This window comes from Mytilus galloprovincialis, chromosome 3, assembly GCF_965363235.1.
Source record: "Mytilus galloprovincialis chromosome 3, xbMytGall1.hap1.1, whole genome shotgun sequence".
NCBI classification, from domain to species: Eukaryota; Metazoa; Mollusca; class Bivalvia; order Mytilida; family Mytilidae; genus Mytilus; species Mytilus galloprovincialis.
The window spans coordinates 83881879-84004499 of record NC_134840.1 but is presented as its reverse complement, the minus strand read 5'-3'; the positions used below and the strand labels follow the sequence as shown (position 1 = coordinate 84004499).

General features: G+C 31.5%; 2 protein-coding genes across 8 annotated transcripts; both read right to left on the bottom strand.

The window, feature by feature from the left end:
* Window positions 1-9892: 9892 nt before the first annotated feature.
* On the bottom strand, window positions 9893-15065 carry LOC143066608 (uncharacterized). Its single transcript, XM_076239475.1, has 6 exons — window positions 14962-15065; window positions 14048-14220; window positions 13163-13324; window positions 12512-12555; window positions 11053-11323; window positions 9893-10316 (listed from the first exon to the last, which is right to left on the bottom strand). Exons 2-6 carry the CDS (start codon window positions 14211-14213, stop codon window positions 9931-9933), a joined length of 1029 nt encoding a protein of 342 aa, XP_076095590.1. The 5' UTR covers window positions 14214-14220; window positions 14962-15065; the 3' UTR covers window positions 9893-9930.
* Window positions 15066-20995: 5930 nt separating this feature from the next.
* Window positions 20996-120283, bottom strand: LOC143069174 (uncharacterized). Of its 7 annotated transcripts, XM_076243670.1 has the most exons (16): window positions 120009-120283; window positions 109509-110018; window positions 90045-90238; window positions 82800-82878; window positions 73868-74574; window positions 54104-54269; window positions 47719-47916; window positions 47078-47171; window positions 41340-41537; window positions 39480-39635; window positions 38212-38301; window positions 32885-33029; window positions 27715-27877; window positions 24856-27241; window positions 23027-23208; window positions 20996-22491 (listed from the first exon to the last, which is right to left on the bottom strand). In XM_076243670.1, exons 1-16 carry the CDS (start codon window positions 120012-120014, stop codon window positions 22372-22374), a joined length of 5394 nt encoding a protein of 1797 aa, XP_076099785.1. In that variant the 5' UTR covers window positions 120015-120283; the 3' UTR covers window positions 20996-22371. The 7 variants fall into 7 exon arrangements, with proteins under 7 accessions (XP_076099785.1, XP_076099786.1, XP_076099788.1 ...); XM_076243671.1 differs by lacking the exons at window positions 109509-110018; window positions 120009-120283 and adding an exon at window positions 90590-90619; XM_076243673.1 differs by lacking the exons at window positions 90045-90238; window positions 109509-110018; window positions 120009-120283 and adding an exon at window positions 87550-87746.
* Between the last annotated feature and the right edge of the window lie 2338 nt (window positions 120284-122621).

The window sequence follows — 122621 nt, the reverse complement described above, 5'->3', positions numbered from 1 at the left end:
CAGTTTTAAAGACACATCCACCAGAAACCAAAACAAAAGCAACTCTAGAACGCTGAATGGCTTAAAACAATGAACAATACCCATACCGTATAGTAAGCTATAACCGGTTCCAACACAACAAAATGTTAAAACAATTAAAACTAGAAAAACGAATGGCCTGATTGAGAATACTAAAATAAATGAAAACAAAAATGACAGACAAGCAACAACAACCACTGAGTGACAAGTTTCTGTCAATTTAGGAGTTTGATATCTAAGTGTCACATCTTTGTCTGCTGCATATGTCAAATCTTTGGTTGTCTGTTGCATTTATTTGCAACTTAGCAAAACCGTCTGAGGGATTTCAAGAATATTCATCAGACGTTTCATAGACGAACGAATGCGTCCTCTTTGAAAATGAGAACATTCAAGTAAAAGTGGATAATTCTTACATTATTTTTTCAAGCTGCTTTCCCGAATTACGAATGAAGTTAGGTAAAAGATTGTACTAAGAGATACCACTGTAAATTATTCAGCTATACCCATAATTATATGTGGTCATGTTACTATGAGAATTTAGCAGGCAAAATTATTGTATTTAATTGCTCCTGAAATATTTTAGGAACTCTTCAATTCGCCAAAAAAAGGAAGAATTGAGGACATCTTTAAATCTGTTATATTAAGATTTTGTCTTTGGCAATTCATAATTTTTACAAAATTTTAATATAACAAATCGAATAATAGAGTTTCCGAAATATTTCATGAGCTTCTTTAAATTACAATGCCTATAATAATTTGGAACAAATCCGTGCCTCATGAGTATATTTGCATCTATTGCACTAGTATGAGTATTTTTTTATTCAGTAATATCAGTCAGGAGCCTATAATTAGGCGGTGGTCTTTTGTTGTTGTCTGCCATATTTGTATTGTGTCTGTCACTTTAGCATTGTTAGTCTACGGTTTTCGAGATTGAATATGTCACGTAGAAGCATCTAGAGCTTACTATATACGGTATCACAGTGTAGATACTATTCTGTACGCTATCCGGAAGTCGCGATTTTCGAAGCGAGAACTTTTTGGATCACATTTTAAATTTGATGGGTATACTGAATTAAACGGTAAGTTGATCATCTGTACATTGCTTAATGATTATTTCAGCCGACATCGATATTCTCAAATGGTTTAGAATTAAATTCCGCACATTCAATATTCGTGTCTTTGCCTTAATCAAGAGATTTTCAAGTGCATCACTAAGAAAAATCAGTCGGCGAACCTAAAAACAATCTTTTTACCCTCTTAGTGTACAAATTAACGTACAAACCAGACTTAATTAGCTCAATAAAGTATATTTCAAGTGGTGGTAAAAGTTTCAACCAGATCTTTGAAGCAAGAAATAAGAAAATTACACTTGTTTGAATTTCTCACTGTACGATCAGTCTCGCTTGTTTATTTTAAAACTGTATGATCAGTCTTTATGTCACTGTATTATAGTGGTGATTTCAAAATTATTTATACATTAGAAGGTGGCATTTTTCTAAATAACACAAATATATTTCAATACATTCACATCCTAAAAACTTATGAAACATGTTTTAGCTTGATAGGGTGTACTCGACTTACCGGTACTACATTAATTATAAGGATGTTTAAATGTTGCTAAAATAAGAGGAAGGTTTGATGTATACTAGTATATAAGTTTCAGAAATGTCCTCCGTTATACTTAAAATTGTACAAACACACAGATTTAGTTGTTATATAAAAATGCATGTATTTACACACATTCGAGGCCGTACTGTAGCCTATAATTGATCACAGTTCCTTCAATTTGTTTAAGATGTAGAGCTATATAAAAAAGAAGATGTGGTATGATTGCCATTGAGACAACTATCCACAAAAGACCAAAATGACACAGACATTAACAACTATAGGTCACCGTACGGCCTTCAACAATGAGCAAAGCCCATACCGCATAGTGAGCTATAAAAGGCCCCGATAAGACAATGTAAAACAATTCAAACTAGAAAACTGTCTCTTTGACACTCAACTGTACACCATGCACTTTGTCAAGCGGGGGTTATAGTGATAAAGAAGTCCGTCTTTCCGTTCGTCCGTTGGACCGGTACAATATGTTTCGCCGGTTTTGTAAGCGCATCTCCTCATAAACCGCTTAATATACATTGGGGGTTCCGGCCATTTTTAAATGGAGAGGGGTCCAATCCAGGAGAAAAGGGGATTCCAAATATATGTTCCCATACAAATGAATTGATAGTTAAAAAAGGGTTTCAAACTGCCGGATCCCCCTTTTTTGAATCCGTCACTGATATAACTATTAATTAATCTTATTCGGATTCCTTATCATAAATGATAATGACTGTATTGTGTACCGTCTATTTCGAATTTTACTAAAAATCTTTTATGGGGTTACTTTATATAAGATACGGACTTGAACATTACATTATATGGGGGCACCCATCAGGTATTTCCAACACCTTCTAAACCAATCATTAAAGTTTTCTGAAATTGCTCCATTTTTACTCGATTAATGTATTATTGACCTTCTATTTCTGTAAAGTTACCAAAATTGTATCACATGAATTATCCCCCTACACAAAGCTGTCTTTATCCATTTTTTGTTATTTCAAAAGACAAGCTTGATTTATGTTATCATCAATTGGTCAACGGCGGACGGTGTAAATAATCTTTAAAAGTGTAATAGCTAAACAGATAACTGTAACGATACACTATTACAAAGTCCACAAGCGAATCATGTACATGTATTGCTTTTTAGGCATTTGATTTTAAATAAGACTGATGGAACAAAAATACAATTATTTTGCCGTCTAAAAAATTCATCAGAAATATATTTGTATTGTCTGATGAAAGTAATCCCTGGATAGTTCATAATATCACATATACACGTGTATACCTTCAAATTGCTGTTGTTTTTTCTTCAAAATCACGACTGGTCATACAGTCAAAAAATCTGAAATCGCTTCTAGAATACAGTCAGTTCTAGACTGATCGTACAGTAATTTATTTTGGGATCCTCAAGGAAAACATATTTTTTTATGGGAACAAGTGTGGACACAGATGAGTGTGGATAGTATGTATGGATGTTTGACAGTGTCTTATGACAAAATGAGTTCTATGTTTTTTCTATATGGTGTTATTAACTATGTTGCATGATGACAACCAAATCTGAGCATTATGAGTGTTATTTATTAAATTTTTTATGCCCCCACCTACAATAGTAGATAGGCATTATGTTTTCTGGTCTGTGGGTCCGTTCGTTCGTTTGTCCCGCTTTAGGTTAAATTTTTTGGTCAAGGTAGTTTTTGATGAAGCTGAAGTCCAATCAACTCGAAACTTAGTACACATGTTCATTATGATATGATCTTTCTAATTTTAAAGCCAAATTAGACTTTTGACCCCAATTTCATGGTCCATTGAACATAGAAAATGGAAGTGGGAGTTTCAGGTTAAAGTTTTTGGTCAAAGTAGTTTTTGATGAAGCTGAATTCCAATCAACTTGAAACTTACTACACTTGTTGCATATGATATGATCTTTCTAATTTCAAAACTCATAACTGCTCCAAAAGTAATCTGATAGAATTTCAAGCATTTTAAGCCAATATTATCAACATCTACTAATGAGTCTTAATATGTCTACATATCTAAAAAGTCATAGTATTCAAAAGGTAATGCAAAATTATTCCTTTTCATTTTTTTTGTTATATGGATACACATTTGAGTGATACATGTACCAATACAATATTTGTTGTGGTATGAAAGTGCAGTAATTAGCATTTACTGTAACTATGTTAATTCACACAAATTGAAAAATAAACAAATGAATGGACCAGATGCTCCGCAGAGCCCAGCTTTATACGACTGCAGAGGTCGAAGCCTGAACAGTTGGGGCTAGTATTGACACAACATTCAAGCTGGAAACAGCTCTGAGTTTGAATTGTGATTAAATAGATGACACAGCTTAGGTTTCTGACACAGAATGAATGTGGTCTAATGAACTTAAATATTTGTTTTGCTTTTGTGTTAGGAGCAATTCACTATGCTGCTGAATATTAATCCTTTCAAACAAAAATATCTAAAGAAATTTTCTTTTTAATTTCTGAAATGAGAAACATTTAGAGGAGACAAACTTCAGTTAAGAGATCAGAAACTAAAAAAATGTATAATTTTTCCATTTGTAAAAGGGCATACCCTAGAAAGTGCTTGCAATCACTGAATGGTTATTAATGACTGCTTTAATTTATCAGTTGGTAATAAAAGTGAATATTGCATGGTATATTGTATAATTGATTTAAGTTGACTGAACAAAGAAAGATAACTCCAATTTTCAAAGAAGATTTCATAAAGCATTGGTATTAGGTAATTCAAGAACCATTCTGGACAAACTCCAATTAAGGGTCTTGAATTTACAAAAATGTTTGTTTTTGGTCCGTAATTATTAGACTGTTTGTCCCATAACCCACACAATATATCCGAACCTTCTACTTATGGTATTAAACATTGTGGTACAATTTCAGAACAATTGAAATACTTATACACAACTTTTTAAACCGACACTAGATTAAAGCTTGTTTTGGGCACCTTTGTACCCCTTATTCCTAAACCTTAGGGACCATAACCCCCAAAATCAATCCCAAGCTTCCTTTTGTGGTTATAATTTTGTTGTTTTCTGTTGACTTATAATAAAGTTATTATCCAGAAACCATCTTTCGGACAGGATACCAATTTACGACCCCAAATTTTTTGTGGTTGTATAAAAATGTTGAACATGTGCAATGAAGTATAGTTTTAGAAATCAATTAGGGAGCTACCATTTGATTTTTATGGGGGGGGGGGGGGCTAGGATGAAAAATTTTGTCCTGCCTTTTTTTTTTAGTTGTAATCTCTTTCTTGCCTTTTTATTTTTCAGTCTATTCGGTCCTGCCTCTTTTTTTCTTAGCTTATCCTGACTTTTTTACAACAATTGTCATCCTGCCTTTTTTTTTTTTGCCAAGTTACTCATCCTGCCTTTTTTTTTTAACTCAAAATCCTGTCCTGCCTTTTTTTTCAAATTTCATCCTAGCTCCCCCCATAAAAATCAAATGGTAGCTCCCTTAGACTGGATAGGCCTTATAATTTTTTTCCCTCCTAATTGAAGGACCGTTTACACTCAGGGCCGAGTCATCAGCAGGCAATACAGATGTATTAAAACAACCTAGCATCATATTGCTAGTAGTGGGAGTAGCATTGTCTGGTAAATTTGTTCCCACTTTTTTTTATAAAATGTATGGTTCAAATCAAAATAGAATGCTTTTATCTCCTGAATACTTACATTGTACATAGAGATGATACTACTTTGACAAATCCTTGTCCATTAGAGTTGTCTGTCAAATCTTAATTTCACAAAGAATGAATTGCATAACAATGAACTGAGCTCAAAGCAAAGTACTTTAATAATACACTTAGACAAAGAGCTAAATCCAGTGATATACTTTGTACTACAGGTCCTTCATGACCATCCATCCACCCAAACCATATCTCAATAACATTCCATACTACATGATTGGATTCAGAAGTCCTGAAAAAGACAAGTTTGTTTTAAGTATATATGCACAGGTTAAACCTTTATTGTGGATATAATCATTCAGTATCTAGCAACTATCAATTTGCTTCATGCACATATTGATATAGGTTGATTGCTCCTCTGTTGGAAATTAGAACACACCTCCATCTAATTTTAGTCAACTGACGAAGAAAAATTCAAAACTATATAAAATGTTATCTAAGACTTGTCAGTGTCTATTTCCTTTGCCACTGAATAAGATTCCATATTTACAACCAATGAAAATCAAATATCCCTCTAATAGACTTAGCATTGAAATCGTTTTCTAAAATGGTAGTTATGTGGAACCTAGAACTAAAAAAATTGAAACAATATATCTTAAATATTTCAAATGCATGTACATTTAATAATTCTCCAATATTCACTTTATTTTTCCTTTTTTGGTTTTCTGTTGGAGACTGTATATTGACCTCTATGTAGCCTTTTCAACTTATAAAAGGGGGGATACATTTCCATAGAAATAAACTTTTCTGAAAGAATTGATTCCATTTATTTTCAATAAACAATAAATATTGAAGTCTATAACAGGCATCTAGGAACAGGCTCAACATTATTTCTAAACATGTATTAATATATACCAAAATGTGGACAAACCTACATTAAATATTCTACTTCAACGACTTTAATTAGTGGAGTAGATCAAATTAAAAAGTCGCAATGGTTAAAAACTCCAATGGCAGTCTTTCCTGCTAAAATCTTGATGTGTAGAATGTGATATACCATTTTTGGGTCTATATACTGTCCTTTAAATTTAGGTCATTTTGACACGGCAAAATATGAAAAAAAATGTAAACTATGGTCTGGAAAGCACACAGTTTGTGATATTTTAAGGTATCTTTACTAAGAAAACCTGCAAATCTCAGTGGCAGATCCAGAACTTTTCAAAAAGGTGTGGGGGCTCTGATGGACCAGAGGGTTGCCCACTCCCATCAAGCTTCAATGATTTCTTACATATATGTCATAAGCTAAATTTCCCCCACCCCCTTGGTCTGTCTATGCATCTGTTTATCGTTCTGCGAAATAGTACTAATACTAATTTTTCCCCTCCCTTACCTGGCCCTAGACAGTTGCTTACCTTTGTAAACATTTTATAATTATAGTCAGGTATATATTGATTGAGAGTAACTTACATAGTAGTTAATGGGACTCTTTTTCACACGGTTCTGTGAAATATAATACGGCAAATATATACCAGTACATACTATCCGCATAACACAGAAATCTGATAGATTTTCACTCCTCTGGGAAAAATCAACCTGTGAAATGAAATACCATGCCTGGAAAAAAATTACCGGGACAAATTATCCTCAGGATAAAATATCACAGAGGACGAAATAAACCGTTACATTACATGAGAAGCCGGTTTGGTTACAAATAATTATGTCACGTGAAGGCGCACTGACGTCACAATTTGCATTAATTTTGCAATACACTACAGTTTACTCATACAGAACCCATTATCATGCAAACATGCAACGTGAATGTGATTGGTTATCAAATAATACAGAATTTATGCACGTATAGTTAATATAGAAGAAATTAGTTCATCAAATGTGAGTTCGTGATCTTGTGGTTAAGACCGATGGCTACAGTGCTGAAAGTCCTGAGTTAGATTCTCACTTGGGGTGCTAAAAATATCAGTACATCAGAAGGGTAATTTTCACCCTCTCACACACATCTTTGTTAATGTTCCGGGATTGTTGAAAACTTGCATATTCATCAATATTTGATTTTGTGGTTTTAACAATCCAGACAGACAAATAGCAATAAGGTGTTTAGGAAAACATGACCTAAAACCTCCTTCATATATGACAAAAATACATGGGAACTCATATTGAATGGTCAAATGTGTTAATTCAATATGAAAATTGAAATTAAGATGGTAAAATCAAATATTAGCCGTTACTGTAAATGGACTTAAAGTATGACTTTTCAGCAAATTTAAAGGGAAATGACACGGAAGGGGCCAAATAGTGTTCAAAAGGGAGCAAATGCTATTTAAATTAGTATGCAGGTTTTAAATATAGAGGGAAGTTGAGTCATCTTTTTGGGTGAAGTTAAATACTGACTAGTGTGTGGTTCTCATTGGGTCTAAGTGTGACCAATATTGACAATTTTTCGCAAGCGTGAAACGTGAAAGTCAAATTATTGTGTCATGAAAACGGGAAATGAGGTCTGTCGTGAAAACGGGAAATGGGGTTCTGCAGGACCCCGGAAATGACAAAAAAATGAAAATTGCTCATGTACATAGTGTAAGCGGGATATGGGAATCTGACAAAACAGTAAGTGGGATCTGGGATCAGAACACCCCCCCCCCCCCCCCCCCCCAATGAGACCCCCTTATGTAGATTTACCTTCTAATTCTATATAAAAAAAACACAACTAAGAACTACGTTTAATTCACTTTGACTACTGATATGCAAACCTAGAAATATTTCATAAAATAGTGATTGAAAGATTCATAACACTTTGAAAGGATAATTCAGACACGTGTTACGCGGGGAGCATGTTTTAAATTTGTTTACAAATAATAATGTCACGTGATCGCGCACTGGACCTCAAGTTGCATCGCCCTTACAATTCACTAATACATGACCATTTTCATGCAAACATGCAACGTGAATGTGATTGGTTATCATATAATACAGAAATAATGCATGCACAGTTTAAGAAGAAATTAGTTCAATAAATCGATGCGATTTTCACTTTTGACACGAATAGGTCGGGTTGACATTACTGTCATCGGAGATAATATTGAGATAAATGGGATAAAACGGACCGTCAAAAAGGTCTAGAGGAGCACATCAGTAGAACCTTAACATTAATAAGTAATACTTACCAAAATTTCTCTAATTAAAGAACTATATAACTGAAATTTCACAAAGATAACGGTAAACATTTTGTTGATGGTGATGATGCTATTATCGATCCGTTGAATTCAGGGTCAACGGAATTTTTTGCGTTGCGTTTAAATCATTGAGGCCATCTATTTTTATTGCGAGTTCCACATATATAAATCGGAATTAAAGAAAAAATGGAATGTTGTTAGCAGAATCAAAACAGAAATGATGAACATTGCAACATTTTCAGCAAAATATAAATAGGATGGAGGATCTGTGTATTCACATTATTTGTAAAACTCTCCTTATTCATGTGAAGCGTGTGCTTTACGAGGCTTGCTATGCTTATCATTGACGCCACAGTACTTCAACCAATCAGACAATGTTTATTTTGGGCATTTGACTTTTTTTAACTCAGATTTTGGAATATTTTAATCGAAATTATAGAAAAATGGAATGTTGTTAGTACATATAAAATAGAAAATGATGAATACTTTTAGCTAAAGATAATTTGGATGGGGGTTCTGTGTATTCACATTATTTGCACAACTCTCCTTACTGATGCCATATTTTGGAATTTCCGTGACCTAAATGGTTCGCGAAAATTAATATTTTTATATATAGTATAGTAAATACGAATATTCTACTTAAATACGAAAAGAATATTGAAACAGTATATATTTAACTGTAAACTGATGCAAATATTTGCAATAAAAGATTATTTGCTTTGTACTACGAGAGCAAAATTGTCCATCGATTTTCCTTTTTTTTCTACCAAGTTGATGTGATGCACACGTATATTTTATATTCTAATGCATGTTTTTGTTACAGTTACTCATATTTATGATGCTATATATACCTTGAAGATGTTCAAAGCACTTTGTAGATATAGGAGTAAACAAATGATGGGAAAAGTTACCGTAGGCAAAACCGTCCTGTTAGCCAGTTGGAAATCATCGCTTCGAAAATCGCGACTTCCGGGTAGCGTACAGAATAGTATCTACACTGTGGGTATGGGTTTTGATCATAGTTTAAGGCCGTACAGTAGTGCCCTATTATTACATACATTTACGTCTCTGTGGCCAGAGAAGTATTGTTAACAAGCATACCACATCTACTTATTTCTATGATTTTTTAGTATGAGTAAGATGGTGAGGTAAAAGTCGAGTTCGTGTTTTAGAAGAACTACCTTCACAAAATTACAGCTTTTGGATCAACGAAAATACTTTAAAATAGTACTTGTTTTATCCCTCTTTATGTTTAAATGTAGCTGATGACTATTCTAATTCGATTGTATTCAATAAAGCCTGACTAAGAGATCGAACTTTTATTTCCAGTTCCGGGCGAATTACATCTTACGAGGAAGGTCCGTGTCATTCCTTATATATATACACCTTATATAATTTTGACTTCTCATTTAGAAAATAGAATGTAAAAACAGTGAAAATATAGAAAATTTAATGTTATACAAAAAACGATTTATAAAACTAAAGCTTTGTCCTTTTCCTGTCGTTTGTGACAGGAAAAGATCCAGAAAAATGCACGAATGTTTGCTGAAAATGTGTTCTTCTTTCCATCAATGGTGTTATCTATTCTAACAATGTTTTTCTTCTTGATATTCATATTTTGAGAATCTTTGTCCTTTTCATCTATGATTTCCTCTTCCCCTTTCCCTACTTTTCTATTCTTTACAGCATTTTCTTCATCCACAGTGTATGACTCTTTCTTCTCAAAGTCCTTACTATTCCCTGCAACTTTCTTTGCTTTGCTTTTCTTTATATTGTTTTGTTTTTTCTTTGCATCTAAAGCTTGAACCGGTTTATTCTTTTCGTTCTTTACACATTCTTTCTCTCTTTTGTTTATTTCTGTAAATGCAAGTGAAACAATCAAATAAGTTCATGCAGTTTTGAAATTAGAATATGAAAATAGGGGAGAAGTGTTCTTATGTTCAACTAGACACACATTGATTAATTGATCAACCGACAAAAAAAGTTTCACATTTAACAGATATTTCAGTATTAACTTGATATCAACTATTTGATCCTGTTTTACTTTAAATGTTAAATCAACTGTTACAGTTATTTGAAGCATGTTTTAAACAAAGTTGTCTCATTGGCACTCACACCACATCTTCCTATATCTATCATGTCTATTTAGCACGAAAAGAGTCATCGTCAGAAGCAACTTAATAAGCCACTTGATATTCTCACTGAATCATTCATTTTTTACGAAAATTTGCTGCGCACACCTGACAATCTTAAATTCTTGATATTCATATAGTTTATTTTTATTGTACTATTACTAAACAGGTATGCCGATCATAATTTTGTTTTTCATTTTACTGGGCAATATTGTACTGCATGCATAACTCAACTATTATATTTGTATTTACATATGTTTCTCTATGAACTTGTATTTATAGGTTTTTTTTTATTTCTAATTTTTACATTTGAAAAATGTTAAATTAAAAATTTGTAAATTTCAAGTTTGTATGATGTTTCATTCATCATTGGCAAGTTAATTAGAAAAAAATGCCCAAATATATAAACGCGGATTGAGAAGAACCTCGAAAGTGTCTATTTCAATAAAATGAATATGTACCTTTCTCCAACATCTTTAAGGCTTTTTTCTCCGCCTTTTCAAGTTGCTTCCTTTTCTTTTCTTCCTTCTTATGTTGTGCTTGAACATCCTTGCTGTATCTTTTCATTATCCTGTCTACTGCTTTGAAATACAACTGTACAACTTTTTCCTCTTCTTTAGCGATTTTCATTTTTATTATCTCCTCTTTCTTTGTTGTGCTTTTTTCCCTTTTTTTGTCCTTTTTTGTTTGTTTGCTACTAGCTCCATTTAAATAAAAATTCTGGACTGTATCCTAATAAAAAAAAATACCCGTTGTTTATGTAGTCCTAGATGTAATGCTTTTCTATTATCGTTTTGGGCAAATATCAATAATATCATATCTCATAAAACATTAAAAAAAACCCAGGATTTTCCAAAATAGTATATAGAACCACAGACTTCAGCAACCAACATCGCCTTCCTTCTCCGAACCAATAAGCGCGAAAATGTAGACAAAGAAGAACGATCAAAACACATGGCAAATATAGTCAGACTGTGTAAAAGCACAGCAACATGTGGTAATAAGGTTATACCAATTTTACATGCTCATAAATCTTCTTATGATATATCGTGTATAAAGTACAACAAGACTCGGCTATACTGCCGATTGGAAAAATCATGTATAAGACACATGCAAAAGATAACAGGAATGACTTTTAAATATTGGACAGTACATTTGATGACACCCACCATGCACCAACACCCCACTCCGCAGAAGGAAAAGAAACATCATACTAGTATATATGCACAAAAACCTATGATGGAAATAGCCATGTTAAGTAAAGACACACAACATGTAGTGGGGTTACACAAGTTAAATTAGTGAACGTGCTCATAAGTTGTTTTTGAAGGTTAAACATAAAATTGAAAACCTTCGAAGTACAGCTACCAACAAGATGACCACTTATAAGGGCATAATTCGGAAAGCAGGATAAAAAATTGTTACCTCAGGACGCTTGCTACAACAGGTTCCATTAGTTATATTTGTTAGAGCATGTGTCACTATAGGACTTTTTATTAGAAGTCTGATGTTTAGGGTAAACAACTGCATACCATTTACCATAGCTTCAGATTTTTCCAGTAGTATGTTTGTTCTTTTTAATTTTTGTGACATCGCTGCTTTGTCCAATGGTTTTAAATCCAGCTATGCAATATTTATTGCTGAACATTATTAAATAAAAAAAAACTAGCATTCTATCAAACGTTGTTAAATCTTACATCAAATTGTAACACCGAATTGTGTGATCGCATGGTATTTTGATAATGTGCAATCAACGGACAACGAACATGTTGTTTTCCTAACGTTCAGTGGCAACTAGTTTGTGCATATTTAAGACAGAAAAATGCAAAAAGAGGCCACTAAATATTTCACAGTACTTATATCAAAAGACTACTGTTATTAAGATCTTTCCAATTCCAATTTACCCATCTTAAATTGTACCTTAAAAATATATCTGGCATCCTTCAGTGTTTTCTCTGTTGGTCCTAGAAAATGAACGAAATAAATAAACTTACAAACTAACTTGAATATGAAGACGAAATATCAAATAATTCTTAATATCTACCTATTTCACCTCAATCAGCTTTACAATTTGGTGTTATCATACAAACGATCAAACACTGTGCTGCTTTTCAGCTCAGAGTTAATAACATAAATTAATAAGGAATTAGGCCGTTAGTTTTCTCGTTTGAGTTGTTTTACATTGTCACTTCGGGGCCTTTTATAACTGACTATGCAGTATGGATTTTGGTCATTGTTGAAGGCCGTACGATGATCTAGAGTTGTTAATTTCTGTGTCATTTTGTCTCTTGTGGAAAGATGTCTCATTGGCAAACATACCATATCTTCTTTTTTTATATATTATAATATCTATAGGGATAACTGCTGGAACGTATCATTTTAAATATTAAGCAAGAACAAAGAAAACCAAGCAAGTATAACAACTCAATTATGGAGGAGATTTCATAAGTATGTCATAAGTATGTCTTACTGTGTTTCGTCCATTTTTCTAAGATTTAGCAAATACTATATATTTAAACTAAACTCACTAATAGAAACGAGGAGCAATGTAAATCAATGTAAAGTCATTACCTGCTGCTGTCATTGATGCCTTCTGCTGTTCTACTTCGTCTAGTGCTTCCCCTAAGTCTTTCAATATACCATCTACACTTTGAGTGTCGTCTGGAACTGTCAGTTCATTGTCTTCTGTTTCTACATTTTCTTCTGCAGTCGTGTTCTGATCTTTTAATTTATCTAAATCGAGAAATAGGCCTTTGTTAGTCTTGTGTGATTTTTAATTTTAAAAAAGTTTCAGAGTTTAGAATGACGCCCATTATCAACATAAAACATTTTTGTTTAAGGGCCAGCTGAAGCACACCTCCGGATGCGAGAGTTTCTCGCTGCATTAAAGGCCCATTGGTGGCTTTCGACTGTTGTCTGCTCTTTGGTTGGGTTGTTGTCTCTTTGACACATTTCCCATTCCCCATTTCCATTCTCAATTTTATATATCACAATGGTCTTGAACATTGGGGAGATAGCAGGTATATTGTACATGATGCGACAACAACCTAACAGCTCAAACTAACAAAACGGTGTCTGACAAATTTAAGTTACCACTTGTATAGACGCGAGGCGAAGTTGATATTGACATATTGTAAGGCTTAGAAACAGAAAACCAGAATTGCATTTTTTATCTGAGAAAAATCCATTATTATACATTGAACATTCACTTAGTTTTGACTAAATACAAAAATATCTACAATTTGTCACACAATTAAGTTATATACCCATTAGCATCTTTATAGATATATTTTACAAAACATAAGACACATAACGTAATCATTCATTCATAGGTTAAGGTAAATACTAGTAGTGGTCAATGAATTTACAAAAGAATCATAAGAGACAACCTTGATTTTGTTTTATATTCAGAAGTGTAAGCTAGGGCAGGGGATGGAGACTATTTGACGGACATACCTAATTCCTTTATCAATGCAGATTCCATGTCTTCAGCTGCTCTGATATCTACCTCGACTACAGTCCACTGTTCCAGTGTAAATTCAAACTGTGCAACACTTATAATGGCTTCACATAAGCCAGTCGCTGCCTGGTGTACCTTCTTTTCTTGGTATGTTAACTCCATACTTATCCTGTTGATTGTGATGTCAAATGATAAAATTAAAAATGCATTGTGAAATCCCTTGTAACCCCTCTCCTATATCCCACTTTTAAAAAAATAAATCTGCTTGATCAACTAAAGATAGTATGCTTGTGTCTTATAGGACTACTTAATGTATTGTATAAATGGACCCATAAATCTATGTTAATTCTTTTAACATTCATTCAAAGTAAAATCAAATGTATCCATCCAAAATGTAAGTTTGCTAATTTACATCTTTTCAAATGGCATACAAACCCCGAAACCACGGTAACTGTAGTCAGAATTCAAAATTGATACATATCTTATATTCGTTCGTTTTTTATTTTCGAAAATCTAGTAAAATCGAAGTTAAGATCTGCTTTGCTGATTATAATCAGATATATAAGGACCAGAACGACCAGACAAAGAGAAGCTTGAATTTGGTTTGCATGCCTTTTATCTGAAACTACTACTGCGGTATAGTTATCTCGGATTTTAAGGTCAAAAGTATATTCAACATATTTATATTAGCAATTTGACACATCAAATTAGCACAAAATATATGGAAGTCTAGAGGATTATCAGCAAATTAAAGATTTCTAATAAACACAACAATCTCAGTTCAAGACAACGAAACAGAAGACTAACATTAACTTACAGATGACGAAGTCCTGAAGGTTTTAGAATGGAAAACAGAACAAAAAATTAAATGCATAGTACATGGTTAAAAGGTACAATAAAAAAAACTCACCACACTTCTCTTTCGATTTCGACTATCTTCTTAAAAGCTTCACGGGATCAATCTTTATACCTCTAAAAAAAAATATCCTTTTGCTTCTATCGGCGATACTTCGACGATAGCGTTGGCAGCGGAGATGTTTATGGCGTCGAAAAGAATGGAATTAGCGCAAGCGCAACGTTTTCTAGGATAGAACGTTTTCTAGGATTCTTACATGTATTCTGTGGTAAATGTTATCATCAATTTCGTGCATGGTATTTTAATCATATCCCGCCTTACATAGCGATTGAGGAGTCCGTCCGTATGTATATTTGTTCGTTCGTAGTTTTGTTGCGTTTTTTTGTATCCGCCTCTGCGCTTTAAAACTGCTGAACGAAACTTTATGAGACTGACTAGATATTACTGAAATTATTTACTTCTGTGCCTATAATTTCATTTTTATCATTTGACTATACATTGATTTTGTGTTAACTTTTGGAAGACATTATATCTGCACACTATAGTAAACATTTGTATCCGCTTCTCTGCCTAAAGGATGTTCGCTACTCTGTTTCAAAATAACAAGCTTTTTAAAAGACGATTATAAATTGATAGTATAAAAATAAAGAAACTAGAAAAGCAGAAAAAAAATTAGGGGTCCGTGTGCTTGTTTTCGAGATATATGCCATTGAAAATTAGGCGGGGAAATTTTCTCTCTAGATTTTTCATACAATTAACATTGTCATCATTTATCTTTCAAAAACAATGAAAAAATAACAAGGGTTTTGTAAGATTTTCAAATATGACTTATAAAACTATATGTAATAAAATTTGAAAAGATAAATGGGGCTTAATGGGCAAAATTTTTAATGGGCACTAGATGGATAAAACCAGAGGATTTCGAATATCTGACATAAATTCAAAAATATGAGGAGCAAACATCCTTAATTACATGATTTTTTTTGCAGATTCTCAACCATATAAAGCTAGTGTACTCTTTCTCATTGCTTTATTTTGAGGTTACCTATATTTTTTTCCATAATTCGTCTTAAACCCCTTATAACAATTTCTTTAAATTTCTCACAATTTCAATCGTATCATTGTGACATGTCTTTTAATAATTTCATAAAAATCTTGTTTTTACTCTGTAGCCAATAATTGCTTTTGCTAGAGGTGGAATTTAATTTTGCTAGCTCTGCTCACAGTACTGCTAGTTTTTATCAAAATTGTCAGAGACCTATTGCTAGTTTCTTTATCTGAGTTCATCCCCGTTATTTTGTTTAGACTGATTTCATGGATTTGGTTCGCTCTTTCATATTATGTGTATAGTGTTGTTCCATATAATTATGTGAATAGTGTTGTTCGGACTGTTTTAATTGATATGTGTAGTGTTCTGTGGACTGTTATACGTTGGTATGTTTAGTGTTGTGTGAACTGTTGTAAGTTAATGTGTACATCAATAGTGTTGTGTGAACTGTTGTAAGTTAATATGTGTACATCAATAGTGTTGTGTGAACTGTTGTAAGTTAATATGTGTACATCAATAGTGTTGTGTGTGTAGACTTTTGTACGTTGGTCTGTTTAGTGTTGTGTGAACTGTTGTAAGTTAATATGTGTAAAATAAATAGTGTTGTGTCTGTGGACTGTTAAACGTTGGTCTGTTTAGTGTTGTGTGGACTGTTGTACATTGGTTTTCTTTTCGTCATTGTGTGTTGTCAGTTTTACGTTAACTCAAGTTTTTGTGTATTTTTGTTGCATTGCATAATTTTTAAAACATGTATCCAGAGAATCAAAATTATCAACTGTTCATCTGTAAAGCTGTATATAAACTGTACATCTGTAAAACTGTATATAAGCTGTGGATAGATATCGAATCACACAAGATGCAGTGGGAGAATGTATATGTTTAGCTTATACAGATTTAAAAATGTGCAGTTAATGTACATTTTTACAGAGTTGCAGTTTATATACAGCTTTGAAAATATACAGTTTATATACAGTTTCACATATGTACAGTTTATATACAGCTTAACAGATGTACAGTTTATATACGGCTTTACAGGTGTACAGTTTATAGACAGCTTTTACAGCTGTACATAGATATAGGAAGATGTGTTGTGAGTGCCAATGAGACAACTCTACCCAAATAACAATTTATAAAAGTAAACCATTATAGGTCAATGTACGGCCTTAGTTCATAAACAGCTAAATACACTACAGATCCAGAGTTTATATACAGCTTTGCAGCTGTACAGTTTATATACAGCTTTTACAGTTGTACAGTCTATACAGCTTTTACAGCTCTACAGTTTATATACAGTTTATACAGCTGTACAGTTTATATACAGATTTTACAGCTGTACAGTTTATATACAGCTTTTACAGCTGTACAGTTTATATACATCTTTTACAGCTGTACAGTTTATATACAGCTTTGCAGCTGTACAGTTTATATACAGCTTTTACAGTCTATACAGCTTTTACAGTCTATACAGCTTTTACAGCTGTACAGTTTATATACAGTTTATACAGCTGTACAGTTTATATACAGATTTTACAGCTGTACAGTTTATATACAGCTTTCACAGCTGTACAGTTTATATACAGCTTTACAGATTTAGTTTATGTATACAGCTTTTACAGCTGTACATTTGATATGCATCTTTATAACTGTACAGCAAAATTACTTGTTCTAATTAGAGAAAATAAAGTTACGATCTAGTTCAAACAGATTTTAAAAGTACTTTGACTTCACTCTAAGCTATTTCAGAATTTGCTGATACTATAACGTCTCGTATTATTTCACTTGTATCTATATGTTTTTGTTTGTGTGTGTGTTTGTTGTACCAATCATTGATTACCTTTTTATATATAGAACAGTTGAGAGGTTGGAAGACTTATTTATCTTGACACTTTACAAAATTTTGTTTTTGTTTTTGTTTCTTCAATTTCTATGAAGATAAGGAGATGTGGTATGATTGCTGTTAAGGCACATTCACTAGAAACCAAAACCAAAGCAACGCTAGGACACTGAATGGCTTAAAACAATGAACAATACCTCATACCGTATAGCAAACTTTAAAAGGTTCCAAGATGACAAAATGGCAAAACAATTCAAACCAGAAAAAAAAAACAAATGGCGCGATTAAGAATACAAAAATAAATGAAAACAAATATGACAGACAAGAAACAACAACAAGGCTGAGTGACAAGCTCCTGTCAATTTAGGAGTTTGGAATATAAGTGTCACATCTTTGGTTGTCTGCTGCATATATTACTTAGGAATACCGTCTGAGGGATTTCAAAAATATACGCAAGACGTTTCATAGACGAACGAACGCGTCCTTTTTGAAAATGAGAACATTCAAGCAAAAGTGGATAACTTTTATATAATTTTTTCAAGATGCTTTCCCGATTACGACTGAAGGTAGGTAAAAGTTTGTACTAAGACAAAACTGTTAATCACTTAGCCACACACAGTACTATATGTGGTCATGTAACTATGAGAATTGTATTTAATTGCTCCTGAAATCTTTCAGGAACTCCACAATTCGATTTAAGGATACACTGAAAACGATTTTAGGACATTCTTATTTTATAAAATGGAGGTACTGAATAAGTGAGGATATCTTTAAATCGAATGATAGAGGTTCTGAAATATTTCAGGAACTTATTTAAAATATAATGATTTTGAATAAATCCGTGCCTCATGAGTATATGCATCCATTGCACTAGTATGAGGTTTTTTAATCCAGTAATATCGTTTTTTATGTAACAATTTTTTAAACATGGGTAATTCAAGTAAACAGCTATCTCATTGGCAATCATATCGTATCTCATCTCCTTATTTTTATGTATAAAGTAAGGACATTTTCCAACGAAAAGGTGACAAATACCAGGAAATAATAAAAACACTCGCGGAAAGTCTATTAAATTTCTTTTTACTTTATAATAAATTTCATGTAAATTAACCACTTTAGAAGTAATAAACGGATACTTGTGATGCGGATAAAAGAATGATATTGTTATAGTGTATGAAGTGCATTGAGGATAATGTATATATGGACATGTCAAATAATTTGTAAACACAGACACTTTAAGAATTATGAATGTTTTTCGGTAGTCAGAGGAAGGTCGAAGTGTTGGTGTTCAGACAAGACTTCACCCCAATATTACCATAGAAGAGGCTTTGGATGGGGTTAAATGATTAAAGAATAATGCCCTTAAAAAATGAAGATTAGAGAATAACGGGCAAAAAAAATGAAGATTAGAGAAATGCGTAGTCTAACTTTTTGAAGATTAGAGAAAAAAGGGGTTATACTTTTTTGAAGATTAGAGAAACAAGGGGTGAAAATTAAATGTTTACAGAATAACAGACCCCCCCCCCCCCCCCCCACATCCAGACCCTCATAGAAAGTGGGAAAACAACCAAAACAAAGTGTATGTGTAATCCAAGAAAAACGTGCTCTTTCAATTTTCCTACCTGTTACCTGTTACCTAGTCTTTATCTTCCTCCTCTAGCAGGAGCTACCTTATCTATAGGTTTCTGTATTTCACTGTGAAACATACAATATAATGAATCTTTGTTTGTGTGTGTTAGACACATTACACAACATGCATATTTTCCTATTCAAGATAATTATTAATACCCTTCTCTTGACCTTTATTTTTTTTTTGCATACACATGTACCTTGATGTATTCTGTAGAATGACATATTGTTAAGCTTCAAGGTACAAAATGTATTGCCATCATTTATACAAACTTTGGATAACACATATCTTGACAAATTTTTTGGCAATAGATTTATATTATAACTTGCTTCATATCTGCCCTCTTTCATGTGTCTGAAGAGCAGACAAACAAAGTTGAAAATAAGCCATATATGAAAATTCATTTACCAAATTAGGTTTTCACAACTTTTTTGCTTGTCAGTTATTTTTGATTTAATAAGATTTAAATAAGTTTTTTGAGATCAATGGCCTTTTCTCTTTACACTTGAAAACCTGTCTTATTGGCCACAATTTTGTGCAGATGCCTTTAAAATTTGAAAAGTTAAGAGATTTTAAAGGACACATCTATTCTACATAATTTTTCATCTGATCCTTTGGTGACTTCTACTATAAGTTTGAAGGTATGCAATGTCATTTTTCCAGAATCTAAAGGAATGATATGATGATGCTGTTAGGAAGACATTTCTCATCTGTTAATCATGAGGTATTTACACTAAATCCATTAGATGGGTATTGACTTAGATGCAGGATTCTAATATTAGTTATTATTGGCTTTGAACTAGTTGTCAGTTTATGCAAGTACTGACAGATTTGTACTAGATAATCTATTTAAGTACCCTGTTGCACCTGGTATATATGTGTTTTTGTTTTATGTATTTCTGCTTTGTATCAATTTGACAAGTTTTCAACTGATTTTTATAGTTTGTTCTCAAGTTGTACTGTTACACCACTGTCCAAGGATAGTGAAGGGTTGGCACCTTCAAACTAGTTAAACTCTGCCACATTATATAGATCCCGAGTTAGGAGCCTGTAATTCACTTGTCATTTGATGCTATATATAATATTTGATTTCTTTTGTTCAATATTTTGTACCTAAAGCAGGCTGTTAGTTTTTCACATTCTAATTGTTTTAAATTTGTCATTTCAGGGCCTTTTATAGCTGGCTGTGCAATATTGGTTTTGCTCATTGTTGAAGACTGTTCAGTTACCTATAGTTGTTAATTTCTATGTCATTTGGTCTCTTGTGGAGAGTTTGCAGTTATACCACAGCTTATTTTATATGACACATTATTCTGAATAGGCAGACAAGTCTTTGATCTCAAATCCTTCATGACAGGTGCTTCCAGCAAATATAAATTTTTAAGTTTAATTTGACTCTGCCAAGGATCAAAATCCAGAGCATAATGGTTTATATTCAAAACTCTGTTGGCTGAATTTCAACTGTTCAGGACAGTTTTAACCAATCACTAAGTATTGATGTTTACTTTTGAAAATGCTATCTAGCACACTATAGCTTGGACATTGAAAATTCTTGAAATAACAATAAACAACAAAATCAGTTTACAAATATATTTTTTAAATTTGGCTTTCAATGCTAGTACCTCTAGTACACTGTACAAATAAATAATGAATACAAAAATGTACAGTCAAATCAAATATAACTATACAGTACAAACTCTCTGGTCAAAATGTACTACGATGGTTACAAGCTATTGCTACAGATTTAAGGTCTCTTATGTCAGGAAATTTCTTCATAGCACTGTGGTTGAACACATTGAAAGTTAAAGAAATAAATTAATTGGGATTATCTCCCTTTGACTAACATAAACATTTTCTGAAATTTCATGTTATAATTATTTCTAAAGTATTTTGATTTGCTATTTTCTGTAAAGTAAAATGCTGTAGTTTTCTATAACAAGCATTTTGATTTTTTTGGTTCAAATGTCTACACATATGAATTATACGAGGTAGCTAAATTTATACAAGAAAACTAAAGCCGATAACCATCTTATATAAAATAACCAGAAAAAAATTGTTTTAGCATATTATAAACATGTAACCAGATCTATAATACAGTTTTAGTAAAGCCTCTATTCCATAATACTGAATTCTAGTGGAAAGGCACATTTTAAAGGGTATTATTCATATATCTCTATGAGCTAAAAATAAGTTGGTGAACAAACAGGAAAGGGACATAATTTTAAGCATTTACTATGCTGGGGGATTGAAAACAGTTGGTATCATTAACAAATTTTCTACCAAATGAAAACATCATTTTAAAATTTTGTGCACAGCACATTTCAACATTTAAAAGTTATATTTAAGAACAAAATCAAAAACACATAAATAAATGTTTGACTATCCAAGTCGTTAATGTTAAAACCAAAATGTAAACATTTAAAATTTTTACATATTTCTTAAAAAATATGACAAAAATGTGTGAAAAACATATATCAATGTTTTTTTTGCAGTAAATGAAAAATGAAAATATTGCTAAAAAAAATTGTACTAAACACTAAAAATTACAATGATATTAAAATCTTGATGACAATCTTATCGTGAATCATTTTCAAATTCATGTTTGAAATTAATCATATAAAAAAGTTACAGGTAGAAAAGAAAATACCCTTTACAAAATATGAAATATATTGCAAAACAATCTTAAATATTATACAAACATATAATCACAATATTGATGAAACTTTCCGCCAAAAGAAAACATAATCGTGCAAATTGTACAGTCTTAACAAAAAAATATCACAAAAAGGCATGAACTTGTGAAAATAAAACCCAAGCAGTCATACTGCTTAGTTTTACCAATGGTAATAAAAAAACGTAGAAAAAATTGCATACAAAATTGTGTATTGCATACAAAGTAATGTTTTTAGCACTAAAGTTAAAAATAAGCACCAAGTTGAACTGAACACAATGTTACACCTCCGTTTGTTTGGGTTTGTTCCGACAAAAACACATCAGAAATTTACAATCAAAGTATGACTGGTTTCTATCTTCATGTTTACATATCAGATCTTTTGGTTTGACTTCAGAGTCCTACAAAATAAGACAAAAATGTTTAAATCTCACAGTGCATAACTTGATGCATTAGGAAGTGACTAAAATGGCCTATTTTATTGAAGCATTTTCTTGTGAGTCACTATTCCCATGTTACAATATAATGTCTTCCTATGATGATCTTTATCAAAAAATGAATAATACTTGTTTACCTTTTCTTTTAATTGATTGTAGGTAGCTTAACATCCAGTGGCAAATATTTCAATTTTACAGGTTTTTTTATGTCAACTTGAAGTGTTTTTATTGAATGAGTAATATGTGTTCCAATACCATGTTAACGTCTTTAAAATACTGTATTGTGTAATAGTGTAATTTAGTTTATATAAATGGAGAACTTTAAGAGTCAGATAGGCTAACACCTTTCATTGTTAGAAATTCCTAACAAATTGGTAAATTTGGCAAATATGAATGGATAATTTAGACTTTTTAATATCCAAATTTCAGTATGTTCCAAAATTCTTTGAAAATTGGCCATACCTAAATTTCACAAATACTTTCACCAAAAAATACATACCTGTAATTCATCCTGTCTTCGTCTGCCCAATCTTTCAACATCATCCATGTTATATGATTTGATCTCAAATGGTTCCTCTTTTATTTTCTGTATCTGTCGAGTATCAACCCAGGCTTTTGACGAGGGACTTTTCTTCCCTTCACTGTCAGATCTAGCAGGTGCAGATCGACTTCTTCTTGAACCTAGGTAAATAAAAATTTGTAAAATCATCATAAGGAAAGTGTCCATGTATTCATATCAATAATTTATAGCAAACAGAAGGGTAAATTCACAAAAACCTAACATCAGACAATTTTCATTGTAATTTTCTAATTTGCTAGAGTTATCCCCCCTCTATTGGTATCCTATATGTTTCTGAGTTTTGAACAAGACAGTTTGAACTAGTAGAATTAATTGTGTATGTTAATTAACATGGATACTGTAAGATGTTTATTCATGTAAAAAAGTATTAGATAATAAAACCCTTATTACATTACTTAAGTTTAGTTTCTTGTGATATATCTTATCTGATTTTAAACATTTATTTTTTACATGTTAATTCTGCAGTACTGTCTTGATAAACTACAATAAGTCTTTTTAATAACTAGACAGACAATTTGAAGAGAATTTTTATGTTTCTGATATTTAATTTATGTGTTCTAAAGACGTCTAAGTACTTTTGTGCTGATATCTATTTTTGTGCATTTGGTGAGTGATAAACATCATGAAATTTAACAGCCTACCGAAAGTACTTTTAAAATATATTTCTTGAATGAAAATCTATGACTGAATTCAAAAACCAATGTTCTAATAATTTCACAGGCCACAAAAATTGTTGCAACTTAAAAGAAAAATGTATTCTGTTCTCAATTTCAGACAAGTTGAAGTACGTGTTCAGTACAAAGTACTGTTTTATGAATAAGACCTTATCATCAGTAAAATCTTTTACACAAAATGTCACTTAAATATACATCAATGATATAATATATCACTATCTGTTATTCGTAAGAATTATAGGTCTGTTTACGGCTTTTTAAAAATTGATCTGTATCATTAGATTTTCTGTATATTATTTTTCTGCATAAATTACGGATGTAAATATATATTATCAAGTAGTAAATCTTTACAATTTGTTTGTAACCACAAAAATAAATTTCTTAAGTGGAAATTACACTTTTTCCATTTGATGAATGGAAGTAACGGAAACAATTTTGTATTAATGAATTTGAACTCCGCCAACTCCACTTTTATTTAGTAGTAATAACATCCTGCCTGCTTATTAAATAACTTTATGATCAGTTTTCATATTTATGCTCGCAATGTTTTTTCTGCATCTGTCTGGCTTTCAAAAAGTTTTGACCTTGATGTTATGTGATGAAGCTTACTATACAAATTACATTTATCATATGCAACAAATTTTGTATGATAGCCAACATCAAATTAATTTAATGCTCTCTTAAATTGCTTGTCTCATGGCTCCTTGATAAAGATTTAAAACAAAATTTAATTTCAATATAAAGCTTCCTTTTTTTTCTACAAGATTTTACTCTCTTCAGACATTTGCTCTCCCGATTGGAAACACCAAAATCTCCCTTCCTACATTTTGTCCCAACATAAACCTTGAAAAATATCATGTTTCAAATATGTCATTTTTTTTCAGCATTTAGATTGCAAATCTATAACATGTACTTGTAATTTGGAAAAAAATATGGTATATACTTTGTAACATGTTTAGAGGTACATGTGCACTTGTAGATGTAGGAATTTGTGACTTATATAGTTCTTTCTTACAGATCTGTTTTTTTTTCTATAATTCATATGAAAAGCAAGGAATCAATATTTGTAATTACCTTTTTTCTGTTTTTTCTTGTCTTCTGAAGATTCACTATTACTATCTTCATGAGTTGACGACGAGGCAGACACTTCACTATCCCTCAACATACTCTCGTAACCACTACTCGTCCCTCCGTGAATTTTATCCAGTTTTAAATGAGATCGTAACTCTGCACTAACATTACTACTATTATCACTACCATGTCCACTACTTGAGTGACTAGGTGTCCGAGGTTTCGTCACAGTACTATACGGAGAAAGTAAGCTACGTTCGTAAGAAACGATTCCACTATCATTACCACTGTCTGAATCGGTTCCCCGACTAACATTTAACTCATTAATCCTCACATTATGAAGTTTACCCTTTTCACCTTTTTTCGTTTTTGATTTCGTCTTACTATTTGAAAGAATAGGAAGTCTACTTGTTGATGGTGATGATGCACTACTCACAGATGACGGACTGCTACTACTGACTGGTACCGAACTTGAATCGGATGACAATTGACGGACCCTTTCTTTTGTTTTACTAGTACAAGACAAGGGTATTGAAGATGTTGATGTTTTATTAGATTTGCATGCGTCTCTTGATTGGGCAGGACTCGATGCTGCTGATGACGATCGTGAAAGTGATTTTTGTGGAAGCGGAGGTTTAGATTTTGATGAAGTCTTGCTGATCGAAGTATCTCTCTCTAAGGTATACTTGAGAGACAAGTCTTTTAACACATCTGAGGTAGAATTTTGTTCTTGACTAGAAACAAATTGAACATTATTAATAACATATTCACTAGGTGGCGTTTTACCATACAGTTCAAAATCACTTGATAAATTTGGATTTGACGCACCATCAGGTTTCCGTGACAACGGCTGTGCAAGTTTATATATACTTTCGTAATCAAAATTTTGATTTTTATTACATTCATAACATGTATGATCTGATTTCATCATTTCTTCTTGAACACTTTCTAAACCCGTTTTATCACATTCAGTTTCTTCTTCGTTATCATGACTACAGGACAAGTTACTAAATGTGTCATCGTCAGCCACGTCATTTGTACCACAGTTATGCTCTAATTGTTCATCAACCTGAATTTCATAGATTGAATCACGGTTATGTTGAATAACAGTGCTGAATTCACCTGTGTCAGCACTACTATCGAAACTAATATCGGCAATATTTGCCATTTCATCGGGACAACCTGCGTCTGCTGAACTTTGAACCTCAGGTTCAGCAGGTTTACATTTTGTTTCCTCTGATTTTTCCTCCTGTTCCAATGAAACTGATCGTAACCACTCAGTGACACGTTTTGTGGTACTTGTTGGGGCTGGAAGTTGTGACTTAGTCAGAGTATTTTGTGCCACTACTTCTTTTCGTTTCAAACTTGGTGAATTTTTAGGGGAGTGTCGAGGTGAATGTTTGGGTGTAGACACAGACATTTTCTTTTTATTTTCAGGTTTAGGTCTCCTGTATTTAGCTTCAGCTGTAGCCTCGATTTCAGCTTCTATTTGTAAATTTTCTACCCAGTCTCTCACAAATGGTTTCACATTATTATCTGAATCGTTTATACTTGTTGGTCTTGAATTTGACACCTGAGGTGTTAAAGAAGAACTACTTTCTGCACTGGCTGTGCTGTCTGGTCTTTCTAATTTTGATTTAGCCTTGCTGTGCTTGGGATCAGATTTACCAGACTTGCTAGCATGTGACCCTGTACACATTTCCCGTGGACCATCAACCCACTGTTCTTCAGCATTCATTTTAGGGTTGAAAAGATGTTTCTTTGGTTCTTGTTTTTCTTGTTTCTTGAAAACAGCTTCCGGTCCATCTATCCATTGTTCAGGTCGTTTTTTAACATTTGCACCTGGTCCGTCAATCCATTGTTCGCCTTTTATATCCTTCGGTGGATTAACTTGTCGATTTTTATCCTCCTTTGAACTTGACAACCTTGTTCTGATATTACTTTTCTTTGGAACATGAACAAGTCCCAGAGTTGGCGACAATGGCGGAGACAAAACTTCTGGACTTTCTGACGATCTCATCGGTAACTTATTCATGTTGTGATAATATCTCAACTCAGTAATATTACTCCTTCCACTATCAGAGGCTGAGCCTTCATCCCCTGATGACCTTGATCCACTTGGTCGACGTGGTAGTCGTGGATTTGTTCGAGGTACAGAGCGAGGTGGTCCCTCATTGTCAGTTACTTCCCTGTCACTTAATGAAAGTCCGTTAGGACCGAGATAAATGGCGGTATCACATGACTGTTCACTACTGGACGTGTAATCTGGGTCGGATAAAGAAGATGAATATACCATGTCTTCCCTTAATGTTCCCATTCGAAATCCTCTTAAGGGTCGCCGTAATCGACTTTCATCTGTAGAACTGTCATCAGAACTTGTTCCAGAAAACTGAAAACAATATAGGTTAATATTACTTATACATCATTTCATTTTTCATTTTTAATCTTTTAAATAAAACTTGAAAATATTAATAATTGTTTAGTCAACTAGTTGATATGAAAATCATACATCTTTTATCATATATTGTATAAAGTAGTAAATACATAGTTAAAAATTAGCATATAATAGCGTAACATGTGTAATATTGAAAAAAATGTCTAATCTCTTACAAGCATACATGAGATGATTGAATTGTCTCCCCTTACCTGATTGGGAAGTATGCACTTATTTTGTAACGTAATCTTAAATAAATGGTGAAACACAGCTTTCATTATAAGGCTGTTCATACTTTGTGCCATCTTTCTAATTGTGATATTCAACATTTTGTCATGTAATAAATGCTTGTGAAAGTCTTTAAAAAAAAAAAGAAAGTAAGGAGAAAATATTAGTGATTAAGCAAATGACCAAATGTTTAAACTTACTCTGGTTTTTCTTCGTCTCATTCTGTGTATTCTGGCCCCTAATTGTATGACTTGTAATGTTTCATTGTAGTTATGTACTGATGAAGAAACATGAGCTATCATACATGCTCGACATGAAATATTTCCTAGGGAGTCTTTCAAAAGTTGTGCTACTTTACTATCCCTGAAAAAATACAAAAATAAGATAGTTAACACGAGATTTGCAAATTTTGATTTTCATTATGCTGGTTAAACAAGTAACTATTAAGTATCTTTGTTAAGTTGGCTCATAAAACACAGTGTACCTGGCAGTTTCAGTGTTCTATGTGTTACAAGCTGTCCATGGTATGACAAGTTTCGAACACAAGTTTAGTAGCTGTCCTTGAAGTGGTATGACAAGTTTCGAACACGAGTTTAGTAGCTGTCCTTGAAGTACAACAAAACACAATTTCTGATGTAAACATAGCCAAATGATGTTCCATGAGATATTTGATAATAAAAGGTATATTAGCTGTTATGACATTTTTTCTTATTGCAATATACAACCATGAATTTGCTTTATGGTGTACAGGTTTAGTTGATAATGGAAATCTGCATTTTAGTATCAATGTCATGTTAGCTATCATAAATTTCAGGACCCACCCTATTTTATGTGGAATTATCAAAAATCTGATAATTTTTATAAAATGGAAGATTGAAGTTTATCATAATTTATTGATCTGTATTTTAACTGGTATGATATTACAAGTAATTCAAAATAATTTTTTTTCACAAGTTTAGACTACAAATTTTAAACAGACCATAAATATGTCTGGAACATAGTTGCTGTTTTTAGAATGTTGGCATGAATTGATCCAAAAACAAACACATTTCTCAAGAATACAAAAAACTTAACAAAAGATGAACAAAGAAACAAAACCACAAGCATAATGTTTACAAATAAAAAAATATGAATTATTACTTAAATTGAATTTATGATGCCTTAAAAATTACTTACTAGTTATATTTTCATGAATTTTAATATTCCTACATGGTATTTGTAAACATTTTTCCCAAGTCACATGTTAACCCTAATCTCCCCAGCAATTCAATGTTTCTCACCTAATGTGTAATATAACTGGTCATGAGAGTCAACACTTTACAATATTACATAACTTGTAGCATGTGTTATTTTCTTTGAAACCAAACAATATTACACAAATGTGGGTAGGCCTGCAGCTGCTACTGCATATTATTAAATTACTAAAATAACATGGAAAATTCACTAAAATACCTAATTATGTTCAAATACTTTTAGGTTTTATCCTTGGAATGAAGAACCTCTTATTAAAACTTGGATGAAATTTCAAAAGCATAACCAACTTGAAAGACTTTTCTTTTTCAAAACATAGTGATGTTTAAATTACTTTGAAATCAATTCTAGCATTAAATTGTATGCTAACACATATATCAAAAGATCAAATCTTTCCATGAGAGGTTTGTCTTCAAAGTAAACATTCTTTTAATTGGTATCAAGTATTGTTTCTCGCAGTGAGATGATTACAAAATGTACTGTTTTCAAGTTCACATAGGAAATTAATTGCATTTAACATGAAATTACTTGAAATAAGCTTATTGAACACTGAAGCCATAAAAAAATAAAACATGTGTTTCTGCTAACAAAACTGGCCTTTATTCTCCATGCCTCTTTTGAAAATTTTTTGGCTGTTTTTGTACTATAAAGCACTAGTAAAACATTCTTTTTGCGGAAACTTGATAAAAATTTGGCACCAATTCTTTTTCAAATGTATTTTCGCATAAACACATGTTTTATTTTTTATCTGGCCGAATAAAATCTAACTGACCAGGTCAACAGTGTGTCTTATTATTTCCACAGAGTTGAATATCTCCATGTTCACATATGATGACAGAGTCACCTATAAAATGTTACTTGGACCTTCTTCAAATAAACACTTTACGGTAGATTTGACCAAATCTCAACAAATGTGACTTGGATCTACCCCAAATGAACACTTCCCATCTGAATGTTTGTAACGATCATCAATATAATAACAAAATAATGAAGAGATATATATTTTCTAGACGGACATCTGGTAAATATTACATACATCCCAGAGAACCTCTGATCACAAACTTTTCTTCATTAAGAGTTTTTATATCCACAAAAAATAAGCCATTACCATTATTAATCGAGTTTTTTTCTCTGCCATATTAATTAAGCGATTTATCTGTAGCTTCTATCTCGTCTTAAGTATAAAAAACGTTAAAAAAATACCAGATTTTATTAAGTTTTGGGTTGCGTTCAAAGACCTCACGAATACCTGAAACACCCAATTTGATTTTTCATAACCAAAGTTTATTTTAAAAAAATTACAAAAAAGTGTGTAATGAATTAATTCTCTGTTTATACAGTAGGATTAGAACCAGACAAGATAAATTAATTTAATAATGATATCACTACTTAGCTAAAAGTATTCATCGGTATGTATAATCATAAAACTTTCAACATGTTTTAGATATATTTAATAAACACATGCCATAGTGCTATAAATCTTTCCACTCTTTGAAGCAACATATGCTGTTTGATATATAACAAACAAATGGGAATTAAAAGGGTGGGAAGTGCTGGCATTCCCCAGTCAGGGCCTGTCCCCTAAAGGCTTTTTGTAAACTATAAAAAAGTAGAGTTTTGGTTCAAATTTTTTGAATGGTGTTTTCGCTTACATCACCTTTTCTTAATCCTGACAAGTAAAATCGCATAAATGCCCCCTTGAATTTGAGAAATTTATTTAGATTAATATATTTACACCAATGATGTCCTGTTTTACCTAATACAAATATAGAGAGTTTGATTTTTTGGCTTACTTCAGCATTTATTTAATCCAGGACAAGCAAAGTCACTTAATACCCTCTTAAATATGATTAAGTTATTTAGAAGTATCACTAATTATTTTTTTACACCACCTATGATAAAGATCACTTGGAAATAATCACTTCAAAATAAAGAAACAACAAGAAGCTGTTGATTCAAATTATAACAGTTGAATAAAGGCACTGAATCATATTGACTCAAATAGTTATAGTCGCTGACACTAATTGTGTTTATGTTCTAAAATATAATTAATATCATTTGTTCCAGATATTTTTCCATAATCTTTGCTTATATCATAATTAGGATAGAAGGTAATGAAATGCAAACTAAGATAAGAAACCTATTGTTACAAGATGTAGGTTAGATAACTCTTCATCTTGATTAACTTGTAGAATGACTTTCGTTTAAAACTGACATATAATAACACAAAATATTATCATTATGCTTTTTTTCCTAAGAAAATATTATAATATTTCAAAAACATACTATCAAATTTCTCAACATTTTTTTTTAAACAATTTTCTTAATTTTTCACAGTCGTTATGAAGTCATGGATCCCATCTAAACGAGCATGTAAGCGTAATTTATAACTTTCTGCTGTTTCAACTAATGGATACAGGATCAATTTTAAGAATTATCAAATAACGGTATCTATAAAAATTCCACATTTGTCAGGGAAAGGATCAGAATGTACGAATAATAACAGTTGAGGACGTGGAGATCAATACGAAGTCCATTCTTCATCCCTCAATCACTTTCTCTAATCATTGCACAATCATATTTTATACCATCTCCCAAGATGATTCATAAAAATCTATGCCATATAAATCATATAAAAGGTTATCCTCCATAACACTTTTGGATTCCAACGGAATTTACAATTTCATGTATAACAATTTGTGAAATTAGAAACTGGGACTTTATTACTTTTAATGGCCGTGTCAAAAACATTTATTACTTCTGTTGAGCAGACCTACTCTGATTAGGAGGGAAAAAAAAGTCATATAACAAAAGAAATTGACAGTTACGGATATTGTGACTGTGTAACTTAATGCATAAAAAGAAACATTTCCAATATTTTCTAAATGAGAAAAAAATGTTCAAAAGTTCAAGTATTTGTATTTTCCCATAAATGAATTGCGAAATTATTGAAAGACTTTATTCAGAGAAAATGGCTCACACAGAAAACTTTTAGTGTGAAATATAATATGAAACAAGAATGTGTCCAAAGTACACGGATGCCCCACTCACACTATCATTTTCCATGTTCAATGGAGCATGAAATTGGATAAAAAATATAATTAGGCATTAAAATTAGAAAGATAATATCATAGGGAACATGTGTACTAAGTTTCAAGTTGATTGGACTTCAACTTCATCAAAAACTACCTTGACCAAAAACTTTAACCTGAAACATGCACTTTCATTTTCTATGTTCAGTGGACCGTGAAATTGGGGTCAAAAGTTTAATTTGGCTTTAAAATTAGAAAGATCATATCATAAGGAACATGTGTACTAAGTTTCAAGTTGATTGGACTTCAACTTCATCAAAAACTACCTTGACCAAAAACTTTAACCTGAAAAACTTTAACCTGAAACATGCACTTTCATTTTCTATGTTCAGTGGACCGTGAAATTGGGGTCAAAAGTTTAATTTGGCTTTAAAATTAGAAAGATCATATCATAGGGAACATGTGTACCAAGTTTGAAGTCGATTGGACTTCAACTTCATCAAAAACTACCTCGACCAAAAACTTTAACCTGAAGCGGGACAGACGGACGAACGGACGAACGAACGGACGAACGGACGCACAGACCAGAAAACATAATGCCCCTATGTGGGGCATAAAAATACCTGACGAGGATTGTAAACAATAATTTTAATAGAACTATTATGTGACTGAAAGGTGTTTTCATTAGGCAGAGATCGTCCTGAATATGCATGAAATATTTGCCACTGGACATTAAGCAACCAACAATTAATCAATCATTAAGCAAAGCAAAAGTCTTATATGACATGTTCCAGATCCCAAATGTTGCTATAAAAAAGTTACAGCAAAGATCCCCATTCTATTAATCTTATTTTGCAAGCGGTCAACTGGTAGAATTTGAAACTGAAATTTTCAGGATATTAAACTCTGATAGTCCTCATCTACATAAATCACCTGAAAATGCCTAATCAAATAGCTTTTAATCACTTGTAAGATAAAAATTGGGTAACAGAGCAATGTCTTCTGCTGTAAAAAAAAAACATAAAGCCTTAGGATTTTTTTTTCTCTCCTTTTAATACGCATTCAATTTTCAATTTACAATTGTTACCTGTTAGGAACATGTCTTTGCCCGTTCAGTAAAGCCATGATGACATTTCCAAGGGCAGGTAAATTTAGGCACGTGTCATTGGGGTCTTTGCCCCTCGAAGGACTTCCAAGGTCAATCAAATGTAATCGACTCCTGCCACCAGCAACTGAAAAAAAACCATAAAGCATTGTGTTAAAACAACTTTTGTTTCCATTGACAATGAAAACTTCCATCATAAATTTAATATTGTTTAGCAGACGGCGAAATTGTGACAATAATAATATGTCTTAATCATGACAGATCTAGTTAAAGACCTGACAAAATCCACGGATCTACATTTCATCTGAGACATTGTTTCAATTAGAAAACTAAAAACATGACTTAATTCTGTTATTACTCAATTCTTAAAGTTCCTGGAACATTCTCAGAAACAGAAAGTGTAATCAAGACTGCCAAATGAAGAGGATTTCGTCAATTATCAACAATACGTGCCTGAAATTTTGATTCTGCTTTTATGTTTGCATAGAAGTACTTCGTTCTGATTACATCGTGTAAAATTACAACGAGGGAATAAGTTATTTTTATAAAAAAATATCAGTCTGACATTAGACTTATTAAAGACAAACATCACTGACATTCAACAATATTTTTAATCATATTTCCCAGGGTTTTGTATCTTTAAAGAGTATTCACACGACAATACCACGTTCTTTATGGTTCGTAAATTTTTAATGAACAATCAAATATAACGCAACCGGCTAGATCTTATGATCAAAACATGAAGCAACAGGTCAATTTACCCACAATTCAACATTTCAAAATTCAATTTGTTTCTAGATGAGAGGATTTCGTGATTGGCATTGCTAGTATTATATTTGATTTGGAAACACTCACATAGGAATAATAGGTATAGAATTTTAACGTCAGTCGAAGGCTTTTGGTATTCCGATGACAAACATAATTTGTTATGAGAATGAACGATTCTTGCAGCCTTCATTTTCTACGATTACTACACAAGTAAACTGTAAATTTGATTGTATATATCTAAAGCAATTATTCGCAAGTTCATCAAGAATGTCAGTAACATTTGGACAAAAAAATAGGTTTTATCAGCGGGAGAATTCTGATAGAGTTTGTCAATAGCAAGCAACAGGATAAATTGTGTGACACCCAGAAATACTGTTATAAATGAATTCTTGATTGACCGGAATATTGATTTATGCAAATGATACCGTACATCAATCATACAAGCATTAAATAAGCATCAAGTCATATGACAATTGTTGACAATGTGAAGCTTTTTACTTTACAAGTATCGTAATCTCTTATTACATAACCAACCTACCATTTGTCAAAGTTATCTAAAGAAATGACTCTGTGTGAAAACTATATCTATAATATAAATCGTAAAAAGTCTACCGGTATTTTACTGTGTATAAAGAGAAAAAACTGTAGGAGTTATTCTCACAAGTAAATAGACCTTTCTAATTAGTTCTCTTATCTGCTTACGCCAAAGTTGACAACTTTGTATTTGTAACACCATGGAAGTATTATATTGACAATGTAATAGTTCCATGGTAACACCAATATACAGTCCTTTTACCATGTATATAAAAATGTTGTTCTCATTCCAACAAGGATTGCCAACAGTCCAAGGACAACTAGTGCTTCACATACGAGCTTACTTTCAAGAGTTGAAGGGATTTTTTGTTTTTGATTTCTTTTTGTTTTTAGAGGGTTATTTAATAGGCAATTTTTTGGTTAATTTTGAAGCATACTCTATAACTACATATCCAAGGAAATAGTATATTTAACCCTGAAATAATGAATGATCATAATTGTAACTTTATTCAGATAATCTTCATGTTATATTAAATGCATGCTATCAAGAGAGAATTATATGATCAACTACTGCTTTATCAGAACCACAAATTAATATATTTTAGGTAATTTATACCTATTTGTGGAGTAAAAATTTGGGGTCTTTTGCCATTTGTGGAAACATTTGTGATTAAAGTCATTGCTACATAATTTTTGTGCAAATTTTTATCATATTCATAGCAAGACTTTAACAGTAAAAGTGTTGGTAGGTCAACAAAATTTTATTAAATTGGATAATTATTTGTGGTAGATCTGTAGCTTAATCAATTGAAGTTTACATATTATTAATTTACAATAGAATTATTGTTACAATAAGCCATTTATCTGGTAATTAAGTCATAATAATGCCCCGTTAAACCATTATGTCAGCTGATCAGCTGACTTGAACCGCAAAATTATGCAATAGAAGTATTTGTTTTGTCACTTAAGTAAAACGTTTAAGGGATAATCTTATTTATAGTATTCAGTTATACAATGGAAAGGAAGGACAATGTGTACAAAATTAATGATATTTTACTGTGGATTTATGAATATTCATAAGGTACCAGTTTTCATTGATTTTATGGACAGAGAGACACAAGAAATGTTAAATACCAGTACACGCACGACAAACACAAAGGTTTAGTTCTATTGCCAGAAGCAAACGATGACACCTCAAAATTGGGTACTTTAATTTTAACCAATGAAGAATTAAAAGAGTTGACTTATTTTAAGCATTTTTCTCTGTAATCACTATAAATTTTAAAAACATTCAGGACCCTGTAATTCAGTGGTTGTCGTTTGTTTATGTGTTACATATTTGTTTTTCGTTCATTTTTTTACATAGATAAGGCCGTTAGTTTTCTCGTTTGAATTGTTTTACATTGTCTTATTGGGGCCTATTATAGCTGACTATGCGGTATGGGCTTTGCTCACTGTTGAAGGCTGTACGGTGACCTATGGTTGTTAATGTCTGTGTTATTTTGGTCTTTTGTGGATAGTTGTCTCATTGGCAATCATACTACATCTTCTTTTTTATATCTCGTAGTAAACATTTCTAAAGTTTTATAAACTTAAATGCTGCATCTTGAGCTTTGTAAAACATCTTGTTTAGTTTCTTATAAGTATCTATGTATATGACAATGATACTATTTTAATGTTAACTTGTGACGAAGTGGATTCATTGATTGATAGAAGTATAATATGTCTCACAATGACAAACTGTTGCAACATTTTTCAATTTGATCCTTCATATATGTATATAATCTATGAATCATAAAATTTGAAATTTGAAATCTTGTACCGGATTTTATAGCTTTCATGCTCAATTTTTTCTTTTATGATGTAAAATGCATTAAATGTGTTTGATTTGCATTTTTATTTTTACACATGATTTGTTCCTTTGAATCAATTCATGTTTTAATATTTATTCAATCCTTTTTAAGGTGTTCAATTTGGCAAAATTTTTAACATGTAATAAAGTAAAATAAAATTCAACTACTGTAAAAAGGGAGTTCCAAATATTTGTTTTATCGCTCTAATTTCATAACGTCAAATCAAGCGTTAAAACAAATATCACGTAATCAAACGCATTTTAAACATCTTGCATCATAAATTTGAAAATGAAAAACAAGAATGTGTCCCAAGTACATGTATGCCCCATCCGCACTATCATTTTCTATATTCAGTGGACCGTGAAAATGGGGTAAAAACTAGTTTGGCATTAAAATTAGAAAGATAATATTATAGGGAACATGTGCACTAAGTTTCAAGTTGATTGGACTTCAACTTCTTCAAAAACTACCTTGACCAAAAACTTTAACCTGAAACGGGACAGACAGACAGACAACTAACAAACGGACGGACGCACAGATCAGAAAACATATATAATGCTCATAAATGGGGCATAAAAAGCACAAATGATCTCTCCACGAAACTGCAAAAATTAAAAACACCAAAAGTCCTTTAACTCAATATTTGCCGGGATACAGTTTAAAACTTAGTTACTATTTAACATCCAATCAAGGAGAGATAACTCATATCAAAGGATTAACACATAATCACTTCCTTATAATATTTGATCGCATATTATTAGTCTGGTAAGTTCAGTGATCTGAAAACTCTGCTGATAATACAATATAAAGCTGGTAAGAATTCTCAAATTGCCTACAACATTGGTCTGGTTAGTTCTGTGATCTGAAAACTATGTTGATAATACAATATAAAGCTGGGAAGAATTCTCAACAGATATCTACTATAAACCCTTAAGATGAACCATGATTTCATAACACTTGAATTAGTACGCAAATAACTGCAATTTCAAAGTTATGTAATACAAAATAGACATAACAAGTGAAACTGCGAGCTACTGCTCACTGATGATACCCCCGCCGCAAGTGGATAATATTAATAGTGTAAAAATATGCAAGTGTTCGGTAAACAGGAAGTTGTCGAGTGATGAATCTGAAAACGCATGACTTATAAAAATCCTGAAACCAAATTTCAGAAATCCTTGTATTGTAGTTCCTGAGAAAAATGTGACGAAAATTTTCAACTTGACTATCATGTGTAAAATCAGACAAGTGTTCGGTAAACAGGAAGTTGTCGAGTGATGAATCTGATAACGTATCACACGGTATGGCTGACATATATAAATGTTGATACCAAATTACAGAAAGGGTGGATGTGTAGTTCCTGAGAAAAATGTGACGAAAGTTTCATGGGACGGACTGACTGACGGACGGACGGACTGATGGACGGACGGACGGACGGACTGACAGACAGAGGTAAAACAGTATACCCCCCCTTTTTTAAAGCGGGGGTATAATGATTACTGCAGTGTAGTTCATATATAGTAGCTATAAAGTAATGTAAGGACAACTCGAGGGAATGCTTAAAGGAATGCACAATCTTCTTTTATGATTGATAAGGTTGAAATTTTCATTAAAGATCATTAAAGCTGTAAAATCACTTATGAATAATTTCACGCTTGATTAGTTTTTATTTAAAAACTTCAATGTTAAGACATTTACTACTGTCAATAGTAAGCAAGGCAGAGAAATCAGACATTAAAATGTAAAAGGATTCCTTCACTCAACTTAGGCAAAAATATTTTATATAATCTGTCACGAATTCCAACAAGAGGCTCTATGCAGCCATGTAAAATTACAAGCAGCAGATACATTTTCATGAGTAACCAATACCATAAACAAGAAATTCCAACTGGTCAATCAGACTCAGAATTAAAGATAAAATGGCAAACTTGACAAATTTCCAGGCCTTTAATATGCTAAAGATTTTGCTCATTGTTGCAAGGGGTACAATGGCCTATTGTTCGCTAACTTTTACATCAATTGGTCTCTGGTGGAGAGTGATCTCATTGGCAATCTTACCATTTCATTTTTTATAAAAGACAGTTAATTACAAATATTCAGATAAACCCTCTGCTCCAGGTGAGCACAAAATGACACAAAAGCCCTAAACCTTACCTCCAGGTAATCCAGCTTGGTTAGCTTTCTCTATTCTGTATTGATATACATGTATGGTGAATAGCATATGTGATGACTGGCCATCATCATCTGTAAATAAAAGAAGGGGAAATTTTCTAATTCTGTTGTTATGGTTTAATGAATTCCTCTCTTAACTCAATTCCTAAAAAGGATAATATTTCCTCCCTCTTCAACTGTTTTGGTTCTTACACATCAACGGCTTTCAAATATTTGGCTTTGAGCTTCCCTAATGAAATTATATTCAGAAAAGTGCTTTGCATGCTTCAAATTTATAAAGTGTTGTATTCATTTTTCCTTTCTCCCTGATCCCATTTTTTATACTTTTAGATCTTAAAATATACCTACTAATTTCATATTTTCTAGCCCTGCTTAAAGTTAAAGTGTAAATAATTATATCCTTCTAAAGAGACATTAATCTTAAGTTAGTGGATACAGTGTGTTGTAATTATATCCTACTAAAGAGACATTAATCTAGTGGATACAGTGTGTTGTATATATTTTTTTTTTTTTTTTTTTTTTTCTTTTATTGGTGGAGGACTTTAGAACAGATACATATTATTTAATTTTTTTTTTATATAAATTAGATATCCGTGTATATATATTCTTGGTGGAGGATAACCATATTATTACTCCCAATAAGTGGAGGTGTGCCTTTATTGGCAGAAGTTAGACAGATACAGATACAGATAAGCAAAGATTGTCATATCCATCGTACAGTTAAATGCTGATCAGATAATCCAAGAGATCCGACACAATTCTGAATGTCTAACCTAATGGGATTATGCAATATATCATTTTCTATAATATTTTTTCTTTGATATCAGCAGATAATTGTTTGATTTTATATTTCTAAAGAGGCACGATTTTAATATAATCAGTAGTTGTCGTTTGTTGCTGTGTTACATATTTGTTTTTAGTTCATTTTTTTGTACATAAATTAGGCTGTTAGTTTTTATTGTTTTGAATTGTTTTACATTTTTCACCTCAGTTCCTATTATAGCTGACTATATGCGGTATGGGCTTTGCTCATTGTTGAAGGCAATATGGTGACATATAGTTGTTATTTCTGTGTCATATGGTCTCTTGTGAAGAATTAACTCATTGGCTATTATGCCACATCTTCTTATTTTTATATTGACAAGATAAAGTGCTCCTTTTCTCTTACCATGCAAAAAATAGAAATAAAATAGAGATTTATTTCAAATCCAAATCTCTTATATTTGTAATTATTCTGTAAATATACGTACCAAGGGCAGTTCTTGAGGCCAGGGCAGCATCAAGATAGTAGCATGCTCTCTCAGCAGTTGGAGCACGTAATTCACTTTGGTTTTCTAGCTGTGTACCACAGATAGGGTCCTCTCTTAGGTATACTCCTGGTGAGGTTCCCTGGCCAGATTCAGTACCTGTCAAAAGAAAAACTGAACAATCAAAACTTGAAAGTTAAACAAGAAGATATGGTTTATACACCAATGATGCAGTAACCAACATAAAAAAATACATGATGCAAGGACAATCTTTTGAAGAACATCCTCAGGGTAAACTGAGGTGCTCCTAAAGAGTAAGGAGTTATGCTCACTAGTGAAGAGGAGGGAAATAAAGGATGAGTTTTAAAACTGTATTTATCAAATTCTAATTCTATTCTAAAAAAAAAATCAGATTCTTTAATAAAACAATGTTATATTTGTATGTGCTTTTAAAATTAATTGTGAAACATGACTAATAGCCATGTTCAAATAAAAAAAAATCCATAAACTAAAAGAACATTTTTCCAAAGATAGATATTTGTGAAACATTCAGAACAAATTTGCTTAATTAAACTATAAATCATGAGTGATTTGTTCATCCGTTTGATCCTGATGCACCAGCTTGAAACTGGAGAGATTATTTGAAAAGATTTCAATAAATTTGAAAACCTTTATACAAATCCAAATCATATTTTTATTAAAATTTCATATCTATTTCAAATAATTACTATTCAAAAGTAACAATTAGATGAGTATTTTTAAATTAAATCAATGGCCTCTTTTCATCATGAGCAAACAGCATATTTTTATCATCTGACATCAGCAAATACTGCTTTAAACATTGACACTAAACACTGTCTATTTTTTACAAAGATAAAAGTATTTGTTACTAAACGGTAATTTCTAATTCCATATTATATAACATTAATAATCAATGCTTTCAATTCAGTGTTTAAAAGCATTAATTAAATATGTCAATTTTAATTTACAACATGGTACTAATATAACCAATACTACTTTACGATGGATTTATTAAAGGGCTCAACATGCAATTTTAGTATTCACATTCATCAACAAAATCAATACAAACTTACTATACCAACAAAATTACTATCTATGTTTATGACAAAATTGACTTTTTCAATTAGGTGTTGAGAAATCTATAAAATTTAAAAAGCTTCTTTCATCTAAGTTTTAAAGCTTTTAATTTTGACTTTTACTCTGTAATTTTTTCCTGAAAGAGTTTTTTAAGAAAGATAATTTTCAAATTTCTAATTTCAAGATTAGGCATGCATTGGATTTTGAATGCCTCAATTAAGATAAGATTTCAATCAGCCTTATTATCAGGTGATGACAAAAATTTAATGCTTTGAACTAACAAGCGATTTTATAAACTTTGATGAAACCTAGAAAGTTGGTACATTGATGTATTCCTTGCCACACTATTTCTCAGGTCAATAGAAATGCATTTTTTGCCAGTATACTTTTTGCCAAAATATGGAACTTTAAATTAGATAAGTTGGAAAAACTACTACTTTTAACAATCGTTGAAAGACCATATTCATAATACTAATGTATTCCTTGCCACACAATTTCTCAGGTCAATAGAAATGCATTTTTTGCCAGTATACTTACCAAAATCTGGAACTTTAAATTTGATAAATTGGAAAAACTTTACTACTTTTAACAATCGTTGAAAGACCATATTCATAATACTAATGTTTTGTTACATTGTAAAAGCTCTTGCTATTAAAAGATTTTGGTGTTTGCTCATATAGGACAGGTAAATTTTTTTTTAGAACAAAATAATATAAGTATTTTATTTTTTCAACTGAATTTACTAATTTATTCAAAAATCCTTACCCTGAGCAACTTCACTCAATAAATCTCTCAGCAATTCTTGTTTTCCAGTTACTTCTACTGCTGATACCCTCACTGAGAACCGGGCACCAGTTTTATCCTTTTGTTCATTGATCAAACGAAAAAGCCAGGTAATGGCACTTGGTATTATTCCTAAAGTCTGGGCTGATTTGTCACTTCCTACAATGGTGTATGATTTTCCTGAAATGAGAAATTACAAAATGAATTTTCAAAAACTAAAAAAAAAAATTTGAAGCTAAACATGCATACAAAGTTTTGATTTTATTCCAAGAATTGCACAAACAATTTTAATATTCATAACTCACATGTACAGAAAACAATGAAGCCAATTCAGATTGCATTGAAATTGCATGTTTTATCAAAGCAAACTTTTCAACTTCCACATCTCTGGGATGGATATAAATTGGCATCTTACCACATCTCTCAATTTTTATATTTCAAGACTGACCCTTGAAAGTTTTGTTCTTAAATACAATGGCAATAGCTCTAGAAATTTAAGGTTTTTCCAACAGTGTCAGAAATTAATGATGAAAAAACTCAAGTATTTTTTTTTATAACTGAACACTTAGAAATATCATTATAAAAATCTGATCTAAGAAATATTGAAACAAGCTCTGAAAATATATGTTTGATTTTTTACAGTTGAACTCTGTATAACTCAGAAGTCAAAGCAATTGATAAATGCAGGCAAAAAAACAAAACAATCAAAAAATTTAACTTTAACGACACGAATACACTTGAAGATATTACCATAAAATCTAAACAAATAAATGTGCAACCTTTTTCAAATAATACTTGATTATATGTACCACAAGGAGTCTATTAAATTGAGGAGTTACTAATGATTTGTCAAATACAACTACAAATGACAGAGAAAAAGTACTTTTGTAAATTGATTATCAATCCATTACAAATCTAATGCATTATACCTATTGACTTTAGGAATATTTAATTTCTTAAAATGTATGACTTCTATAATTTAAAACCATTCATCTTGCTACGAGATAGCGCTGTACTAATTTGTACACGACATGTGCGAAAAAAAGTTTGAGCATACTTTACAAATTATTTCAATGCAATGTGAAATTGCACCTTGCATGTTGATTACTGTTTTATTACTTGATTAAAGTGCAGATTCAAGAAACAATTACGTTAAATGAACTTTGAAAGAAATGTATGAAATAAGCTTTTTTTTCACTTGCTTTTTTTTTTTTTAACCTTTTTGAATCATAACAACAATTCTCTAGGTCAGAGATTTCTCTGCAATCTGAACAACTTCTTTTATGACTTTTTTGGGGATGAAGTTTACAACAAAGAGCCAGTTCATATAGAATACAGGGTAATTTTCAACCCAATTTGGAGACCTGAATTTCTGCCTTGAAATCATAATAGAACCATTTTTATGTAGATAGATCATTCATCATTCAATTTCTTAATCCTTTTACTCCACTTAAATGCAACTTTTATACGCATACTGTTTAAGCTAATAAAATCTGCCCTTCAGAAAAAAGACAAAAATTTCATATTCTATGAAGTTTCATTGCACTTTCCAGTACAGAGTGTACAAGACAATCCTTTTTCTCCTCAACCATTTTACTTTGAATTACTCAGATGCTCCTTACAAGCCTACACATATCTGAAGTTTATACAAGCATAACAAACTTAAAAAGATTAAACAAAGTAAAATGGATATCTTATCCCTAATTATCACTACTTATTTGATTATAGAAGTGTACTTGTGCAATAAAACAAACATATATGATAGGGATAAGTCTAATCTGCCTGTCACTAAATTGATATAGGTACATACTTGTCTATACTTCAGTAGTTTAATATACAAATATGGTTATATGATCTTTTACACTTAGTTTATACGGTGGAAAATTGAAAAATTCCCCTTTTGGTAGAAAAAAATATCAAATTTACTTAATAAAATGGTCATAAATGTTGTTTGGAAAATTGAGAAATTCCCCTTTTTGTGGAAAATATCAAATTTACTAAATAAAATGGTCATGATGTCAATTGAAGTTTAAGGCTTTTTATTCATTGGTGCTGCAATACTGTCTCATAACTGTAACCCCAAAGTTTTTTTTTTAAATAATAAAATAATTAATAAGAATTTGAGGCTTTATCTATCTAGCCTTTTTTTCTGTGTTGATATTTTACGACTACATGTATACAGAAGGTTTGTTATGACAACAATATCTTGTCCATTTCATCAATTTGAACAATACAACTTATTTGAGAAAAAATGTTAGATGTTATGATGAATCTTTATGCAGATTTTTACAGGATATCATTTTCTAAACAATTTGTTTTGAAAATCTATATGCTGATAATATATGCCAAAATGTTTGACCCAAAACATAGCACATAATTCAAGATTGACCAATTACCATATTAAGAGAAGTGGAGAGAACTAAACAATCTGAAAAGTCATAAAAAGTTTATTAAGGTCTGGTCCTCTGATCATAAAACAACACCACCATAAAAAACTTAGATATAGACTAGAATTGCCAGCCTAAGTACCTCATTTCAAAACTCTTTATATTTATAGAATTCTATCATGTTAGCAACATTATATGAAATTTATGGAAATTATATTCTATATGCGATTGTTTTTTACTCTAGACACGATATTAGCAAGTCTATAAGGCCTAGTTACATATGTTTTACAAATGATGTGAAGGCGGCATCTCTCTACCAATTTACGAAAAGTCAATATGGGCTAGAGATCAGTATTTTGAACACTGTTTCGGTTGTTTTCAAGATTGTCTTCTGAGTAAAGTTCTGACACTCGATAAAATCTACAAGGACTGAATACAGTGTAAGAACGAACTTAATGAATTGTTTAAACAAGACGAGTGAAAATGAATTTAATGTGTATTATGGAATATTAACAAATCTACGGGGACTTGTTGGATGTTTGTAGCAATTAGAACAAATCGATGGACTCGAGTGACCTGTCCCTGTACTTAACTAATGCTTCACTTAAATGCAATAGATTAATTTTATTGCAGAACAACTATTGTGGTATAAATTAATTATTCCCGTCAGGAACAACTCAATGAAGAGAGTAATTCAATCATTTTCTCCTTTTGATGACAAAAACCATTTTAAAACCGCCATATTCTCCAACAAAAAATCCAATGCTCTTAACTATGTTCGATTTGATTTAAAAACAATGGAAGACTGTTGCATCAATATGCATCGTTTGTACATGGTATTTATCCAATCAAATCTAATTGTTGTAACCATATTTCATTTATTAAATACAAGGGCCTAGTGCTAGGTTAGCTGATAATCAAATTTTGACACATCGCAATGAGATTGGGAAACGTGACTCATCCTAATGTCTATAACCATACAGGGATGTCCGTCAGAAATGTAAGTTTCATGTCCAGATTAAATCATGTATTCATCTGTTGATCTCTAGCGTCCAGAACAATACCGCCAATTTACGCCAATCATCAAATTATAATGAAAACTGTGTTTAATCAGAACCGTTACCATCAAGTGCTTTACAGTTTCTTAACCATAAAGTACATTACGACAATACAATTACGGTGATCCTGTTTCATTTGAATCCAAATTTCATAAGCTTAAGAACAAGCCAGACGGTTATTTCCTTTCTATTGATTGCTGTTGTTTCATGACCAGCGGCTATTTCCTTAGACATGACATTTCAAATGCCAAAGAAAATATATTGTCAGGCCGTTTTTAATTATAATTAAATTTTATCAGACCAAAAGACAATGAACTGGAGTAAAAAAATCTTTGCAAGGCCATTGGTATTCTATTTTTTCTACGTTTTTGGTTAAGAAATTATTGTTACCAAACAGTATTTTATATTTATTCTATATACTGTAAATTCAGAAATTATTGCGTTTTTTTATTTTTTGCGATATTGAAAAAAATCCAGTTTCATTCTGCTAGTTTAAATTATTGCGATTATAACTCTATCAAATTTTTCGCAATAATAAAATCATCACAATAATAAAATCATCACAATAATTTCTGAATTTACAGTAAACATTATTTTTTTTTAGTAACAAAAAATACTTTAAAAATTTTTGAATTCTTGGTTGTTGTTTTTTTATTTTAACACACCAGATTCAATTTAATCTAGGATTTTTTAACCAGAGTTAAATTGATAAAATAAAATCACCAAGAGCAGACAGAAGTCCAAGAACTAGAAATCAGACTGGGGGTGACCTCAATACCAAAATATACAAAATCTTGAAATTTTTACTTAACATTGTTTTTCTCCTTAAAATAAAACAAAGTTGGTTTCCTAAACCACATAGATTTGCTGGTATTAGAAAGTTATTACCGAACACTCCGGGATAAGTCAGAGAAATAATTTTTATTTCTTTCTCTCTCCACGGAATCGTGCCTGGATCTGACCTAAACAGTAGGAGCCAAACAATGGTACCACATTTAATTACTTTTCCTAATCAGTACCAGTAACTCTCCATAGATAAATACCATATCTATTGTGAAATGGATAATATGTAACATACTTTACACTGTAACCCTGGGACTGGACTTTGCTAAATATAAAAGCGCAATACTTAGAATCTGGGGGTCTTATTCAAAACCAACTCAATACTTTTAGCAAAATATTTAAATTATATAATCATGATTATATGTTACCCTTTTTTTATAATTCCAAGTTCATTGGTTATTTCCCTTTTGCAATTTGGGCAATAAGAGTCATTACCCTTCTGGACATGTGTTATTTAAATGATTTTATGTAGCTTTTGTAGAAAATTTTGACGTATCTTTGTTATTATAAATCTATTTCCTATTTCTTGATGAAAATATACCAATCTCCCAAAATATATTAACCAACTTCCAATGACGCAAGCAAACAAATTCCAAGAAGATTCTGTTTATAAATTTTAAGGTAGAAATATATGTAAAATTAATGTTAAGTGAATTCAAATGTTTTAACACTGTTCTTTTTTTCCAAGCAATTCACCAAAGTACCAGTACAAAAAATCTTACAAGTTTTGTCTGAAAGTGTACATAATTAAAATACTCACCCTTCCTCAAAGAAAATCCTTCACAGAATAAATTTATGGTAAAATCATTAAGAATATTTCACAGCCATTAAAACATGTTCTTTTAGCTAGTTTAGTAAATGGTACATTAAGAAATTCTTGGAGTTCAAGTTGCTGTGAAGTCTGGAAAAAACCCAAAGTTTGAAAAAAAAAACTTCAAGTAGTCAAACAGACAACAGTCATTTTGTTGTTAATCAAATTACACCACCTGTCAATAACAACTTTTATAAGAAGAAAGGTCAGTCAAGACCATAGTTCTTGAAATAGTGATGGTCTGAAGGTTTTGGTTACCAAAAGTTGCAAATTTTCTTCCAAGGACCACAAGGGTAAAAAGATTTTGTGAACTCTGTGGAAGACCATATTTTACTGAGCAATACCTGCAGTGTGGGTCTTGGCTCTTACACACAGGGTTGTAGATGTGTAAACCCTTGTGTGAAGTACAAAAAAATGTAGATAAATCTCTTTTAAACTTAATTTTTATATTGACACTTTAAAGACCTATACTTTGGGAATCCACCAGATTATGGAAACAACTACCAAAGCTGGCAATTTTTTAAGGAAATGCAGTGTGATGTTACAGAGAACAGAAAGACAGAACCATTGGTTCTTTAATTTGCAGATTACTTCATTAATTGAGATCAGGTGGATACCTACCAATTTTTGAATGACCGTATGTAAACACACATCCATCAGCACCACTAACCACGCCTTGTATGATTTCTGTCAAACTACTGGAACATAATTCACTCTACAAAACAAGGAATTACTTATAAATATACCAGTAATCAGAAACATCTTCAAAAGTTGAAAACACCATGCCATAACTTGATAGAAATTAAACTTATGATGAATTTTAGCAAAGTGGTTATCTTGTGCTTTATATAAGAGGCCCCTCATGGGAGGGTCCTAGTAATCACATAATCACCATTTTTTTGCCAATATAATCACATAATCATTAAATATTTGCTTATCTTTAGTAATCAAATAATCATAAACTAAAAATACAGTCCTAGGTAATCAAATAATCATGAAATATTTGGCTTAATAATCAAATAATCATTAAAAAAACGTCCAAGTAATCACATAATCAAAAACCCCATGAGGGCCCTCATATAAGGTCCTTTAATATAATCTGTAGATTCGCATCCCCCTTCCTCCCTCTTATCTCGTATTTAAATTATTTTTTTTTTCATTTCTTTTTTATTTTTTTAATTTCTTTAAAATTTCAGACTTATTTTGTAAAAATTTAGAGTGGTACAAGGGGGCTAAAATGTTACAGTAAAGATAATTTTTACCTGTGAATCATCAGGAGAAAAGACAGCATCAAAAGCAAACATTTTTGGAGCTGATGTTTTTCTGTGTGCAGATGTTGGGATACCACTGGCTGTAGGATCAAATACTGTGATCTGTTTTCTGCGAGGATCTATAGATAGGAAGGAAGTTCCCTGGTCACTGTGATGGGTTGATGGACATATCTTTAACATGACCTTCACCTGAAAATAATAAAATATACAATGTAACTATGGTATCAAATTATTTCAACTTATGAATAAAAAACATTGATGCAGAAACCTATGATGTATTTCTTAAAAAAATGTTAACAGAATTAAAGAAATATATTTCATTGTGGTTTATTGCATTTCTTGGATGTTCTGTGAATAGGTCAAGACACAAATTGATAGCTCCATCTAGATGGAAGCAGGATTTTTCAAATAGAAAAAAGAATGTACAAACAACATGGAGTCTCCAAATTTCTTTATGCCCTGCCCTGTTTTACTATGCCAGGTGCAAATCAATCAAGTAAAAAAATCAATTTCTAAAACATGTGATGAAAAGAAATGTTTCTTAGGTTTTCAGCAGAAAAAAAGATAATTGGTACATCATTCAAAAAAAAAAATACATATTTATTGGCCTACTGTTCTCAATTCTTCTAAAAATAACAAATAACCTAAAATACTATTCATTTTCAACTTCATTAGTGTAAAAGTGCTTATCAACTTATTCATAAAACATGTTGCATGTGCAAGAATCCAGCAACTCCATTAAATGAGCAGTTATTCTCTCCTATCACAAGATGATTATTACAGTTGGTAAAATAGATAAAATATTGATAGATTAAATGTTCAACAGCAATACACATCTGTATTGTATGTAATTATAGAACAATTATATTTAGCGCCCTCTAGGGACTAATTGTTTTAATGACCAAATATGCCGTCTAGCAATACACATACAGGGCTAAAGACATTCAGTTCCGATATTCCCCGGAGTCTACTAAAATGGCTCCATCTTCGGTTTGGTTTTTATGATATTTGACTTATCAACTTTATTTTTCCATTCCTATCTGATTTTTATTACCGTTTCGGGAATTTTATGCATATGGATATTGCAAATTAATAAAGAAAAATGAATTAGGGAATAAGTTTTTTGTTTTAAAGACCAAGATAACATAAAAAGATGTACAATAAATGAACCTGATGCTTCGAGTCAGGGAATTCCGAAGGAAAAAGTGCAATCCAACTGAGTGCTTTGTTTATGTTATTGTTTACACGTAGTTGATGTGTTTTACGGCAATGCACGGCACCAATTTTTACATGAGATATTTATTGCAGTTTAACATTTTACAGTGAACATTCATCTAAAATTTAATATTAAAAGGAGAAAAGATTTTGCTGAATACTATGAAAACAGTGAAACTGAGAAAAAACACACCAGGATCATAAAAGAAAATCATAAAAAGTGTATCAAATAAATTTTTCTGACGTATAATTGTAGGAACCAAATAATTGTAGTTGTAGAAACTGGTCGAAACTTCCAATTTCTTCTTTAACTAAAGAGAAATGACCATGAGCTAAATTTCTTTACAAAGGAAGATGAGATAGTATTTGATAAATTGCTAATATTATTTGAATTGATTTGTGATAAATTGTCATATCTCAATTTCTTTTATTACAGGCAAGTAAGTTGGACATTATAACAAAGATATCCTGAGAATAAAGGAAAGATTTTATGAGAGTTAAAGAAAGATGTCATGAGAAGAAAGGATCTTTGTTAAATGTAAAAATAATATTGATGATGATGATGAATGTCATTTCTTTCTTTCTTGTCAAATACAAAAGCAAAGATAACTAAACTTATAATAAGCTTTGAAATTTTAACATCAAAGCTTATGCAGATGTGGTTAAGGTTTCTTTGTTAGCATCATCTGATATCAAAACAGTCACATATGTAAGAACTGAGAAAAAGGAAACAGTTGCAAAATTGAACTGTTACCCTGAGGTGAGCTCATCTGACTCAAAGTGTGGTAGTTTAGTATACAGTCAAGTATAATCATAAGACATTTACATGTTATATCCTCCTGTTGCTCTTTCCATATAAAACTCTTCAGGGAAAGAAACTAGTCCCGAATCTTTCAGTATAATTAATAAGATCATTTTTATCATAATTTTTTGTGTGAAAGGTCACAGTAATGCAATGATTGCAATAATAATTTTAAAATCAGTCAAATCATTAGTTACATCAATGATTTAAACCTCTGTCCTATCAGGAACCAATGTATTCATAGGTCAGTATTGCATAAAGGTAACATGTACTACAAATTTTGAGTGTACTAAGACCAAATGTACTACAAATTTTGATAGATTTTATAGGACCAATTTACTACACATTTTAGTAGACTTTAAAGCAGTTACAAGATTCTTTGGAGATCTTTTATTGTTCCTTATTTTCAAGACCTTCTAAATAAGCAAGCGCTACTAACATTTAGTAAGTTCAAGAATGGCCCCTTGGGAGCAAATTTAGTAAGCCTGTTTTGCTTTTTGATATCTTTATTGTGACATCTATAGCGCTTTATGATTGATTGATCTAGGAAGCTTAAAACAAACAAACCATAAAAAAACCACTTATAATCTCTTTTTGCACAATTTTATCTAACAAATATAGCTGCAATTAGAGGCAACAAGAGGAACTAACAAATTTATGTATAAAACCATTGTATTTGATGCAATGAGTAAGTGCTTTTTTTTTCTAATTCAATCTATTTGATGCTAAAACAATATTAAAATTGATTTTTATGTCTTAATTAACACTATTTGTTCAATATAATTGTTTTGTATCATATAGCATAAATGCACATAAAAACGATACAATCAACATTATGCAATAGATGGTTTATAGGACAGAAAAACAAAAAATCTGTGAAAACAAATAAAATTTAATATGCTATGTCACCTATCAGATGTATTGAATGTGTACCGAAAAAATAATTTTGGAGAAACCCAAATTTCTCTGTATTTTTCAAAGCTGAATCAACTTTGATCTGTGAAAAAACATAGAGCTTCAAACAGACAGACAGAGACAAATGTCCAAAGCATAAAACAGATTAGTTTACCGACAGAAACAACTTAAATTCAATTAATGGAAAAACTTTTGAAATCTCTCAATTAAGAGTCTATACCAAGATGCTTTAAGATTCAATCAAATCAGATACACTTTAAAACCCTATAAAGTGTCTATACTAAAATAATCTTAGTATGTCTTAAGTAGATCTAAGATCAAATCGACAGATTGAATTTTTTTCAAATGAACATTCGCCAGACACCCATGGTTCTTCTATTAGATCTATTTACTGGTCCTAATAATAACACTGCGATCATTTCTTTACAGATAACAACTACGGAAAATGTTAAATCCATAAATATAAAAATATTTCTGCATGCGTAAGTACATATAAAGCCGACTTAATCCCGCTAGAAATATTAATCATAGATATCTTTATTACACCAGACTCCAAAGATCTGGCATAAAAACCATGCTATCATACAGAGCTAGCTGCTAAATTAATTCCTCTTCAATATCACCCATTTGGCCAGATTTATGACAATTAAAGCTAACATCTTCCTGATCAAGTTATAAGATAGATGTTTTGGTTTATTACCTCAATTTAATGAAAGGTTGAGTGTAATGTTTGGTTTATTTCTGGAAATATTGATGAAATATAAGTACAGAGTAAAGTGGAACGAAAATTAATTTTTATGACACGATCCTCTGATTGGTTCATATTATGACTATTTCGGACAAAAGAGGAGATAATTTACCAGTTCTACAAGACATATGATATTGTTGTTTCTCTTTAAAGTTTGGTCTTTAATTGCTGACACTGAGGAAACTCATTGAAAGCTTTGATATTGGGGACATAACCAGAATGATTCCCAACAACTTGGTATGATTACAAGTACTGTTTTTATTGGCTTTTTATTTGGGGCGCTACTGTGAAATAAAATCTGGATCTATTTTGTGCTTATTCCCAACATAAATTAACTGAAAGGCTCAATCACACCATAAACTAAGCATGTGTTAACCCTTTTCTTACAACTGGCCAATTAAATTTAATCATCAGAGGTATTTAGAATTAAATTTTACATGTTTTAACCAATTTTCTTCCAACTGGTCATTTCAATGAACTTTTAATATGCTGCTATTAAAAGAACTGTTATAAAGTGAAATCAGTTAGTACTTTCGAATGAAACAGCTTGACTTAGGTGATTCTAATTTTAATTACCATTTTGATTTCAACACCTGACAAATTTTAACACCATATTTCAACATATGCTCTTACAAACTGACCCTTTCAATTCAAAAGTGCTATCTTATTTTATTGTTTTATTGTTTTTTAAATGCAATTCTGAATGCACCCTTGCAGTATAAAAATTTCAAAATGTTTTCTACCTTTTGCAAGAAAATATGCATAAAAACAAGTGATTCCGTTGTATAAAATTGACAAAACATTTGCCTTTTTTGCATTATACGGTATTTACTTTTTACATACAAATTGAAAGACAAATAACCTTTTAATATTCCATTTTTACACTAAAAACAACTTTTCTTTTCATAAATGAACAATTATTTACTATGCATATGCCATTAACGACAGACAGTTGGCCATATTTCAATACCTTGGCATCTAGTATCATACATGTTCAAAGAGAGGTCTGTATCTACTAGCCCATTACAAAAATGTAAATATTTATATGTGCATGTCTGACACAATGAAAATTCCCTTAAGGGGTCATAAAATAATAATGTTACCATTTAGTATTATTGAACTGAAAAATATATCTACGTAGCTATTGCTTTTGGCTATTTAACAAGTTTTCATGGTAATTGATCTAGTTTGAAGAGCAGCTAGCCAGAGTGGTTGGACTCCAACAAACCTACCGTCAGAGAAGATAAAGAGTTTGTTATCTGGTCTATCTTATCTACCAACATAATTATATTAGCATCAAGAATAAAAATGTAATAAATATAGGAAATCTTCACCATCTTTTTTAAAAGGGTGGTCATTAAAGACCAACAAATTGATTTATCAATCAGAATGGAGTCTGATGGCCGTTAAATCAGTGTAACTTTACATCTATAGTATAAGTTTATATTTTTCTGTCCAAGAAAATAAATCCTTGTAAATTTGGATGATTGTTTTAATTTTGGCACCAGACTTGTGTCTGATGGCCTTTAGATGAGTTTAACTTTACATCTATAGTATAAAATATATATTTTTCTGTCCCATGAAAATAAATACTTGTAAATTTGAAAAATTGCTTGAATTCTGGCACCAGAATTGTGTCTGCTAGCCTTTAGATCAGTGTAACTTGTTTGAATTCTGGCACCAGACTTGCGTCTGCTGGCCTTTAGACCAGTGTATGAATTTTACATCTATAGTATAAGTTTATATTTTTCTGTCCAGGAAAATAAATACCTGTGAACTTGGATGACTGTTTTTGTATTCTGGCACCGACTTTTGCCTGATCGCCTATAGTATAAGTTTATAATTTTCTGTCCAGGAAAATAAATACTTGTAAATTTGGATGATTGTTTTGAATTCTGGCACCAGACTTACGTCTGATAAGTAAATAGATACTTATATCATTCCCTTCAGTGACAAGATCATAATTGAGAAGACTGTATGTAATATAGCACATTAAATTGTACAAAAATCAGTATACCTGACCTGGTCTTAACACTGTATTAGTGCTGTCTCAGGAGAAACAGGAACCAGTATTTTGAATTGTAATATTTCCCCAGACAAGTTAACTTATTTCATTTCAGATTTGAAATCATTGTACGCCATAATTCAATATGTCTGCATGTATAAAATATCACGAGTTTCCAGGGTCAACAGCTAGTCTCTTCACATTTATTCCAACAATATATCAAGATATTTTTGAAAGGGGAAGAAGTTAGTCTCAGCTTTGATTTTCTATTAACTTTCATAAAATAAGTAAATTTACTGCAACACAACTTCTTACTTAGACTTCTGCAATCTAGATCTTTTATATTCACTTTAATGCATTTTTATCGTCTGCAGTTCAATCTGATCCCATTTGTGGAATATACTGTTACCTTATCATCCTTAGTTATGTTATAGAGAAGTTTGCAATTTTTTTTTTACTAATGTGTGCATATGATTTGCTAAAGACATTAAAGACAGGAACCATGTTATCTGTATACTATTGACTTTTAACCAGGGTTGAGCAATTGATAGATTTTTTGTTACTTAACATCCAGTGGCAGATATTTCATGGATGCTGTACATGACAAACAAAAAGGGTTGAAGGATTTTACTGGAGATGGGACTGCCTGAAGCTGGTAATAAAAATAAGACAAACTATCTCGGTATCTCACCTTGCCAACACCAGGATTTTGTACCCTGCCAACAGTTCGTAACAAACATGGCGGAATAGGAGGCGGGTTCGTTCTCACGACCTCGTAAAACTTTGTCGGAAATGAAGGTGTGTCTGGTTGTGTTGCTTGGTGACGCCGTTTCTTCTTTCCCAGCTTCTGTGCAGCTCTGTAATGAGTAAAGAATGAAAGCCATTAAGTGGAATAAAGTTAATGCCAGAGATTTGGTTCCTGTGTAATTCGAAAACTTCATTTAAATCATTACCGCACATCAAACTATAGCAGAAATTAATCACCAAAACAGTAGAATATGATGTAATTATTATACACTTAACAATTTGTTAATATGCACCATATGGCTGCCAAATATTTACGCGGAACCATTAAAACACAGTACAAACTTACTATAAGTTAATATCGACAATAAAAATTACAAATTTCATTCCGTGAAGTCTTGGCAAATGTACCTCAAACTGTGTGTTTAATATGGAATTATGGGTTCTCAGGAAAAGTAGGAAACCAAGATCTATAGGCATTTTAATGAGACATCAGAATTTAGTTCCACCAGCTCAAAATAAAACACTCATTCTGGTTCAAATCATAAAGCAATGAGAACTCTTGCAAAACTTTTTATAACATTTTATAAGCTCAATATGTTGTTTTGTGAGACAGCAATTTTGGTTTCAGTTTTGTTTTTAGGTTTTAGAACTTGAAATGCAACCGGTAAATAGTCTTTAAGATGAAGCAAGACCAACTGCAGTTTCTCAGTGGGATAAAATCTAAAAACTTATGAGAGTTTTACACATCCATCAAGTATTATCAGATGCCCAACCTGATTTTTAACCCCTCCCCCTTATTTGGAATCAGCCAGAGGCGGATTTAGGGGGAGGGGGAGGGGGCCAAGCCCCCCCCCTTTCTGGGAAAAAATTTGGTTGCTTATATAGGGAATCATTGAAGCGTGACTGGAGCGGGCCCCCTCTTAGGTCAGTCAGTAGGCCCCCACTTATGAAAATTTCTGGATCCGCCACTGTCAGCCTCTGCTAATGTGTATCTGTCTATCTATACTTGTTAAAGCAACTCAAAATACCAACATTAAGTTTCAAATTCAGATTTCAAAGAACATTCGAAAATCATCCCCAAGCAAACAAAAACTTGTCAAAGCAACTCAAAATATTTACTCATGACCTATATATATATTTTTTTTAGAACATTCTTTATGACCCCCAGCAAACAATTATACTTGTGAAAGCAACTCTCACCAATTACATAAGAGATGTTTACACCAAGTTGTATCCCTCAGACAAATAATTTATCAGCCGAGCGACTTTATATGAAATATTGATGAGCAGCTTACTATCTAAATGGTCCTACCATTAAACATTAATGAGATACTTGGTTAGTGTGATGACTATAATGAAGTAACGTAGGGTCGCAGTAGTAAATTAAGGATTACAATAAAATCCTATTTGAAAAGATCAACAATTGCATCTTTAACAACAATAAATTCAACTATTTTCTCATTTCTGCAAAAAGATGCAATTAAGTTATCAACGCACAAAAAGCACTAGTTGGTAAATTGTATTTTACGTAACATCTTTTTTTTTAATGTCTTTTTTTCCCCTGCTGGTCAAGACTATTTAAAACAAAACATCTGCCTGCAAGTCCTAGTTTGATCAATGTCAGTAAACTGTGTCTATTTTTGTACTGTTTTTAAATTGAATTTTTGTTGTCTGGTCAGACGATTTTAAATAAATCATCTGCCTGCAAGGTCATGTTTTGATCAATGATCCTGCAATGCCAGAAAGTTAATAAATTACAAAACGTTCTTGTTTAAATTGTTTATCATTTATCATTTCACTCAGGGGCCTCTTGTAGCTTGCTGTGTGGTACAGTTTTGCTTATTGTTGAAGACTGTACAGGCACCAAAATATAAAAAAGAAGATGTGGTATGATTGCCAATGAGACAACTATCCACAAAAGACCAAAATGACACAGACATTAACAACTATAGGTCACCGTACGGCCTTCAACAATGAGCAAAGCCCATACCACATAGTCAGCTATAAAAGGCCCCGATGAGACAATGTAAAACAATTCAAACGAGAAAACATAGTTTTTTTTACTTCTATATCATTTGGTCTCTGGTGGAGAATTGTCTCATATACAATCATACCTCATCTTTTTATTTATAAAATATTAAAAATAAATCCAACTATTTCTTACTACATTTACAAGTTTAAATCTAAATAAACCTCCCCTGTTCATGAATTTATATTACCCCAATAAACTCTTGGAAACAAAGTGACTTAATGAAATTCTGGCACAGGAATTTTTGTTTAATGCAAATGCTTCAAAATAACAAAAATACTCTGACATTTTAAGCCTGAAGCTGCTGACTGTCTAAAAAAAATGTATAAAAATCTATCAATCATAATATCACTGCTTGAGGTTATCTTCCGAGTATCAGAAAAAGAATGCTCTTTATTTATACAGAATCGGTGGATATACATATAACCTTGCACTGAACCTAAACATAACTTGCAATAGACATAATATTATGTCTTTAAAAAAACACAAGCTGTGATCAATACATAAAATCTTTTCTCATTATTCTGCAATTTCCACATGTCAAACAAAATTTTCTTCAATATATCTCAGTTCAAATGAACTACTACTCAATTTCCTTGAAGTTAAGCAAAATGCATGTTAAGCAGTATGTGTATTGATTGATAATATAAAAGCAATTTCACTGATTGATGAAAGGCACCCCTGATTACTAATCAGTCATAGGTCCCTCATCAAAACAATCAATAAAGTTATCAATGGTACACTTAACTCTGGAAAGAAAACAATCCTCCCTAAAAAAAAAACCTTAAATCAGTCATAGGTCCCTCATCAAAACAATCTATAAGGTTATCAATGGTACACTTAACTCTTGGAAGAAAAACAACCCTCCCCAACATTTATTTTTAGGTAGTAACATCCTTTAAACTTTAAATTATAATTTGCAAGAGATCCCTCATTATACTCTAGAAAGCAAAAGAACCCTCATTTGAATCAATTACACCTAAAAAACTATGATAACAGCTGATCTGTAAGAGATTCCAGGGGCGGATCCAGCCATTTTAAAAAGAGGGGGTTCCCAACCCAGGACAAAAGGGGGGGGGGGGGAGTTCCAACTATATGTCCCCATTCAAATGCGTTGATCAGCCAAAAAAAGGGGGACCAACCCCGCCCCCCCCCCCCCTTTTGGATCCGCCAATGGATCCAACATAAAAACAACCAGTTAAGGTTCTAATGGTACACTTACTTAACTCTGGGAAGAAAACCCCCCCCCCCCCCCTGAAACCCTGTCTTGAAGTTAGAAACACACTGAAAATTCTTGATTTCTAATCTGTCAGAGATCCCACATAAAGCAACTGGTAAAGCTGGCAATGGTAGCAGCTTGTGTCACATGAACACACTTCTGTAAAATCGTTCTTTTCACCAAAACCCTTGCCCTGATAACTAACAAGTCCAAGAAATTTTCTACCCTTCAAGGGGCCCATAGCATTATAACTGTTTTGGTCCTATTCAATATACTCTCTTTTGCTGATGACAATCTGAATAGCCGTGGTGTAGTGGTTAGTGCATCGGACTACTAACACAAAGGTTCCTGGTTCGATTCCCGTCTGGGATGAAAATTTCAGGGACTGAATTTTCGGCTCTCCCTTGACACCATTTGCGAGTATGGTCTTGAGGAAACGATGATAGTCCATCGAAAGGGGACGATAAATGGCTGACCCGAGTTTAGAGAGAGCCATATCTCTTGCACGTTAAAGACACCCTTGTAGATTTCGAAAAAGAGCAGGCTTATGACGCTACAAGGCAGCACTCGCACCCGCAAAGTGGAAAGGGATTAATATAAGTTGCAAAACTTGTTTCCCAGTCCACTATAAATAAATATGTTTAAACTAAACTAAATTTCCTACTTTTCAGGTCAACCAATCTTGCACTTCCTACTATTGTCATTCTGAATAAACATGAAGTATTTGCCACTGGACATTAAGCAAACATTTACTCATCAATAATTCCTTGAACCTTCTCTCAAGACAAGCCCCTTTACAACCCTAATGAGTTACACAGACATCATAGATAACATATGTTTCACTGTTATAATCACCGGAAGTTAATTTTTAACGTAATGTTACAGAATAAAATTTCCATGAAAGTTTATTCACATACAAGTATATAAACAAATTTTAAAATACCAAGTTCATAATGACCATTGTTAATGAGGTAGCCATTGAAAATCAATGATAACTACAATAATAATTGAAAACTTAACAATGTTGCCATTAAAAATCAACAACAATAATTGAAAACTTTACAATAAGACTAGTCTCGTAGTCCTACATTTATTTGATCAAAATAAACATTGATCAATGTATATCAACATTTACAGCTGTTCTTTTGCAACATTTCATTTGAAAGTTCATTTATCTATATCTACATGTATAGCTCAAATGGAAACTATTTAAGAGGGAAGCAGTCACCTCAAGCCCAAACTTGTTCAATACTCATCAATATTATCAATCCATTTTTGAAATGAAAAATGTGTTTCGTGTCCATTTTTTCCTATTTCTTTTGCAGGAATGACATTCTCAGGTTTCATTATGAATTTCATCAATGATATGACAAAATGCATAAGATATCATCACATAAAAAAAAAAATGCATGTGAGACCACCCCCCCTTTTTTTTGAAGTGCATCACCCTTTTTGTAAGTGCATCAAGAACACTAAAGGTCACAACAGTATTAATGATCATTTTAAACTGACCTTTATCAAAATCTATACTGGTAAAATAATCAATTTTCAAAACAGATAGTAAAATCTGCAAATTGCTTTTTAAAAAACTTCTATCAATTTTACCAAGGATCTTAAATATCAAAGGATTTTAATGAAGCCAAAAGTTCTTATTGATCATTAATTACGATATTTCACCAAAATACCAATTGATTATTTTTCACAATTTAAAAAACAAAATGTCACATATAAATCATATTTTAACTACAAATTTCAAAAATGTAATCAACGGAAAAACATACCTGTAATTTCTTGGCAGAGTATGCATAGTTCTCTGAGACATTACGATAAATAAAATGTGTTTCACTTTCTCACAGCTTCTTGTTCCCCAGAGTATGCTACAGCATTATCAAGCTAATATACTGGCACAGTATGGCATCACCGAACTTATGGCCATTTTTATAGATTTTCTCCATCATTTGTAAAATCTATCATCATTGTATTTGGTTAAAGTAAAGTAAACAGCATTTAAGCTGGAGCATACAAACATCAATTGTAACTTTTATCATCAGTCAAACCCAATAGACAAATATGTCCCGAGAACTTTTTTGTCTCCTTGAACGACTCCGCAACAGGTGTTAACTAAAATTAATTTTCTCACATCAGTCTCTGGACTTGGCAATTTAGCAAATAGTCAATTAACCATTTAAAGACCTCTAAGCTTAGTTTTTTGTTTACTTTTGTCTGTCTTTTGATTTTATGGCTCTATGTTAAAATCACATAAAACTTACAAAATCAAATTAAAAATACTTTTTAACACATTGAACAGCAAAAGCCATTATAGATGTGATACTTGTTTAATTTCAACAATTTAACAACATTATTCCTGGTCAATATAACAACAAACGGTGCAATGATAAAATAACACACAGAAAAGGAATTCATCATCCATAAGGAAGATAAGGCATTACAAAATTGCAAGTTCCAGTTATTACTTTTTTAACCTTTTTTTTTTTGGAAAATTATGCATCCCATCTTATATCATCTCTAAAATTACTGTCAAAGATGCATATAATGCAAAGAGTGAACAAGATATTTTTTAATGCAGGGAGTGAACAAGCTGTTCTGTAATGCAGAGAGTGAACAAGATATTTTGTAATGCAGAGAGTGAAAAAGATGTTTTGTAATCATGGACAAGATATTTTGTAATGCAGAGAGTGAACAAGATACTATGTAATATAGAGAGTGAACAAGATATGCTGTAATGAAAAGAGTGAACAAGATATTCTGTAATATAGAGGGTGAACAAGATATTCTGTAATATAGAGGGTGAACAAGATATTCTGTAATGAAGAGAGTGAACAATATATTAAGTAATGAAGAGAGTGAACAAGATATTCTGTAATGCAAAGAGTGAAAAGAGAGTGAACAAGATATTATGTAATAAAGAATATGAACAGAGTGAACATGATATTTTATAATGAAGAGAGTGAACAAGATATTATGTAATGCAGAGAGTGAACAATATCTCTTAATGCAGAGAGTGAAAAAGATATTTTTTTAATACAGAGATTGAACAAGCTGTTCTGTAATGCAGAGGGTGAACAAGATATTTTGTAATGCAGAGAGTGAACAAGATGTTTTGTAATGCAGAGAGTGAACAAAGATATTCTGTAATATAGAGAGTGAACAAGATGTTTTGTAATGCAGAGAGTGAACAAGATATTCTGTAATATAGAGAGTGAACAAGATGTTCTGTAATGCAGAGAGTGAACAAGATATTCTGTAATATATAGAGTGAACAAGATGTTTTGTAATGCAGAGAGTGAACAAGATATTCTGTAATATATAGAGTGACCAAGATGTTTTGTAATGCAGAGAGTGAAGATGAACAAAATGTTTTGAAATGCAGAGAGTAAACAAGATGTTTTGTAATGCAGAGTGAACAAGATGTTCTGTAATGCAAAGACTGAACATAATGTTAAGTAATGCAGAGAGAAAACAAGATGTTCTTTAATGCAGAGTCTGTAATGCAGAGACTTAGAGTGAACATGATTTTCTGTAATGTAGACAGTGGACAAGATGTTCAGTAATGCAGAAAGTGAACATGTGCTCTTTAATGCAGAGACTCAGAGTGAACAAGTTGTTTTGTAATGCAAAGAGTGAACAAGAAACATTGTGCAGGATTTTTCATTTTCTTGCAATTGAAATGTTCCATATTTCTATAAATAACTATGATAATGTGGTATGTTCATCAAAGAGACAACTTTCAAACACAGATTAAATGACCTAGAAATTAGCAACTATAGGTCAGAATACAGCCTTCAACTATGACCAAAACCAATACAGCATAGCAAGAGTTGTTTAAAATAGATCTGATATAAACCAGAATGGTTTATGTGGAGTTTTGGTAAATCTATTATACAGTAACCTGAGACAATTTGTTTCCCCAAAGCACTATTGGTTTCAATACATAACAAATGTTTGAATATCAATTGATAAAATTTCAAATTTCAAAATAAAACAAATTGATTTTGCAAGAACTTGTAGCAAGTTTACATACAATATACTAAGTGATGAATGAGATGCTTCAACAATTTCAGAACTCCATGTTGAAACTAATTAACATGTTCCAGACTCTTTACACTATGGGTAAAATATATTCAAAGCTCAATTTTATAGCTGAACATTTATATTAATATGCAAGCAGTTGCAGTTTAATGTGTATCAACATCTGTACCTGAACAGCCTTGGGGTGTAAGAACATCTACCTTTTCAGACTTGTTTGATACGGAAAGGTTACTAAGGTTAAATCCTTGGATATGGCAATGTATGCCAAAGACAGAATCTAGACGCAGCTAATTAAATAGAAAGAGAAATATTAACTAGAATCAGCTACTTGTCATTATCAACATTTGTTTCTTATAAAACGGCAGCAAATTAATAAACGTAGAAATATCTTAATATAAAAAGGATTAGAACACAGGGTTCCTAGGGTGAACTTGATTGCTCATAGTAACATCATGTGTGACAATTTAAGTTTGTTTTATGATAATGTGTTACATGCATAGGGGGAATGAAACGTAAGAAATTATGTCAGTTGTCCCCACCCATAACTGTAATTCAATCCTTAACTATGGTGGCTGAACTAAGCTTTTAACTAGTACAGTGGTTATAACTCCATGTTATTACAAGATCGATGGTAACTCAAATATACTTGCACTTAAAAGACACCCTTGTAGATTTCGAAAAAAGAGTAGGCTAATGCCGCTAGAAGGCAGTACTCACACCCGCAAAGTGGAAAGGGATTAATAAAAGTTTGAATAACTTGTTTCCCAATCCATTTTAAATACATATGTTAAACTAACTTAAATATACATTTTCTACTTTTGAAACCATAACTCTTATCATCTGTGGTTTAATTATTTTTGGCTATTGAATGAGTCAGAATTTTGTCTAAGAGCTTGTATGTATCCATGTCAATGGCCTTCAACAATGAGCAAAACCCATACTCCATATCTAGACTGATATGATGAGTCAGAAGTTGATGACTGTATTGTCTGCAGTAGCAGGACACATCTTTCTGACCTTGAGCCAAACATTCTTTACTCATGTTCCCAAATGCTTTATGCTTAATCAAGCAACAGCAAATAGCAATTTTTTAAGTCTTTTTTCACAAGACCAGATATCATATCTGTGGTCTCCGTCCCAAGAAACAATCACGATTCAGGAGACCACCGAGGCAGTTGACGTAAGAGAATATAATGCGCATATAACATTGCATATCTGCATATATATATTCTCACATACCTGTACACTTTGGTCAGAGAAATATCAAAACATGTTCAACTTTATTTGCAAAAAATTGGCAATGGAACAGTCGAATTAAAATCATTAAAATCGACATTGAATTTAAAAAACGCAACAGATATACAGAAACGGGGAAGGATTTCTTCAGACATCTTAATTAACCAAATTCTTTTGCACTGAAGTTTTATATACATTGTGAAATATTTATTACTGATATATACCTGGAGAAAATTAAAACAGGTAGACGAAAATGCAAATTTAAAATTTGACATTTTAATCCAATTATTATATACATCTACCTCAACGTGAACAGGATTTAACAAGATTTAGTGCAAATCAGCGTGATACTATAAACTATTTAGTGGATATTACATCTAATACAGGTTTAATCTAATTTACTTAACTCCACATCTTCAAAATTAAATTGTAAGATGTGCATATTTTGCAACAAGGAAGCTGTTACTTCCGTGAGTTATAAGATTCCAATGCTAAATGTTAAGCAGACAGGCTGCTGTCAGCCTCATTTACATAAATGTGAAGCCAACAATACAACCGATAACCATTCTGACAGTTCTAAACAATACCAATCCATAACTCTCATTAATTACACTGGTTCCCATGCTTATAATCAAATCAAAACTGGTAGCAGTCAACATAGTTCAATGGCTGGTGCATATATAGCTTGGTCAAAGACTACAAATTCAATTACATCAGCAACAAGTGTCAATTAATATTAGCAGAATCTGATACAACTTAATTCCCAAGCATAAAAAAATTATTTCAGGTCTAAAATCCATTCTTGTAGAAAATTTCAAGAAAAGAAATATCAGATTCAGAAACTTTTAGTATAATCAGTATAATCCAACAATTAATTAGTCTGAGCTCAAGATTAAAACCTTGAAGTAGCATGAGTTAAATGTGAAATTAAGACTTTGAAAATTCACTAGCTATGACTTGAAAGAAATTCACAATTATTGTTCTTTAATTTGTCACACATAAAAAATTACTAACATTATTTAGTTTAAGTGCTATTGCTTCATTTGGAGTAGCCAGTCTGAAGTTTAACACAAATGGGAGGAAATGGAATAAAAGAATACATCAAGACAAAACTGACCGTGCTGGACATGTGTGATACATTTCCTTTATCGAAAATATTATTTCCAGAAAAAAATTGAAAAACTGCAGCACCAACATGGAAACAATTCACAGCTCAACAAATGCTTGCTTCTCCGTTAAAAAGGTGCCATATGACTGACAGCTCCAACCCAAAATTGGATAACGTACATGTAAAAATATATAACTGTCACGAAATTAACAAGTATTGTAAGTTTTACGGTTACCCGAAGTGTTAACCCTCTTTTTTATTTTCCTTTGAAGTAAGCATACATGTAAGTAATCGCATAAAACTTAAGCTTTATGTAACAGATTAGACAATACAGACATGTGTTAGTACCCTTCTTACAAGTAGAGTGATACTGTTAACCATCATTACATGTACTAACGAGATTAGTATCAAACAAAGGTGTTATTGTAGCGTCTGGTACTATGTTGTTCATGACTTGCATGTACTGCAATAGCTGTAATATCAAAATAATTGATCTGGATTTTGTTTTAGAAATTATTCTTAGATCAGAAATCAACAACATTTATGCAATATGTTATTAATTTCCAATTCAAACAAACATCAAAAGACCACCTTGTGAGAAGCTTCTTCTTTTATATAAAATTTTAAGAATGCAATCAGTGTTTTTCTCCTTAACCAGTTTAATGAATAAATAGAGATTAATAGTAAACAGACAGCAACCTGACAAAAAAAAAACAATTAATATTCATGAAATATTTGCCACTGGACAAAACCAACAAGATATTATATGTCAACCAAAATGATCAAATGTAAACAGTTCTTTTTAAAGTTTGCGGTCTCAGTGTGAGGTAAACAGTAATAAAACTTTCAAGCAGGAAAATCTTACTTAGAGTCAGCCTCTGAAATCAACCTATCAAAATTCTGTATTTGTTTTTTTCTAGGACATACTTTGTAGTAAGAGTTTTGAGTAAAGTTTGATGGCTGAAAAGCCCAATATTTTAAACATCACATTTAAAATCACTTTACAGTCTTAAGTATGTGTACTTTTACAATATAAATAAAACAAGAGGCTGTCACAACGACAGCAAACCGGATTTATTAATATTTATTTGTGTCCTGGCAATATCACAAGAACCATTACTGATGAATGGTGAAAGTGAAAATCGTCAATATCAAATTTGACCTCCATTTTGTCATCAGTATCAACATCTTAAAATTTGAAAAGCTTAGATTGAATGGTTCATGAGTAAATGCAACAACGTGAATGGAAACGCCATTTCACAATCTTTCAAGAACCACAACTCCTGAACGGTAAAAGTCAAAATCATCATTATTGAACTTGACCTCTAATTTGCCTTCAGTAACAACATATAAAAATTTCAAAAGCTTTGGTTGAATGGTTCATGAGAAAATGCACGGACACGACTGGAAACACCATTTTTCAATCTTTCAAGAACCATAACTCCTGAACGGTAAAAGTCAAAATCGTCATTATTGAACTTGACTTCTATTTTGTCATCAGTAACAACATATTAAAATTTGGGAAGCTTTGGTAAAACAGTTCATGCGTAAATGCATGGACACGACTGGAAACACCATTTTTCAATCTTTCAAGAACCATAACTCCTGAACGGTTAAAGTCAAAATCGTCATTATTGAACTTGACCTCCATTTTGTCATCAGTAACAACATATTAAAGTTTGGGAAGCTTAGGTAGAACAGTTCATGCGTAAATGCACGGACACGACTGGAAACTCAATTTTTCAATCTTTCAAGAACCATAACTCCTGAACGGTAAAAGTCAAAATCGCCATTATTGAACTTGACCTCCATTTTGTCATCAGTAACAACATGTTAAAATTTGGGAAGCTTAGGTAGAACAGTTCATGCGTAAATGCATGAAAACGACTGGAAACTCCATTTTTCAATCTTTCAAGAACCATAACTCCTGAACGGTAAAAGTCAAAATCGCCATTATTGAACTTGACCTTCATTTAGTTGTCAGTAACAACATATTCAAATTTTAAAAGCTTTGGTTGAACGGTTCATGAGTTAATGCACGGACAACATTTGATTGCCGCCCGCCCGCACGCCGTACATCCCCAAATCAATAACCGACATTTTTGTCACAAAAATCCGGTTAAAAATCCAAACAACTTTCCACTTATAAAGGTAATAAATAATAACACAAGCAAATTATGCTAGTAAAAAAGCAAGGGTACCAGTCTTTTGTGTGCTTACTGCTATCCTGTTCAATGATATATAACAGTAACCCAGAAAACAGTGAACTGGGATGAACGACATTTTTATGTTCATTACACAGAAATCATGAACATTTCTTAGCAACAAAAAATAATGTCTACTGTCATTCTTAATTTACCCCCTAACTACAATGAAGAAATGCATCATGGGTATTTTGATGGATGTAATGTGTCAAAGATCAAGTATATAAACAATGTTTGGCACATATGCAGGTCACAATTTTTTTTTCCATTATCCCCGAGTATTTTTTAAATGAAGATGCACAGAGGATCCCTGTAGACCTGTCAGTTAAATGGGTTGTAAAGTTAAACCATATGTTGGCTACGATTTTCTCCTGTTGCTTGCAAATGCATCATTTTAAAATGGAATGATGAGGAAGAATTTGGCAGGTTCAGGGGAGTAATGTAACTAGCATCTATTGTATAATAGATATCAGAAGCAAAAATGTGACAAGTAATGATACTGGGATATGACACTAAAGGCAGAAAAAATCCATCGAAACAATTACCATGCTTTCAAAATGCATGATCTAAAGCAGTTGAGAATGCGAAAGAATGATTGAAAGCCTTATGATTATGTCAACAACTTGATGAAACAATCATTTAGTTTCTATTGTCAGATATGGTTATGTTGCTAATCTATAGGTTTAACATTTGTCCTCAGATATGCTTTGGAATTAGGTTATGATAGTGCAGGGTTTTCTTGTAAATAGAGATCTTGCTATGTGAACCAAAGTGGGGGGATAAATGCATTTGTCTCAATTCTTCACAGTTTCAAATAAATGCTTTTTCTCTGTCATTTGGTTTCTTGTGGAGCGTTGCCTCATTGGCAATCATACCATATCTTCTTTTTTATATTGTAATTTTTTTTTTTATTTGCTGTCATTTCAGTTTCAAAATAGAATCTCATTATTCAATATTGCCATAAAAAATATGATGAAAAATTAACATTATCTGATCCTTATATTAGAAATACGCCTACAATTAATTACGTTACTCTCGTTAACAGTTTTAAAATATTCCTTTGGGCTTTCAGTTTATGTGTTATCAGTTTAAGGGAAAAGTAAACCTCTGACACACCGGGCCAAATGGATCTTCTCATACTATCGGAGAGTCAATAGTTCGCTTTCACCAGAAGAATGGCGCCATAACAAAACTAAAACCATGCTTTGTTATTTAAGATTGTTTAACAATTAATTAACTTGTCAAAATTACCATTTTCCTTTTAACTTTATTGACAAAAACACCAAAAATCAATTAAAACAGTGGAAAATCAGATCACGGATGGTAGAAAAAGGAAATGTAACTGTCATCAGAGCCAGAGACTGACCAATCCATTCAAATATAGCCGCAGATTTATAAACCAGTTGCTTTTAATGTGCCAAATTGGTTTTTTTCTCACAACACCAGTAACCATGATCAATTCCCTAATGGTGCAGCAACGTCTTCGAGAATTGATAACAGCATAAGGATACGTATAGTGGAAATGATATCCAACAACTGTTTTAGACATGAAATGAATCCCATATTAGTGTACATGATTAATTTGATATATCTGATTATATATTTCTCAGTTAGTACAATTAAAAAACTTCTTAGAAATCAAATTTTGCAATTTTATATGAATTTGGTTAAATATACTTACCATGAAATTACATTTATATTATATAGAATATGTTTGCTTTCACAACATGTTCTCATCGCAATTAACTAGGTGATTTCAAAAATTACCATTTTATATCATTTGATTTTAACAATTTGCTTAATAACTTTAAAAAAAAAATTGAAAAGTTGAAGAAATATTTGTGGATATTAAGTCTTAAAAATTTTATATCTTTTTGTTAAAAACTCTCTTTAAAATCGAGGCCAATAGTTCAAGAACATTGGTGAACACTTGAATTGACAATGCTGTCAACCAGGAAGTAATTTCCACATGAACATTAACTTTCAACAATTTGCCTAAATTGTAAAAACAACAAACAAGTCAGAATTCAGCAGTGCATGAAAACAAACATTGCATAAATCAAAGTGTTTTTTTTTTAAATTGTAGAAAATCAGATCATGAACAGTCATGACAGTACAAAAAGAAATTGAAGATGTCCTTGAAGCCCAAAACTGACCAGTCCAATCATAAATACAGCTGTAGATTTATAAATTACTGGCAAATGTGATGACAGCATTGATAAAATTTACAGGTTGACCCCTGGTAAAGGTGATAGTTCATTCCTGAAGCTCTTAATCGTTACTCTTGTAGGTTGCTGTTTAAATAGCATTTACCAATCATATTTACTTCATTTATATCTTAAAGAAATAACAGATTTAGGGAATGTGTTAAGATGGAATGCACACCTGCTAAGTTTAACAATCTATTTTCAAAAGCAAAAAACAAAACTTTTGCACCTTGCAATACAACTGTTGCATGTTTCTGTTCAGTTAAATATGTAAATTATAACCTGCCTGTAAATTTCTGTCTCATTTAAGCCTTGTCTAATGCTTTAGTGTACCATGCATTGTTTTGCAATCAATCTCCATCATTTTTTTAATTATTTCATTTATAACCTCCAATTTTGTTTTATATTTGAAAATTCTTACACCATAAGAGGAAATTTGAATTATTCAAAGCCGAGTTCTCAATCGATTTTTACTTGTCTTCATATTTAATAAACAGCTGAGTTTGATGTTCAATATTCCGAACTTGACAACTCTAAACATTAAACTGCTCTACCATGCATGCAAAATACCCTACCCCATAAAACTTAATGGTCTTAGATATAATTTATTGTTCAATTAAATGCCTTTCAATTAAGTAAACTTTCTGCATACCTGATTCAAACAACTAAATAGCATAAATAATTGATATTTGTTTACTTTAATGATTTGAAATTAGTCATTTTATTGTGTATTGGTCCTATAAGAATTATAAATTGTGGTATTAGCACAGGGAGGAGATGCTAAAATCAATATATGTTTAGCAGTTAAAGGGAAGTAATTCTAATACAAAAAAGAGTTCCAATTTGACAAGTCAAGATTTCTGTGGGAGTACTGTGCTTTTATTCCTCAATTTAATTTCAATATCAAAATTTTATCGATTTCATGGTTAACCAAAAACTTTTTTTCTCTTCATAAAATGCATAAAATAGTGATTTCTTAACTGTAAAATCTGAATCTATGAATATTTTAAAACAACACAAACTATGAAAAAAATAACACATTTTGTAATCAAAAATAACATTCTTGCTATCTTAACTTACAAAACGCTTTACCAATAAATGTAAAAGTAATTAGAAAATCATTCTAACACCTTAACTGACACAAGTGTTAACTAACCTTTTTAAAATTGGTAATTTCAATATTGAATTTAACACTTTTTTACAATTTTAAATCATTAGATAATAATCTCAGATGAAAACAGTGCTTCAAGAGATGTCATCTTAAATCTGCCCGACGTCTGCTTGAGCCATTTTTAGTTTTCAACACCCATAAAAAGAAAAATTTGAAAAGAACTTTCTCACTTAAAATCAATTTGCCAAAAAAAGTTAACACCTATAAAAATTGGGATGTAATTTGCAACAGGACAAGTCTTGAAGATAACCCCAAGATATTTTCTAATGTAAATAGTTTCAGATAATAAATCTCACAAAAAGATATGACAAATTGTGATTTTTAATAGCCATTGGCTCTTCTCATTTTTTTTAAAGAGCTAAAGACATTCCTAACTTTGATCTGTAACATAAGGAGCCCTTTTCTATCTGCTCATTGCTCACTATCCAGGAATAGAAAATGAATAATACCAAATGGATAAATGTCTTATGAGTAAGTTTTTGATCTACCAGTAAACAAAAGAAATGTACAACAGCTTGTAAACTAACTGTTGAACTTTCCCATAGATAGATACAGTTTCCAATACAAAACTAATATCTTATTGAAAAGACCAGTTTATATTTCAGCTTACGAAGTGTCCAAGAGCAGGTTTAACAAGATATCTAATGTGGGACTTTCCCATAGATAGATACAATTTCCAATGCAAAACTCATAACTAATTTACTGAAAAGATCAGTTTATATTTCAGGTTACGAAGTGATCAAGAGCTGGTTTAACAAGATATCCGCAGGCCCATTAGCACCCTGGGTAAATCCACGTGTGTCAACATAGATTGACATTGTACAAAGGTAGATAAACCATCACAATCACTATTGGATTAAACAGCTTCCATTAAAATCTGATATCATCTTTATTATTAAAATGTTCTTTGTCAAACGTAAGACCTGCAGGTACGTTCTGTCATGTTCATTTTAAGGGTCTTTTGTGAAACACCTTTTGACATAATAATCACTTTTGTGATATACAAAACCTGCCAAATTTAATTAAAAGTAAAATTAATTACATTTCTTTAAAAGTTACAAACCATTCGGTATTAATTTCAAGGACATTTTGGTTCTTAAAAATTTGGACCACATTTTCCTAATTAGAAATAAATATGTCAAAAATCTTCTTTTAGCCATTGACTAACTGTAAATTTTGTGAAATCCAGAGCAACATCTGTTTTATGTATGAAACATTTGAATTAATCATTAAATTTATAAGGAACAGTGGTTAAATAAAATTCTTTTGTAATAAATCAGTGTAATGTCACTTGCTTACTAATCTGGGGACTATGAAAGTTCAATCAGGGGCATTAGGCAATAACAAATGTTTGTTAATTACAGACTTCAAAGACTGGAGCTTAAAACAAATTTACTCTTAATTTGCAGATAATATATAATTCCTTTTCTCTGGAGAAATGTATGAGAAACAAACAAAAATGTGAGCTTATTTGAAATTTAACAGGTTATTGCTCACCTGGCATTCAGCCTTTTCAAAACTTCATGTTTTAATGCCTCTTAAAAATTTTAGTTATGTAAAAGGATTTTTTTTTCTATTCTTTATATATTTTGCCCATGATTCTCTTTTCCTTATTGTTTAAACATCCCTTTAATTTTTTTTTGCACCCATTTTTCTGTTGTATTGGTTTATTTCACAAGAAACTTTTTTGGCTTACAGTACAAGTCCATTATTTTCTATTCCGTAAACCAAAGCCAGGGTAATCCTGCAGCTTTTACAAAGAGGAAGGATGACAACTGTTAATCCATTCGTTGAGCTCATTTTTCATTAGAAGCTTCCAATGGACAAATCCAGCCAATTTGGCTCTAGAAGACAAGTAAGGGAAGTTTGATGAACAACAGTATTGCTTAAAAGGGGAAATAACTCTTTAACAAAAAATAATTTAGGTTAGTCAAGAAAATGCACTATTAAATTTTCCATGTAAAAAAAAACCAATTGTCTACAAAACTGCAATCTATTCTTCAAATGCATTTGACATGAAAAAAATTATTAACCAATGGCTTCCAGTGGATACTTCATCATTTCGTAAAAAAGATGCCAATAAAAATTCATGGAACTCAACGAACTACAGAACTACACGGTATAACAACTTCTGAACATGTTAATGACAGTGCACAAAGCTGAAATATTTTGAATTTTCCAGTTAATTAATTTTGTGGTGTAATCAAAACTGAAAGATAAACTTATCAGAAACTACCATATCATGGAAGCATTTATTTCAACTATCCAGACTTATTTTATTCTTTTCCACTATCTGTCAAAAAAATTGTACAACTTTTTGTTGATTAATTGATTTTTTTTTAAAAAGTGGATAATTACAGAAAATTGGTCTATAATCATAACAAACACATTTTGCCCCAGAGCAAAAAAAATAATGCCATTGTAAACATAAAAACAATAGAATAAAGTAACGATATTTTAACAAATCTATTCTATTGAATAAAATTAAAAAACGTGAGTCATTCTACAACCCTCCTCCCCGAGGGACAAATCAACAGGTTAATTAGGCGGAACTATCAGTGCCTGTCACCAAATCCCTGGTTTTGACTTCATTATGAAAATTCAATTTTTAGTTACAACACATCTGATTACGATCAACAAAGAAAATAATTAAATTAATTGATTATGAACAAAGGAATGGACCAGTACCTTGACGTGAAATGATATATTAATTAAGACATGTGGGCAGGGAACGAGACCAGCAACGCTACTTTCATACATTGACAAGTATCAATTTGAGCATCTTGGTTTCTAATTGTCCATTTGTATCAAAGCACGAAAAACTATATTTCTCAAATATGAGATTTGTCTTTTCATCTTAATGTGCAATTAATACATTAGGAAATGAAGTTGAATTATTTGGTAAAAACAATGACATTAAACAATTCCAATAATTGCTGAATGATTATACAAAAATATAAACCATTCAAGATTAACCGATTTCCATCAAATTCAAATTAAGACTGTCAAAAATGCTTTTTTAATCTGTTATTAGCTGTCGATATCAAAATGACTTAATTATAAGTGTCTATTTCTTGTATTTGTTTCTAGAAATGAATTAAAAAAGTAGATGTAGGTAATACATCAATAAGACAGCAACCTGAAGACAGAAAGAAACTCACTAAAATTAACCTCAGTCTCTACAGTACAAAATCAAGTTTTCAAAAAAGATTGTTTGTAAAAATGTTATTCAAACTAACATCTTGAATAAGAATTGTTTAGACTCTAGATGTTTCTGAGCTTTTTTTTTTTTAAAAAGGTCATGTTGCTCAAACTTCAATCTAATCCCAACTTTAAATAGTATTTTCCTATTTTCAAGAGTTTGGATGGGGTCTGAAGCCCCCCTTGTAAATAGTATATACTTAAAGCTGCAACACAAATTTTCTGACAATGTTTTGGTTTTATGCAGTGAAATAGCAGTAGCAGATAAAGTTTATACAGTGTGTTATCTCCCTTGTGTGTGGTTCCCCGTACTATTGGTGTTATTGTCAGTCAATCATTTCCTATTATTAATAACATTTCGCCAATGTGTTCAATGAATAATTTATACCACAAAATTAGGATGATAAAAAAACAACTAAAGTTGGCAAAATACAAACTGAAATGTCAAATACTTTTAAACCGAACTATAAATTCCCATCTGAAATTAGCTTCAGAAACGTTACATAAAATATTAAGAATTTATAGGCAAAAAAACGAGCTATTATTTGGATAGTATATGTCAGCTTTTATTAATATAAAACTCAAATAAATATCTTTATTATCCATATAACTAGAATAAATGTAAAAGTTTTACTCCTCGTACAAATAAAACTGGTGTAACTTTCTAAAGAAACGGCTTCTCAGGTGCACAAACTTGAGACAACATGTTGAAGAACTGAGTTCTTAGTTGCAGCAGACTATAAATTTCATGTCAATTACCAATACACATTTTACTTTCAATTGACTCAATTTTTTTTGAAACTTCTCAAATTTTGCAATAAATATAAGACTTATTGTGAGCTTTGTGTAAAATTCACACACTTTCTGCCTTACAACATACTTGTTTTGCTATGGGAAACCTGTTATAATAATTTTTATCAACAAATTAGGAGGAGCAATATCCTTTTAAACTCAAAAATTTGTGAATTTTTCATGGAAATCAAGTTACTGATAGAGCGAACACAAATAGATATGTCCCCAAATTTATCAATCCTAAACTGTAACCTGATACAAGACTGACAAACAGAAGTTTGCACATACACCGTCTACTTTTGTAAAGGGTGGTGGGAATAAAAAAAAACCCACACCCATCAATATTGAGGGGATAACAATGAATTAGGAAAAAGTCCATTTGGTGATTTATGTAATACATTCAAAGAACAAGATGAACCTTTCTGACCTAGTTTAAAAAATTCAAATAATGATACTCTCTAATTAAACCCAATTATTTCATCAATTCTTACCTGGCAAAAAAGGATGCTGCTGCTGATGGTGGCGGTGATGACATCCGTGAAGAATATCCTGGTGGTGGTGACATCATGCGTTGATATGATCCAGGTGGTGGAGAACCAATTCGTTGATTAAAGGCAGGTAAATTTTGAGGAGAACCCAACTGTTGATTAAACTGAGGCATATTTGGCGAGCCAATCTGTTGATGTTGACTGTATTGAGGTGATCCCATGACTTGATTATAGTTCAGCTGGTTATGTTGAGGCATATGTGATGGTGACCCCATTTGTTGATTAAAATTTGGCTGGTTGTATTGCGGAATATTTGTTGGTGGTCCCATTTGTTGATTAAAGTTTGGCTGGTTGAATTGAGGATTTTTTGACGGAGATCCCATAGCTTGATTAAAATTTTGTTGTTTGTATTGAGGAACATTTGACGGAGATCCCATGGCTTGACTATAGTTTTGTTGGTTGTATTGTGGCGTATTTGACGGAGATACCATTGCTTGATTGAAATTTTGTTGGTTGTAGTGAGGTATATTCGTTGACATTCCCGGATTTGGCGGAGGTAAGTTTGGAGGCTGAGAATAATATTGATTCCTCATGTAAGTTGGTACTCCTGACACAGAATAATTATTTAACATATCCACTTGTCCATAATTTAATCCACTATGTTGTTGATCCACATTCATGCTTGGTTCTTCGTAGATGTGGTTATTGTTCTAAAAAACACAAAAAGTAAGAATTAAACAAGGAGCAGTTGTAAAAGAGCGCTAATGCAATATTTAATTCAACCGTGTAAGAGTACCTTGTCATATCGTCTTTTAAAAAGAGGGCCATTCACTTCCTTCCTCTAGTTATCAAGGTCCAACTTTCCAAAAATTTATGCAGCGTTCATATTTGTGTCTCCTTGATACATTTATTTCATGTGCCGATGGTAATACTGCTTTTTGGCAAGAACTTATATCTCACTAGTATACATCATAAACCAGATCTTCAAGTACACTGTTTCTACTTTTAGGAAAATTGACATTAAGAAGTCTGTTTTCAGACTGTAGTTGTTTCTTTCGCATAAATAACAGCTCACAAAGTCGTCAATGTACTATTACTCAAATATATTCACTATAAAAGTCAGCATTTATAGGTTGAAAAAAAACTTTTTACGAAGCATCAGTCAGCGTTTATATGACTTCTATGAACTTTTACGAAACATACTTATATAGATATATACAGAAAATAACCTCTAATTTCGTCTTCCTACAAGTCAAAACGACTTCAATGAACTTTTACGAAACATACTTATATAGATATATACAAATATATACAGAAAATAACCTCTAATTTCGTCTTTCTACAAGTCAAAACGACTTCAATGAACTTTTACGAAACATACTTATATAGATATATACAAATATACACAGAAAATAACCTCTAATTTGGTCTTCCTACAAGTCAAAACAACTTCAATGAACTTTTACGAAACATACTTATATAGATATATACAAATATATACAGAAAATAACCTCTAATTTCGTCTTCCTACAAGTCAATGTATTTTATAGACAATTAAACATGGTAATATACGTAGAGGGTGTATACGTGGTTAAAAAATTCAGCATTTCATCAAAATTAAACAAGGAATTGTCAATAGATTGTACATGCATGCAGACTGTGGGATGTTCCTAATTCATCATCATTGTTTTAACATGCAAAACTAAATAGTTCTAATGACTTACTTCAAATGTAATTTTGAATACAAATTAAAATGATAATTCTTCAGCCTACACAAAAACAATGCATAATTAGCTAAAAGCTACAGAATTGTAGGCTTTAATTGTACTAATTGTCCTACATCAGTACCCATCAAATAGAATAGAAAATGAAAATCAGAAAGTGTTCCCCATGAAATTTTTTTAAAAGAAAGAAAAGTTAATCACAAAATTCCCACTTTTTTTGGTAAAATGTTAATGCATTTCAAATAATTTTCATAAACAAAGTGTAAAAGCCTTTTTCTTTCAGGGAGAGTGATCTCATTAATATATATTAAGTTAAAACAGCTCTCGAAATATTTCAAATTGAAATATCTTAGGGTTAACCATGTCTTTAATTAATGGTGTAACTACAGTGTACTTTACCATTGTATGGAGCCATGAAATGATAAACTTCTTACAAACGGCTGCAAACCAGTAAAAACTCACAATGTTGTGAACTTATCAGTCCAAAAATCTTCTATTCTTTTTATGCAACATGACTTTTAAAGCCCCATTACATGTATTTTACATAAACAAACCTCTTATTTTCCCCCTCATAAAAATCTTATATTATCTGACACAATTCTATTCCAAAACTGATAAGGTTCAAAATCCAGCTGAACTTTTAATGTCCATCGGGAATATGTAAATGTGTAACAAGATCACAGATAAGTCAATTCCAAAGCTTTTATATTCCATACAGAATTTCTTTATACTCCAAGAAGATCCCTATCAATACTAGAAGAAACTTTTCTCTACATCAAAATCTCCGATTCCAATAAATTTGAAATTCAAATTTTTTGTAAGTGCATTACGATAGCGATTCTCTGGTTTGGCTCATCGTGTGATATTGACATATTAGCCAGTACTGTATAAATTCCCCAGACTTCAACCAATATGGTTTTGACCTTCATCAGTGATCTATATTGATGGGGCACATATTTCTCTTGTTTGTAATAAATCATATGTATAACGTTATTAAACATGACTGTCATAGTCATAATAATCCCATGTATCACTTTAATTTTTATTTTCTAATTTCCATCTATTTTGAGAGTTTTCCATTTACGTCCCAATCCAATATTTTCTGATCAAGTAGAAGTGTGAGAGATATATATTCAGTGTTCTCTCAAATACTTCGGTGAATCTTTCTTAATTAATAAAAGGACATGTGGGGTATAAATAAATGAGAAGCAACCTTATAACACAATACAGTATAAAACATAATTATTTTCTAAAGTTGGTTTATGGCAATTAAAATTCTATCCATCTTTTTTAATTTTGTAAAATTTTGTTAATTTGACAATTTGTCCCACTTAGAGTCTTTGAAAGCACAAGTCATTATAGCCTAGGCTTATGGGAAGGCAATAAAATAAGTTCATAGTTAACTTTTTGGATATCTTAATATGTATAATTCGTGTAACTTACAAATATGACAGAAAAGAGATGTAGGTTCATGTCTTAGAGCCTGTCAATCAACTATACAAAAGACTTATTTACCTGTCACTTTGGGATAAAAATATTCCATCTCTGTCTCATTAGTCCAAACAAAAGAATTGGAAAAGATTGCACAAAAGAAAATTTCCAATTAAGGAATAAAAGTACATGTAACAAGATATCCAAATTTATCAGTTTTTGGCAATTTATGCACTATTCCTACTTTTTTTCAATAATTTGAAAGAAAAGTTTAACATAGCACAAAATAATCCTTTGATGAACACAAAATGCACAAATTCCAACTAACTCCAATAATCTGTTAATTTATTCCTATAAAAAAATCACTTCCAAATAATCCATTCCTTTGATAAAACTGCTTGAACTTTTAACTTATCTAAATTACAGTCTTTTACCCAATAAAAATTCTAAGAAAAAAAAATCAATTTCTTTTTTTCCAATGATTATGCTTTGATTTCAACACATTCCAAAAATCAATTTCATTGTTCCAATAATAAACATTCCTAACTGTAAGTAAAAGTACAGATATAAGCTAGTATATCCCCTTTTGTTTATCATTATTCTAACCACATGATAACAACACCTGTATACAGACTATATTATCTAACCCTATGTAATCGACATGTGAAATGTACATAATTATCTCACATGTACTAATAAGATTAGGCAATCCATATCACAAACATGAAAGAAATTCGAAACTGATAATCAATCTTAAAAGAAAGTTTTATTAATGAAAGGAATTTTATGAATATTGAAATCAGACAACCACCCCGCTCTTCAGACAAAGGAATAACGGTCATGCTATATATTAAGTAATTACACCCTTGAATTAAGATACAAGAGTTTTGAAGAATTTTTCTGTTGTTTTATCATGGTGAGATCTTGCTCTCGAAAAGAAAAAAAAACGAATTCCTACCCTATGATTTTCTGGCCAGGTAGAAAACATTTAATTATAGGGTTTATCCCCATGTGGACTGTATCCCCTCCCCATGATATAATTATGTATTATTTGCCCCATGAGAGTGTAACAATACTAATTATCCCCTGTTTAATCACTGTCAGAAATTACAACTTGTGAGGTCAGAAAATGTAAACATTAAGCCTGCCAAGATATATTACTAGTCAGACCACTATTTTTACATTTAATCCAAATGCCAACATATATAAAAACATCAGCTTTGCCAAAATATACTACTATTTTGTCCACAATTTTACGCTAAGTCATTCATGTGCCAAAATATAAGATACTACATACGAAAAGTAATTTTCATCATCTTTTTTCTATAATGAACTTTCTGTGTAAAAACAGTACCTATTATCATAAACTTGTTTTGTTAGGTCTTTGTGATTCTGCAATCATAGAGTTCCAATTGCTTCATTTAATCTGACCTCCTTAGGTCAATTAGACATGACTGTTTTTTTTGTTATTTCCTGCAAAGGATCAGATGTCTAATAGTTTTCACATTGCTGATTTTGCAACCACTTTTCTCTTAAAGGACTATGAAGTACCTTAAAACTTGTACGTTGCACATTGAATTAGAATTTTGATACTATTTTTCTATTAAAGTACTAAAATGAAGAATATCTGGAGTGAGCAAAAATACTTTACATACAAGATGAGGTTCAAAAGCATAAAAATAATCTTTAGTACTATACCAAGATTTTCTTTAGATAGCAAAATTATTAGCAGATAAAATATTGATATGATATGTAAATTTAACAACAGCCTACCTTAATATTCCAGCATTTACTATCCATTCATTAATGTCTTTATTTGTTCGATCACTTAAAAGTACGAAATCAAAAACTTTTCAAGTAATCACTTTTAAAGAACATATCTAATATTGCAAAATAAATATATCACTTGTCAATTAAAATCTGTCAGTTTCAATAACTTTGAATCCCATTTTACCAAGTAACCTTAGTATTGCCGTTGTATTTTAGTCCTCGGTATATATAGACTGTTCCATTTACGACTTCCTATTGAATGACAGTAGGATAGTCTAAACTATGTCCCATAAAATTTTTATCAATGAAAACTTTTCTACCCATGAATCAGTATATGAACAAATATAATTGTGTGAACACCATAAAATTCAGTTATTATCAAACTGCACAGAAAATTCAACTTTTCTTACAACCATCCAACATTCCTTATGAGTTTATGTCCAAATAATAAATGATTCATATCCAATGTTCAATTAAATCACTATAAACTTTTTTTACAATGTCCCTGCAACATGTGTTATTAGATCATAAAATGAATGTAAGTCTTGGCAGATCACTTTCTAAGATGATCAATTAATACATTAATTTTTCATGGCAAATTAAGCATAGCCTTCAGAAATGAATTTGCTGTCCAAACACATGCTTAAAGAAAACAATCCATTTTCTTCAACCACCTGGTGATATTTTCAACAATTTGACAGTTTTTGTCCCCAGGCTCCGGCTAATTTATCAAACTAGTGTTTACTTCTCTTATTAGATTAATTTGTCCAAACAAGTCGCTACTTTTTACCTATTCGTTTAAGATTTATCTATTAAACTTCCCGACTCATCATAAGGAGGCTTATCCTTATCCGCAGGCATCCATTTCTTTTCAAAGTACTAAATTTATCTCTCCTACTGAAGGAATATTGTTTTGAACTTTTGATCATGATATTATTTTTTATCACTTAGTTTACATCTTATAGGACGCGTGCAATCTCCACAGTAGTAAAATATGCTTCATAGAGCAGATCATCATGACTCTGACTGATACATTCGAAGTGGAAAATTGATTTCCACAAATCTATTATAAAATTCACGACTGAAAATAAGGCAATAAGAAAGAACATCCGAAGTGATCCAATAATTTTCTAAAATATCAAAGATTGTCCTTTATCAATACATTGTTTAATTTTAATGATTTTTAAGTCAAGCAGAAATAATCAAATTTGTTCGGGAACCGAATTATAAAAAATACATGAATTTGGCTAGATAATATTATTATACATTTCACAGATTCAATTTAATTGTTTGCAATCTTGAATTTTACAGAAAATAAAAGCTTTAGAGCCTGAAGCATTAATTTTTGTACGAAACAAAAAAATAAATTTAAAAGCCCTTTTAAAGAATTCCATTTAAAGTTTTATTTCTAAAACCAATTTGCTTAGCTAATTTTTTTTTATTCCTATTATTCATTTTGTCTATCTGATAGTAAATTCAATAAGTTTTATAATCATTTTGACAAGATGAAATTTATAACAATAAATGTATACAATTTTCTTCTTTATGACTAAAATTCAATTGGGAAAAACATAAATTACTGTTTCTAATGAACAGTCAAGAATACTATTCAAATCAATAGAAAAAGACCACTAAGCTATTACAAATCTCATTGTTTGACCAATGTCCAGTTGTCGTTTGACCAGTGTCCAGTGTTTTACATCATTATTTCAGGTTGAAGCAACGTTGACACGTCTTTGTTGATGCTTAAAGAAGCATGAGTTGACACCTGGTTCAAGCATACTTCAGCAAGATTATAAATACTGATTAACGCTGACTATTTCCTCCTTAAAAATACCAATTACGCCTGCATGTGCACTGATCCTGCAACAATTCACTGGTCGCGATCAACTAATGAAAGCCTTTGTGACAAGTTGCGAAGCATGCAAGTGGCAATATTAAACGACAATCATACTTTTATATATAAAGTCTTTTACTGAAGTGACACACACGCTATTGTTCAATACCCCCTCACTATAAAATAACATTGGAAATCGTTAACAATTATAGATGTAATTTATTTGCTTATCCCCTGAAATACATTGTAGTTTCCAAGTTCATATCTGATCAACACAAGTGCATGCATGGTCCCATCCCCCCTTTTTTTCAAATAATTCCTTTGTAATTTGAATATAACATAACATGGACTCCCTTTTCAAAACGTTTGATGTCTATATTTGCTTTCAGAAAACTACTTTTCATTCTTCAGATATCAAAGCTACGATGTATGAAAATTAACAGCATTTGAAAATCGTTATTGAAATTTTACACTTAAACAAAGAGATTATTTCTGCATTTTTGAAAGGCTTCATCAAAATCATTTCAATATATCTGTATTGTTTAATAAAATTTAATTAAGAATCTAATTCCAACATTTATAAAGTTTCACAAAAATGAAAAGCAATAATTTCAAGGCATCAGATGTTACCCTCTCCAACTGTCAGTTTTAACTCAACGTTATTATGTAATAATTTTACATATAACCCAATTATAATAAAATTTATGAATTTTTTTGAGTGGTAATAGTGTCTTAATTCTACACTATGTTTGTAATGACATCCTGCACTGTTCACGTTTTCGTTTGATGTCTAAAACTTCAATTGATTTATTTTTTTCTGTGTTTGATTTGGAAGTTTTTCGGTCCTCATAACATGTAATTTTATCAAAAAACATGTAATTCACATAAAGAGAATATTACAGAGAAAAGTGGTCACACATTATATGCTTCAAACAAAATTATCTTCTGACGTGAATTTGACAAAAAATATATGAAGTTAATATTTGCCATAATGGTTGTCAAGGATAAAAAAGAACATTAAAATATTTCTTGTGATATTTTGCTCTCATTTCATTCTTCTATAAATGATAATTTAATAATACTCTGAGCTATAAAATGTTAAGCACCACCAACTCAGAACATATAATATGTAAGTCTTTTACTTATGTTTTTCCTTTATTGTAGATATTCATTAGATTATTATTTTCATATCAGTGCATGCATACTATTTCCACCCTCAGACCATAAAACCACAGATACTGTTTTACCCCTTGAAACATAAAACATCAGATACTGTTTTACCAATTGGAACATAAAACCTCAAATACTGTTTTTCCATTTGGAACATAAAACCTCAGATACTGTTTTACCCCTTGGATCATAAAAGCTCAGATACTTGTTTTGCCCTTGGAACATAAAAGCTCAGATACTGTTTTTCCATTTGGAACATAAAACCTCAGACACTGTTTTACCCCTTGGATCATAAAAGCTCAGATACTGTTTTACCCCTTGGAACATAAAACCTCAGATACTGTTTTCCCCTTGGAACATAAAACCTCAGATACTGTTTTTCCCCTTGGAACATAAAACCTCAGATACTGTTTTTCCCCTTGGAACATAAAACCTCAAATACTGTTTTTCCATTTGGAACATAAAACCTCAGATATGGTTTTTGTTGTCAGGAACATAAAACCGTCATTGTTTTCACCCTTAGAACATACATCTCTAAATGCTGTTTTCCTGTCTGAATATAAACATCATATATTGTTTTTACTGTTTGAAAAATTAAAAGCTCAGATACTATTTTAACCCATAAAACCTTTTTTTCCATTAATAATGACATAATTTCCAGTTTCCTTTAGAATATTTCTATCTATGATCCTTGCCTGAATAAAAATTTCTCACAAAAACAACCTAACAACTTTTTAGCTTTTTACATCAATCACGTCTTAAGAACTTCTTAGCTGTGGTAAAAACTGTAAGAGTATTTACTGAATAAATTCAATAAAAACATCGCATATAGGTTTTCTGTATACATCCAGACAGTCTACGAATCCAACAGCCGATTTTATCCAATATTTACAAGCCACATAAATCTAAATTTTACCAATTTCTTTTCTTAAATAGGACGATAAATTCTCATTTTGACTAGATTTACATACATGATAATGGAATAAATGGGACTTCCCCTTACCTGAACAGTCTTCCAGGCTTGATTTGGATGGATTGGTTGACCATTGGCTGGCAACGGCTGACTTTTGCTTCTGGTATACCTGCAAAGATAGAAAGATATCGGATATGAATACAAGGTGCATAAAACATAAATGAATTGCACTTCAAAAAGGTTCTTAATTTGCAAATAAAATCAACTTTTGTCAGAGCGTGTAGCTAACATTCCTAACAAAAGAATTGTTTGAGAAAAAGTCTATTTAAACTCTCATTAAAATTTATGCATTAAGTTATTTTTTCATTATCTTTTAATCATTGTAGTTTATTTTTAAGCAAGAATAAAATTGAGAATGGAAATTGGAAATATGTCATTGAGACAATACCAAAGGATCTTCAATGCAGCCAGAACATCCTGCAAGTTAACTTCTCAACATGTATACCATGCTGGTTTTGGCAAATCAAATGATGTTCTCACATAAGTACAATCTGCTAAACTTTTAAACTTTTTAATGGGGGAAATGCATGTATAGTCATGCTTAACATACAACCACTTCTAGTTTTAGGAAGTCATTCAGTTCAGTAGTACTTGAGAAAAGTGTGAAGTTTTAATTTTAATTTTATTCGGCATATTGTAAATTTCAAATATCGGCAAACAGGAAATAGGTGTCTACCAGATCAAAAAAATCCACCCATCAACTCTGTCAAGAGGCTGAACAATTGTGAGGTCATTTTGTTCAATAGAACCTGCGAAATGTGTAAAGGAAATATTTGTTGTCCATGGTGAATGCATGTTATAGTCCCTGGCCTACTTAAGGAAGCTGGCTTGTCATGTTTTTGATTTTTTGTCAGATTTTCGGAATCCTCTGGTTTTATCCATTGAAATGCCTTGAAAAAATTTGCCCGGTGACCCCCATTTTTCTTTTTGAAATTCTTTAACATGTATAATGATAAGCCATCTGTAAAAGTCTTATAAAATTTTAATTACTTTTTAACAGTTTTTGAGAACTTTAATTTGTCAATGATAAAGCTATGAAAAGTCAAGAGAGGATATTTTCCCGCCAAATTTTCAATGGCTCATATCTCGAAAACAAGCACGGTGACCTATATATTTTTTTTGCTTTTTGGATTCCTGTATTTATTACTTATCAATATAAGCTAGTGTTTTGAAAAGTTAATTACTTTGAAACTGAGAAGCGAGCTCCCTTAAGTGATTATGTGATTACTGTATAACTTTGACATAGGGCCTAATTGTTAGGCAGAGTGAATAATGTCTGCCCTTTCATTTTCTTTTACTGCTAGGCTAAATAATAATTCCTGCCCTTTAATCTAGCTTTTAATAAAACATAAGGAAATGGGGTATGATTGCCAATGAGACAACTATCCACCAAAGTTCAATGAAAGTGGATGTAAGCAATTATAAACTACAAGGCCTTCAACAATGAGAAAAAAAAAACATCCTTAATATCAATTTCTTTTACTCTGAATCAATTTTCTATTAATAGTGATCCCAAGTAAAAGTTTTCAAGGATTTGTTCAAAGAGGTTAAAATTTCCCCATAATCTTGAATTCTGAAGCACTGGTTTGTCCTTGGTGACAACATCAGACATATATTAATTAAAATAGTCACAGAATATTAGACGTTTCAGTCAAGTTTAAGTGTTAAACAAATTAAACTTAGTCGTTTTTTTTATATAAAATTTAATAAATAGCATATATAGATGAAAAGATATAATTCCATAAAAAAAAGAAAGATATTAAATGCAATTAAATTCTGTATGAAAAGTTTATAGATTTTGGATCAAAGAAATTTGACAAAATACTAGTAACAATGAGAACCGATCATAGAATGAGCGAATATTGAATATTGCATACAAAAAACACAATATCAATATATGTATAATAAATGTTATAAATGATCTTATGTCAAGGTTTAATTGAAGATAATTGGTAAAAATAGAATTTCTCTGACAGGAATTGTAATGGTAAAGAATTGAAATCCATTAATTTGTGAAAATTAACAGCTGTATATGAAATGTGACTAATTACTTAAACAATGAAGTTCAATTTCCTTTCGTACCAAAACACTCAAAGTATAGGCATCATAACAAAAGTATATCGTTTTTACAATTTCAATAAAATAAAACATGTCTTTTTTTAACGATTTTTTCAATGTTCCATTTCATAGCAGTTGCATTTAAAAATTTTGCACAGTTAAATGAAGACGAAACAAATTAAACCAGATCAAAAGAACATGACAATTTAATTTTCCACGTTTAAAATATTTCTGCATTGAATAAAATAACACCTGGAAAAGAGAACTATTTAACAACTAGCTTTTAAATGTTGATCTAAGGAAATTTCAAATGCATTTAAAATATTAAATGAAATCCATTCGTACAATCCAAATAGAATTACTAAAATATCACCTCGTAAACCTGCAATAATGAACAACTTGAAATAAATCAACATTTATTGTACATGTATGTGACAATGTCTGAGCAATAACAAATTCCTATCTTGTCTAGGAAACACCTGGCAAAAGTTTTTACCTGTAATCATGATCCTGCTTGGACTTTAAGTTTGTAATTTGCTGTTTCAGCAGTTGATACCCTGATAATATCTTGAGTTATCCCCCCTCTTACAAGTTTATGCATTTTATCAGTGCAATCGTAGTGTATTGTTTTTGTTGTGATTATTTCCAATGTAAAAATAAACATATAATGCAATGGAATAATTAACAGAGAGACAGGCTAATTTTAACTTGATGTATTTCATGCCATTGCAATTTTGAGTAAGTTTTATAGTATCAGAGGTTCATGTGTATACTCTTGAGGTTCTAATACTATAATACTTTATTACAAAATGAATGACCAAATAGGACAATTAAAAACTGCAATTTTGATTTATTTGATAAAATTATGAGTATTATTACAAAATTTGTAAAAAAATTATACACTTGATTCTTATCTAAATCCTTTCAGATACAAATCAGTTCAATCTTGATTAAAGATGTCCTTTAATTGCAAAATTGTACAAAACCATTTAAAAATTGCCACATCATGTCATTAAACTGCCTTGAACAACAATTACTTTATGGAATTTAATTTAGATTTTATTCAAAAATGTAAACTCGTTTAATGTTGTTATGATATATATATAAGACTGTTTAATAATCAAATTTTGGTGATAGGGTATTATACTATAACAAACTTTCAGATCTTGAGACTTGACCCTGTGAAGGAATAATGTTCCCAAAGTTTTCAGATGTCGCTAAATCTAGGCTTCTGACATCACGAGCATTGTGGCAGCAACAGAAATTTCCCCTTTTGTAAAAGACACAACGTCTTAAAATAGTAAAGGACACCATGGAGTGTTTGAACTAAGGTCTATCTGACCAATTTTAATAACTTTTATAGAAGTAACATAACATCACACCTCCGTGACACATTATGTAGGTAAACGTCACGAGTACGCTAAGGAAGAACTTTTATGTCGTTGAATTCAAATAAACGCAGGAATTTCAATGTGGAAACAGACACATAAAACACTGTTCAAAGACTCAATGACGAAAATGCTTAGACATTTAATTAAAACAAATATTAGCATTTTGAAATTTAAATGTGTTATAAAAATGAATATCCGTCATATATATTACTGGGCATGGAATTCGCTATGTTGACATTTAACCTCATATATATTACTTTAATTTCTCTTTTGAAGTTCGACTTAGAAAATAATTATAAATTGTTATCGTGACTTCTCTTTTTATAGGTATATCTAAAGACATAATAGATAGATCGATAATACTTTAGATCGATAATAAAAGTATTTCCTTTAAGGATCCCAATGTTTTTAACTAATTTTTAATTGCATCATAAACTGTCTTCCTAAAATTTTTACAGACATGCCACATTATAGTTTGGGAATAAAAACACCCAATTTCAGTGTTAGGTAAAATCTTGATTACTTCAAATGCTATTAAAATAATAGTCCATTTAGATTTCTGTACATGAAATTTTCTGATATTGTGCCAACAGAATTTCTAAATGCCAAACATTTTCTCTACATTTCCAATCCAGATACTGACTATTATTGCAATTTAATTACAATTCATAGTTGTAATATAATTACAATTCATAGTTCTCTCTGATTGAGTTTCCATATAAATATGTAGAAAAAATAAAAATCAATAAAGATTCATTCGTTATTAGTGTTACTACAAATTTTAGTATTTTTTTTTTAATTTCAAACTTTAATTTAAAAAATATATTTTTTAAGAAAAATGTCTAATCAACTGAAGTATACAGTTCTTCTTTCCATAAAATGATTTTGAATATTAACACTTTCATAATATAAATCATTTTAAAAAAATTTACAGCAAAAAAGATAAAAAATCTTTTTTTCCTTTCTTATCTTGTGAAATTCTTTTCATTTTTCAACACATTAAACAAATTCTTTTCACTTTTTTCTATTAACTTAAATTAATTCAATTATTTGGCAATCAATTACCAAACCTCTCTTAGAAGCTGATCACAGCAGATTCCAAGAAACGTTTCATGGATAAAATATTTTGCCTCACTGAAAAATAAACCACAAAATTGAAACTGTGAAGAAGACATGAACTGTACCTGTTTTTGGCTTGGTTTCCAGATGAAAAGTCAGGTCATTATGTACAGGTCTATTTCATTAACATACAATTAATTTTTATTTGCCTTTGGTATGTCAATGTCTAACTTACATTTCAATTAAATAAAGGTGATATACATCGCACATACCTGTGAAAGTCGGAAAATTAAAAATCCTACAGGACAAATAAAAATCCAGTGCAAAAATAATCTCAACAGAATGACACAAAACTCGTTTCAAACTAAAAGTGTCAAAATGAAATCCAGTGCAAAAATAGCCTCTATGTAAAGAAAAAAAAACTTGTTTCAAACTAAAAGCGTCAAAATAAAATCCAGTGTAAAAATAATCTCAACAGAATGACGAAAAACTTGTTTCAAACTAAAAGCGTCAAAAAGCATGTATACATATGAGATGATTTCTCAACCTTGTGATTTTTTGGTGACTAGATAGAGATATAGATCATCTTTTGTCAAAGTTTTTATTCACAACTCATTCACAAAAAATAACGTAACAGTTTCTACAATGCGACCCCGAATATCTGTCGTCTACTTTCATTGTTATAATTTTGTTTGATGTCCATATAATATTTCATAAGGAAATGAACACCCCAGGAATAAAATAGCAGTTATTATAAAGAATTGGCACCTAATCTAACGGCGTAATTGTCCAAAGCTATTTAACACCATTGTTGAATAGGCTAATTACCAAACTGTTACCTTTTAATTTTTCATCGATAAGGGTATATATGAAATTAACAAAATATATACCTTTTACCTATAGAAATGCTTATACTTAAGAACGAGTGAACCATTTTAATACCGAACCGTTTGATCTTTAAGAAAAGCAAAGTTAAACAGTATAAATAAACAGATTATTCAAGCAATTAAAGGCATTGAAAAGAAGATACTTTTCAGAAAACACAAGTTAAGCATTCCAGTTTAAAAAAAAAATTGAAAAATATTTGTTCAAGAATGCCAAATTAAACAAGAAAGGAATCTTTAAAAAAAAAATATACATAATCACATGCAATATGGCCATGAATAAATAAATTTAATTTCGTTTTATGATGAAATATAAACAAAATATCGGTAGATCACTTCAGCAATCATCTTCACTCTAGCGATAGACAAAGTGCAGAAAACTTAAAAACACATTATCTCCTGGTGCATCATCTCTAGACGCAGTGGTGCAGAATTAAAAGATAAGACGGTGATCGCAAAACCAGCTGTGAACATCCTCAGGTTTAACACCTAGCTAGGGAGCACACCTGTCTGTATTGTCTTAGTCATAGGTCAAACATCTACCACCTTATACAGAAACTATATAGAGAAACTTGATTTTCATAGGAGGGTAGATAGGTGAAGGGTAAACATAAAGAAAGGGAAAGGGAATGAGTATTAAAGGCTGTATACATCCTAAGCTAGGTATAACACCTGTCTGAAATGTCTTAGTTATAGAGTACACTTCTACCACCTTATACAGAATCTTGATTTTTTGTATAAGAGAGTTAATAGGTGAAGGGGTAAACATAGAGAAGGGGAAGGGAATGGACATAAAAGGCTGTGTACATCCTCAGGTTTAACACATAACTAGATATCACACTTGTCTATATTGTCTTAATCATAGGTCAAACAGCTACCACCATATACAGAATTTGATTTTTAGAAAAAGGGTATACAGGGAAATTTGGAATAGAGAGGAAGGGGAAGGGATTGCATCCTCTTGTTAACAGTTTTTTCTTCAGTATATTCCCAGGACAATAACTATTAATGATACATTCCTATGTTTTTTCTTGTTCATATATCCTGATTATTTGATAGCATTAATTTTATATTTGAAATTTAAGTTGCCCTCTATGTACTACATATAAAGAAGTTCCCTTTGCCTATTGATAAAACAAAATCAAACACACCCAAATGTTCACATTAAGATCACATATAGATTTTAAAGTGGTGTAGAGTCTTTAAATGAAGTGGCCATTACTTTTTTCGAACAAGCTGAATACCTCTTATTTCATCCATATTGCTGTTATCGTAACAATCATATACTGGTAATCAAAAAGGTGTTTGAATATTTCTTTTTTATCACTTTTTTGTTTTCTTTGATAGTTCTTTATTTATTTTCTGACAATTTTTATCTTCTTTCATTCAAGTAGACATATGTTTGAAGTTTTATTCTATAAATATTTTCTAACGATTTCAAAGATTCAAAGTTAAGAATCTACACCCCTTTGCATGCATAATTCTGAACAACAATGTCTTCAGTGGTGTATACAGAACTAAGATATAAGGGGCTTACTGACTGACCTATGGAAAGAGAGGAGGGGGGGGGGGTTCAGTCATGCTTCAGTGATTTCTTAACTAATCAATCAAATTTTTCCAACAAAAAGGGGGCCCTGGCCCTCCGTGGATCTGCCTCTGGTCTTGAATCATTAAAATATGTCCTTCCTTTCACTAACTTAAGTCCTCTTTTTTATTGATATGTCTCATCTTTTCAATTATTCATAAATTTGTACATGATTTAAAGAATGAAATATCAAGTCAGGTTTTGGGCCTTTGACCTTTATCTATGACCTCTGTTTTCTCTGTAGTAAACTCCTTTGGCATGATATATACACAACCATCTGTTTCCGGAAACCACTTACCTTGCATAGGTGTTTGGAGGTCTAATGCCAGACTTTGGACCTTCACTTTGGGCCTGCTGTATACACTGGACCATTGCCAGGGCCTCTTGCTTTAAGTGTTGTAGATTTGTGTCACAGGTAGTACAGTGCCCATTACTTTGTACCTTGTTGTCTGAGATTTGGAGCTTTTCCCCTATTTTATCTACATCTAAAACCTGAAAATATACCAACGAACATTGTACAGACAATGTCACAAAACAGTGAATTCTGGGTAAAAATTACTATTGGTTGATTAGTATGTGCTGTTGGGCTGCTGAAATTTCAACATTCATTCTTAATTTAAACATATTTATTTATAGTGTATTGGCAAACAAGTTATTACAACTTATATAAATCTCTTTTTTTCACTTGCTGGTGGGAGTGCTTAAAGATCAGTCCTATAGCATGTATCTATACTATCACAAATAAATATGAAAAGCAGTTTGTTTTTGTAAACAGACTAAATGAACTCCTGCATATTCATATTTGGTGTAAATACCATTCAATTTCAAACAAAAAATCCTCACCTTTTTGGACAACATTTTCCAAATCTAAAAGCTATTATTGCAACTCATGAATGAATGAACATGTTTGTATAAATTTAATATGTGGTTGAAAATTTTAGAATTTCTTTGCAGATTATATAAGAATTAACTTCTGTATCAGAAATTTGACATTCATATAACCCCATCGTTACTGGCAAAACACCTTAGGTAATGCTTAATCATCTTAGCCCAATGCTCCACCTATTTAGCATTTATAATGGTATTACAGCCACTAAAATATACATGCAATTAATTGGGGATTAGACTTATAATCCCCCTAAACTTCACGACTTATAATCCCACCCCTGACCTTCAACAAGTAAGTGTCGTTAAAAGAATAAGTCAAAACAAATTAATCAGATAGGTAACAGCAAGTAAAGTTCTTCCAAGTTTTTTGAAAAGTTGGCACTGTCGGCTATTTTATAATCCGCTGAAGTCCTTCTGAACAGTTACCTTTCAGTACTTATAATAAACATAATCCCCATCTTAACTTTAAAAATTAAATATTTTACTCAAGTGTTTTCGTTCAAACATAAAAAAAAAAAATATATTCCTCAAGCTTTTCTTCAAACAGAAAAAAAATAAAAACATTTTACTCAAGCTTTCCTTCAAACGGTAAAATAAAAGTACACTACTCAAGTGCTTTTCAATAAAATATAAATAAAATAAAAGTATATTATCAAGTTTTTTCATTAAAATATAAATTAGCCTGTGATTCATTGCCGTCTGCTAAAACTCTGCTCAAGTCAGTTATGTCACTGAAATTTTGTTATGATGGACAAATTTGATATCAGCAGAAACACTTGTCAATATTGAAGACCATATGTTAACCTATAGCTGTCATTAGGTTTTTTGCGTAGTTGGGTTGCTGTCTCATTGGTGTCTTCCCTACATCTCCTTTTATTCATATTAACGACATTTCTATAATACATATATATGAAATGAGAAGTTTGCGGCTGAAAAACTGAAAACTCACTAGTATCTAGTCATGAGCTAAGAGAAGAAGTTTGCCATAATTATAATGTGAAAAAAATATCATTTCATCTTATGGTGTAAAATTACCTAACTGCAATTCATTTTTCAGAGAAAGAAAAAAAATATTATTAATAAACACTCAGATAAAACCAGCTATTATATTTACGTACTATATTTTGACAATCAGGAGCATCTATCTGCGACTATTTGTCTGCAATACAAATGAGTTTCCGTAATGAATTCTTGTACTAATTCGGTGTTATTCCCAAATTTGCAATCAAATTTTAAATACTAGAAGTATTTTCTAATTCTGTTGCTAATGACATGCAACAGCAGAGGAGTTGAATAATTTTTTGCTGACAGAAGCTACAAATTAAAATCATCTTACATTGTTATGAGAATTTATGGATCTGTAACTTAGGCAATACAAACTTAAAACTATATATTTTAGGTTAAGAAAAACGTTGAAGGCTGCCAAGTTGAAAAAGAATAAAAAACACTTAATCTATTGCATATGTTCAACATACATGCCAGGGGTAAACTTTTAATGGTGACAGCAACCCCAAAACAAACAAAGCAATCAAAAGACATCTAGAGGTCAATATACTCTCTAATTAAAGACCAATGGCAAATCTTACATTCTGCCATGGAAATAAAGCAGATGCTAGTGGACACTGGTTGCGATTATCATATCTATTCCAGAAACAGAGAACTCAATTACTTTGGCCTGAAAAATTCCACAGGAGTGGTATGGATGGCAAGTATTGAAAATTCATAAAGTTCCAATTCAAAAGTCAGGAACCAGAGAACACTGGTTTTTCCCATTAAAGATTTAATTTTACGATTTATGAAATACTTTTAATGTCAAATTTGATCTCTATGTTAGTAGGTCTCCACAGATAAAGAACATGTCAATTACACCGATCAAATCTTTATTTATTGTCTAATAGAGAATGAAATTTCACTCTTAATTTAACAATTATGTTAATATGATCTATTGTGTAACGTCCATAAAACATTATGATGACACCCTATCTTTTGTGACCGTATTTATCTATTCATGATTGGAATGTGTAATATTGGACCGTTATTCAGGCCGATCTAAACCATGTCCATACATTGTTGTAATTTCAACTCCATGGACTCTCCAATGTTGAAGGGGTGAAAAGGAGGATCTCTCCCAAGTTCTCATACTTTTCAAACACCTGTGCTGTCATTCCAAAGACATGTACTTCCTGATTCACTCATATCCAAGTTCCATTCTTAACTCTTTCACTCCTTATTATGAACACAGTTCCAGAATTATGTGAATTTATTTATTTTTGTTGACATTTTACTTCCTGATTCACTCTTTCATTCAATAATTCACTTCAAATCTTTCAATACTTAACTTATCATGATCACGGTTCACGGTTCCAGACTAACGTGGATTAATTTATTTTTGTTAGCACCTATTTAAGTGGATTGAAGAAACGTCATATTTTTGTATAGGCCTGATTTTGCAGTTTTGACAAAAATGTAAATACTTTGTCCCATAAATCTAGAAATACTGGAAAATGAGAACCCTAATAAACAAACAATACTGATTTTTTGTAATTTTATCACTGTAAATGACTACTTGAATTACATTGTTCCTCTTGTCCCACATTTTCTGTCCCATTTTGTCTCACTTCCTTTTTCTTACCTCCAAGTTAAAAATTGGTTTGTTGATATTTCTCATAGTTCTTCATTCCCACAAATACATTCCCTTCAAGACTTGAAAACTTTTTATACAATTGCGCTGCGGAGTTGAAATGACAAATTTTGTATTCTTTATAAATATCAGACCCTCCACAGACACCGTGTCAAAAGACAACTGTGTAAAATTGAATCATACAGTAGTAAGCACAGACACCATTCAAATGGTACTGAACTGAATTAGACCCTCCGCAGACCCTAAGTAAATAGTCCAGTGTTTGTATTTACCAACGAATATATCACTTTTGCCTTGTTTGTTGTAACTTTAAGCTTCACCTTCTTGTTAAGTAAATATCATTGTTATTTTTAAGTTTTACAACAAATGTTTTACGGGTAAATGACCTATACACAATATTTTTACTTATAACAGTCTATGTTTATTTTTGAAATAAGCATTACATTTCCAATTTCCTGCCTGTACATTTAATCCTTTAAAATCAAATTACTGAAATTCTTATTTACTTATTACACACCCTTAATGCCGCCATAAATTACTGACCATAATGTCCACTTCAAATCACTGACCACATACATATTCTGAATTTTTTTCTTTTGATTTCAAAAATACTTGAGATTACTAAGCCTTTCAAGTCAGAGTCCAGTTACATACACATGGGCTAAAAATACAGGAATTATGAACAAACTACAAATGACTTCCATAATGTCAACTGAACTACATTTTCAAGACAAAAACACTCATAGCATTCATTATTTACTGCTGCATCAAAGACATATTTTTACACCTCTGACCCAATTCTTGATTGTATTTCCTGTTTTTTTTTTAAAAGTTTATGAGTCTGTGAGTTTATCACCTTTCAATCATACAAATCCACAATTCAGTATGCCTGTAACCTAAAGATATTGAATCGTTTCATACCAGGAAATTCTAAGAACCAATGACTTCAAAGGCAACAAATTCATTCAGAGTAGTCATACATGTTACTTTTTCTGCCCTTACCCACCAGGGATGTTAATGACTTACTCATATTTATTCATAAAATTGAAAATGCTTGTTTTTTTTTATGTTCAGCTTTAATAAAGTTCAGCATAACATGTATGTTAGTTGAGGTTTCAGCTGGGTTTCTTTTTACCAATCTAGACTTTGAAAAGCCCCAGCAACAATATTTCTAGGTCCAATCCACTTCTGTTGACCACTTTACAGATGGTTACTTATTCATAAAAGCCCAGTGGTATAAATAAATTGTGTGGGAGAATTGTTGCAGAAATTTAAATTAATGATGTCTGTCTGCCCTGGTGGTCACATCAAGGGGAAGTAAACATAAACATAAACAAATAAATTCACAAATGTGAACAATGAATCAAACCAAAGTCCCCTTAAAGGAGGGAGTTAAAGGGTTATTTTTCTTGGAACATGTTTTGCAATTTTCATTTCATGTGCAGCTGTGAAATAGGTTTGGTTCTTCACCGTGTTTCGTGAAATCAGTAAAAAGATCAACGCGCAAGAAATTTTTAATTGTTCGCTCATTGTGAAATTGCAATTTTATTTCACGTTCTTCCGTGCAGATACCCTACCCTCCCCCTCCCTGTTACGCCCTTCGTAAAGTGATGACAAGACAAATGACATGTATTCAAGATCATTTCTTGACCTTTAACCTAGTCAGTCAAGTGTTCTTGACTTTTGATAATTAATGGCTTCTTTCAGCTCATGTGGTTTTTTCTCTCGCTTATAACCCTTGAAAACAACAGCCCAATAGTACTTCTTACACCATCTCAGTATACAATGTGTTATAATTTGTTCAGAGTATATACAGTATTTTAAATAAGTCATACACCTTTTAACAAATTAGTTGACTTGTGTCAAGGGGGTGGTATAAAAAATGTCTTAAGTATGTTGTTCACCTACTTGACCACATCCTTCTTGAACACTGACATTTGTAATTTTGTATTCTTCTTCTTTATATGCCATAGCCATTATTACGAGGCCCATTCAATCACCGAACTGTTTAAATAACAATAACAATCGGAAACTGGCTGGACATTGAGTTGACAGGAACATAGGTGATCATTGTCAAATTAAATCCATGGAGAAAATTTCAGGGTTCAACAACAGATAAAACTTGTGGGCGGTCAAGTTATTATAAATGGACAAGAGCTCCGCTTGTGTCTTTGTTCCCTGCAAATACTACCTATTGTTATTTTTTATGTAAGAGTTGCTTATTGGTTTTCCAAATTTATTTCCCATTGACGATTTATGGATTTACACTATAATTAGTCGAAAGAAATGTAGGATTTTTCAATTACAGTCTCGAAGATTTTATCGTTCAATTGACGTTAATGTTAAGCTGACACCTAGATTTGTCTTGTAGGGTGTTAAAACAACAAAGTAGATGTGAATTTTTAACCTTTAAAAAAGTATATTCTCTACAGCTAAATAATTTTCATACACACTTATAAACGTGTCAATTTTTATTGTTTATATTTGACCCAATTTGCCTGGAGAGAGCTAACAATCATGTGATCTGTGTCATAACAAAAAAGCCTTTTAAGATCATAATCAAAATCTTACACGATTTACCACCAAAAAATATCTTTTGTTTGAGGTGTTTTACAGAATCATAAATGCAAGATAATTAAAATGTATAGAAAATCTGCAAAAATGGACAAATTATATCATTAACACATTTTATTACATTGGTTGCAATGAATTACATTGATTTCCCAGTTAGATAAAAACCGATAATTTCACATGTGAAATAAACGTGGTTATTTCACTCTCTGACGTCATACAACAATAGACGTCGATAACGTCTGATCAAAACAAATTGTCAATGCGTAGGAAAAAGATATAGTTCCTTACATTTTCTACATTAATTTTATAAAAAAAAGGCCATTTGCCAATGTAATAAAAAGTATAACTAATCGCCGTATTTGAATATCAAAAATAAGACAACTTGTGACCGAACGCCGCTATGGATTAAACTCGTGCTGCGCACTCGTTTAATCCATGCGTCGTTCGGTCACGCGTTGTCTTATTTTTTATATTGATAAACATTGAAATCTCAAATAATTTATCACCAAAAAAAACATCTTTTGTTAAGGGTTTCTTTCTGTGTAATAAATGCAAAATAATCAAAATTTATATAACGTTTGCAAAAAATGGACAAATTTGTATTAGATTTTCAAGTTGTTGCCCTGGTTATCAAAATCTCAGATAGTCTTTTGTTAGAGGTGTTTTAACTTTATAATAAATGCAAGATAATTAAGATTTATGGAATTTCTGCAAAAATGAACAAATTGTTTCTTTAACACATAATATTAGATTTTCAAGTTGGTGCCCTGAACATCAAAATCTTAAATAATTTATCACCAAAAAACATCTTTTGTTAGGTCATTACTGTATAAAAATGCACGATAATTAAAATTTATGGTCCGTCTGCATAAACAGACAAATTGTTTCATTAACACATAATATTAGATTTTCAAATCTGTGCCCTGATTTGGTAGCATTGTTATAACCCTGATTTGACAAATGCAACCACGAAACACATACATCAACGATGGAAGATTATATTTTGTCGACATGCCAGATGAAAGAGACGATTGCATGACTCTTAATTACATTTTTTTTGTAATTACGAAATTAAAACTTCTCTAAATGTGTATTTCTTTCAGTGGAATAGAAAAAAAGGTGAGTAATAATAGGACCTTAAGCTATAAATACAATTACCGAGACTACAGAGCACATGGAAGGCAAATAATATCTGTGCCCTGTGTCGTCTGCGGACCTAATTTATGATAGAGCCTAAGCTGGTCTAATCGTCCACAAAATAAATTAGTGTATTACTGTAATATTACAACACATCTGTCATTTAAGGTTTTAGGGCAGTAGATAGTCTCTGATCTTATCAAAAACAATTACAGCAGGTCAATATTTTTATGGCAAAATTCTCTGTTATCTTTAGTATAAATTAATATGGGTTTTGTCATATTAAACCTTATTTATGTAATGAAACAAAGAGGCGAGAGTAGAATAAATAACTTGATCAAATTATGAATATTTTAATGCCTAAATGCCATCTGTCCAGTGTTAAATGTTACGAAGATTTCAACCAAAAACTGGATGATTCACAGAGTTTATCTACAGATAAATCCTTCAAACTCGCTTTCTCCTGGGTAGCCCGTGAGTAAGTTGCTCAATGAACACAACACTAAATCTTCTGATTTTCATCTACCAAATACAGAAATCCAATAAAATCCATCAAAAAATTGTCTTATCTCCACCCTTGAACTCTTGATATGCTTCTGCCATCTAAAATTTGATCTAAAAGCAATACTGTTGTGGAGTTCTTGTCCCAAAAAACATGTTAATCTCTAACCAACCAATGTTAATCTCTAACCAAAGAATGACAGGAACAAATGGGGAAGAGCAACATCAGATCAGACAGTCATGCTTTAGCACCTGTCCAGTAAATACCTTGTGTCTGACTAATTTGTGCCTGACTAATTTGACAACGAAAAGTCAAGAGATGAGATGTGATTATCAATTAAACAAATGTCCACCAAAACGGATATTCTTCTAGAAGCTCAAATGTTACATGTAGAGAACAATATTCAAGCAGCTTGATAAGAAAACAAAATAATGTTTTAATTGATACCAGAAATTGCCATCCTTCAGTTTGAAGATGTATATTTTCAAAACTGCTGACCATTCTAAAACATCAAGAAAAGTTCAAAAAGTTATTTGTAGAGTAACCTACATTGTAATCAAATAGTGAAAAAACATAAGGTACCTACTGAGTAAGATTTTTTTTTAAATAGAAGTGAATTAAAAGAAGAGAACATGACCTTAAAAGAGTGAAATGAAAGAAAAAAGGGAAAAACCAACTAATTCAAATCTGCAAAGTTTGGAAAGTTTGGTTTTGGTTGACCAAGATGATAAGTATACATTTAGGATCAAAAGAACTTAGTGAACAATGACTAACCCAGTATTAACACACTTTCTACTAAACAACGGGAACTATCTTTACATAATACCGTTATAATCATGACTAACAGAATATTTGTACTCGTTCTTGATTAGCAACAGAAGCTATTTATACAAAATATCAAGGTCCTCGGACGAATTGTTTACATAACTAAATTAGGTAAATATTTACAACTTCAACAACTTCAATAGAATATTATGTCAACATCAAGGACTCATATTAGAAATTTTTTAATAAGTGAATATTTCTGTGTTGAGGACAGCAACAAATCTATTGAATTGTATGTTCAATAGCTAAAAAAACAAACATGAAGTTAACTATTAGAGAAAAATAGGTGGGGGAGTTCTGGTTTGTTACTATTCAATTGGAATTTGACAAACAGCTTTTGATTGAAAGTTGGATAAGAAAATGTCACCCTTCTTTATTTTTTTCAGCTTTTATTTCATGTAATCTGCCTTTCCTGAAGCCACTGTTTTGGAGAGTTTTTCTGCCTATGTGATGAGTGAAAATTTGTAAGAGAAAAAGAAAATTATTTTATATCATCATGTGACCATTGCATGAAATAAACCATCATGTGACCATTGCATGAAATAAACAACTCCACCAAGTTGGCCAGACGAATGTATGTAAAATTAGGAATGTTAACTGACATACATACTTTTGGGCTTATTTGCAGGGGACATATGTATTTAGTATTCAAGTCACAAATCAATGTTCTCATGGGAGGGTATTTAATCTGTAATTAAATGTCTTATTCACAGCTGGACATAGTTAGTTATATACTTCATGTAAATACATGTTAAACGACAGGTCATACTTGCTTTTATGAGAAAATTAGATACAAAAATAAACATGCAATTTACATTTTAAAAATCTTTCTACAAAAGTTAGCATTTTTATTTGTGCAGTGATTTTTTGATTATTTTTTCTTGAAAGTACAAGGGAGATAACTCTAAAAAGTCTGCAACTGAAATTGTTTTTTTACTTTTTTCAATATTTCAATATCACCTGCCAGTTTTTTGTTTTTTTTTAAAGTTGATTACCTATTGCAAAAGTAAATCCTAACTTTACAAATGATTTATCAATAACCAAATCAATCAATTTTGTCAATAAATATATTTATTCAGCCAAGTTGTAGAGTCTGCCTGCTCAGAGCGTTATAACAGAATTCCTTGCATGAGGATCCTTTGTTGCTCAAAATAAAAGTAAAGAGTAAAATTTTCAATCAACTTCAGAGTCAAATATTACTTTATAGAACTTTTTATTTAGGTCAAAGCATAACATAAAAGGAATTTCATTGACGCCTGATAAGAGTTAAAAGAGGCTTCAAATGCAGTATCATCCTACATCCACCGATATAAAACTGCAGCAGATGCAAAAGGCATTTGACGCCTGATAAAAGTTAAAAAGAGGCTTCAAATTTAATGGCAGTATCATCCTACATTCACTGATATAAAAATGCAACAGATGCAGAGATTTGGCGAACAGTCAATTAAATTCAAAGAACAATACGAAACGTTTGCAAAAATTGAACAAGACCCACTCATTTCATTTCAATGAAATCACACACTGCAGGAATTCTTTAGATATAAAGTGCTCCAATTCAACATCACTTGACATTTATAGTCCCTCGGTAGCCATTGCAGTTGAACAAATAGCCCTAATAGTCTTTTTGTTCTTTCAACATCAAAAAGCCTACGACTTCTTCTGAAGTTTGACCTTTTTAATCTTATACAAAATGACAGTTTGTAAATAGCTCAGATCAACAGGCAAAAACTTCGTGACATATGTTTTCCACTTCACCCTTGCATTAAATCTTATTTTAAATAATTCAAATGTCTTCCCGAAATGTCATATTTATAATACAAATTTTATTCTGACACCCGATGTTTGTCATCATAAAGACATGCTAATGAAATAAATATGAAAATTTGCACACTTTGTACAACCTTATGAGATCGAATTTCCTTGTTTGTCTGTTGTAAAACAACTCCTAATAACATGCAGAGCTGCCTTTATGGGCCTATTGGTTATCCAACCTTGATAAATATTCGCCATAAATCACCAACCAATTTCCTAACACTGTTTCTTTTAATAATTTTCGACATAAACGAATGCCATTGATTTTCTCCATTATTCATTTTTATGTCAGAAAGTAATTTTTCTCGTTTCTACATGAATTTTTCCATCACTCGCCATTAGAATTGATGACATATATTAATGGTTATGGAGAGACATGAACAGATTAGAGAGAAGAAGATGGTCATTTGCAGATAATATAGAGTAATCACACAATTAGACGATTTATTTAAGTGCAATACCGTAATCCTATCAATAGACTGCAATTAAAAAACATTAGATTGTCCAGTGTGGTGTGAAAAAGATACCATATCAGGAATTTAAAAGTTTTTTTTGTTTTTTTGTGCAAATAAGTTATTCTTCTAAATTTCCTGTTACAGATGATCTAAGATTTTGGAGAAAAACTTTTGATTTATTATTTCTCATGGTAATTCGATTTCACAGTTGTGCCAAAATCTGCATCAAGAAAAATCAAAGCGCTGTAAGCGCTGAAGGCAGTTAACCAAAAACCAAGGCAACCGTAATTATGAAAACTGTGGCAAAGTTGCCTCAACATTAAACATTCATATATAGTACATTTATGTTTATCTAATGATTAATTTATTAAGACAAATAATTTATATGTTATCAAGGTTTCAAAAGCAATGCATATAGCAATGTATATTTTTTATGGTGAGTCTGCAGTGGTATAAGTTCCCAATGATTGCAGTTGTTCTACTTGGTAGTTAACCTTGGTTTTATTTGAATGCTAGAAGTTCAAGTTGACTTAGTATGAACATGTAATAGTATGAATGGACTGGTTTCCCTGGAAAGAAAACTGAATTTGTGTTCTATAGTACAAAAGTTATGAGACACAAATCAGACAAATGTTCACTACAACAGGGGTCAAAGGTGAGGTCTGACTGACTTGCCCATAGTAAATGTAAATGATTTGTTATTTTGTCCCATACATATGAATGTATATATAATTTAGGGGTGGTGATCTCAACGGTTTTCAAGTTCTCAAACAGGTAGGGTAGGCAGAGAATTTAGGGGGGGGGGGGTGGCCCCCCTTTTTATTGGAAAAAAAATTGGTTGCTTATATAGGGAATCACTGAAGCGTATCTGGAGCTGGCCCCCTCTTAGGTAAGTCAGTGGGCCCCCACTTATGAAAGTTTCTGGATCCCCCACTGAGGGTAGGGTGACCCTAGGGACTTCCCCTAAATTTCATTTTATTTGTTATATTGTCCCATACATAAAATTCATATATATGGTTTAAGGGTGGGGATCTCATTGGTTTCCAAGTTCTCAAACATGAGGGTTAGGGTGATCCCAGGGACTCCCCCTATATTTCATTTAATTAGTTATATTGGCCCATATATGAATGTATATTGTTTTGGTGTGAGGATCTCGACCGTTTCCAAGTTCTCAAACAGGATGGTTGGGGTGACCACAGGGACTTCCCCTATATTTCATTTTTGATTTGTTATATTGTCCCATACATGAGTATATATGGTTTAGGGGTGAGGATCTTGATCATTTCCAAGTTCTCAAACAGGAGCCCTAGGATGTACAGTGACCCAAGGGACTCCCCTATCTTTCATTTGAATTATTATATTGTCCCGTACATGCATATATATGGTAAAGGGGTGGGGATCTCAACGGGTTTCAAATTCTCAAACAGGAAGGAGTGGGGTGACCCAAGGGACTCCCCCTATTTTTCATCTGATTTGTTATATTGTCCCATACATGAATATATATGGTTTAGGGGTGGGGATCTCAACCATTTCTAAATTCCAAAACAGGAGGGTAGGGGTGACCCCCAGCGACTCTTCCTATATTTCATTGATTTTTCATATTGTCACAAACATGAATATATATGGTTAAGGGGTGTGGATCTCGACCGTTTCCAAGTTCTCAAACAGGAGGGGGTGGGGTAACTCCAGGGACTCCCCCTATATTTCATTTTATTTATTATATTGTCCTATACTTGAATATATGCAGGGGCTGATTCAGGCGTAAGGGGGGACGGGCGTGCACCCCCCCCCTTAAATTTGCAAAGCATGAGTTGTTCTCATTTATTCTAAAGAATATTCTTAATAAAGAATATTTTACCTCATATTTTTATTAGCCTCACTCTGCTCGGAGAAAACTTTAGTTTGCGCCCCTCCTAACCTAAAATCCTGGATCTGCCCCTCATATGGTTTAAGGGTGGGGAGCTCGACCGTTTCCAAGTTATTAAACAGGAGGGGGTAGAGTGGCCCAAAGGATGCCACCTATATATCTTATGATTTACTTACATCCAGGTATATATAATATAGTAAATAAAGAAAGAAACTTTCAGCTACTTTAATTGACCCTTCAAAATTGAGATAAAAAAATAACCCTTCGAAATTGCAGTAATATGTTTACACTTTAAAAGCATCTCACATGCATTATCATCATTTATCACTGATTAAGAAAATTTAGACTGTGACCATGAACATGTATATTCTTAGATATACAATATTCCCAGCTGTCACGTTGTATTGGATTTTTAAATTAAAATTTGTCAAAAAGAATTTTGAGTTTCTGTATAAAATATTTTTCTGCTTTTTCTTTCCTTTACATATATCTTTTGGTTTACAATTCTAGTGTTTATATTCATTTACCATGCATAGATGTATTTTTTCACCTGTTTGGATTAATTTTGTAATTGATCGCCAAACCCGGAATTACCCTTATCCGCTTCCGGAATCGGATCCGATATTGTAAAATTTTGTCTTCACGGCCGCCATTGTTATATGTTTACAATGTTGTTTTTGTCAATCAGATACGATTTTACTCGAATTTATACAATATTTGTCGGCGATTTTCTGTATAAAGCTAGCGGTTGAACAAAATGAACATCGCTGTCATGAATAATAATGATAAAATAAGTTTTTAGCTCGTTCAATTGGAGACTTTGGTGAACATGGTGAAAAGGTTTGCAAAGTTAATTCTTATTTTCTTTCAAGTGGAAGGTGACTACGTCGGGCGTAGCTAGAAACCAACTATCCTAGTCGAAATTCCGCTTGCAAAAGTGGAAGGTCGCGGACCTCGGACCACCGCTAATTTGCACACCTGCCTTCAAATTGAAAAGATACGAAAATTTCTTTTTCTAATTTGAAATTGCCGCCAACAGCATGTACAGTTGAACTTATTATATAATAGACTTCTGACGTAGTTGTACTACGTATTGATGACAAACAATATTCCTACGACTTTTGCCATTTGGGAAATCTAAACTACTTGTCTTAAGAGATTTTCGGCGATTAAATATTTCATACAATTGTTCTTTGACATCTTGGCCAAAAACACAAGTCATAATGAACTACACAAGGATTTTTAATAAGCACTACTTCCTATGTGTAACTTCAAAACTTTTGGATAAATCGACGATCACTTAAGGTTTTTCTGGTCATATTTTTTGTAATCCAGAATAAAAAGTATTAAAAAAGTGTTCAATTAGTCATATATAACATAGTAGCAAGCTAGATAATAACAATGGCAAGTATTTCAGCATTTATTGGGTAGAACACAAATCTAGGGTGCTCGCATAATGCAGCTTAACTGCATAAAAATCAAACCTAAAGAAAAATGTACTTTGTCAAACATTCAACATTTTGGTTCACTTATTTCTAAAAACCTCAATGAAAACTCACCAATAATAATTAATCCACAGTATCTCTCAATTTAACAACTTTCCTTTCAAAAATTCTGATGACTAAATTTAAGTTTAAAATTTCAACTTTAAAAATTTCAAAACTTTACACGTTATAGAATGAAATCTCAGTCAAAACTGCTGACTTTTTTTAAAACTCTGCAATCTAAGCATTAAAGTTTGATGTTATTCAGTAAATTAAAGTTAACACTTTTTGTAAAGAAATCTCACATTGCTGACGTTTTCAAGTCATCATCTGTACACTTTAATCAAAATTCTTACTTTTTTTTTTATACAGAAACTTTCTGGCATTTTTTACTAACCCATATTTTTCTGATCACTTCATGGAGTTCCAATTAATCATTTCTTAACACAATAACAGACAAGTATGATTATCCGACAGACAACCATGAAATCTTCACAAATTTACCATCAAATTGGTACCAGTTACATGTTAAGAAAAGAACCAGTCATGATTAGTTACTATGGATATGCACCTGAACATACACAGGATCTCATCAAAGTTTGTTTTAATTAATCTGATTGGTGGATCAAAGGGATTAGGATAAATAAACTCTAAACATTCCAAAAGAAAGTGTTGCTTGTTTTCTAAACTTCAACATATGGATGCAGACGGTCAATCAACCTAACCTTTGTGAAGATTATTGCAATTCGATGTATCTCTCAACAAATAGCCTCACTAAATAACAACTTATCTCTTTCAAGGGACCTTATCTTAATTTGATGATAAGATAATTACAGAAAGTTACAGTTAGGAATGTCCATTAGAGTTGTCTACCCTGATTAATCATAAATATTTCTTTTTAATTGTTTTTACAACAGAACACATAATTCTTGCAAAAATGATTAATATGTTATCAGAAACTATCTTAAAAACATTTTTGTAGATTTATTAGTTCATTCACAAAAAATGTTGTTTTCAGAGGTTAAGCAGATGACCAACATATTATTTTTGGGCTCTGACCAGGCAGCCACCCCAAATAGTTCCAATTGATTCATTGATTTATTGATGGCTAGTTATTTCCAGTGGCAAATATTTCATGAATTATCATGACAAGACCAGTGATTAGCTATTGCAAATTATTAAAAAAAATATAGAAATATTTTTTTATTTTTTTGTGTGTTTTGAATGTAACAGACAAATAAATTCACAATAAAACATTTTAATATACCAATTTCAGTAATCCTTTTTATTACAACTTATATAACGATATATATAACTGTTTCAAACTAATTTGATAAACGGGAGGAATTACCCATCCTCACCAGGTACCAATTACTGAGGTATCCCTCTAATACATGCCATACACCTCTCATCACACTATAGATAACTTTAATCAGGGATATTCCACTGAGAGAACATCTTATGCTTACCACACACAAATTTATTTTGTCGTAAATTGAAAATGAGAATAATTACTAAGCGAATGAAGCTGAAAAGATATCAGGGAGCATTTAGTGCCTTGTTATAAGAATTACACCTCAGTTTTCTTTGAAATTATAACTGATTTACTAACCTTTCACTAAAAGAAATTTTTATTCATGGCAGCACATTTGTCTTTTTCAAAAGTTAATTTATCTTAAGAATTTATTTAAGCTAATTTGTATCAAAATATATATTGACTGTTCAAGTTATGAAAAAGAAGAGTACAAGACAAATCTCTGCATGAGCTTGACAAAACTTAGGGGAAGGAACAGAATGAGGCCTTCAACCAGGAACACAAGTTCTGACCATTCTTGTTTTGTACTGTATAGATGTTGGTTTGCTTTCTTATTGATGTTGATGATGACTATCACAGTTCCAGTACTGTGGAATCATTTATTTTCATGGGTACCATTTTTTGTGGATTGTTAAAAAAAAATTTTATTTTTCGTGGATATTCAATTTCCTGGCTTTGGCAAAGTTTGCATAATTTCTTTAGAAAATTTGTAATTTGTTGAAATTTGAAATTCATAATTCACAAGTACCTACGAAATCCATGAAAAAATTAATCTCCAAAGAATTATTAATGAATCTACAGTATAGGTGACTGGAATTGAAGATCACAAAATAAGAACATAAAGGCATAGGTATTCCTCTATATCTAGCAATAACTTAAATCCAATCTGCACTGTTCCTTTTGCTTGTAGGATATCTAACACATTCTTAAGATGAATTGTCATTTTAATGGGCAACATATTTAAACTTGCATTTAAACTTTTATTGATTTTCTACTGGGCAGACACAAATATTCCATTTTATAGACATAGTTTCTTTTAGTAATGGTTACATTAATAAAATAAAAACCCAAAAGATTACTTTTCTTCATCTTTTTTTTCGATAATAACAGTCTTCAAACTGTTCACTTTAATTGTTTACCAGAATCCATGCATTTGAATTGGTTTTCGATGTTTATTTTATCTGTGTGATAACATGAAAAAGTTAGCTTTTTAAACCTTACATGCAACAACTGTCTTCTGTTGGACAGAACAGACTTTAGACATGCAACAATTGGCATAAAAGTGACCCTTAACATACCATGTCCGACAACCATAAAAAATTATGGGATAAAACAATGCTAGAAAATGTAAGAAGGACATGAAATGAATGCATTCATGTGCTAATTACCACAAAAACTTCCGAGGTCTGACTTACAACCAAACAGTAATTACACATGTGCAACAATAAACAAAAATACAGCAATAAATCTGACAGTGGAATTATATGTTAGCTGTGTTGATGGTTACAGAACCCTAGATTTGAGGCGATAAAATAAATGAAAGAATTAAGTCGAAGTGATGTATTACCATCTAGTTGATTATGGGGAAGAAATGAGCAGTAATTTGATCAAGCATACTCGGTTGTCAAATTTGTCCTGCCTATGTAAGCACATTCAACATCGGAAACATCTTAATGGATACAAAAACATTGTGAGTCACACGGATATAAAAACCGTAATTGAATTGGGAGAAACGCAACAATTGTTTGTCAAGATGAAGCTAATCACGTTAAGCTTGTGTGATATTAGCCACCGATCTAAATAACCCATACACTTATCCTGTTATCTGAATGTCAAACATTCTTTGTTGGTGATTGAACCAATTTAAAATCAATAGCTGACAAGAAAAGCACTCAAGATGTACATTTCGCATCTTCCTTCAATTACTGGATTACAGCAAACTTGATAAAACTTAATCAGTGACAATCCACGTTGATTATTGCAGACAATTGTCATAAGCATGGGTATAATCATTGAGAAAGTGAAGTAAGACAGATACTGACTACAAATTAATTGTTCTTCTTGTATAAGATTAATCTTGAAGGTTGGAAAAAAAAGTTGTGCATCGCGTCTGAACTGAAAAACTATATCTGATGCTCTGTAGATGCCAGATTACTTGTTTCTTGAAGATTCTCTGCAAGAACTTTTTTGTTGGTCTTAGATGACCTGTGGCAAGGCATGATACTTAATGTTTCTGTACTCTAACTATTTGACCCATACCAATGACCTTGAAAATCAAGAGGGGTCATCTCTTCTCATGATAAAAACTGTATAATCAATGAGAAAGTAAAGTTAGACAGATACTGACTAGCAATTAATGGTTACACTTGTATAAGATTAAATTTGAAGGTCAGAAATGCAGTCTGAAAGGAAAAACTAATTAACCCACTGTAGATGTAAAGAATACTGAGCTCTCCCTATCTTTAAGAAACATTGAAACAACTCTTTGTTGGCCTTAAATGACCTGTTGCAAGTGTAAAACCAAAATGAATCTGTTCTTCTATTTGACCCATAGCAATGACCTTGAAAATCAATGGGAGCCATCATCTCCTCTTGAAAGCAAACCATCACAATTATTAATTTTGACCTTGACATTGACCTTGAAATTCAGTACAGGTTATGGTCTTGCATTGATATTTTCTGGAACAGCCAAGTCTATATAGTGTAAAAGAATTGTTTTGACTTCAAACAGACAGACAGAAAGACACACCACAATATTTTAACTATATATACCATGACCAACTTTTTTCGATAGCTAAAATAAATTCATGAAAAACGTTAAAACAAAATTCTGTGAACAGATGTGCCATTACTTAGTTTAAAAATACAAATTAAGTGATCTTACTTAATGATCCTGATAATCAAGATAAAATAAGTACATCTTTCTTTTCCACACCCTTTCATGCATGCTTGAATGCAAGTATTTGAGATAGATTTCGAAGTGAAAACACTAAAGATTTTTACATTTTAGCCACTATGTTTTGAAAACCTGAAAGATGAGCAAGTCATTTTTAAACACATTAAAGCAAGATAAATTTGGCAAAGAAGATAAATTTTGGTCCATAGGGTGAAATGCTGTGGTTGACTTAATTGCTGTGTGAAATTTTTTTATCACACCCAACAAACCCCTTTTTATTCTAATGGGATTGTGTTTTTACTGTACAGTGGGTAAAATCACACCCAATAACCCCCTTTTTTTCTTTCTGGGATTGTGAAACATGGTGCAGTGTTGCATTTGGGAGATACTTAATCCTAAAACAAACCAAGTGCCCTATGTAATACATATCACATGTTCAAGATAAACTTTTAATTCACAGGGTGATATATTTTAATCAAATCAGTGATGTGCAAAACATACTGACAAACAATCCTAGATTAGTTTTTAATTACATCTCAATCAAAGAATCGTCTATAGTGGGAAATTAAATAAAACTTCATTTAATCTCACTTTATTTTAACTATTTTCCAATAATTTTGTAATGGGGAAAGTTTTGGATACATTTCAAATAAAATGCACTTCAGCTGTTGTCTGCTTTATGGTCGAGTTGTTGTCGCTTTGACACATTCCCCATTTCCATTCTCAATTTTATACTTAAATTTGATACAAAGGGGGGATAACTCTATAAAAATGTGGAATAACATGCATTCAAACGGCATTGCTAAATCATTAGATTTATAAAAAAAAAGTTCAAAAAGTGATTTGTAATGTTTTTAGTCAAATCATTAATTTAGTTTTCTCGGTTTTTTTTTTGTCATTAAGTTATAAGCAGACTATACTACAAGTTAGTTCATAATTTTAAATTATTTCACAGACTCAGAAATAATAGTTTGTTATCTAATACACTTAGAAGTAGCAAAGTTGTCAACTTTTGTATCCATTATTCATTTCACTTGGTATAATGAAACTTCAATATAAGCAAAATCACAAATCACAGTTTTTAAGAGACCAAATACCACAGCACAATATGTATATCTAAAGAAGACTACATTCCTTAATGTTAGTAGACACATAAATCTAAAAATCTCAATTTCGTCGGATTGGAAATTCTAATATAGTCTAACCATATCTAGGCTACAGTGGTTTAATAATCAATAGGGTATACACCGATGAACGTAATAAATTATAGCCAGGACAAACAAACGTGGATTTGACAATCTTAATACGAAGACAAACTACTTAAGGCTAACGATGATGACCTGTGCAACATATATATAGACTTTACCTTATTGGCTGATGGCTTTTCCACGTTCATTAATCTCACAGCTTGACGTTTCAAGTCGAGGAGGCAGTTATTACACTGATCACAAAGCCCTCCAGTTCTTGCGTAAGCTCCCGATTTTGCACTACGACTTGACGGAGGAACATATTTTGGTGGTTTACCATAGACAGGTCTTCTGTTTGATAAGCTTTCTGATAAAGGTGACAAGGGTCGCGACTGATCTGGTGGAGATTTACATCTTTGGATATCTGAATGGTTGACAGGGGAAGATGGTCGTCCAAAAACAAAAGACTTTTGATTAATTTCCTGATCGGACAATGGAGAAATGGTGCCTCTGATTGGATAATCCATCATAACTCTTTTTCCAATAGCATTCTGTGACGGTTCATTTTTTGCTGGAATATCGGATGACTTATGTTTTAAAGGAGTGGGAAGTTTCCGAATCTTAGCTTCACTACCAAATTTGTACACAGCTGGTTCTATACTTATGCTAGCAGTATAGTTTTCTTCTTTCTGGAAAAGAAAATACAATGGATCTTTATTCAACTCTTCAAATTCCTAGATAATATAACAAATTGCATTTATATGTTTAAAAATTGTGCAAGACATCCAAAATAAAACTCACAACCAACCTCCAGTGTATCCCCTGCAACAGCACTTTTTTAACCCCTTAACAGAAAACCTTTGGAACACTTCTCTTTAAATGTTCATCTTCTCTGCCTAATGAAATCCTAAATAATACTCACTATTAACCCACATTATATGTTTCCCCTGCAAAAGCACTTTTTTACTCCTTCACCAAAATTTTTTTGAACACTTCTCTTTAGAAATGATCACCTTTTCTGTCCACTTGACATCCAAAATATAAATCACAACGCAAATGTAATGGTTCCCCTGAAAAAGTACTTTTCTAACTCATTCACAGAAAACGATTTTGGAACTCTTCCCTTAAAAAATGGCATCCAAAATAAAATTCACAATTAACCCACCCCAATTCTTCCCGTTCAAAGCACTTTTCTAACTCATTCACAGGAAACGATTTTGGAACTCTTCTCTTAAAAAATGGCATCCAAAATAAAATTCACAATTAACCCACCCCCAATTCTTCCCCTTCAAAAGCACTTTTCTAACTCATTCACCGAAAAAAAAAATTGGAACGCTTCTCTTAAAAAATGGCATCCAAAATATAACTCACCACACACATGCAATGCATGGTCCCCTGAAAAAGCACTTTTTAACTCCTCCACAAAGGACTTTTCACGACAAAGGATATCAAGAACACTTCCTCTTCATAAAGACTCTTATTACCTTGTCAAGGGATCCCCTTTATCTGTTTGTTTTTGTTACAATGTCCTTTAATTAGCGACAAGATAAAATTCCTCTATCCTCTGTAGATAAATACTTATCTGAACCAGAAACAGGAAATTTCAATAAAGTCTGTGTATTTAAAATTGAAACAGGTAATTTAAAACAATGAACAGAAATTGCAAATGTTTCTAAAAGTTGGCAAAGAATGAATTTATAAATGACATAAGCAAAAACTTTTACAGCAGGTGTTCTGCAAGATTTTCCCATCATGAAGCCACGAAGATCGGAGGTGAAGACAAGTTATTAAATTATGAAAGTTATCTGATGTTCAAACACTGCTCAAAGTGGTTCTTAAATTGCTCTTTTTCATGTTAAAAAGTGCATAATAAAGGATCTTAGTATGCGTTCAAATGACTAATTTGACATAACGTATTAAAAGAACAATCTTATTCGGTTAATTCATAGGTAATAAGATTATGTAAGAAATGTATTGAATATCACGGTTACAATCAAAGTTAAAGTTCCGAATAATCTAAATCAATTAAATCGGTAACAAAATATTCCAGGTATGTATCACCGATAAAGCTGACAGATCCCATCAACCCATGGTAATATAAGGGCATGTGTAATGTCCACTGACCTCTGATGTAAAATTTGGACCATGCAATGACTTTTGCTGACCTTCTACATTTTGTAAAGAGTCCACTTAGTTTTGTTTTTAAAACTGGATTTATAGAAAAAATACACGAATGTAAAGGACTGCAGTTATGATCTCTGATTCTATTTACATTTGCCACTTTTTGGTTTTGGTCTCAAAAATAAACAAGGATCAACTTTTGTACTTTTTTGGATTTAGTGGTATAAAAATATATCTTTTTTTATCTTTAGAAATCTGGGTTTTTTTTTCTCTTGGATTAACCTTTGGTTTATGATTTATCCATCAGTAGCACATCAATATTGTATTTAATCTATTTCAAACTCTCTCAACCTTATCTGAACCCAAAAAGTTTTTATGGTAAAAAAAACCACCAAAAATTCTACTACATGCACTCCTTTCTTCCCATACCAAGTCATTGCCATGTTGACAGACATACTGAACAAAAACTCCAAAACACAAAGCATAAAGTTTTTTTTAAAAATCGGCAAAAACCGTATTACATAATTATCAAAATGTGTTTTTGACAACAAAATGATCAAATTATGACACAAATATCCTCAAATCTGGCATATTAATAACTAGTTACCCAATAATTCTTATTAATTTCTACCCTATAATGGTTCTATAAATAATATAATGATATTAACATGCTATTCAATCTATTTTAATGATCATTTTGACACTATTAAGCACTGATATAATAGAGATACGCATACAAGATCTCATTATATTTATTTTATTATCAGCCTGTAAGTACTGTATAGAAAATGCATATTTACAATGATTACCGTATTGTCTCTAAAAGCCAGATGCATGTCAGTAAAAAGGCAGATTTGAATTTAAATTGACCGTTGAACACATCTTAATGAATAGGTGCACTCAGTTTCAAGTTGATGTGATCACAACTAAATTATTGGCTAACTACCTCAAACCAATATAGTAAAACTGATATATAAGGCAAGATGCGACACTCTCATAGACTGGAAAACATAATGCATCCTATCTATTCTAGACTTGATAAAACTATTCACAAAGTAAAGACAGAAATTATAAACATTTCAAAACTAGACTCACTTAAAGTCTTTTTTTCATAAACAAATTATACTCTGTCAATTAAATTTTCTGAGAAAAAAATCCATATTTTTATGAATTGTCTCCCCTTTATACTCTAGGCCACATTTACTGTTTCTTACAGTATTTCTGCTATACCTCTTTGTTTTTTTACAACTTAAACAAGTGTGGCACAAGATATTTTTGTTAATGAAAAAGGAAATGATTTGTATAATCGTGAGAGGAAAGCGTATTATCTACTCGTCTGAAGGAGGCTGGACTATATCCTCTTCAGATTTAGATTAATTTTGAATGGGACCCTCTTATAGCAGATTATATTCTTAAAAGTGACACTTTTACTTATGTGTATCAATGATGGTGTTTGTGTTAGTAGGAGATGCAGGATTTTTGTCACAGAACAATGTTTTTTACATTTACAACAGTGATTGTTTATTTATGACTTAAATAAGTGTGGCACAATATATTTTTGTTTTTGAAAAAGGAAATGATTTGTATAAGCGTGAGAGGAAAGCGTATTATCTACTCGTCTGAAGGAGGCTGGACTATATCCTCTTCAGATTTAGATTAATTTTGTATGGGACCCTCTTATAGCAGATTATATTCTTAAAAGTGACATTTTTATTTTTTATATCCCTCTTAGAAAATGCATTAACTTAAGTCCTTGTAGGTGGTAAAACTGATTGAAAAACACAATGCAAAGTATTTCAAGAACTGCATCATGTCAAGAAGACAAATAGATTAGTCTTTTTTATAAATGTGTACCATAATAAAATGTTTACAAGTGGGTTTTTTTTTCTCTTTCTGCAATTTTTCTTCTTCTAGTTGGCAGATTCTTATTAACATTGGTATTAAAAGAATTTGGATTAAACAAAAAATATCCTTAAAGTGATAAAGGGTATCTCATATATAAAATCTTTCCAAAAATCTTTTACCCAGTTAACGGATAAAAATTTTACACAAATGTTCAAGTAGCTTTTTCTAAGAAAAAAAAATGCACCTAAAATATCGACATATTCAAGTATTGTATCTGAGACACCATTGGTAGGTATGTTTACACCTCTTGTTCTCTCAAAAGTTCTTATAATCTACTTGTCTCAAGGCTCATTAACATAAGATGTCCAACACAATGAGCAGACGTCAAGTCAGCCATTGTTCAGTCAAAAAGAAAGTAATTATTCGGTGAAGAGAAGATTAAGAAGTTAATTTACAAACATGTTCGGTACCATCGTCTGCATAGTACCCGTAAGTACTCCATTAACTACTCCAACAAGCAAATGACACAAGTTACAAAGTACCCTAATAATGATTAATCTCGGTAGATTATTAGTGAGATTAATCCATATCTCTAACTACTTTATAAACACACCTTTCAAGTGTCACAACTTTACTTTAAAAGAAATTTTACAAACACTACACAAAGAAACAAGGATATTATATTTACATAAGAACCCTCATACAAATCTTTTTAAAAACTATAATCTGTTCGCATATAAGTGAAACATCATGAGAATCGGACAACTACGACATTTTTCAATTTAAAAACAAGAATCCGTTCACATATAAGTGAAACATCATGAGAATCGGACAACTACAATATTTTTCAATTTAAAACTAAAAGGGAAAATTAATTTCTCTCTAAGACATGTCAAATTAATTTTTCATTCCAAGACGTTTAATGTGGTGCAATAAAAATATCGTTTAATGTGGTGCAATAAAAATATCCGGCCTGATCTTTATATTGCTCCGCCTAAATTAAAACATCTGTCCAAATCTTTAGTGAGAAAATCTTGTGCAATAATGCAACCATGAAGTGATAGGATCATTATCGCACAAACAATGGAGACAAACGATTATTCCCCATATCTCGTATTTAATTTGTCGTTAACCAATGAGTAATTACTTTTACTCCAGTTAAACATTTATCATGTGACAGAGATCTGACGGCTTTCTCATTGTTTCTTTTTCGAAAAACTAAAGGGATTCGAGGGATTCGTTATCCTGTGAACATTAAATAACTACGGAACTTAATTTGTCTCCACTATTTTTAATGACACCAGGAGCAGATTAATAGATTAATCAGTTCGGAGTCAGGCAGATTATCCCCTCGTCTTTTCCGTAATGGACTTTTAAGGTTTAAAAGTGATGATTAAGTAACGTCAATTGTTGAGTAACACATGAAACAAAGAATTTGAAAAAGAAAACTGGTGATTGATACAAAAAAATCGCGGCCTTCTGGCGTGCAAATGGAAGGATAAATTGATTTTTAAACATTCAGTGAAATAAAAAGACAGTAAAAACTGTAATATGATGCTTGTTTGGTCTAATTAGAGTGAAACAAGAACTCTTAATATTTTGCGATCAAAGGTTTTTTGTCTAAGAATTTCATTTACTGAAAGGCATACTTTGTTTTTTCTTGGTTTTTTTTTTTTGTTGCTTTTGCTCATTTCATTATCCGTACAATCAAAACAAATGAAATGTTAATCATACAAAAGGAACACAAACAACAAATATGCAGCAGTTTGTATGTTATAAAATGAATTAAAGATGTCACCTTAGTACCATGAGATTATCTGAAGTCTACCAAGAATCTCTTAAAATGTACCAGGCTGCATTTATTTGAGTCACATCTTGAAAAAAGTAAATTAAAGGACTGTTATAAAGGATCAAAACACACAGAGAAGCAACATATTCCAATCCTTATTCTGAACACTTCAAAAGTCCTTTTATGACCTGATCTTTTGGTCTTACCATTAAGAAAGATCATCTTATTAAATTTCTTTTTGATTACTCTGATCTTTGACCTTCACATTCTGTATAATTCAGGTTTTTACAATAAAAAAATTATAAATGTGAACCATATTGTTTTTAAAAGTAAACACAATTTTTCTGTGACCTATGACCTTTTAAACAAAGAACATAACCCCTGCAAGACGAAGAATTTAACAAGGTTGATTTAGACTGGATGAATGCAAAATTTAGGCAATTTCCCAACAAAATGACCACTTGTAAAACTTGTATATTTCACAACATACAATATGGTTTGACCACTTGGAAAAAAATAATATTTACTTTTACAAACTAATAGTTTATATATACATGTATATTTTCTGTAAACTGATGAATATTGTTTTGCCTAAAAGTCCAAATTCATATGCTTCTACACATTTGATACTCAAGTGGCACACAGGAACGTATAATCAACATTACAAGTGGTATAAGCTGTACATAGAACATTAATGACTATACTTCTCAGACAACATCTAAAGAGAGTACTGGAAATGTAATTGTCTTAGAAAATACAACATTATGAATCACAGTAAAAGAATCCTAAGTTTTTGTCTTCAGAGCAGAGAGAATCTGTATTTCACATTAGAAAATCAGTAATATACTGGTAGATATCTGATCAAACTGAAGAATCACTAAACTAAGACCTTATAAAGTTATGCATTTTCAGATTTTCCATAAAAAAAAGTTCATTATAACCATCCCTACCATTTTTTTTTCCATTAAATATTATACTTTTAACTAGAGGCTCTCAAGAGCCTGTATTGCACACCTGATTCTACTTGGGTTTTTGAAATCATTTAATAAAAGATAAAATTTGGCTACAAAGTAACATAACTTGGCCAGCACCTCATTTGGAAAGGAACATTTATGCTATGTTTGGTTTCATTCAATTCAGTGGTTCTCTAAAAGAAGACATTTGTATGTATTTCCCATTGGGTCCTATGTTAAACTAAGTCCACGGCTGACAGCCATATTGGATGATGGATCGGCTGCAAAGTAACAACACTTGGTCAGAATGTCAAAAGGAACATTCATACTATGTTTTGTTTCATTCCATTCAGTGATTCTCTAATAGAAGTCATTTGTATGCATGTTCCATAGGGTCTTATATGCTTTACTAAGTCCCCCACTGGATGCCACCATGGATGATGGATCGGCTACAAAGTAACAACACTTGGTCAGCACCTAATAAGGAACATTCATACCATGTTTTGTTTCATTCCATTTAGTTATTCTCTAAAATAAGTCATTTATATGCATTTCCCATAGGGTCCTATGTTAAACTAAGTCCCCCACTGGCGGCCATCTTGGATGATGGATCTGCTAAAAAGTAACAACACTTGGTCAGCACCTCATAAAGAACATTCATGCCATGTTTGGTTTCATTCCATTCAGTGGTTCTCTGAAAGAATTCATTTGTATGCATTTCCTATAGGGTCCTTTGTTAAACTAAGTCCCCCGCTGGCGACCATCTTGGATGATGGATCGGCTACAAAGTAACAACACTTGGTCAGCACCTAATAAGGAACGTTCATGCCATGTTTGGTTTCATTCCATTCAGTGGTTCTTTTGAAGAAGTTCAAAATGTAAAAAGTTAACGCTGATGAAAGACAAAGGACGCCAAGTGATGAGAAAAGCTCACTTGGCCCTTCCGGCCAGGTGAGCTAAAAAGAAGATGTGGTATGATTGACAACTGTCCACAAGAGACCAAAATGACACAGGCATTAACAACTATAGGACACTGTATGGCCTTCTACAATGAGCAAATCCCATACTGCATAGTCAGCTATAAAAGGCCCAGATATGACAATGTAAAACAATTCAAACGAGAAAACTAACGGCCTTATTTATGTAAAAAAAAAATGAACGAAAAACAAATATGTAACACTTAAACAAACGACAACCACTAAATAATGCCCATTTTATATAATACTCTTAAACAAATGAAAGTTGCTTGCGTAACATCCAGTGGGAATTATTTCATACGTGTTGAACAAAGAGAAATAATTAACAGTAGGATTGAGTTGTTGATTGATTGGTGTTTTACACCACTTTCACCACTATTGGCTATATTGTGGCTGTAAGTTTATGTTCGTGGATGAAGGCAGTTTGCCTGGAGAACAAATGGCCTGTAACCGGAAAACTGACAGTCCTTACATCAATTAAAGTTGTAGTGGAATGAAATCTGCCACTTGCAGGATTTAAAACCACAACCTGAATGTCAGGCTAGTGATTCAGTAGAACTGTAGTAGGTTCTCCAAGGTGGGACAACATGGATAAAATGCAAAAAACAAGGAAAATTAGGGGGCAAGGTTCCCTCAGGTCCACTAATTTTCCTTGTATGGAGCTTCCTTTATGGAAAATCCAGACTTTTTACAAGTTTCACTACAAACTTGGTAAGTTTAGGGCAAACACAGAAAACAGAAAACAATGCTATGTTGTTGAAGATCTGGTACAGACATATAATACAATGAAACAAGGATTTGTATACCTGAATGAAACAAAACTTTTTAGCTTGACAACCATTGACATATTGTTAAGATGACTATCTTACTTTCTATGATTGAAGAAGGTATGTTGACCTATATATTCCTTAGTTTTTTTTAGGCTGCTATTTCATGCTATAAATATCCTTAATAAACAGTACATCTGCAGTACTCTCTCTCAAGCTAATCTCTTTCATAAAATCCAGTGATAAGTGGTTTATGGTAGATGTGCTGGTATAAGAGTTGACATTTACTAGCAGCAGAAGAAAGTGTTGACATATATGACATGTCAGTGCAACAATTTGACAGGTAGAGCTAACATTATGTCATGAGGAAACAAACCATTTTGGAGAGTTGACAGATACTTCCCTGGCAAGATCACAAAAGGTTAACATAACTGTAACAGGTCTTGTATAGATGTGACAGAGTTAACAATAACTTTAGTCAGAAGGGCAACAAACACAATGGTTCTACTGTTATCCCAAACTTCCATAAAAAGGTTAATGGATACAGTAGCAAGATCACTTACATGAACAAAAAGTTCAAAAAGTTGGACAAATACAGAAGCTAGATGACAGAAATTTTACATGGGTTGGTTTACAGATCTTATCACTTGATAAACATATAGCATAGATCATATCGTTTTTACATATGTTTGATAAACATAATAGTGTCAATGACACCGTAACATGACCCCATTATAAATTTCAGAACTGGTTATGATAATGGTATGAAAAAAGTTTATTTTTCTTCAATCATTTTTTTTTATAAATTTAATCTTATGAATAATAAACTTTATATATCAAATTTTATGTTGTTTTTTTTAAAGCAAATTGTAATAAAAGTTTAAGGCTTATTGTGAACAGACAAGTTAATGTCAAAATTAAGAACTGAAAAACAACTTTTTGCTTTCTTGCAAAATTCTAAGTAAAATTATCTAAACCACTGCAAAGCAGTTTGTTACCCAATTCTGTCTTAGAAACCACATACATCATTCTGTTTTTGATGCAACTTTTCAATAAAATCATTAAAGTTTTAAAAAAAAGTTTAAATTTAAATTCAGATAAGATAAATTGATACCAATACATTGAATGAATTCCTATCTTCTTGTAAATCATTCTGATTCTAGTGCATCACTGATAATTGTGATAGAAGAAAAGAAGATTTTCAAAATCACAGTTGGAATTCATTTAAATCTTAAAATGCAATAAAAGTGAACATGAATTATCAGGAAAAAGGAAACAGTCTGGCAAGCCCAGTTTAAAAATAAACCAGGTAACTTTTTTCCAATATTTAATTATCTTATGAAATAAAAAAACAAAGCTAAATCAGTTCAATACTTTCCCCTACACTAACATAAACAATGTATAAACAAATTAATCAATTGCAAAAACTACCAAAATTTAAATAAAACATCAATTAAACATCAATTTAGCAATACACAAATTCATATCATTAATAACTTACAAGAAATAAGTATGATAAAATTGTTATGATTATAAAATCATTTCATAATTCTATACCTCCCTCAAATTTAAAGCTAACATTTTATAATTCAATACCTCCCTAAAATTTTTAAGTTAACATTATATAATTCATAACTGATAACTTACATTGTAAAGTAGCAGTGAAGCAAAAAATGTGACTTTACCTTGCAGTAATAGACCAAGTAAATGGTGAATTTTTACCTGTTTAAACCAGGTGTATACATTTCTAAGGTCAATCTTACTCTTTGATGATGTTGACAAGAGGTCAAGACCCTCATCTTTGTGTACAAACTTCTATCTTTCAATTTCCTTTGTAAAACGATTTGTATAAACTTAATATATATATTTTCTAAAACAATCTGACGAGGGAATGTAACTTTTATATGTTCGCTATCATAGAAATTAGTTTTCACATCTTTAATCTGAAATCTGATTAAACTACTATGATAGTTTTATGTAGCAGTGGTTGGTTATTAATTACAGATAAATAAATTAAAGGCAAATATTTATTTCACTATATTCCTTTATTTATACTAACGCCCTGAAAAAAGATATAGTTTTCTGACATGTAGATATCTTTAATCAAAATTATATCCCTGTTCTATGATACATAATCTATCTAAAGCATTTTTTGAACATTTATTAATTATGATCATAAATTAATTACTATGCATACATATTTTCCTTAATCAAATAAATTACATACCTTCATGTATATATTTCCAAATGTATAATTATTTGAACTTCACTTAAACATTAAAAATCCAATAATGAATGCAGACGTCAATAAAATCCACAGTTAACTAAATTTTCACACAAACCGTTCTGAATGAAACTTCCGAAAATATTTAAACATCTGTATCCCGGCCCACTTCAATGTCCACTAAAAACCTGATCTTAACAATACCGTCCTTTGTTCGCTCTGTCAACAATAGAAAATAGTGAAGCCAAATAAGAACAGGATCTTAAACCATAATAAACGAGAGCACCACATCGCCTTACAAATAAACACAAATTGTAACGATTTTAGTTTTAATCACAAAATTAATTCCCAATCCATGTTTAATGGGCAGGGCAAGAACTATGCAAGATAAATGAAATAGCAAAAGACCCTAGCGTACAGGGGAAAAGCAATAAAAGTAGTGCAGCAGATGCTTCGACTATCTGATACAATAGGATAGGAGCCTTATCTCACTACATAAATCAAGAAAATAAATCAGTCAAGCATGTCTATCCCAAAACTAATCACTTTTCCTCAACTTGGGTAAATATTTACACCAACATTACTTCTGTGTGAGTGGCTCCATCTCTACACAGTCGAGGGAGCACGCTTATCTTTGACCACCCTTTATCAGTGTATCATATGACCACTTTTTTACGTCTGCTCAAACATTATAAAACAATAAAATCTTTGAAAAGTATCGAACTGGCAGGTGTAACTGGACCTCTGTCAGACTTCTATCTTCATGTGAATCACACAAAAATATTAATTCACATCATGTTCTAAGGATAATGGTAATTAATATTTCAATATAGTCCAAGGAAATTAATATTTTTTTAATAACAATAGTGATTAAATATTAATATTAAAAAACAATCAAATCATGCGAAAACATGGACAAAACCTGCAGACAAAAGTTCATAATGCTTGATTTTTTATGAATTCTCATCATAGCCTTTAAAACTTCATCTGAACAATCTTGTAGCTGTTTTTCCACTCAACATATTTTAGCATTTGCAATAAATTTTACATCAAAACAATCAAGGCTAACATTTAGTGTGACATTCATTTATTTTTTAATATCATCTTTCTACAATGTTTACTTCGTTGACAGAGTAAAATAGATATACTAATGGTAGACTGACTGCCACTGTTTAAATCCCCCCCCCCCCATTTTTAACAAAATTTGTGTATGATTTATTGAGAAAAAAAAACTTCTAAAGATAATCAAGTGGTATACCCTATAAATATTTCATTTAACATCATGGTAAAAACAAACAAACTTCAAGTACCTACATATCTTTCTTTTTGAAAAATGTATAAAATTTATCAAGATTTCTACATACAAATATCATGCCTTACAGTCTAAATTGTTTTTTGTGCATTTATTTTCTTTTTTTAATTTCAGTTCAATTGAGCAAAGAACTATATGCACCATGTACGCCCGGAGAAACAATCTCAAATTTGAGAATAGAGTTTAATTTTGTGAATCGGTATTGCCGCAATGCCGTTGTTGACTGAGGCCAGTCATTGTCTCTTTTTGTAGCTGACTTCTCATCCGTCAAACTGATTATTGGTATTGTTGTTTTGTGAAAAATATTTTCATAATGAAGATTAGGAGCACTTCATAATTGAAGAAAATGACTCCAGTGTGAAAGGCATTGTCATTTTGTCAAATAACTGCAGACAAAAGACATCAAATCTCTATCCAGTAATCGGCACAATTAATCAAGTCGTGATGCAATGTCCGATATCATATGGCGGGGCAGTGGCAGGATACGATAGACGATACAATTAGACAGATCCTGTTAATGCACAAGATGAGGAAGACGTTAAAAAAAATCTTGACAATGTGACGCAGTAAACAAATAGCTGGGGTCAGCTCGGTGATTTATAATGAGGTTTAAATCTTGAAGCTTTGTTTGGGAAACATTTGTCATTCATTGCTCACTTCTGGTGCGTCAGATCAGTATTCAGAAAAAAAAAGTTCAAAACTTTTTTGAAAACTTCTTTATCCAAAATGAAAGTTTACATCTGAATATGTAATTGTCAGATTCTATTTAAAAAAAATGTCATTCCAAAAATAGAAATCTCATATATAATTCTTAACACTTTTGTTACCTAATTGAAACAAGTTTCCCGACAAATTCATGTCACAGTAGTTTCAGGAATGGGAGATAATTCTCTCCTATGGTTTGTTTATTTCAAATCATACACAATTAAGATACTTATACTTGCATCCATATCACATTAACATTTTCATGTTCTGATATATATGTAATATTTGCCACTGAACAAAAAACACTAATTCATCATCAATATGTACTATTTTTTTCTTATTTTAATAATCTTGTAATTCAAGGTTCATTTCTAATTAAAAATGAAATAATAACTAATTTCTAATAATACTATGAAAAGCCTTAAAATTATGTACCTTGATTTGAAAAGCCAAAAAAACTATAAATCAAATTTTAATATATTCTTTTTAAATAATTAACAAGAAAATTTAAAACTCTTACCGAAAAAACAATGTGATCTCAATGAACATCAAATATTAAATGAGCAATGTCACTTCTTGCAGGTAAACAATGATATGAC

Coding starts and splice junctions, on each gene's coding strand:
- LOC143066608 (XM_076239475.1), bottom strand. CDS start 14,213: ATGGAGTTAACATACCAAGAAAAGAAGGTACACCAGGCAGCGACTGGC. Junction 13,325..14,047: donor TGCATTGATAAAGGAATTAG/GTATGTCCGTCA, acceptor TTCTCGATTTAG/ATAAATTAAAAGATCAGAAC. Junction 12,556..13,162: donor GGCATCAATGACAGCAGCAG/GTAATGACTTTA, acceptor TTCATTTTCTAG/GACCAACAGAGAAAACACTG.
- LOC143069174 (XM_076243670.1), bottom strand. Junction 47,172..47,718: donor TTTCTCCTGATGATTCACAG/GTAAAAATTATC, acceptor CTTGTTTTGTAG/AGTGAATTATGTTCCAGTAG. Junction 27,878..32,884: donor CAAAGACATGTTCCTAACAG/GTAACAATTGTA, acceptor GTATTTTTTCAG/GGATAGTAAAGTAGCACAAC.